We start from the raw sequence: 144179 nt of genomic DNA, 5'->3' as shown, positions 1-144179 counted from the left end.
TGGTTTCACAAGTTCAAGTCCAAGTTCTTATTTTTGAAGAGGTCCAATATACGAGATGCATATTTCAACCACACTTTTGGAGATGTTCATGCCACTATCCCAGGGGAGTCTGTTCCTTTTTCGCCTTTCTCTTAATTTTTATATTATTTTAAGCATAAAATGATGGCATTGTAGGAAATAAATTGTGGGGTAGGGGTAAAAAAAGTAAAGTGCTAGATAATTTGGTAAATTTTAAATTTTTATTAATTGGATTTAGTAGTAAAAATTTGAAGTGTACTTGCTAGTGGAATGATCCGATAAGAGCTCAAATGTTTAGTTGAGCTGATATACGTTATAATGCATTTGTGGCCTCCCTTATTTTAGAGAAATCATGGAACAAAAACATAAACCTGCTTAGTTTGAAGAATGCAAAATGTTTAGCATCCTAAACCTGAAATGTATCCAAGAAAGAGATGTATTAACCAATAAAGGTTGAAGCTAAGCACCCCTGCTTAAGCATGTAGGTTTTGAGTGAAAAGAAAAAAAGTGAGGTACATGTAAAAGAGAGAGAAAGAGAGAGAGAGAGAGAGAGAGAGAGAGAGAGAAATTACCGAAAGTAAAAATTCTTGAAGAATTTTGGAGCTATCAAAGTATGAAGATCAAAGATCAAAAATTCTGAAGAAGTTCAAAAAAATTTGAAGATGCCAAAAATCATGAAAGAAGTGAATTCAATGAAGTTAAAGATTAAACATTAAAGAAAAGAAGAATTCAAGAGCTCCAAGTAGTGTTATTTTCTAAAAAGTTGTAATTCTCTAGTTTATGTATGCTTGGGTAGCTTTACAAAAATATCTTGAGGTTAGAAAGCTCTCTAAGGATGGATTCAGAAGGTTGCATGAAATGAGCATTGTTTGAAAGAAGTGGGTAATTGTTTATGAATATTGTGAGTATTTAAAGTATGGGGGGTCGTTTAGAAAAATTTAGACACAAATGCATGCATTGAGGTCTTGGCATAATGGTTGAGCTGGAATTGGATTGTTCTATGTAATACTAGTGACGAAGGATTAAGTTTAAATAAGTAGATTTTCTTGAGGGCAAGCAAAGCCTAAGTGTGGGGTATTTTGATATTGCCATATTTATACATAGTTTTAGGCAATATTGATTTACATTTTATTTAATATTTTGGTTATTTACATAGAATTATGGTACTTATGAGGATAAAATGTTATTTTCAGCCAAAATAAAGCATTTTAGAAGAAAGGGACCAGAAGTGACAATGCTTGGAACTTTGGGGGACTTGAAGAAAAGAAGAACGAAAAAACACACAAAAGACGTACTCACGACGTGAACAGTTGATGGTTCACGACGTGAGTAGAGAGAGTTAGAAGATAAGCATCCGGGTGAAGGAATCCTTGCCGATCACGATTACCTCAAGTTCACGACGTGAGACTTAAATTCTCACGACGTGAACGGTAAATTTGAAGATATTATAAATACCTTTGTCCATTACGATTTGGGAGACTTTTTGCTAAAGGAAGAGGTTCCAGGAGATGATTTACAGCAGAAGAAAGGTCCTGGAAAACGGTTTCCAACACCAAAAGAGTAAACGTTCATAATTTGTTTACTTGCTTGATACTTATAAACATGTTTTCTTATTTGAATTGTGTTATCATGTTAGTTGCTAGTATGAGCAGCTGAATCTAGCTACTCTTATCTAGCTAGATGAAGCTTCAAACTTATGAATAGCATAATTGTATATGGATTTATTTAGTTGGTGAACTGCTTGTGTTTGATTTATTGTTACCTAGCATGCTTATGTTGTTGCTTTAGTTGATTAAATTCATGTTAAGTGTAGCTTAGTGACCATTAACTGCATGAACTTGATAACCTAGTAATTTAGTGAACATTGAATTGCTAGAGCTAGGATCAACCAAAATCTTAGTTAGTAATTGAAGTAATTAACTTTGTTGTGCTAGAGAACATAGATTATGACAATAATTGTGTTTGCATGATAAATCTTACATAACATATTCATAAACATAATTGGTTATGTGTTTAATTGTGTGTGATCATACATAGTTTTACATGAATTAATTAATTATTGGTAAAATTAGACCTAAATTACTAATATAATAATAACCAACTTAATAATCCATAATTATAAGCTAGCCATAAGGATGAAGTGGATTCGAACTAGATAAGAGTGTCTTTAAATTATTCATTGAATTTGATTTAACTTAGTCTGATCTTGCAAAATCAGATAAAAACCCCCTTTTTAGCTTGTTAATAACTAGATTAATTTAGTAGTAAATTGATTAATTAATAATATTGTTCCCTGTGATTGACACCCGACTTACCTAAGCTATATTGTAATCTAATTAGGTACATTGCCTACAAGTGCATACTTAGTCTAAGTTTGTTAGGTAATAAATATTAAAAATAGTGGGTACTTTCGTGCACATCAACCAAGTACTTGAGTGTTACACAAAAAGTATGAGTTCTATCCAGTAGATACCTGATGTACAAGTCTTTTCCAGACTTTCTTTCTAGATAAGAGAAGCAGTTCCTCTACCAGTGTCCAGTTTCTTCACAAAAGAAACAAGATCCATCTATGTGGGCCTTATTTGATTTCTTGGGCTTAAAGGTGTTTTAGTCCATAAACCATGGGCCTCTTAGATCACACAAGGTATCTCTTTTACCTTTGCACTATTCCAGCAAAATATCACTATATTTATTGGAAAATTGCTAAACCTGTTATATTATCATATATATATATATATATATATATATATATATATATAAATTATCCAAGACTTCCTAGAAGTCATAAGTAATTGTTCCTAGTATGATGTTAGAAGCATCTTGAGCATAACTGTGATGCATTTAATAGGTATCATATTCAGGTCTATTGCTCAAAGCAATTTGTTTAGGAATAGGACCTTTAAGTGTAAACAATTTCACATCTCTCACACCAACAGTTATCACACCAGTATCAAGGTTGTGCCTTTTGAAGCCCTTTATGGTCGCAGGTGCAGATCCCTGCTATGTTGGGCTGAAATAGGCGACACGTAGCTAGCCAAAGGGCAAGTCCATGACAGCACTCTCACTGGTCCAGAAATCATCCGCGAAACTATAGACAAGATCATTCAAATCCGTGAACGACTGAAAGCCTCACGAGACAGACAAAAGAACTATGCTGATAAACGATGAAAACCTTTGGAGTTCTAGGTTGGAGACCGTGTTCTTCTGAAGGTCTCGCCCAGGAATGGCATGATACGCTTTGGAAAGCGTGGAAAGCTGAATTCGAGATACATAGGACCATTCGAAATCTTTGCTAGAATTGGTCCTATGGCGTACAAACTTCGTTTACCACAAGAGCTTAGCAACATCCATCCCGTCTTCCATGTCTCAAATCTTAAAAAGCATCTATCTGACGACACCCTTATGATCCCTCTCAATGAGATTGAAATCAATGAGAACCTTAACTTCGTAGAAGAACCAGTCGAAATCATTGACCGAGAGATCAAGCGAACGAAACAAAGTCGCATCCCGATAGTGAAGGTTCATTAGAATGCCAAGCGGGGTCCTGAATTCACTTGGGAGTGCGAAGATCAAATGAAACAGAAATATCTACATCTCTTTCCAAACCCATGAATTGTATTCTATGTTCGAATTTCGGGACGAAATTTTCTCTAACGGGGGAATAATGTGACAACCCGGAATTTCTTCTGTTTGAACCGTTAAAAAAAGTAAATCAATTCGGAATTTATTTCTGCTCTTGTTAACATTATTTTGGGTCTAATTAAATATACTAAGCTCAGTACAATCAAGTTTTGGGGTCTAAGAATGAGTTTTTTTAAGTCATAGCATCGCATTCGGGCCAAACACCCCTTCGAGAGGAGTGTATGGCCGCAAACTCGAGTTTACGACCGTACACCCCCACCCCACCCCTTTGGCCGAAAACTCCCTCCTATATATGGAGTACTTAGCCTCCATTTCACAATTTAACCACTTCAGAGACTTTCTCACTCTACTCTCTCTACCTTCATCGAAATTTCCTTCAAGATCTTCAAGATGTAAGTGTTTTTCCATCTTGATTGTTGCTACAATTACTTATTCTAGTGATGAATCCATGTTTCATCTCATAAATTTCATCATTGGTTAGATTTTCATCTCTCACCAAGAACACATTAATGCTTGGTGGCTAAAAACCTCATTCCAAGCTCCCTTACAGTAAGTAACTACTTCCTATGCTTGATACCTACTAGAAACCTAGGATTTTCACCTAGAAATCGACCCAAAAAGCAGGGACACGAAGGGTTTATGGCCGTAAACCCATGTGTACGGTCGTACACACCTCATGGGCCGTAAACCCATTCGGCCGTAAACACATGGACCGCAAACACTTGGGCCGCAAACTTTTGGGCCGAAAACCCCATTGTGCCGAAAACCCATGGCCGTACACCCTTTGTTGTGACCGTAAACTCCTCTCTTTCAATCACATGTGATTCTAACACTTAGTTCCAAGTGTTTCCTAGTGCCTAAGGTGGTTTCTTTCCATAACAAATAGTGTTATGCCCTCACCTAATACATATATATGTGCTTCTATATGTTAAATAGGATCCGTTTGTGACCGAGGCTTCCTTTGACACTCAACATTCCTGTCAACTTACATACAAAGGCCACGTCAAACATTAAGTTCGTACCCCTACACTTTTATGATTTTTAAATGTTTTTTGGGGGAGGGGGGAATACAAGCCAAACTCAACGTTTTCAACAAGTCAAACTTATGCAATGTATACAAATCCATAATTTTCATAAAGCATTTAGATACTTAATCCCTTTTGTAGTATGCGGAGCATAAGGGACGTTTTTCTGAATTTAATTGCATTGTTTTCCGAACATTTCACGAACATAACATTTCAGTTGAACTATAAAGGGTATAGTTTGGGGATTTAATTACCAGTTTTACAAATGCAAACTACTTACACGGTTGAATACATAAACTATGATAGATTTAGTATATAACATACATTACTACGAGAGTACAATAGTAAATAATCATTATAGTATAATTATTTCTACTCTACAAACATACATTGGATTTACGTACGAAAGGACATAACGCTTATATATTGTTACCCGTAAAGTCGTCAACTTAATTGGGAGACACGTCCTTGGGCGCTTACAACATAACCTAAGTGGAGGACTACCCTTATGAACCAGAATTTCCTGGAGAGAAAGTGTGGCTTTTGTGCATAGATCTATACGGGACTGACTATGCCGCTCCTAGCTGCTAGCTACAGTTGGAGTAGCATGTATACGGGTGACAAATGTCATAAAGGATTTCGACGTCCATTTCACGGCGAGTCAAGTTAAACTATGGTCATAAAACTCGCCAGTCGTACGAATCGTTACGTAATAATATACCTCCCATAAATAATTGCTTTAACAACATAAGTATGTTACTTATGCCTTACGATTTCGAAGCCACGAAAGCAACTGATACATGCATATCAGGGATAATAATGGATTTTCCCAGACAAACCAAACATACTTTACCTACTAGTAGTAGCCAGGGTTATCAAAAGAAAGGCATTCTTTATACTAATAATAACCATGTTTTCGATACAAACGATATTTTACATACAATGAAAATGAATTAATTATACAAATTCAGTGACTAGTTTTCATTATAAAAATATGCTTATGAACTCACCAGCTTTATGCTGATATGTTTTCAAAAACCACTTGTATTCTCAGGACAATAGACAGGTACCCTTGCCAGCTTTTGGAAAAGATGGAGTAGTTTGGAGTCTCGTCTCTTACTTTTGTCGCATTTTGATGTATACAAACTCTATTTCCAAACAAATGTAAATATTCATATTATAATGTAATGGTTGTGTTTACTTTGATTACTATGATACAATTGTTGTGATACTACGCATAACGTCATCCAACCCTGGACGTTTCCGCCGTTTGTTTTTACGGTTCGGGGGTGTGACAAATTGGTATCATAGCCATTGTTTATAATGAACTAACTATACCGAACCTTACATGGTATACAACTATAAACACTAAGGGGCCGAAGCGCTTTGAACTAACAGTTTACTTTAAAATATAAGTATGTTACAAGTAGTATACAAGTATACATACATACCAGAAACTATATCATGAGTAGCACAAAACAAAAGTAATTGGATGTTGGATACTGCGGTTAAACCTGGGCAATTATGTAATCATGTCTAGGGTCAATATAGTCTGATTAACTATATTTGTTCGAGACATGACCAACTTGTGTTTGAGAGTGACTGTGATGTTGCAGCAGACCTAAAACTTACCAAGTATCCATACAACAAGATATCGATATAACAAAACATATAACTCAAAAATACAATAGGAGTATTTTATCTAGAGTCAAATTCATTGCAGAACGCCATTTCCAAGTGTTGCTAATCATTCCTTTTAGCGATAGTTTAGTTACATTAGTAACTCTTCCTTGTTATTCTCTTAGTATAACACTCTATCTATTAGACTAAGATATACCTCCCTTCATATCTCTTGATTCAACTCCAGAGGACTTACCATCCTCTCCTTCCTGATTATTTTTAGAACAAGATGCCTCCAAAGAAAAGACCCAGCAAAAAGAGCAACAATTCCTCATCGGATCCAACACTGCCACCACATCCTCAGTTCGATCCTGCTATGTTCCAAGCAGTTGTTACTGCCGCTGTGACTGTCGCTTTGTCACAGATTAATCCCGGTGGTTCTGTTGAGTCGGGAAGTGGTATAAATCGCCAAAATATTGATGGAAGCCAAGGACACTAGAAGGAGTGCTCCTATAAATATTTCATGAATGCAAAACCCACATCTTTCAATGGCAATGGAGGTGTTATTGCCCTGACTCAATGGTTCAAGAAGATTGAGTCCATCTTCGAAATTTGTTCATGTTCCGAAGCCAACAAGGTGAAATTCGCCGCTTGCACTTTCACTGACAGAGCACGGACCTGTTGGAATGGTTGGGTCAAATCCCTAACCCTGCCAGTAGCAAATTCTATGGTTTGGGAGAACTTGAAAGAGCTCATGCTTGCTGAATACTACCCAAGAGGCGAGATGCACAAGCTGGAGCACGAAGTATGGAACTTGAAGATGAAGGGTTCTGACATTACTGCGTACACTACTAGGTTTGAAGATCTAGCACTTCACTGCCCGGGAATGGTCACCCTAGAGAGCAATAAAATAGAGAGGTACATTTGGGGATTGACGCCCCCAACGCAAGAAAATGTTTTGGCCGCTAGGCCAGCCACTTTTGACAGAGCCAAATGCCTGGCACAGACTCTCATAGATCACGTAGTTGATCTTGATAAAGTGACAGTCACTCCTGAACCAGGAAAGGTAAGTTTTGAGAAAAGAAAATTTTAGAAGCAGCAAAAGGGCCAGCCTTCGCAGGATCCCTCAAAGAAAGAGAAAACGGTGGCAGTTCATGCTCCTACTACTCCTGTCGTTGCTCCTGCCACTCAAGCACCTACCGGTAGATATGCTGGTACCCTTCCTTGGTGCGACAAGTGTAATTATCATCATAATCCCGGCCCATGCCGTGAAATGCTCAGCAAAAGTTGTTGGAAAAAGGGGCACACAACTCGGGTTTGAAAGACACCAGTCCAACCAACCAATCAGGCATCTAGAGTAGGTGTTGGGCAAGCCTGTAATGGTTGTGGAGAAGTCAGTCACTATAAGAGAAAATACCCCAAGGCAACAACAGCTGGTAGCACGGGGAGAGTGCTAGCGATGGGTCAAGAGGAGGCATTTGCAGATCCCACCATTGTTTTGGGTACGTTCCTCCTCGACAACTCTTATGCATGCATTCTTTTCTATTCTGATGCGGAGAGAAGTTTTGTTAGTCATGCATTCAAGCATCTTCTCAAACATAAACCTCAACCTCTAACCGAAACATTTACCGCTGAGATGGCTAACGGTAAGAGAGAAAGCACTAACAAAATATTCATCAGTTGTACTCTTACCTTAAATGATCATTCCTTTACAATCGATCTTATGCCAGTTTCCATAAAAAGCTTCGACGTCATCATTGGCATGGATTGGTTGAGCCCTAATCGTGCTGATATCCTTTTTTATGAAAAATTTGTTCGTCTCAACCTTCCCTTTGGTAAAGCCCTCGTGATTTATGGCGATAAACTCAGCTCGAACCTCCATATCATTTCGTGCATCAAAGCCCAAAAAATTCTACGAAAGGAGTGTCATGCATTCCTAGCCCATGTCATTAATCAGAAACAAGAAGTTAAAGACCTCGAGAGCATCCCCGAAGTCTGTAATTTTCCTGATGTCTTTCCTGAAGAGCTTCCGGGAATTCCTCCCGAATGCCAAGTCGAGTTCCAAATCGACTTAATCCCTGGAGCTACCCCCGTTGCTAAATCCCCATACCGCCTAGCGCCCGCAGAAATGCAAGAGTTATCCAGCCAACTCAATGAGCTCCTCCACAAAGGATTCATCAGACCGAGTTCCTCAACCTGGGGAGCCCCGATCTTATTCGTGAAAAAGAAGGATGGATCCTTTCGGATGTGCATTGACTATCGTGAACTATACAAACTCACCGTCAAAAACCGTTATCCTCTTCCTCGAATCGACGACCTCTTCGACCAACTTCAAAGAGCCAGCTACTTCTCAAAAATAGACCTAAGATCAGGGTACCATCAACTACAAGTCCACGAGAGTGATGTTCCTAAGACATCATTTCAGACTCGATATGGTCACTACGAATTTGTAGTAATTCCCTTCTGTCTAACCAACGTACCAGCGGTATTCATGGACCTGATGAATCGGGTGTGTCGTTCCTTCCTGGACAAGTTCGTAATCGTGTTCATCGACGATATACTTGTCTATTCCAGAAGCGAAGAAGATAACAGACAACATTTGAGATTAGTACTGGAAACTCTAAGGGCGGAGAAGCTTTACGCGAAATTCTCCAAGTGCGAATTCTGGATACGAAAAGTAACTTTCTTAGGTCACGTGGTAAGCAAGGAAGGCATGCACGTGGACCCTTCCAAATCAAAGAGATAGAGAACTGGTCAACACCGAAGACGCCCAAAAAAATTTGTTAGTTCTTGGGCCTCCCTGGCTATTATCGCAGGTTTATCCAAAACTTCTCCAAGATTGCCAAACCCTTAACCACTCTGAATTAGAAAGGTGTACCCTTTTGTTGAAATGAAAAACAAGACACTGCATTCCATACATTGAATCAGGCCCTATGCGGCACACCTATCTTGTCTTTGCCCGAAGGGACAGAGGACTTCGTTGTCTACTGCAATGCATCCAATCAGGGCTTAGGCTGTGTGCTCATGCAGCGAAGAAAGGTTATCGCCTATGCCTCAAGACAGCTGAAGGAACACGAAGTCAACTACACAACTCACGATTTAGAGTTAGGAGCCGTGGTCTTCGCATTAAATATACGGAGACATTATCTCTACGGAACTAAGTGCACCATCTTTACTAACCATAAAAGCCTGCAGCATATCTTCGACCAGAAGGAGCTGAACATGAGACAATGGCAATGGGTAGAAGTACTCGGTGATTATGAGTGCGAAATTCACTACCATCCCGGCAAGGCCAATGTGGTAGCGGATGCCCTTAGCTGAAAGGAATGCTCAGGTCAGAAAGTGAAAGCACTAACCATGACTATCCATTCCCATTTATCCACGCAAATTAAATAGGCTCACCTGGAAGCCTTAAAACCAGAAAACATGTCGGGTGAAGCCTTGAGAGGAAGGGAGAAGCACTTAGAGATCAAGGGAGACAGACTCTACTATTTCATGGATCGGATCTGGACCCCAAAGTTCGGAGGATACATGGAGATTGTCATGAACGAAACTCACAAGACCAGATACTCCGTCCATCCAGGTTCGGATAAGATGTACCTCGATCTTAAGAAGTTGTATTGGTAGCCAAACATGAAAGCAGAGATTGCTACCTTCGTGGGAAAGGGCTTGACTTGTGCCAAGGTGAAGGTTGAATATCAAAAGCCCTCGGCTCTACTCCAGCAGCCGGAGATACCTGAGTGGAAGTGGGAGATAATTACTATGGATTTTATCACAAAATTACCCAAATCTCCGAGCGGGTACGACACCATGTGGATAATAGTCGACTGATTGACAAAATCCGCTCACTTCCTACCAATCAAAGAAATGTTCAAGATGGAAAGACTTACTCGGATCTATATCCAAGAGATAGTTTGTGTGCATGGTATGCCAGTTTCCATTATCTCCAATCGAGTTAGCAGTTTTACCTCGAGATTTTGGCAATCATTGTAGACTTATCATCCTCAAACAGACAGGCAGAGTGAGAAGACCATTCCAACATTGGAAGACATGTTGAGAGCATGTGTCATAGACTTCGGTAAGTCATGGGACACCCATTTGCCTTTGGTTGAGTTCTCCTACAACAACAGTTATCACACCAGTTTCAAGGCTACGCCTTTTGAAGCCCTTTATGGCCACAAATGCAGATCCCCGCTATGACGGGCTGAAGTAGGCGACACGCAGCTAGCCAAAAGGCAATTCCCTGGCAGCACTCTCACTGGTCCAGAAATCATCCGCGAAACTACAGAAAATATCATTCAAATCTATGAACGAATGAAAGCCTCACGAGACAGACAAAAGAGCAACGTCGATAAACAATGAAAACCTTTGGAGTTCCAGGTTGGAGACCGTGTTCTGCTGAAGGTCTCACCTTGGAAGGGCATGATACACTTTGGAAATCATGGAAAGCTGAATCCGAGATACATAGGACCATTTGAAATCCTCTCTAGGATTGGTCCTGTAGCGTACAAACTTCGTTTCCCACAAGAGTTTAGCAACATCCATCCTGTCTTCCATGTCTCAAATCTTAAAAAGTGTCTATCTGACGACACCCTTATGATCCCTCTCGATGAGATCGAAATCAACGTCCACCTTAACTTCACAGAAGAACCAGTCGAAATCATGGACTGATAGATCAAGCGAATGAAACAAAGTTGCATCCCGATAGTCAAGGTTCGCTGCGAGTTCAAGAGATGAGGATCCAGGTAGTGAAGTCACCCTCGAGGGAAGAATCATTCCATTCACTTGTGAAACATTTAACAAAGGATTATGTTGGTGTTCCGCGCTATCTCAACTCCTAGTTCTAGTAGTACAAGCTCAAATAGGCCATGCGTTGCGGAAGGAACATTCTGCTCTGAGTTGAAGGCAAGAGGAAGAAGTTTAAGAAGGTTCCGGAGCTACCCCAGTAGTAATAGGAGTTGTCGCAGAAAGTCTTTCCCTTTCTTCTTTATCTCAAGTCAGTCTGTAGAGGGATGGTACAGAGATAAAGACTTCTTTCACTCTAGCTGGTCGAGCTTTCGACAAAAAAAGCGAAACGTATTCTCTTATCTAAGCTTCTTCCCTGTGCATTAGCTCCCCCCATGGTAGATAAGTTGATTCATCCCATACTGGGCGGATCCTATCTCTTGTTATCCCTATTTCTCGGAATCTTTGAAGAAAAGAATCTCCTCAAAGCAGTTGATCCTTCTCTTGTTGAAGGCTTTCCTACTTCTAATAGAATCTTCTAAGGTCATCTCCTCTTCAGTCTATCTACTTACTCTCTAACTAAGAGAATGTTATTTACTGAGAGAAGTAGTACGGATTGTTGCAGTCTTTTTTTTGGCGGTGAGGACTGAACTTTCACTTTCTTACTTGAAGTCATAGCTCTTTCTCTTTTTATCTTTTGAGTTGCTTAAAAAAAAGAGTTGCCATATCTCGGTAATGGGGTCTGTTGATTCGTAATCGTGGGATGAGTGGGTCCCCTCGATCACCCTTCCTTGAACCTGAACTGGTCGAGAGAGATGAACCCGCACCACATTTTATAACCTTCGAACCGAAAGCCCCAACTAGATATGGAATTCCAGAACCTAAACCACTCCGTTGGAATGCCAAGCGGGGACCTGAATTCACTTGGGAGCGCGAAGATTAAATGAAACAGAAATATTTGCATCTCTTTCCAAACCCATGATTTGTATTCTATGTTCGAAATTCGGGAAGAAATTCCCTCTAACGGGGGGATAATGTGGCAACCCGAAATTTCTTCTGTTTGAACTGTTAAAAAAATAAATCAATTCAGAATTTATTTATGCTCTTTTTAACATTATTTTGGGTCTAATTAAATATATTAAGCTTCTATACAATCAAGTTTTGGGTCCAAGAACGAGTTTTCGAAGTCAAAGCATCGTATCCGGGCTAAACACCCCTTCGAGAGGAGTGTACGGCCGCAAACTCGAGTTTATGGCCATACACCCCCACCCTTCCCCTTGGCCGAAAACTCCATCCTATATATGGAGTACATAGCCTCCATTTCACACTTTAACCACTTTAGAGACCTTCTCTCTCTCTACTCTCTCTCTCTCTCTCTATACCTTCATCGAAATTTCCTTATTCTAGTGATGAATCCATGTTTCATCTCATAAATTTCATCCTTTGTTAGATTTTTGTCTCTCACCAAGAACGCATTAGTTCTTGGTGGCTAAAAACCTCATTCCAAGCTCCCTTACAGTAAGTGACTACTTCCTATTCTTGATACCTACTAAAAATCTTAGATTTTCACCTAGAAATCGTCCCAAAAAACATGGATACGAAGGGTTTACGGCCGTAAACCCATGTGTACAGCCGTACACACCTCATGGGCCATAAACCCTTAGGGTCGTAAACCCATGGACCGTAAACCCATGGACTACAAACACTTGGGCCGCAAACTTTTGGGCCGAAAACCGCATGGGGCCGAAAACCTATGACCGTACACCCTTTGTTGTGACGGTAAACTCCTCTCCTTCAATCACATGTGATTCTAACACTTAGTTCCAAGTGTTTCCTAGTGCCTAAGATGGTTTCTTTCCATAACAAATAGTGTTACGCCCTCAACAAATACATATATGTGCTTCTATATGTTAAATAGGATCCGTTTGTGACCGAGGCTTCCTTTGACCCTCAGCATTCCTGTCAACTTACATACAAATCCCACGTCAAACATTGAGTTCGTACCCCTACACTTTTATGATTTTTAAATGTTTTTAGGGGAGGGGCGAATACAAGCCAAACTCAACGTTTTCAACAAGTCAAACTTATGCAATGTATACAAATCCATAATTTTCATAAAGCATTTAGATACTTAATCCCTTTTGTAGTATGCGGAGCATAAGGGACATTTTTCTAAATTTAATTGCATTGTTTTCCGAACATTTCACGAACATAACATTTCAGTCAAACTATAAAGGGTATAGTTTGGGGATTTCATTACCAGTTTTACAAATGCAAACTACTTACACAGTTGAATACATAAACTATGATAGATTTAGTTTATAACATACATTACTACGAGAGTACAACAGTAAATAATCATTATAGTATAATTATTTCTACTCTACAAAACATACATTGGATTTACATATGAAAGGACAGAACGCTTATATATTGTTACCCGTAAAGTCGTCAACTTAATTGGGAGACACGTCCTTGGGTGCTTACAACATAACCTAAGTGGAGGACTACCCTTATGAACCAGAATTTCCTAGAGAGAAAGCGTGGGTTTTGTGTATATATCTATACGGCACTGGCTATCCCGCTCCTGGCTGCTAGCTACAGTCGGACCGGTAGGTCTATGGGTGACAAATGTCATAAAGGATTTCGACATCCGCTTCACGTCGAGTCAAGTTTAAGCATGGTCATAAAGCTCGCCAATCGTACAACTCGTTACGTAATAATATACTTCCCATAAATAATTGCTTTACCAACATAAGTATGTTACTTATACCTTCCGATTTCGAGGCCACAAAAGCAACTAATATATGCATATCAGGGAGAATAAGGGATTTTCCCAGACAAACCAAACGTACTTTATCTACTGGTGGTAGCCAGGTTTTTCAAACGAAACGCATTCTTTATACTGATAATAACCAGGTTTCAATACAAATGATATTTTACATATAATAAAAATGAATTAATTATACAAATTCAATGACTAGTTTTCATTATAAAAATATGCTTTTGAGCTCACCAAGTTTATGCTGATATATTTTCAAAAACCGCTTGTATTCTCAGGACAATAGACAGGTACCCTTCCCAGCTTTTGGAAAAGATGGAGCACTTTAGAGTCTCGTCTCTTACTTTTTTCGCATTTTGATGTATACAAACTATGTTTCCAAACATATGTAAATGATCATATTATAATGTAATGGTTGTGTTTACTTTGATTTCTATGATACAATTGTTGTGATACTACACATGATGTCATCCACCCCCGGACGTTTCCGCCTTTAGTGTTTTTGGTTCAGGGATGTGGCAATACTACTCATGGGAAAAGACATTTCAACCATGCAAGAAGTGTAATCTTGGCTTGGAATGTGTTTCTTTATAAAGGATCTAGAAGAGACAACCTAGATTCTCAAGATAAGAATCTTCAGAGATAGAACGAATAGACTAATTGGACTTAGTCAAAGTACATACTTGGACAAGGTACTAAAGCGGTTTAGTATGGAAAATTCCAAGAAAGGAGAGCTACCTATTCAGAGCAATGCCATATTAAGTAAGACTCAAAGCCCCAGTCGGATGAAGAGATAGCTGACATGAGTCTAATCCCTTATGCTTCAACTGTAGGGTCGATCATGGTTAGTCGCTATCAGGAAAATTCTGGCAGAGCTCATTGGACATCAGCTAAGAACACTCTCAAGTATTCACGAAGGACAAAGGACATAGTTCTACTCCTTGGTGGTAGTGATACGTTGAGAGTGATTGGGTATAGTGACACCAACTTTCAAACATATAGAGACAACTTTCGTTTTCAATCTGACTATGTATTTACATCAAAAGGAGGAACAGTTACTTGCAAAAGTTCCAACTAAGACATAATGGATAAATCTACCTATGAATCAGAGTACATAGCGGCAAGTGAAGCATCAAAGGAAGTAGCATGGTAGAAGAACTTCATTAGAGATCTTGGAGTTATCCCAACCATTCAAGAACCAATGGAACTTTTCTGCAATAATGAATGAGCAGTTGTTTTGACCAAAGAACCGAGAGATCATGGAAAATCAAGACATATTGATAGAAAATACCATTATTTCATACATAGAGTTGAAGAATGTCATCTCATAGTGAGAAGAATCTCGTCAGAAGATAATCCTCCATATCCTCCCACAAAGGCTATGACTAGGATTAAGCATAGACAGCATGCTAGGAGCTTTGGATTAAGAGATGACATTTTTTTTAGTAGCTAGATGATTATTTTGAAACTTGTAACAAAATAAATGTAATTGACTTTTGATGAATAAATAATAGAGATTATTTATGAATTTGTTTATTGCCTTTGTCAATTATCTATTCTTGTGTTTCGTTTCGCATGTTTTACTTCCCGGATAATTTGGTTATTCAAAATTCCATAGTCACTCGTACTTTGGAAAGTAAGTAGTGAATTAAGATTGTCATGAATTGGATTGCTACAACTTTCGTGAGTACTTGGAAATGAAGATTTAAGTATTGGATAAACTCACGCTCAGAGAATTACTTCATGGATTATATCACGAGTAATTTAGATGATAATATCTTATATTCTTGAAACAGAGATATACAAGTTGTAACTTACAAGCTGTTTTGTGCATTGTTGTTGTGTAAATGCATCAGTAACATGATGTAATAAAACATAGTGTCATATATTATTTGGTGAGTAAAGGATACAAACATATAAGTCGAATTTTATTCGTTCATTTTTCCCTAACGGGGAAAATGATATCTTTTGGCCCCTTGGTGATCAGTGTTGACTTATAGTGCTGGGGCCAGCCAGTACTCAATTGATGTGTTCAATTTGAAGTCTTATGTTGTCATCACAAATCGAGAAATCGGGAAACAAAAATTGGACAATAAGATTGATTTTAATCCACGTCTCATGTCCCTACGATATCTTGAAGAACAGATGAATGTTTGATCACTTATCTTCGGACCAATGTCTGTTTAATTCAGAGTTCGACAGTTGCTATAGACACACTATTTTCTGTTTAGTTCAGAATTATTAACAAAGTCCTTTTGGGTTGCCATCAAACCTAGTAATTTAATAAGATGAATTTTAGAGAGAGAGAAAGAGAGAGAGAGAGAGAGAGAGAGAAAGAGAGAGAGAGAGAGACTGATTTCTTGATTAATCATATGATTAATAAATAGCAATAAATGATTTTATTAATATGTTATGGGAATAATATATTAACTAGAAATAATAATATTTAATTAATAATTAATCATATATTAATTAGATTAATTTTGGGATTAATTGTATTAATTAAAAGTGCAAGGGTTAAAGTGTAATCGTTCAATAGTTGAACAAGAAAGAGTCTAGAACCTTCCTTGGAAGGTGTGACATCCCAGAATTTAGAGGTAATACTCTAGACGGCCAATTCACCGTAAATCTTGTCATATCATGACTTATTGAAGTTCAGTGCATCCTAAGTAAAATAAATAAGTTATTTCAACTATTGTATGAAATTTGATGATATCATTTCAAACGAATCAAATGGTGCAAACTATAACCCTAGTAATACGTATGAAAAACTGAAAATTCATAATAAGAAGTCATGAGCGAAGTAATCATTCTAGACTCATAGTACGTGTTTCCCTATTTTCAAAAATATAAAGAACGTCAAAAATGGAGTTCCTAAGCAAAAGATACGACCGTTCTAAGTAAATTATTTCACATTGTTGAGGTACTTACTCATTGCCAACAAGATTTCTAAGAGCCCTTTTGGAATTAGACTATAGTCTATTATTTAATTTCATACTCGAAATATTTTTAGTAAAAGTATTTACAAAAATTCGCGAAAACGGACGCCGTGAGCCGTTTAGACGCAAAACTTTAAACGCGATTTCCTGGAGTTTCGTAACTCCAAAAATTAATTTGTTTAATTTTTTTAAATCCTTGAATTAAATCCAATTCATTGGTATATTCGAAAAATTTTCTCAACACCCGGATCCCGATGCACTTGACTATGGGTCCTAGTAAGCCCTTAATAAATGTGTAACCCTTGGATGGAACCCACTAGATTTGGGAAGGACAAATCTTCAGCCTTTTCCCTAAGATTATCCCATGTAACCTCCCCCATTCCTCTTTTCCATTTTGGCTCACACACAATACAAAGGTACAAGAATAGTACCTGATGAGATTTGAGGAGTATAGCCTCCTTGGCTAGAGAGTGTTTTCTGTCTACTATAAATAGAGCTCATCACCTCATGCATTCCACCCCACTCGTCTCATTCATCTCTTATCTCTAACCTCTCAAGCCTCTTACAAATCTCTCTCAAATCTCTCCCAAGTCTCTGGTAAATCTCCCCCGAATCTCTTTCAGTAACCAACCCACAAAATGATTCCACTATCCTAAATCACTCTTCACCACACTTACAACCTCTCACTTAAACACTCGTATCATCCCAAACCTTAATTTTGTTGAAATCAACTCAAAACGGTAGTAGAAAGCGAAAACATCAAGTCAACTTCGAAATCCTGGCCAATTTCGGAATTTCCTTCATCTGTTTCGGAACTATTCAGTTTCAAATCTCCTCCACTCCGGAACTCTACCAGCTTCGAAACCCACACGGTTTCGGAATTTCCATCAGGTTTATAATTTTTCCCTCTTTGGACCCCTTTCCATTTCAGAATCCTGACTTCGGACCCTTTTGACATCCGAATTTTTGCCAGTCTTGAATCCTACTAGTTTCGAAATTTAGACTTCGGAACCTTGGTCAGTTTCAGATTTTCTCATCTCGGACCTTCTTCCTTAGGAGTTTACACTCATCTCGGAACTTTTATAGTTCTAGATTTTTCTAGTCTTGGAGTTTTAACAAGCCTCAGAACTTTTTCAACTCAGAACATTTGCACCTCAAAATTTCTACCACTTTGGGTGTCTTTCATCATCGCTAAAGGCTTCTATAGTCTCTTGAATAATCAAGTCTAAGCTAATGTTGGAAGATCAAATTCACAAAAACACCTCTCGGTTCTCGCATCTAACACTCAAAAAGAACTCGTTAACCGCATATCGAGGTGAGAGTTACGACCCCTCTTTTATATTTATTCATTTTGGGGGAGAATACATGTGCTAAATAGTATTTATGATATAAAATATATAAGTCTTATATGATATGCATGCTGCAAGTTAAAGTATTTCCAAGTTTCAAATACTACTACACATGAGTACTCTTATGCATAAGACTTTATACACATATACAAGATTGTTACGTTGAATACATTTCTCTATAAAAGCGAGTAATTTATACTTTTATAAATACGTCTACCGTACTCAGCTTTTATGAATCTTATACTACGAAATTCATTACGCCTAGTAACTTAATTATAATTAAGTTAGGGAGGAGGCTTATTCACAAACATTTCGTTAATGACTTTTAGTGAGACGATACTTGTTAATTAGCTAAGTCTAACCATTTATCCTGCCCCACAATACTATAATTGTTAATCCTCGGAGCAAGGTACATATGGATAGATCTATATGTGTCAACACGGTTGTATTGAGGGGTACTTTTTTTGAATAGCTCGATTATAAAACTCACCATAAGCATTAACACGAATATCTCTCTCGCTCGCTTCAATCATAGGTTTGGTTGCTTTCAAAACTATTTTTAAGTATGGAAATTACTTATCCAAAGGATACATTTTGACTTTCAAGGAATTATTACAAGTACATTTTAAGTATGGAAATTGCTTATACAAAGGATACATTTTGACTTTCAAGGAATTATTACAAGTACATTTTAAAGTATGGATTTAATTATACAAAAGACACATTTTGGCTTTCAAGGATTTATTACGAATACAGTGTAAAGTATGGGTTTACTTATACAAAAGATACATTTTGACTTTCAACAAACATAGTTTAAAGTACGGATTTACTTATACATAAATAAATATTTGGCTTTTAAAGACTCACTGCAAACACTGTTTTAAATTGTGTTATACATACAAAGATAATACTTTTTAGACTTATTAAAAGTATTACTGTGTTAGCAGAAAACCTGTGACTCTCACCAACCTGGTCTTGACTTTCAAAATATATGTATTCTCTGGCAATTTAATTTACTACTTTTTATTATGTCCGTCTACCTGTATAAAGGCGACTACTATATTATCTAGTAAGAACCTTGTATTCGAATTTTATGATGGAATATAAATGTTGTTTTTATCGTTGTACTTGTGCTATATATTCAGTTTATCTGTGATCCATAACTTAGTCGCACAACCCGGCATGTTCTGCCTTGGTCCGGGGTGTGACAAAGTGGTATTAGAGCTAAATTGGCTATAGAGAACTCGTGTCCTCAAAAGTGGAATAAAACTATAGCAACTAGCTTCTAATGAAGGTATTATTAATAATAGCATCACTACTTCTTAGCTAGGTACGGTACAGGGAATCTAGTTTGAAGGGCCACATAGGGTTGTTGGATTTCAGAAGTGCTTAAATGCCAAAATGGTCATGCCGTCCGGTGTTTCATGTATGGCCCTGTCTGTGGTCGGTAGTTGGGAAGTACAAAACAAAAATTAATAATACTACGAACCCCACCAACCATATTATATAAGAGTTTATATATACTCGGACCCGGGATGAGAACACTTAATAAAATTCTAAACATCCCTTCAACTAAAAATACCAACTAAACCCTTTAGGTCAAAAGCCTCAACTAAGGTTAGTATCATACATAAGTAATACCATAAATAAATCAAGAATGTGCACCTATGTTATTTATGGTCAGGTCGGTGCACTACCAACCTTGAGCAAGGAGTTTGACAGACTACAAAGACTGAGAGTTTTAGAGATTGAAGAATGTTCTCTAGATTTACTACAACAACCTAGTACCTTAGAATCCATATATACATTTTAACACACTTATGCATTTCAAAATGATTAGCAATTAAGGTCCGTTTTCCTTATCATTTGGAAATCTAGAGGATTTATGAACCAATCACCTTTTCCTTATCATTTTGAAATCTAGAGGATTTCTGAACCAATCACCTTCCCCTATCATTTGGAAATCTAGAGGATTTCTGAACCAATCACCTGTTCCTTATCATTTGCAAATCTAAAGAATTTATGAACCAATCACCTTCTCCTTATCATTTGGAAATCTAGAGGATTTCTGAACCAATCACCTTCTCCTTATCATTTGGAAATCTAGAGGATTTCTGAACCAATCACCTCCCCCCTATTAGTTGGAAATCTTAAGGATTCTCGAATCGATCACCCAATCATTTAGAAATCTATAGGATTATGCTAACCCACTATCATAAAAATACTTAAAAATATGGGATAACGTTCAGATTTTCCTAGTTCACATAAATCCGAAGAACCGACAACTCTACTACCTTCGTAGCTGGGAATTCCATAAATTTTCAGTCATTCGTTCAATAGTTTCCAAACTTCTTTCTTCCAAAGATTTCAACCATAAGGATTTCTATTCCCTTCCTATCATTTGGAAATCTGCAGGATTTCCAAATCAATCACTTTTTCCTCATCATTCGTTGAACTCGGCTTAGTTTCAAGAATCAATCTCACATTATAATTTATAAATTAATAAGATTATAGGAACAAATTATATTAATTCCCTATTATGAAAAACCATTCCAACATGCTTGTTTATGGTTAAGTAGTATAAACAACCTAAGTCTGTCTTACCTAAATGATTAGGATAAAGGCCTACGAAGAAATTTACAAGATCACTCACCATCATTTCGAATGGATCCAACACAAATGAAAACCATGATTGTTCAAGGGATTGCCATAGATTTAGCTACATATGAAGCTTCCCATAACGAATTGTCTGTTGATGGCGGGAATAATGACAACATTCCCGTTTCTAGCAAAAACAACTTCATATCCTGTTCATATAAGGATTTCATATCCTACCAACCCCTATCTTTCTTCAGTATGGAAGGAGTCATTGGTCTATTAGGATGGATAGAGTTGATGGAGGCAATGTTCCGTAGGAGCTCTTGTGCTAATAACTTTCGCATTAAGTATGCCATTTGTACGCTAATTTATTATGCCCTAGCTTCTTGGAATAACCATACAAAGTCTATAGCATTTGATGCAGCCTATGCCATTTCTTGGGAAGCCCTAAAACAGATGCTGATCGAGGAGTATTGTCCATGACAAGAAATTTAGTCCCTAGAATAAGAATTGTTAAACCTTTCAATGAAGAGTCAAAGGTCACTGTTTACACCTTTTCGATACAACTACCTTGCCAACCTTTGCCTATGTATCATAGAATCAGAATACAAGAAGATGGAGAGGTACATTTGGGGACTAACCCCTCCAGTTCAAGGTCTAGTTACGACATTCGGACCCACTGCCTTTGATAGTGCTAAACAACTGGCCTATCATTTGACTGAACAATATCTCCATCCAAATACCATAACCCAACAGCCAGAGCAGAACCAAGCAAAGGGTACAAAAACGGAAGTACCAAAAGGATTCCAAAGGGAACTCCAAACTCCTCAAACCCAAGTCATTACCTGTGACTGCCTACAACTCAAATACTCCTACTCGGTTCAACTCCTACTCTGGAACCTTATCTCATTGAACCAAATGAAATTACTATCATGTTGGAAATTACGAGTAGATAATCTACAGCAAATGTAAACTGAGAGGTCATATCTCGAGGTACTACAGAAAGTGTTGGATTAGATGTCTAAGCCCATAACTATAGTTGGTATGTACTTGACCCGATTGTTGCATGGTCCTTTTGGGTTACCTTCACTGGAGCAATTTAATAAGATGGATTTTTGAGAAAGTACTTATTTGTGATTTATTAATATATTACAAGAATAATATATTAATTGAGAAATCATATTATTTAATTGGTATTGATCAAGAATTAATTTGGAATTAATTTAGTGATCAAAAGAGACAGATTAAATTTACAGGGACGGATTAGGTAAATCAGTAATACTTATAGTTTGGGCCAATGATCCATGTTGATTAGGAATGGACTAAATCTATGTGAGAGTTCATGAAGAGTTAGTACAAAGGGCCCATCATATGTGTTCTTGGATTGATTAATGCCTCATCATATGAATTAGTGTTTCCAAGATGAAATCCTAGGGATTCCACACTATAAATACTAACCCTTGCACTCCCAAAATTGGCACTTGTGTTCCAAGATGAAACCCTAGCCGTTTGGTGCCTCCTAACCTCTCTCTCATATTCCTCCATTTGCTTTTGGTGTTTGTGACTTATTAGAGGTATCACATTTGAGGTATTAAGCTCATGAAAGGCCAAGAAATACAAGCTACAACTAAGAGGTATTCATCAAACTAGTTTTTTTAGTTGTAAATCTCCAATTGTTGACTAGTTAGGGTTTGTGCTTTGGATAAAATGAAATTGCATGTATAGCTTGAGAAAACTTAGATCCAAAGAATTAGGGTTGTATGTGCACCATAGGATTGTTATAGTGCTCAAAAACCTTCAGTGGTATCAGAGCCTAGGGTGGTTTCTTTATATTGATGCATTGGTTATTTGTTAAAAGCTGAAGCAAATCAAAATCTGCTCTCTACATGATGAACTAGAGGAGTCCATAATGGGACTCGACTAATTGAGCCAACTCGACGAGTCCATTCCCTGACTCGACGAGTTGGATCATCTGTTGGAAGATTATTCGAGTTTTTGGGCAGATTTGGATTATGATCATTACCAAAAACAGTTTTGACTGATAAAATTCGATTTTTGTGATAAGGTAATGATTATCCTCATCCAATTGAATAATGATTGTCAAAATTTTAAGATAATTACTTGATTTTCTGAAAAAAAATATTAATTATTTATAGAAATTGATTTGAATTATCTTTCTATACGAAATTAGATTAGGTTAAATTTTGTGGTATTGATAAATTATATGATTAATTTAATTGTTTTCAAATTTTGTCTAGGTTTTGAAAGTTTCAAAACATGCCCTCAATTTTTGGAATTTGAAATTTGATTAAAAGTTTTAATTATGAAATATTAAATTTTAGAACCCTAGCATTTTAAATGTTTAAAATACATCATTTTGGTTTCATAATTTAAGTATTGAATTAAAGGTTTTAATTTTTTAAATTTAAATGGACACAACTAGAAGGAATAATTATGGCCTTATTAATAATTAATTAAAACACTAATTAAGAGAATATTAATAAATCTATAATAAAATAGTTTAAAATTTCAATCTACTTAAAAGATTAAACCACCTAGTATTTTAAAAGTTTAAAATACACCCTTATACTACTATAAGATCTAAAGTTTAACTTATATATGTGTATAAGACAGCCAATGTTACAGTTAGTAGGCTCATTCAAGAAATTGGTCTATAAGGGGGGTATAAGGAATTTGCCTATAAAATGGTGATTGAATGGGTGTCCACTCTCACCCACCGCTTCCTTGACTAGTGGAGGGTCGTTAGCCGAACGGGTAGGATATGACATTAATTCTCATTAAAAAGTATAATGATAATTATAAAAAGTAACTAAATGTTTTTCTAAATTCCCAATCTTAGTTATTTTAGGAAAAATGTGAAATTGATGCTAGCCCATGGAATTGCACATTGCGCCTTATTGGTCGTTAGTGGAGCATGTATGGTTAACCGACACACTAATATGGGACTAATGAAGGATGGAAATGGGTAGCTTGTAGGTTATCATATATCAATGGAGCGTATGTGGTTAACCGACTCATTGATTAGGTGATAAATGACTTCGAGAGTACCAAAATAACTTGCATGGTTATTCACACCTTGTTTGTGATCCTCGGTATCCCAGTCACAAACTTGAAGGGCATAATCGAGATTAAACATGTCATTGAAAAGTTCAATGAGTCTCAAAAGATCTAGGAATTTCATCTAAAACTTAATCTATTTAAATTTTCGTTTTCGTGGTGGAATTGGTAAATCATCATTTACCTACCGACAAATAATTTACAATTGTATTACGACATCCCTTTTCCGAATTATGAATTATTGTGTTGGGTCCTAACCTTAATATTTCATTTGGGTGTTATATTAAGGAGTAAATCAACTAACTTGAATTTCTCCCTTTTAGATATGTCTAGTTTTCACAACTATGGTCCTCCTGAATCTTTTGGAAGAAGCTTTCCTCATGAAGATGATGCTCCACGTTTTGATCAAGGAACTAGAAATCATACTTCACTTCCTCTACCTCCTCCAATTATTCTCTATGGCCCACATGTTCATCGAATTAAAAAGTTCAAGGTCACTCAAGCCATATTGGCATGCAAGAATCAAGACGGAAGTCTGTGCGTGGACATGTTATGAAAATGAAGCTGCACATTGACATACTAGGAATATTAGGTGTCGCTGTTCCAAGGAAGCTGGCTGTTGACTTGGTTCTTCAATCACTTCCTAAGTTATATAGTGAGTTCATTAATGATTACTATATGACAGATCACAACGTGATCCTTATCGATCTTACCTATTTGCTAATTGCTGCTGAATCCGCAATGATTTGGCGCACTGGTAAAGCAAAATTGATTGGAAGATCTACTTCCCAAGTTGCCATAGATTGCTTAGGAATATTTAGTAACATAGTTTTCATTTGAATTTGCGTTGTAAGGACAAGTTTTTCGCATTTTATAAATAAAAGAAAATTTTTATTTTATCTCATTTTATATTTCCTTCCAATGACATTTGTGAAAATTTTTGTTTATATGTTTCTATTAATAGCAATGCTGAAAACATTTGATTCTTAGTTATATCGATTGTGGTAGTGTCATAATTTTCTAGGTAAGGAAAGATTTTCATTGCCCAAGTTTCAATTAGACAGAAACTTGGAATCATGTGATTTGAATTATATGATGTATGAAAATCTTGGTACTTAAGAAAAATTGAAACTAATTCCTTGTTCGCATATGTATGTGAGTTAAGTGAAGGACTAAATGAAAGACCCCAACTTTCGTATTTATGAAAGACCCAAACTTTCATATTATTTCAACATTATTCTTAAGTTACTTCCTCAAAACATGCTACATGCATATTTATAAAACAATATTTTATATTGATAAAGTGATTACAAAAGATTGGATACAAACCGATTAAGTTTTATTACATTTCATATCTACCCAGGAATCTATTATTCATATACATACTTGAACATTAGAATACAGAGAAATGGTATTAACTATTCTAAATCTTTCAGCAGTATAAAACTAAATTGGATACTCATCACCTGCAAATGTTAAACATTGAGAGGGATAAGCGATAACGCTTAGTGAATTCAATAAATAGATACAATATAATCTTATGCCTTATATATACCAATATGACAGAAGCAAAAGGGAACAAGAACAACAATAGCATATGCGTATCATATGTCACGCTTTCAATATCAACTCAAGATTTGATTCAAAGATTTACGATCAATGAGACATAACAATTTCACTACTTGATATACATCAATAAAGCTTTTGGCCCAAACGGCATAGAAGATATACAACTTCGGATTAACATTTTGGTAGATTTCAGGCTTAAAGCCCTATCTAACCATTTGCCAATACCATAGAATAGAGTTCATTCTCTTACGGAGTCATGCTCTACATGGTCAGAGGCTACATACCAGTCCTATCTAACCTTCTGCCAATGCCATAGAATAGAAGTCATTCTCTTACAAGACATGTTCTACATGGCCAGAGGCTACATACCAGTACCACCGTGAATCTAAGTCCTTTCACTGATCACAAGGTCAAAGGTATATCTTTGCTATTAAAAATAGCAATAAAAAATAACACGGGAAAATAACCCGGAATAATAACACTGAAAATCACATAGCACGTATAACACATAACATACAATTGTTCCTATATATTGAACTCACCTTAAAATAATCGGGGGTTAAAATAGTAATTTGAGCAGCATATCGGCTCCAAATATGGCTTTATTTGTTGAAAACCGGGAGAATTAGCTAAAAACCGGACTCTAAAAAGGTAGAGCTTCAAAACCGAAAAGATAAATTTTTCGGGATTCTCGGGAGTCTCGGGGCGTGTTTCGGGCTTTAGAATCAGTACCGGGGCTTCGGGGGATGTCGGGATCGTAAAAATATTGAAAGAGGGGGTGAAAATGCCAAATTTCTAAAACTAGCCGAGAGGGCTCGCACCCCTTATATAGGGTTGAGCTTCGGATCCGAAGCGAAGGGAAGGAGACGGTGGCTGCGAGGTTCGGACCAGATGGCAGCTTCGCAGGGCTCCAGCGAGGCTCGGATGCGAGGAGTCATCAGCTTCAGGCGCGTCATCGGCTGGGTCTTCGGCTCGGTCTTCGGCTCGGACAGCAGGTGGCTCGCACGTGGGTCTCGCATGCGAGGGTGATCAAGGGGGTGTCTCATGCGAAGGTGCTCCGAGCTTAGTGGTCCTCGGGCTTGGTCCAATCAGAAGGCAACACGCAAGGCTGCGGTCCAATCAGAAGCGAACACCTGTCCGACACGTGGAAGCCTCGCATACGAGGGTGACGTGGCATTTCACTATTCATACGATTTTTCTCGAAAAATGTGCAAAAACTTCTAAAATCCATAACTTTCACATACGAGCTCCGTTTTTGACGTTCTTTATATGCACGCGTAGCTAAAATTATGCTCTACAACTTTCGTTTAGACTTCGTCGGCTAATTTTGACTTTAATTTTAATATTATTATTTTTAACAGACCGGGACAGGAAAATCTGTTAAAAATTCATAACTTCTTCATCCGACGTCCGTTTTCGTCAGACTTTTTACCGTTGCACTACTAATGACGAGACCTTCAATTCTCGTTTAGGTTGTGTCGGCTAAAAATCACTCGATCTAAAATTCGAGTTTTTAGCTGTCTACTGCTAATCCTGAAACTTAGAAAAATCATAACTTCCTCATACGAAGTCAGATTCAAACGGTCTTTATATGAAAGTTGATTATTTTCACGAGTTCTACAACTTTCATTTACATTACTAAGGCTAAAAATTAGTTTATCGAAAACTAAATTTTTAAGCGACAAGGTATTTTCCGGATTTATCACGGATCTTCGTTTGGTCATAACTTCTTCGTTATAACTCGGATTTCGATGAGGTTTTCGCCTAAATGTTTCTAACGAGATTATCTACAACTTTCAATAATAAAATTTTACTTATTTCAAATTTTATATTTTCGCTAAATTTTCATGATTTGGCTATTAATTGGAATCTCATAAGACTTCCAACATTTTATGAGTGATTCTAAACATAGTTTTACTTCATTTCTAGTAAAAACTAGCTGTTAGAACTCAACACTCAATTTTATTCACTTTTAATAATAACAATACACAATTTCAGAACGTGTATGTTACAAATACCTCCTCCTTTTGAGGATTTCGTCCCCGAAATCATAACGATTAAAACAATTAGGGATACTTCACCCTTATTTCATTCTTACTTTTCCCAAGTATAATTTGAGCCTCGACAGTGTTTCTATATGAAAATCACCAACTCTACATCTTTATTATGTAGATTAGTCGTTCTTTCATTTACGATCTCTTCTACTTAACTTATTATCCAGTTTCACCTCTGATAATAGAACCCTTTCATCATATATGCTTAAACCTTTACACAGATAGCTCACATGAAACATTTCATGAATATCTGTCAAATCTTCAGGCAATTCCACCAGTATAATGCCTTCTCATGAAATAACTTCAGTATTACTAAATCATCCACCCGGAATTCTACGGGTCGTCTCCTCCTTTCTGCATAGGGCATTTGTCGATCCTGGGCCGCTTTCATTCTTTCTCGAAAAATTTGTATCTTGTCAATGATGTCTTGAATCATTTCAGATCCTCCAAAGATCTTCTGTCCTAGGTTACGCCAACATATTTGAGTATGACATTTATGCTCATATAGTACTTTATATACCTTCAGTATATTTTCTACTATTTGGATTGCTCTCTTCTTCTGATCATTTGTCTGAGGATGACAAGTTGTGTTGGGTAATTCGAGATCCCAATTCACTCTTCATACTCGCCCAAAAGTGAGAAGTGAAGCGAGTATCACGATCGGAAAAAAAATCTTTAGTGGCGCCCCATGTCTCGCCACAATTTCGTCTAAGTAAACTTGTGCTTATGTCTCCATTAGAACCGTTGTACGTATGGCGAGAAAATATGCACTCGTAGTTAGCTTGTCGACAATTATCCAAAGGTTATCATTCACAGTGTTCTTCTCCTCTTTCAAGGTATTAACTGTATAAGCCGGATAAGTAGAATATCCCTTCGACATAATTTACGAGATTCTAAGAAAGAAATTTATTATTTTCACCGTAGACATAAATAGAATCTTCCCTTTCGATAGGGATGCATATCATCTCTTTGTAGCACAAGAGCTCTGCGTGGTTCTTTAACAACCAATCCATGTCGAGAATAATATCAAAGATAGGAATTAGGTTAGCAGGAAGATTATAACTGTCAATTCCTATAATACTAACAGCAAGTAATGATATATTTCCTATGTTATCTATATGAAATGATTGGACAATTGCGTAATAAGCAATTTGAAGAGAATATGCGAATTTATAAGGCACGAAAGAATCCGAGGCATTGAAATCAAATAAGATTTGAGTAAATCTAGAGTTTACGAGAAAATTACTAGTCACAACATTCGAGTTTTAACTTACTTCCTTTGTAGTAATCTAAAATGTACTTTAGTTTGCCAAACGATTGTCAAACTCTTCAAACTTATTAATTACTAGCGGTGCTCAAACCTGCACCCGCTCATCATTCTCTATTGGGCTTTCGATCCTAATCTTTGAGTTAAAACTCAATTCTCATTGCAGACTCCTGCTCCTTCTTGGTTTATAGACTAAACCCATGATAAGGTCTTTACTTTTGCTATAACAGCAACTTGAATGGTTTTATTCTAATGACCTTTGATTTTATCTCGCACAAGACACATAACGATCCAAACTCTTGTATTAGAATCAGATCGAATAAATCGAGCTGATAGAATAGCGAAAACAAAAAGAGTTTGATCAACACGTAGATGCTTTGGAATAGAAAGAATAGCACCACGTATCTCTAATTCGTGCTTTCGGACCTACATATCTTTTAGCTTTTGGCACCTCCTCCTTTTTAGTTTGAGTACTCTTTGATTGTTGAATGGAAACTTGACTCCCTGCCATTTGACTAGTAAGAGTAGGGCATAAATATTTCTTGTGTCCAGTAACACCACATAGCAAGTCATATCTCTGGCAAATGATTGCTCAATTCTTTAATGAAGATCCTTATATTTCTATCGACTACCTTGACCATTTACTTCTTCAGTATTCCTACTGAAGTTTCGTCACTATATGAGACATGGTTCTCTGAACCAATCAACTCCTTTCGCGGATTTATACTAATCGGACTCGATTCTTTATGACATTAAGATTTGAACGATAATTATCTTCTTAGTCATTACCGAAACGAAGGTAACGACACACATGAATAAAACAAAATCATTTACTAGTTTCTTGGTAACCTTGTGACTTTTCCTGATCCAAGTGTGAGTCCTGTGCTTCCAGTAGTATAGGCCTCTACTACTATTCACACCTACTCATACTCGTCCCAAGTATTGTCTCGCAGTTCCCAAGTCATCATTCAAAAGTTTCCACAAAGCAACTTATCACACATGAATGTGTTCAAACAAATACATACAACAGTTTCTCCTAGACTCAACTAGGGTTTTCACGTTTCTATCAAACATATATTGGATTACCTATACTCGCCTTCTAGGATTCTTCTCATGCATATGCTCGCTTTAATATATCCTAATACTTTTCCATAGGTCGATAGAAATTTTACTTCCATTTCTTCATATAAATTCTTTCTCGAGTAGTGTCTACTCTACAAGACACACTATTCCAAAATTTACTCTAGCAGCATGGAGACAAATGGTCTTCTACTACCTGCATCATCTTTTAACTCATGCAATCCATCATGCACATTTGTTCATTTCATTATTCTTCCTTGAAATCGTGATTCTTATATCTGAGTAGGCCTAAGTCTACTTCATAGGAGTCTATCCTAAGAAGTATGCATCTTAGCTGCATCTCAGCAAGCTCTACTAGCTTCAACTTAGTTCTCTGTCATTCCTGACTACAACATCTCTTCTCATACGATACTATGGGTGTATTTCTTCTTCAATTAAGCATTCTACCTTACTTAAACAAGTAAGTTGCTTAACCATTTACCATTAAATGACTCAATTCACCATCCCAATCTTGTATGTTAAAGTTGGCTTAACATACAATGGAACTTCTATAAGGATGGGATAGAAGTCAATCATCACTTAGTATTATTAAATACTAAGTCTGAACATCTTTTACAGGGTTACTACTCGAACTACATACTACATCACAAAGTCCTGGCCTATTGAGTCTGAAAAGCTTCATTAGCCTTTCCTTTGATCTTCATTTAATTCTTCTAATCTTGTACCACATCAATTGAGATACTAGTGAAGCATTGACCGCCATCTTCGGTTCTTCTGACTCTCTAAACAATCACTGCTTCAATCTAAACAACGGTGGAAACAACTTCGTGGATTTGCACCAACACATTTGTCTCGCCCAAACGTGTTTCAAACGCACATCTTTCTTCCAAAGATGTTATTATATATCAAATATACCTTAAATGTATATTACCACTCTATTGGCAGTAATACACTTATTACGATAATAATTCATATTTATTATTTTACGATATCTCGCGATCGTTTATTTATAAACTTATCGATGTCAACTATCATAAGTCTCTTTATCACTTCGAAAAATTCTATTACGAAAATTCTTAGAATTCTGAACATAAAATTTTCTAAACCAAGGTCAGCAACAGACCTTAAGCTTTCTCAAATAATAGCAATTATAGATAAGCACCTTAAGTCATGCTATATTCATTTATCATTTAGCACATATTAGAATATAAGGCATATCTCCTCTTAATATTCTAGTGCTTGATTCCATTAGGTATTCAACCTAAAATATACCAGATACATATCGTATCATCTTTACTTAACAATTCTTGTTTAAGTTTGGAAATTCTCAAAATTTCTAGTTCACTTAAACTAATTTTCTTAAAATTCTGAAGTAACTTAATATCTTAGAATACTAGGGTTTATCACTACCCAATCCCACACTTAAGTATTTCCTATGGTTTGTATCCATATACTTATTATGAGTCAGCTCATATATTGAGCTTCCAACAGTTTAAGTCTAAATACCAATCCGTGATATTTAGTTCACTTAAACCATTGCTCTGATACCATGATTGAAAGACCCCAACTTTCGTATTTATGAAAGACCCAAACTTTCATATTATTTCAACATTATTCTTAAGTTACTTCCTCAAAACATGCTACATGCATATTTATAAAACAATATTTTATATTGATAAAGTGATTACAAAAGATTGGATACAAACCGATTAAGTTTTATTACATTTCATATCTACCCAGGAATCTATTATTCATATACATACTTGAACATTAGAATACAGAGAAATGGTATTAACTATTCTAAATCTTTCAGCAGTATAAAACTAAATTGGATACTCATCACCTGCAAATGTTAAACATTGAGAGGGATAAGCGATAACGCTTAGTGAATTCAATAAATAGATACAATATAATCTTATGCCTTATATATACCAATATGACAGAAGCAAAAGGGAACAAGAACAACAATAGCATATGCGTATCATATGTCACGCTTTCAATATCAACTCAAGATTTGATTCAAAGATTTACGATCAATGAGACATAACAATTTCACTACTTGATATACATCAATAAAGCTTTTGGCCCAAACGGCATAGAAGATATACAACTTCGGATTAACATTTTGGTAGATTTCAGGCTTAAAGCCCTATCTAACCATTTGCCAATACCATAGAATAGAGTTCATTCTCTTACGGAGTCATGCTCTACATGGTCAGAGGCTACATACCAGTCCTATCTAACCTTCTGCCAATGCCATAGAATAGAAGTCATTCTCTTACAAGACATGTTCTACATGGCCAGAGGCTACATACCAGTACCACCGTGAATCTAAGTCCTTTCACTGATCACAAGGTCAAAGGTATATCTTTGCTATTAAAAATAGCAATAAAAAATAACACGGGAAAATAACCCGGAATAATAACACTGAAAATCACATAGCACGTATAACACATAACATACAATTGTTCCTATATATTGAACTCACCTTAAAATAATCGGGGGTTAAAATAGTAATTTGAGCAGCATATCGGCTCCAAATATGGCTTTATTTGTTGAAAACCGGGAGAATTAGCTAAAAACCGGACTCTAAAAAGGTAGAGCTTCAAAACCGAAAAGATAAATTTTTCGGGATTCTCGGGAGTCTCGGGGCGTGTTTCGGGCTTTAGAATCAGTACCGGGGCTTCGGGGGATGTCGGGATCGTAAAAATATTGAAAGAGGGGGTGAAAATGCCAAATTTCTAAAACTAGCCGAGAGGGCTCGCACCCCTTATATAGGGTTGAGCTTCGGATCCGAAGCGAAGGGAAGGAGACGGTGGCTGCGAGGTTCGGACCAGATGGCAGCTTCGCAGGGCTCCAGCGAGGCTCGGATGCGAGGAGTCATCAGCTTCAGGCGCGTCATCGGCTGGGTCTTCGGCTCGGTCTTCGGCTCGGACAGCAGGTGGCTCGCACGTGGGTCTCGCATGCGAGGGTGATCAAGGGGGTGTCTCATGCGAAGGTGCTCCGAGCTTAGTGGTCCTCGGGCTTGGTCCAATCAGAAGGCAACACGCAAGGCTGCGGTCCAATCAGAAGCGAACACCTGTCCGACACGTGGAAGCCTCGCATACGAGGGTGACGTGGCATTTCACTATTCATACGATTTTTCTCGAAAAATGTGCAAAAACTTCTAAAATCCATAACTTTCACATACGAGCTCCGTTTTTGACGTTCTTTATATGCACGCGTAGCTAAAATTATGCTCTACAACTTTCGTTTAGACTTCGTCGGCTAATTTTGACTTTAATTTTAATATTATTATTTTTAACAGACCGGGACAGGAAAATCTGTTAAAAATTCATAACTTCTTCATCCGACGTCCGTTTTCGTCAGACTTTTTACCGTTGCACTACTAATGACGAGACCTTCAATTCTCGTTTAGGTTGTGTCGGCTAAAAATCACTCGATCTAAAATTCGAGTTTTTAGCTGTCTACTGCTAATCCTGAAACTTAGAAAAATCATAACTTCCTCATACGAAGTCAGATTCAAACGGTCTTTATATGAAAGTTGATTATTTTCACGAGTTCTACAACTTTCATTTACATTACTAAGGCTAAAAATTAGTTTATCGAAAACTAAATTTTTAAGCGACAAGGTATTTTCCGGATTTATCACGGATCTTCGTTTGGTCATAACTTCTTCGTTATAACTCGGATTTCGATGAGGTTTTCGCCTAAATGTTTCTAACGAGATTATCTACAACTTTCAATAATAAAATTTTACTTATTTCAAATTTTATATTTTCGCTAAATTTTCATGATTTGGCTATTAATTGGAATCTCATAAGACTTCCAACATTTTATGAGTGATTCTAAACATAGTTTTACTTCATTTCTAGTAAAAACTAGCTGTTAGAACTCAACACTCAATTTTATTCACTTTTAATAATAACAATACACAATTTCAGAACGTGTATGTTACACTAAAGGATCTGGTACACTTTGATGTGTACAAGTCCGATCCACCACAAAGAAGGATAAAGCTATTCGTCATGATTTACTAATGGATTGGTTATGCTTACAAGTTTGAGTATAATTCTAATAACTTGAAAAGTTTCAGAGTATAAGCAAAATGAATAAGAAGAATCAATTAGGCAGAAAGATAAAAGTTTATCCAATTTGAAAGAAAAGGAGATTACTTTAGTATCGTGTTTTATGATCATCCTAATGATTATAGAACCATGCCGCAATTGATCCTCTAAGGACCCCTTAGTGCATAAGTATGACTAAGAAAAGGAATCGGGAATTGTTGAAATGGTTAAATCAAGAAAGATGAGTCGTACTTAGGTCTAAAATCAAATCTTAGATTGTACCTTCAGTGACATAATCTTAAGTAGGTTTATAACACTCATCAAATGTGGAGTACAAATGTTTCTTACTCTTGCACATTTGGAATTGGTAGTTGTGATGTTTTGGATAAAACAAAGACCAACTAAGTCCAATTATATGAAGTGTTTTCTTGATAAGAACCCGCACTAACTCTTGAATCTATGTCTGTCAAGGAATGTTTCTCGGCAAGGGAATCTTATATGTCAAGAGGTCAGTGGGAATCTAAATGGTCTTAAATAGCTTCAAGAACTAATCGAGAATAAACTTATTGTTTATCACTAGCACACGACTTGAGGTTCGTAACCTATCATGTTGACACATTCTTGCTTCTGTGTTATTCTAGTTAATTCGACTATGGATGTGAGTTCTATGAGTCCTCATTTCATCACACAAGGCAAAGCACCTTGATCAGTGAAAGTACATTAATCTGTGTGGATGAGCTACTCAATAAATTGGAAGAAATGGTAGGCCCTTATGCTACCAAATGGGAAGAAATTAAGATTGAACAAGTTCATTCCATATAAGTTTGAATTTTTTGTAGACCTTATCTTATGATATTGGTTGGAAATGACAAATTCGCATGGATAGGAACAAATACACCATAAAATCTAAGTGACATAAGGTTTCTCTCCGCTTCATGAATATGATTGTGAGGAAACGATTTCACTAAGTGGATTTTAAGTTATTAGCAGTTGTGATTGCATTCTCAAATTCGAGTATGATTACGACATCCCTCCTCATAGTTCGAATTGTGAGAAATTGCAAACTAGTCTGAACATTCGAGACTTATCGCTGTGAGTTCTAAAATGGTTTAGACACACATATGAGCTTTCTTATAGAAGGTGTATGCGATTAGATAAATACTTATAGAAGTATTTCATATCAGAAATCTGAACTTTGTAAAGAAAGTCAATAAGTATTAATTTCTAGAAGTCCAGCTAATTTCTGGGTACATGTGAAAGCTAGTGGGAGCCTAAGTGTTATGCGAGTAAGGACATAATTATTGTGCTAGTGGGAGCATAATCATTATGATAGGTGTAGCGAGTTAGCAATGTTATTTATAGGAAACAAAGTTTGATTTGCAAAGTTGTAGAGTTTGAAAAGTTGTTTTGCTATAGTAAGGGAGAGTACACTTATACTTTATTTCGAAGCTAAAAGTTTAGATTGGAGTATTAATCAGACTTAGTCATGAACATATATGAATAACATGTTGAAATGTTTCAACATTTGAAATTCTAAATATGGCAATATTATAGCAATGAACTGGTCAAGTATCATGTCTTTATGTAAGACATTATGAATCGTATCCCATATGCTTCGGGTATACAATTGATTGCATTTGTTGTAGTATTTGACCGTTCTATCGATTCCAAATGCCTAGGGCATTAAGAGGGAAAAGGACCAGAACCGGATATGCCTAAAGTAGTTAAACAACTATCAACAACAATCCAAGGTTCACTAAGGATTGATCACTTGTGGGCAGTTGGAAGTATAATAATGAATGGATCATATTGACATTATTATCAATAGATAGGATACTATTATGAATGAGTTGTCATATGGTAAATATGGAAATGTTTCCATAATGGGAGTTGGATATTAAGAATCTATGTGTAAGTTAGAAACTTTTATGCAAGAAGGATGTATAAGGAATGTACCTTGAATGTGAGACATCATCTCCATGGAATTGTTCTGTAACAAGTCTCCAGTGGAAACATTATACAATGGATAATGTGTAATCAATATGTTGGAGACCATATTGGATTGGATTATTCTTATGTTTCACTTTTCATGTTTTACTTCCCGAATAATAAGATTATTCAAAAATCCACAGTCAATCATAATTTAGAAGTAAGTAATGAGGTAAGATTATCATGAATCCGACTGTAGATTGTCTAAGTGTTTAGACATAGCACAAGTTTGTTGTAGTGTTCATGAGTACTCTTATAATAAGATCTGAGTATTGGATTAAACCCACGCTCATCTAGATCACTTCATGGATTTTATCACGATTGATTGTGAGACGATAAATTTTATATTCTTGAAACAGATACATATGAGTTGTAGTTTGCAAGTCAGTTGCACATTGATGATACGTAAACGCAACAGTAACTTGGTGTTATAAAACGTATTGCTGTGTGTTATTTGATTAGCAAATTGAGCAAACATATGAGTTGACGTTTATCCGTTCCTTTTACCCAATGTGAGATAAAAGCGATATTTATGGGCCCCTCAATGATTTAGTGATGACACCCTAAGCGCTTGGCCAAACCTTGACTAAGTTGATGTGTTCAATTTTAGTTTGAATGTCAGTCGTCATTAGTCGGAAATCGGGAAACAACACATGGACAGAGAGAATGATTATAATCCATGAATCAGTCCATACGACATCTTGTAGAATGGAGGAATATTTGATCCCTTAACTAAAGGACGTGTTACTGATAAAATCAGAGATCGACAATGACTTTTGAGAGCTAAGATTGCTAATCGGATTTTGAAGTTACATTGGCAGTAATAGTTATTAGACTTATCCAAGTGGGAGACTATTGGATTAGGTGTCTAAGCCCATAACTATAATTGGTATGTACTTGACCCGATAGTGGCATGACCCTTTTGGGTTGCCTTCACCGAAGCAATTTGATAGGATGGATTTTTGAGAAAGAGGTTATTCGTGATTTATTAATATATTACAAGGGTAATATATTAATTGAGAAATCATATTATTTAACTGGTAATGATCAAGAATTATTTTGAATTAATTTAGTGATCAAAAGAAACTAATTAAATATACAGGGATTGAGAGTCCATGAAGAGTTACTCAAAAGGGCCCATGATATTGGTTGTTGGATTGATTAAGGCCTAATCATATGAATTAGGGTTTCTAAGATGAAACCCTAGGGATTCTACACTATAAATACTAACCATTGCACTCCCAAAATTGGCACTTGTGTTCCAAGATGAAACCCTATCCGTTTGGTGATTACTAACCGTTCTCTCATATTCCTCCATATGCTTTTGGTGTTTGTGGCTTATTAGATGTATCACATTTAAGGTACTAAGCTCTTGAAAGGCCAAGAACTACAAACTACAACTAAGAGGTATTCATCAAACTAGTTTTTTTTGTTGTAAATCTCCAATTGTTGACTAGTTAGGGTTTGTGCTTTGGATGAAATGAAATTGCATGTATAACTTGAGAAAACATAGATCCAAAGCATTAGCGTTGTATGTGCACCATATGATTGTTATAGAGCTTAAAACCATTCAGAAAGATCCAAGGAAGTCGTAATTGCTAGGAATGTAAGCAACCATGCCATTTTAGGAAGGACTATTCGAAACTGAAGAACTAGGGAGACAAAGGAACAACATAGTAATCGATGCAGGAGATGTTGACCAGGACCCAGTCATGATCACTGGTACATTTCTCTTCAGCAATAATTAAGTTCCCATATGATTTAATAATGATAACGACATAGGCTTTATTGGCCATACTCTAAGAAACACGATAAAACCTAAAACTTGCAAAATTAATAAGACTTACAAAATAGGAATCGAAATTAGTTCAATTAGAAAACACTTTAGAAATACTCACTAATCGCCGTCTGACCTTGAAAAACCATGTCTTCACTCAGATCTAATTCCGATGACCATTGAAAGTTCAATGAGATCATCAAAATTAATTGGTCATCACCACATCGAACAAAGGTTTAATAATATGAAAAAGCAGTTCGACTACCTGTACCAAACGACGAAACCCTTGTGATTATGGAGACAAGGCATGGAAGAACCTAAGAGTCATCACTTGCATGAAGGCAAGGAAGTATTTGCAGAAATGATACTACGTTTTCTTAGCCCATGTGGTGGATATGCAAGACAAGGGTAAGGAAATCAAAGACATACCGCAAGTGTGCAAGTACCTGGACGTATTTCCAGAAGACCTACCCAGAGTACCTTCCGTCAGACAGGTTGAGTTTTGAATCGACCTTATCCCAGGTACAGCACCAGTGAAACGATCTCTTTATTGTCTGCTACCATCGGAATTGCAAGAACTATCCACCCAACTTCAAGAACTTCTCGACAAAGGCTTTATCTGACAAGCTTCTCTCCATGGAGAGCCCCAATGATGTTTGTCAAAAAAAAAGGATGGATCGTTCAGGATGTGCATCGACTATCAAGAGTTGAATAAGCTCACTTTCAAGAATAGGTATCCTCTCCCGAGGATCGATGACCTGTTCCACCAACTGCAAGGGTCCTGCCACTACTCAAAGATCGGTCTACAATCCGGTTGTCATCAACTTAGAGTTCAAGAAACAGATACCCAAAAACGGCATTTCGAACTAGATACGGTCACTACGAGCTCTAGTTATGCCATTTGGACTGACCAACGCATCCACTGTATTCATGGACCTTGTGAATCAGGTGTGTAAACACTACTTGGATAAATTCGTGATCATGTTTACCAACAACATATTGGCATACTCAGGAACCAAGGAGTGGCTAGCACTTGCGTTTAATTCTTGAACGGTTAAGAAAAGAGAAACTTATGCAAAGTTTTCTAAATGTGTGTTCTGGATTAACAAAGTTCATTTCCTCGGTCATGTGGTCAGCAGTAAAGGGATTCATGTCGATCCCCCGAAGATTGAAGCGGTCAAGAATTGGAAAGCACCAACAACACCAACCGAAGCACGCCAATTCTTAGGGCTTGCAGCCTATTATCGGAGGTTCATCGATAACCTTTTCAAGATAGCCAAGCCTCTCACCACACTAACCCAAAAGGATAAAAAGTTTAATTAAGGAGACAGTCAAGAGTCTACCTCCTGTAAATTGAAGCAATTGTTGTGCAGTGCACCAATTTTGTCTCTTTCGGAGGGAATATAAGACTTTGTAGTATATTGTGATGCCTCTCACCAAGGGTTAGAATGCGTATTGATGAAAATGATTACAGTCATTGCATACGCATCCCAAAAAACTTAAGCCGTATAAGATACACTACCCATGATGTTCTTACGGTCTCACTCAGAAATTTCTAAATCAAACTCTACACCTCACCTCAACGATGAACTCGAGGAAATCATGTTATTCGTGTAGAAACTAAAAACCCTTGCAAGTAACCTACTCTTATTAGGTGTATACGTTAGGGTTGTATATAAATAAGATTCTATAGACCTAGGATGTGTGATTCTGCTTTACTTCCTATTCCTTGTTTGGTTGTGGGCTTCAGGTAGAATCATTTACTCGATCGTCTTTTCAAATCTTGATTAAATAAGACTTGTATGCACAAGGTGATTATAGAAGGACCAGGCATGGATCAATTACCACAAAAATACATTACGATTCATCGAAACCCCTTGTACTATCGGTACGAACTCAATTTCGGGATAAAATTTCCTCTAGCAAGGAGGTAATGTGATATCCCTGGATTTTAAGGCTAATTTATAGATGGCCAATTTATCGTAAATCTCGTCGTAACTTGACTCGTTGAAGTTCAGTGCATCCTAAGTAAATTAAATAAGTTCATTTGAACTATTATGTGAAACTTGATGGTATCAATTCAAACGAATCAAACTGTGTAAACTAAACCCTAATAATACGTCTGGAAAACTGAAAATTTGTAATAAGCAGTGTTGAGCGAAATAATCATTCTAGACTCATAGTACGTGCTTCCCTATTTCCGAAAATATAAAGAACGTTCAAAACAGAGTTCATATGCAAAAGATACGACCGTTTTAAGAAACCAAACCGGTATAACATTGGTTTACCTATTCTAAGTAAACTATTTCACACCGTTGAGGTACTTACGCATTGCCGACAAGATTTATGAGAGCGCTTTTTGAGTCAGACTATAGTCTATTATTTAATTTCATACTCGAAATATTTTTAGTAAAAGTATTTACAAAAGTCGCGAAAACGGGCACCGTGAGCCGTTTAGACGCAAAACTTCAAACGCGATTTCTCGGAGTTCCATAACTCTCAAAAGTAATCTATTTAAGTTTTTAAAATACTTGAATTAAATCAAATCCATCGCTATCTTTGAAAAAATTTCTCAACACTCGGATCCCGATGCATTCGACTATGAGTACTAATAAGCCATTAATAAGGGTATAACTCTTGGATGGGACTCACTAGATTTGGGAAGGACAAATCTTATCCAATGTAACCTCACCCATTCAACTTTTCCATTTTGGCTTACACTCAACTCATTCATCTATTCTCTCAAACCTCATTCATCTCCTCATTCATTCCACACCACTCAGCTCATTCATCTCTTCTCTCAAACCTCTCAAGCCTCTTACAAATCTCTCCCAAGTCTCTGGTAAATCTCTCCCAAATCTCTTTCAGCAACCAACCCAAAAAATGATTCCACTATCCTAAATCACTGTTACCACACTTACAACCTTTCCCTTAAACACCGATATCATCCCAAACCTTCATTTTGTTGAAATCAACTCAAAATAGGAGTAGAAAACCGAAAACAGCAAGTCAACTTCGGAATTCTGGCCAATTTCGGAATTTCCTTCGTCACTTACGGAACTATTCAGTTTCGGATCTCTTCCACTTCGGAAACTTGTCAGCTTCGGAACCCACCTAGCTTTGGAATTTCCATCAGGTTCATAATTTTTCCCACTTCCGACACCTTTCGATTTCAGAATTCTGACTTCGAACACTTCTGACTTCAGAATTTTTGTTAGTCTCGGATCCTACCAGTTTCAGAGTTTAGACTTTGGAACCTTGGTCAGTTTCTAATTTTGTCATCTCGGACCTTCTACCTTCGGATTTTACACCCATCTCAGAACTTTTATAGTTTCGAATTTTTGTAGTCTCGGAGTTTCAACAAGTCTCAAAACGTTTTCATCTCGGAACATCTGCACCTCAAACTTTCTACCACTTTGGGTTTCTTCCATCATCCCTAAAGGCTTCTATAGTCTATTCAATCATCAAGACTAATCTAATCTCGAAAGATCAAATTCACAACAACACCTCACAGATCTCGCATCTAACACTCAAAAACAACTCGTTAACCGCATATCGAGGTGGGAGTTACAACCCCTCTTTTATATTTATTCGTTTTGAGGGAGAATACATGTGCTAAATAGTATTTATGATACAAAATACGTAAGTCTTATATGATATGCATGCTACAAGTTTAAAGTATTTCAAAGTTTCAAAGACTACTACCCATGAGTACTTTTATGCATAAGACTTTTCACACATATACAAGATTGTTACGTTGAAATACATTTCTCTATAAAAGCGAGGTATTTATACTTTTATATACATCAACCATACTCATCTTTTATGAATGTTATACTACGAAATTCATTATGGCTAGTAACTTAATTACAATTAAGTTAGGGCGGAGAGTTATTCACAAACTTTTTGTTAATGACTTTTAGTGAGATGATACTTATTTATTAGCTAAGTCTAACCACTTAGCCTTCCAGACACTACTATAATCCTTAATCTTCAAAGCAAGGTACATATAGATCTATATGGGGTCAACAACACCACCTAAGGTTGCTAGCTACAACCTTCGACTGATCAATTGTAGCAGGTGATATGTGTCTACGATCGTTACTACAACGTCCAATGAAGCGTTGTAGGGAGGGGTACTTTTCGTCAATAGCTCGATTATAGAACTCATTAAAACCATTAACATGAATATATATATATATATATATATATATATATATATATATATATATATATATATATATCTCACTTCAATCATAAGTTTGGTTGCTTTCAAAACTATTTTTAAGTATGGAAACTACGTATACAAAGGATACATTTTGACTTTCAAGGAATTATTACAAGTACATTTTAAGTATGAAAATTGCTTATACAAAGGATACATTTTGCCTTCAATTAATTATTAGCAGTACATTTTAAAGTATGGATTTACTTATACAAAAGATACATTTTGACTTTCAAGGATTTATTACGAATACAGTTTAAAGTATGGGTTTACTTATACAAAAGATACATTTTGACTTTTAAGTATTTGTTACAAACATAGTTTGAAGTATGGATTCACTTATACAAAAATACATTTTTGGCTTTTAAAGACTCATTGCAAACACTGTTTTAACTATTGTTGTACATACAAAGATATATTTTTTAGACTTTTTAAAAGTATTATTGTGTTAACAGAAAACATGTGACTCTCACCAACCTCGTGTTGACTTTCAAAATACATGTATTCTCTGGAAATCAATAATCAAGAAAATTCGAACGACGGATACTCCGGAATCTCAGGCACTTTAGTTTACTACTTTTTATTATGTACTCCTACCTGTTTAAAGGCAACTACTATATTATCTAGTAAGAACCTTGTATTTGAATTTTATGATGGAATATAAATGTTGTTTTGTTTATCGTTGTACTTGTGCTATATATTCAGTTTATATGTGATCCATGAACTTCGTCGCACAGCCTAATATGTTCTACCTCCGTCGGGGGTGTGACAGAAGGAGGTGGATGAATTCTAGGGTATTCCACAGTATCTAGAATATTCATTGCAGATAAATAGGAAAACTGCATAATTACCAATTTGAATAAATATTAATTTATTCATCTAGGGTTATATAAGGTTTCAAGTTGCACTATAAAAGACACCTTGAGCTTAAATTTTTGGCCACTCCTCCTACTCTAGAGATGTGGTTTTTCATCTACAATTGTCGAAATTACCTAGGATCAGAAGGTTTCTATTTTTCAATAGAATGTTACATCAATAGTTTTATGACTTAGATCTTTAGGTTGCATGTACCCTTAAGTGTTAAAGATTTATTCATGTTTATACATATAAAACCCATCATTTGTATGTATATCGAGCAGGGCCAGATGTTGGGCGGGGCTTGATGAATGTGTTGGGTAGGGCCCACCACATGTGACTGACAGATATGTATCAGGTGGGGCCCAATGTCGGGTAGGGCCCGATATATGTATGATGTGTGGTATTTTGAGGAACTCACTAAACTTTTTTCTTACAATTTATGTTTATGGTTTCAGGTACCTCTAGTTTAAAGGGGAAGGGCCTGACATGATCGCATAACATCCACCGGTGTTCCGTATTTTATAATTTTGATTTGTACTCTGATAAATATTTTCTACATTGATACACTTTGAATGATATTGAAATGAATGATTGATGGTTTTGGTTGACTGAAAAATAAAAAATAATTACTTCGTATTTTGGGACGTTACAAATATATTGTAACATGCAATATAAAAGTCAAACACTTAAGTTGTGGCACGTGTTGTGTTGACATTTTAACATTGTTACACACACAAACAGTATGCACACACTTGTGTTGACATTTTGAAAAATAAACAACCACATAAACTTTAATTAAAGTAATGGTCCCTATTTTTACCTGCAATATCAATGTAATAAACATTTGTTAAACACTAACATAAAATCACATTTTTTGGTCCCTGCTATAATGTGATATATTGTAGTGGTCGTTTCTAGTAGAAAGGAAAAACGTCCGAATGTGTGTTTTATTATAAAATATAAACAAGTAGAGTTCTTTTCATATAAAATATGAACATTTAGACTTTTTTACTGTACAATATGTGTTGTAATAAGCAGAAATTAAAGTATGATGCTATAATACAAGAATTGACACAAGTAGATTGTTGTTTCTTGCATTGGAATAAGAGGAATATATAATAATATGTCATAAAACTTTGTTAAACAATATCATAAAATCATATTGTTTGTCCCTATTAAAGTGTGATATATATTCTAGTTGTCAGTTTTAGTCGAAGGGCAAAATGGTACAATCTATGTTGTAGACATATTGACATAAGTATAATGTTGTTTGTGCAAAAGAAAAAAAACGCATTAAAAGTGTATACCGATTACAAATTGAAAAGGAAAAAAGAAGAAAATATTATGGTTATATATGTACCTGTGAGTTTGAAAACGATGCAGGAGTAGATTTGAATGAAAAGAAGACTGCGTGAAGGTAATGGTGACCGCTTTAATCAACAATTTATAGGTTTGATGATTTATATTATTGTAGTTACAGTAGATTTTAGAAAACAATATATATAAGTCTAATGCAATCTGGTGATTATGTAACGAATTAATTAAAAAATATCGTAATCTTTTATAATTAAAAGAACAAATTAAGGTCAAAATATATGTTTAGAGGATTTTAAAAAGAAAAATTAAATATTCTTCTATTTTTTGTTCCTATTAATCAGGTTGTCCATTTAAATGTTGACATGTGTTATATTGATATATACTAAAATATCATTAAATAAACATTAAATGTTACACATATCATTATCTTTAATTTGATACAATGATTTATAAAAACAAAAAATAGAAAGATATTTAATTTCTGTTTTAAAAATGATTCATAATTCAATATGTTTGGATTTAACGTGATATATTTGCAAGTTAAGTCATAATTGGTGATTTTGAAAATGGAAGATAATGATAAATACGAGAGAAATACATATTATTTTATAATCAAGTGGGAAGAGCATTATTTTTAACTTTTAATAGATAGCAACTTTTTAGTTTATCAGTTGTTCAGGATAAAGTATTTTTTATTCATTTCGAAAAATCTATTTTAATATTTACACATTTGTCCTCAAACACTGTAATAAACCTCTTTTAATTAAAAAACAGAGTTTAATTGAAATACTGTTGTTTTTAGAGCATCCATATACGAATGTTCAATGGGAAAAAGAGCATCCATATACCCTAGTAGATATCGACACATTTTTTATCTAATACTCTTTAAACATAAATGCTTGCGTTCACGTCATAAAGCACTTATAAATTTTTCTGAATCCATAAATTATATATTCTAAAGTCAAAAAGATCAAATGCTCGAAAGTCGTGGAACGACGAAAAGATGGAATGCTAAGATTTATCTTTCTCTTTCAACATATGTAGGACCCGTAATGCTTTGAAATATAACAAAATCAACAATAACTTTAATGCAATCTTTATCAACCACAAATATTACAAACACAAAACAAAACTGGCAAGAAGTAAATGTACATACAAATTTACACTACAAAAGATGAATAACATGAAACTTGTACATCGGAAATATTTTTGATATGTAGTAAACTATCGCCTGGCGATCTTCTTGGAAAGCGCATAGACATTGATCCAAACCAACAGTAGAAGTGTTACGGAGGATGCGAGCGACAAAGCAATAGAGGCTCCAACGCGGAGGCAGTAAGTATCGTACGTGTCACAGATCTCGTTCCATCTGCTATGAGAGTTTCCTTTGAGTCCTACGTAAGATACACCTCCTGATGCTCCTGTTGCTGCAGCCATGATACCTAATAGCAGCTGCACCATACCCGACGATTATATGTTAGTATCCTTTTCATAGATAAAATTATTTTATTTTGTTTTGCTTATATACGAATGAAACATGGATCCATTATAAATAAATTAGTGTGGTTCAGGAGCTTACTGAATCGACTATCACAAAATGAAAATTTAGCTTTGTTGAGGTTCCTCCTGGCTTCCTGAGTGCGAAAACTGATATTAAACCGGTGATGATGCTGTATAAAGCAGCCGTGCAGAGCGTTGCCAAAAGGTTTCTACATCATAAAAAGAGCGTAATTAATATCATGTCCCATAATAGATGAAGTTTGTGCCAATGGTTTTGGTGATTGAAGCTGAAGTTACTTACATGTGAGCTGGGGAGTGACTGAATTTTCCAGTCCTGGATATTGCTATCCCGGGTGCAATCGGAATAAGCTCAGTTTGATTAGAAATGACCAGAAGAACGATAGCAGCCACGGAAGTTGCAAAAAGCACGACCCTGAAGAACACATCAACCACTGCATGCTTCTTAGATCCACCTGCGCCTCTTGTAGCACTGTACTCCGGTGGTGGCGCTGACGTCTTTAGTGGTACCTCCATACTAACGGCGGCATGGGCATGTGGAGGAATAGCGGAGTCATTGGATGCCATGGTTTAATTCCGGGATGCAGATTATACAGAAAGGCAGTGTTTGTTTTTTCTTTGGAAGTGTTGTTGGATTTATGGCATCACGGATTCTAGTTTTATACAGCAATTGGTCAACAGATTTGCATGATAACAGTTGGATGTTCACATACACATGGATAAACTTGATATATATAGGTTTAAAATATTCATTCACACAGCGTTTGGTGAATTGGTCAACTTGGGTTTACCAAATATATATAGGTGTTGCTTCGCTTTAAAGACACGATTGGTCATTGATATTGAAGTCAAATGTATGGGTAACGGTAGCTGGGAGAGCCTCTTAATTATTGCCTTTTCTATCTACAACAGCCGCCTACTTGCATTTCGTGGTCAATTGTACTTCATGATGATCTCATTATAATATATTAGGTGTTCTGATTTTTTACGGCATATATAATTTATTAATATCATTTAGGATTCGATTAAATTCATTATATTATTTTTGGTGTTCTATAAAAAATCATTTACTAAAGGGTTTCTACTCCAACAATATCCGTTGTGGCCCTTTCTACTACAAAGGTATCCGATGTCGTCCTTCCTCATTGAAATTGAGGGTTCAAATCTTCTTTTATATATATATATATATATATATATATATATATATATATATATATATATAAAACAAAACTCGAACCCTGAATCCCTGGATAACGTTAGAGTAGAAATCATTTGGTATATATATAACATTTAGTTTTTTCTGCTAAACACTCACATTTGAAAAAAGATTTTCTTTTGAACCAACATTTTCGTTTTTGTTTAGAATTCTTAAAAACAATATTATTATTTATAATGTTTTTGATATTTTTTAATATTAAAATTTGAAGAAAACATTTGATTTTATTTTTCAAAACAAAAATAAAGATATCATGTTGTCAAAATTCTTATTTTTGTGTGAATAAATCAATAGCAAACATATGGAATAAAATGACACGTAGACAAAATACAAATAAGCGTGGATTGATTGGAGAATGTATTTTAATTTAAAGGTGTTTGGTATGAGCAATATGTTATTACACCCAAATGATGTCATATCATCATGCTAGTCATATATGAATTTACTAGGTTATAATCCGTATATTATACGAGACCAAGGTAAAACAACTTTAAAAGTTAATAATATATTTCCAAAATTATCTTTTTAGAAACTTACATGATTTCTCGGTAATTGTAAAATTGTTAATTTGAATTAAGTTTACAATGTGTTTTTAAGACATAATCAATTATGTATAGATTAATTATAAAATGATTATGTTATATAATAAAATATAAAATTATAAAAATTGAAAAAAAAAAAAACGTAAAAAATCAATCATGGACAAAATATTTTATGAAACTCAACAATAAACCATGCCTACATTACAAAAGAACATTTATTTGAAAATTAGAAGGAAAAAAAACAAATTAGACCTAAAAGTGGATGAATTAACAAAAATCAATGAATTACACAGATCTAAACTAAAAGTGGATGAATTAACAAAATACTAATTACTTGCTTCAATTGATATTCCCATAATAAACAAATTTCTCTAAACAAACAATGAACAATTAAGTTTTATTTTAACAAATCCTAACAACATTCTTATTAGAACTTTAAAAGCAAGTAACTATTAATAACAAACAGGTCCATTATTAAGAATTATTAATTTAAAGTCACATTCTTCCAATTAAGAAAGCTTAGCATGTAATATTAGATTTCAACAAAGACTAAACACCCTGTTCCCAAGTTTATCAAAAGAAAAGAAAAGAAGAGAAAAGAAGATAATGGAAAGGAAAACAAAATTTGTTTTGTGTTATCGAGTTGGAGAGAAGTAGAAGAAAAATGAATCATTTTCTTATTTCCTTCCAAATCCTCCCAAATCGGAAGGAAAGATAAGAGAGAAAGTGATCCTTCCATTTCCCTCCACTTCGTTCCTTTAATGAATCTCAGGAACAACAGTTTCTTTTATTTATTTCTCATTTCCATCAATTTCCTTTTCTTTCTCCCGTTAAGTTGAACTCGGGAACAGATTAAAAGAATAAAAACATCCATAAATGCAACTATAAAGTATAACTAATGAAATAGTACACACAAGATAAAAACTCAAAAAGGGTAAAAACTCAAAATTAAAGATATACTAAGCATTGCAAACCATTCATTAATGACTTATTAACCAAATACAAAGCAATGGACTTAAACCCCAATATAGCATCTAAAATCAACTATAAAAGGACGAAAAGTTATATGTGGGAGAGAATCCGATGTAAGTCAACACAGGGGCAATATGGTCTTTTTTGGGGTAAATGAAGTAGAGGTAGAAAAAGTAGTTAGGGGAATCTGCTGGAGCTTTGGGGCTGAATTGAAGTTTGTTAAGTAGTAGAAGTATACTTATTTTTTATGGTATCTTTCTCTTCACATATAATCATTCCCTAAAAAGGGGAGTTGAATAAAACTTCTTTTAGTTTTTATCGTTTTCGGTCCAATCTCCATCAAAATGTTTAAGCGATCACATATAGATGATTACCATTTACAAGTAGTCCTTAAATCCAAAAAAATCATTATATCTTAAAAATTCTGAGTAGAAATTATATGTTTCTATGTCTCTATCTTCAATGCCTTGGATAATTAATAAGCATAAGATTTTATTCATATTGTTTACTAAAACAAAATTACACAGCTTAGCAGAAAAGAGAATCTACATGTTCATATATAATGACAAAAAAACAATCGAAAAATTGTAACGAACGAAAAATTCCAACCAATTTAAACTTTTCAAAAACAACCTGATTTCATTAAATTATTACAAAGAGGTTTTCAATACAATTTATTTAGAGTATTCCCAGAATCACATCCCAACATAAACATGAGGAGCGGTACGATCACGCCTTCGCCTTGCCACGGTCTCCCGAAGAACCTGAAAACATTAAACCACAACTGTAAACCCGAAAGCTTAGTGAGATATCCTCAAAATTCCAACCACCCATACGCCCTTCCAGGCTACGACCTTCCGGTCCAAATCATAATGCCTTCCGGCCCATAACATAGTGCCTTCCGGCCCATATCATACATAGCATACATAACATAACAGAACACAGAACAACCATGCACTTCGGGTCTACTGTCAGACTGGTCCGCCGTACCGGCCAACAGTCCACCTGGTCCACCCTCCGAATCTAGTCATATACATCGAGTCTACAGTGTGATTGGTCTGCCCGCATCGGGCCTACAACCCACCTGGTCCACTCTCTGAGTCTACAGTATGACTGGTCCGCCCGTACCGGGCCTTCAGTCGGCCTGGTCCACTCTCCGAGCCTCGGCACGTCTGGTCCGCCCTCTTGGGCCTACAGCCTAACTGGACCGCTTGCTGGGCCTTCGGGACACCCGGTCCGCCCTAAGTATCTTGGCCTACAGCACAAAGCAGGACCCGCCTTAACCCAACTCCAATCCAAACAACCATGTGCACATAAACATACAATCATATAAGAATTCACAGTCAACAAGCCGATCAAACAGATCACATAACATATCATCATCCTAACCAGGATACCGACCTAACCGGTCACTAGCATAGCATCACCCTACATATCAGGGAACCGACCTTAACCAGGTCTCTAACATATACCATCCTAGCTACCAGGATGCAAACATATCAAAGCAATAACAACAAATACCCGGATCTCAATTCGATAAAGGGCCGGCCTTGGTGCCTTAGACCTTGTCAATATAGTGAGGATAACTTACCTCACACTGCCGAAACTCTGAACTGAAGAGCATATTCTCGAATCACCAACTCACCGCAAATCCCGAACTAGCCATCATAACAAAATAAACATTAGGCCAAGCATACATCCACTTATCGGGCCAAGGCCAAAGTCCAAATCTTATACAAAGTCCAATATTGGCCCAGTTTACCAAATTGGGCCCACCTCACCAAATGGGCCTAGATCCAAGGTCCATAACAATAATTGGGCCCAAAACACTTTATCCATAATTTCCAGACTTGGCCCATAAACCAACTACCCACAAACGGCCCAATATTAAGGTCCAATTAGGGGGAGTACGCTGGGCGTACCCTCCTTGGTACGCGGGGCGTACACACTAAAACGCATCTGAGGATCGGGGCCCTGACCCGCTACGCGGGGCGTACAACCATGTTACGCGGGGCGTAACTTCGCTACTCATAAAGTCCTTATAACCTCTTAATGGCTTAAGCTCTTAAGCCCAGACTTCAGATCCCTAGGCTAAATACGCCTAAGATTCATAAAGTCTCAAACTTTATCACTTGGGACGTCCAAAAGCTCTTAATCTAAGGTCTTAATCCATTAAGACCTATATATCTCACACATGGAACACCTACATCCCTTGGGACCTCATTTTTCTCACTCAAGACCTCTCCAAAGGTCTGAAAGGACAGATAATCTCGGCCAACACAAATCATGAATCAAGATGAGAACTTTGGGACAAGAAAGATGCTAAAACTTCACAACACTTAGATCTATGCAAAATAAATGGCAAGCAAGAAGATTTATACCTCAAATAAGCTCCAAAGGATGATATCTCTTCAGATCTACAAGCTCCAATCGTTCTTTTCCTTCTTTGACAACTTCTCCTTTCTTCTTTAAGCTTTTCTTTTTCCAAAATGAGCTTTCCAAGGCCAAACACACCCAACAATGGAGGGAATACGGGTTTCTAGGGTTTCTGAGGTTAAGGGTGAGCTTAAGGAGGCTAGGGTATGCACCAACATGTTCCTTATATAGTGGCTGACCCTAAATTTAGGGTTTTAGAACTCTGAGAGTACGCTGGGCGTACCTCTAGTACGCTAGGCGTACTCAACCTTGCACCCGCATCACTTACCCAGTTACGCTGGGTGTAATCCCAGCTTACGCTGGGCGTACTCAGCGAGTCCCCAAATTTCATACTTGCCCCTCATTTTCCACTTTTCCCACAAGATGACCAAAATATCATTTCTCTTAAATCCCGGGGACTCACAATTAGGTGCTCTTAGGAACGGGGCGTTACAAAAATACCAATAAATTGTGTTTAATAATCAAAGGAAATTACATACAAATGTTTTAATGCATTATACTTACATGATCATCCATTGCATGTGATACTTCTAAACTTCAACACTTACCATAATTATGACCACATCTGCAACTATCAATGGACTTAATCTCTCCATGAAGTCATATAGTTCCTATAACAAAATGAGGAAAGAAATTAGAATAGCTAAAAATAAACTTAATCTATGACAAAAAGAAAAAGCCAAGAAAAAAATAATAACATTAATAGATCTAAGCATTTAACTAATATGATTGAGTAATTTGCACATTAAGAAAAAAAGATTATTAATTATTAATATACCTTCACAATAGGTCTAAATTAACTACATTCCTAATTCAAATTGGATCAAAAGGGTCGTATCCAATTTCATCGTAGATTGTAAAATAAGAGCATATGTATCATTATTCTATGTAAAATTTCAAATATTGATACGATTCTTTTCTAAAGGGTGTTATTACAATTAAAAAAATGTGTTATTACAATAAACCAAATAGAAAACACAACTAATCTTGGTAACTAATCAATTTTGAAATTAACTATCGGCCTACAAGTTTGGTTTGACAGAAAAAGGAAAATTAAACATCAACAAATGGTATAAACACATTAAACAAATTTCAAAGCTTTAATAGAAAAAAGAAAAGTTCATATTACAGTACTTTCAAAACGTAATGGAGTCAAAGTAGCTTGCTATTTTAACATAGCATAAAATACATTATTCAAAGTACCATGCTATAAACTAACAAATCCAAGAGTACACTAACATAAACAATAAACAGGAATAATAAAAATCAAAATTCAATTGCTAAACAGTGAAAAGGAAGAATCAGGAAGATTAAAACTAATCTATAAAAAAAACAATAATCAACAGAAAACGTATGAAGAATGAGGAATAATTAAATACTAACCGGTGGTTTTTTTGTATTCCTTTTGATTTCGTGATGATAGATGGAGTAACCAAACCAAAATCATAAGACTACAATAAGGACGATGGTGGTATACAACATACAATTGATAGGCAATAAGGTATGGGCGATTTTATCTCTCTGATTTATTGGGATTTATATTTAAATACACTTTTTCATAATAAGCAGGTTTCCTTGGATAAGAACGAAATTTAGAAGGGGACATGTGGCAGTTTAGAGGTTTTGTTTATTAGAGGAGGTAGATTAACACTCAAGGTGGAAATAAGCAATACCAAATAACATTTGATAATATCTTTTATTTTCTATCTTATTTTTTAATTTCTTTTTGATGTTTTTAATTTCTATATTTCCAATTTGTTTTTTTATTGATGTCATTATAGTCATAATTATCATATAAATTAAATCATAAATTAAAATTAACATTTAAAAATCAAAATAAAATTTTAATAAATCCTAAGTTAAAAACAAGATTAAAAAAATTGCAACAAATGACAAAAACAATTAAAAACCTAAAAACCAAAAATAAAAAAATGAATAAAATTACATTTTTTGACCTATGTTATTCATGTTCAGTATCATCGGAGATATGATCTGTCAAGTCTTCTCGAAGTTGCTTGTGTTTTCGTTGGTCTTGAATGTCAACAACTCTATGTAAGTATTCTGCTGACCCTGGTTGAAATTAAATGTGTCCAAGTTCCCTAGGTGAATATTCTATAATGTTTCATCTTTTATCTTCAATCACCATGTTATACATTATGATACATGCATACATAATATCTCGTAGAGTGTCCAAGTGATTTGGTCGTGTCGTATGTTCAACTATGTTACATTTTGTTTTCAAAACTCCGAAAGCATGTTCCACGTCCTTACACGTTCCGTTATTCATTGTGAAAGAAAAATCCAGCGCCTTTCCTGTCAAAAGGTCCTGAAATATTGGTGATTGATCAAGAACGTTTACGTCATTGTTGGAACTAGCAACTCCGAAAAAAGCATGTCAAGGTCATAAGTCTTGTGAAGCAACAACCTGTAATACCAACGAAGGCGCTCCAAGATGACCACTTGTGTATTGACATTTCCATGCCACACGACAATTTCTCCATATCCACTTTGTGCAATCAATGCTTCCAAGCATACCTGAAAAACCATGTCGTTATTCATGTGCCACATATAGTTGTTACATATCATTCAATGAATGTTTGCGCAAGTATTTGTCACCGAAGGTTTCGATAACATCTCTCGCAAATCTATACAAACTTTCTCATGCAGTTTGCTCTGACATTCTCATATAATGGAATTGGGTGACTCCCCCATAGCCATAAGCTTAATTGCAGCATCACATTTTTGCAACTCTGTAAAACCACGTTTATCTCTCGCATCATACTCATTTGGAAAAATTCATACCTAAACATATATTTAATTCATAAAAAATATGTACTCATGTTATCTAAAAAAATTTATCTAAAAGGTATACTTATGTCATCTAAAACACAATTTCCTGCTTTCCAATGTATTGGCTATCCACTGAAACACATTTTTTTTGCAAACGATACCTTCTTTTGAAATCGCTAGGTTGGTAGACACAATTATCCGCAAAATATTCATGTACTAGACGTCTATACCTTTTTCACGATCTCTGTTTGACGTCGTATGCCTTATCAGTAGTGGAGATGAAGTTGAAAGAACTGTGTAATCGAGAGAAATTGATAAATTTTGTAGGTAAAGAATTGAAGTTAAATGTGTATATATTGGAGTTAAAATGAATATTTTTTACTTCGTGACCTTTACGCGTTTCGCTCCGTTACCACACTAACGACTATGGATGTAACGCCAAATAACGGGGACCGGGGCGGTGTTTTGGATGTTATAACACCGTTATTCCCTTGCACGTTGGAATAATGCCTCTGGCGTTGCTCGTAACGAATGGCCTAAGTATTATAATGATGAACACGAACACAAAAAAATGTTACTACAACATTCTCTAAAATCATGTAGTAAAAATTTAAGGAATACATATTGAAAATACTTATGTTATTAATATTAACGATGAACTAATAGTTTCTTAGTCTAATTTGTTATGGCCGTTACACGTATATGGCGTATGAATAAAACTAAATATTATTCTAGATATAATATTGCTTTTAATGTTATGAATAACTAATTTAGAAATTACTTATTTGATATTTTTTTGTAAGGTAATGTAATTTAATTTATAAAGTTATGTTATTTTTAACTATTATTATTGTTAATGGCTATGATTTAAAAAACTATTTATTTAAAAATAAGTTAGCTATTATAAAAAATTAGTTTTGGATATTTTTAGTTAATTCGACATGTTGGTTTAGTTTTATATTTAAAACATTTAAATATTTTGAACTTATTTAAAGAATAATCTTTGAATACTCTTTTATTTGATATTAAGATTTATCTTATGAATTTAACATGATATTAAAATTAATATTTTAAGTGTTTGTTGATATTTCAAAAGATCTACCATTAGTTTAACAAAATTTCACATTTAATAACACATGTAAATTAATAAAATATGTATTAAAACTAAGTGTTTCAAATACACATGAAGAGTGTGACAACTGGCAAAAAAAATATTCATTTAATAGAGAGGATATATATATATATATATATATATATATATATATATATATATACACACACACACACATATCATCTCTAAAAAATGATTGTTTTTTTGCCACTAGTCATATTCATTCAATTTGCTAAATGTCATTTTGTGGTTATTTTAGATTCTTTTTTTCCAATATGAGCTTTTCTATTTTATTAAATTTCATATAATATTTTAATATAATAATTGCAATAAATGTAGTAATAAATAGATATAAATTTTATTAATGAATTTACTTTTTAATTTCAAAATTCTCAAAATTAAAGTTCATTTGCTTCTTTTATTTATTTAAATTTTAAGATAAAAAAATATTTTCATTATAATAATTTATTATTTTTCTTATTTTCTTATAAATTCAAAGTTCTTAAATATTTTGACATTTATATTTACTTTTTTTTTTTTTTAAAATAGCACATGTAATACATGGGTCTCATATATATATATATATATATATATATATATATATATATATATATATATATATATATATATATATATATATATATATATATATATATATAACATTTAAATATTTTGAACTTATTTAAAAAATAATCTTTGAATACTTTTTTATTTGATAAAATGATTTATATTTTCAATTTAACATGATATTAAAATTAACATTTTAAATATTTATGTTGATATTTCAAAAAATCTACCATTAGTTTAACAAAATTTCACATTTAGTAACACATGTAAATTAATAAAATATATATATTAAAACCAAATCTTAAAAGTTTAGGGTTTCAAATACACATGGAGAGTGTGACAAGTGTCAAAAAAACATTTATTTAGTAGAAAGGATATATATATATATATATATATATATATATATATATATATATATATATATACACACACACACTCTCTCTCTCTCTCTCTCTATAATAAATAAAAGTTTTTTTTGCCATTTGTCACACTCATTAAATTTGCTAAATGTCATTTTATGGTTATTTTGAATTTTTTTTTTCCATAGTCATTTTATGAGTTTTTCTATTTTATTAAATTTCATATAACATTTTAATGTAATAATTGCAATAAATATAGTAATAAATAGATATAAATTTCATTAATGAATTTACTTTTTAATTTCAAAATCCTCCTAATTAAAGTTCATTAGTTTCTTTTATTTATTTAAATTTTAAGAAAAAAAATATTTTTATTATAATAATTTATTATTTTTCTTATATTTTTTTTTATAAATTCAAAGTTCTTAAATATTTTTACATTTATGTTTAATTTTTTTTAATTATCCATTTAATAGATGAGTCTCGTATATGTGTGTGTGTGTGTGTGTATATATATATATATATATATATATATATATATATATATAGGGGAAGGTTCAATTGAGAAAAAAAAAGTTGACAATGGGGGAATCATTCTCAGTCAATCATTTATTTTTGTCGCAAAAACCTCTAATGTACCGACGAAAATGAGAAACGAATGCACTTGTATTTTCCAACATAACATATTTCCTTAAACTATGCTAATCATTATCTTAATATATACAAAAACATGGTTTTTTTTCGTTTTTTTTTTTAATTTTTATAAGCTATTTTTATCAAAAAAAATGATTTTTAATATACCAAAATTCATGATTTTTTATTCTCTACAAATAGACATCCATATTGATATAGTTTTAAGATAAAATAAAAAATTTATTTTTTTTATATTTTCAGCTATCGTTATTCATAAATGAATAATAATGCATCATCATAAATGAATAACAATGCATCAGTTTTTATTACAGTACATTCGTTATTCACTTATGAATAAAAAATATGATTTTTTTTTACAATTTAAGTATAATTCATATATGAATATAACATATAATAAACATAGTATATTCATATTTTAATATTGGACGATGAATTAACTTGTGAATATTAACATAGCATATTCACTTGTGAATATTAGATGGTATATTCACTTATGAGTGTTAAATGATATTTCATATGTGAATATTACATAGTATTACATGGTATATCACATGTGAATATTACGGAGTATATTCACTTGTGAATATTAGATGATATATTCACTTATGAATATTACACAGTATATTCATATATGAATATTACAAGGTATATTCACTTATGAATATTGAATGTATTTTGACAAATATATATAATTTTTTTATGTTATTCACATATGAATAACATACAGACTTGCATATTTAGTGCTACAAGATCACTACAAAGCTCAAGAACACTCAAAAGAGGGTTAGGGTTTCGTGGGTTATCTTCAAGGGTAAGGAGGCTGATAAGGGGGCAGCCTTAAGCTCCTTAATGTTGCTTAAATGAGGTCCAAACCCTAAAAATTAGGGCTTGTTCCTTGGCTACGTACGCCCATCGTACTCTGTTCTTCCCAAAAGTGTCACTTTCAGCCCCTTGGGACTAAATTTGCAAATTAATTTAATAATAGGGGTCAAAATAAGAAATACCTTAGAACCAAGTGTTACACTCCTCCACAATAATTGAATATTAAATTATCGTTCTCTCTAAATGATATAATCCAAATTCAATTTACTTTTGTTTGATTTTTAATTTTAGTTCAAAGGGTGGAATGTAAGTATTAATCTTAGAAGTTATTTTTTATAAATTAGCAAAGTATCTATAAAAATGTGGCGTGGTGTGGTTTGAAATGTGGTTTGTAACATATAAACCACAAACCGCACCACAAAGTGTGGTTTACACAACTGACAAACCGCAAACAACATCGTGAACATCTAAAACTGTATTATGTGGTGCGGTATGATGAAATGCGGGTAATCTGTGCGGTTTGTGCAGTTTATTGCACTCCCCTACATGTGGGGTAAGTGCACTACAAATAATCCCATGTCAAATATCAAAGGGGTAATTACAAAGCTCATTTTGTAACGCCTAGTTTTGGGTATATCTTTTTTGATAACCTATTTATTTCAAGATTTAGGAGATTGTACTTTTTGCTTAGTTGTGATGTCTTTTGTTTATCGTGACACATCTTTGTTAACTGGTTGCGACGTGGGGCCCCAATAAGCCCAAACCCTAATCTCGAGATTTGAGCCTAATTTAATGGCACTCACTCTTGTGCTTTCAATCATTTGTAGCTTTCATCCTCCAGAAAATCCTTGAAGCTCAAATCCTAGCTTCTATCCTTTGTTTTTTAAGCTTGTGGTGCCTTGAGTAAGAAGCTTGAAGAAGAATAATAAGGTGTTTTTAGCGCAAGTGAAGCTAGATCTAACGAAGTTTTAACCTTCTTAGCACTTCATATTACTTTGTAAGTGAATTTCAACCTATGGAATTACCAATTCAATTCCCTAGTTCCCAAAATGCTCGTATGGCTAAATATTCCGTAGAATCACCTAAATATCAAGAAATTCTTCATGTTTTACATCCAAATCATTCTCAATGTATGAATTTATAATTTAGAATATCATTTACACATCTATATGTTTATGTCCAGTAAGAAACACATTATTCAACAATGAAATCCTTAATTCCTTATTCAAACTACGATTCTCTCATTTTAATGAGTTTGTGCATCTATGATGGAGTTATTGCAACAAATATGATCATAGAAGTAGTGAAAAATAAATTAACAACTTCATATTCCTAATTTGAGATTCTAGGGTTCATGGCTAGATTTTTATCTAAACATCAAATCCATCAAGTGAGTTGTAACACTCCAAAAATCAAAGAAATTTAAAATTTTCAAAACCAACCATCAATCAACGTTGTTTACAAAAAGAGTTATTTTTTCAAAAGCATTATTTCAAAATCAGAGTTTTCCCATGACCTAGTGATATAAAACAGGATGTTGTACACGATCCCATCTTCGCATTCCCACGATCCTCAGAAGTATCCAATACCATAAACTAAAACTGTAAGCCAAAGATTAGTGAGTTCTTCCATAGTACCAACACACACATACATATAACAACATATACTTGATAGGTTTTAGTATACTACAACATCCTATGGTGCACATACAACCCTAAATGCTTTGGATCTATGTTTTCTCTAATTATACATGCAATATTGTTTCCAAAGCATTAAGCCTGCAACTATCATATAAAATGTTATAAACAACATAAAATTGAGTTATGGAGTTACCTCTTGGTTGTGGCTTGTAGAACTTGTTGTTTTTGGCCTTAAGAACTTAGTGACTCAAGTGTTGCACCTCAAATGGAATCACAACACACCTTTGGACAAAGAATGACTTTTGAGAGAATATTCTTACACTCAAATCGGCTCATGAACTCTTAGAACATCTAATACATGATTTTGGATGCTAAGGGGCTTCTTATATAGTGTGCCTAGGATTAGGGTTAGCACCATGTAAACCCTAATGCCCATGACTCTTCATATTACCTAGGATCTATGGGTTAAACCTCCATGGACTATCCATGGACTACCATATTGGTTTAGCCCATCCTAAATAACAATAAGCACGCACCATAAGAATGATTGATATACCAAATCAACCCCCTTACATTTAATTAGTCTCTTTTGATCACTGAATTAATTCCTAATTAATTCTTGACCAATATTAATTAAATCATATGATTTAATATTAATATATTAGAACTTATAATATATTAACAAATCATAAATAACCTCTTCTCAAAAGTCCATCCTATCAAATTGTCCTGGTGATATGCAACCCAAATGGATCATGCTACCCTTGGGTCAAGTACATACCAATTATAGTTATGGGCTTATACACCTAATCCAAAAGTCTCCCACTTGGATAAGTCTAATAACTATTACTGCAAGTACGAATCCACAACCCGACTAGCAATCGTAGCTCTTAAAAGCCGTTGTCAAACTCTGACCCAGTCAATGACGTGTCCATTAGATAAGGGATCTTATATTCCTCTATTCCAGATATCATATGGACTGAGACATGGATTATAATCATTCTCCCTTTCCATCTATTGTTTTCCGATTTCCGATTTATGACAACTGACTAATTGAACAAATCAAATCAGTTCACGCTTGGCCAAGCACTTAGGTTTGTCATCACTAAATCATCGAAGGGCCCACAAATATCGCTATTAACCACATGGGGTAAAATGAAAGAACAAACTTTGACTCAAATGCTTCCTTGTACTTACTCATCAAATTACACACAACAATATGTTCTATAACACCAAGTTACTGGTGTGTTTACATATGTCAATGTGCAACCGACTCACAACTACACCTCACATGTCTCTGTTTCAAGAATATAAGATATTATCGTCTCACAATCACTCATGATAAATTCCATGGAAATGGGCCTAGCATGTCTTCCAATTTGTTAAGCAGCTCACCCATACTGATCAATGAAACTTTCATTGATCCAAGCGCTTTGCCTTATACAAACAATTGAGAAATCATAGAACTCACATGCGTAGTCAACTTTTAACCGGATTGGGCACAAAAACAAGAATATGTCAACACGATAGATTGCAAACCTCAAGTCGTGTGCTAGTGATAAATAATAGGTTTTATTCTTGATTAGTTCTTGAAACTTTTTCAAGATCTTTAAGACTCCCGCTGCCCTCTTGACATATAAGATTCTATTGTCATGAACCATTCCTTGACAAAACAAATATTCAAGAGTTAGTGCGGATTCTTATCAAGATAAACACTTCACACAATTGGTATTAGTTGGTCTTTCTTTTATCCAAAACATCACAACTTACCAATTTCAAATGTATAAGAATAAGAAACATTTTACTCTACATCTGACAAGTGTTATAAACCTTTCTTAAGATTATGTCACACAAGTTACAATCTTGAAGGATGACTCTAAGACTTGTTTTTGGAACGAAGTATGATTCTTATTCTTGATTTAACCATTGCAACAATTGACGATTCCTCTTCTTAGCCATACAGATGCACTAAGATATCCTTAGAGGATCAATTGTGATATGGTTTTCCATAATTATTAAGATGATCATAAAACACGATACTAAAGTACTCTCCCATCTTTTCAGATTGGAGAAACTTTTATCTTTCTGCCTAATTTGATTCTTCTCATTCGTTCTGTCATAGATTGAAACTTTTCCAATGTTTCAATATTATACTTAAACTTGTAAGCATAAACATATTTACTAAACTTTAGTAAATCATGACGAATAGTCTTATGGATCTTTGTGGTGGACCTGACCAATGCATAACCAGTGTACTGATTCGCTAGTCCTTCACTTGACTGACATATACATATGAATTAGTCTTAATTTCCCGAAGGCAAAGGTTCTCATTCATCATACACTACAAGTTGCATGATTCCAAGTTTCTATCCAATTGAAACTTGGGTGATGAGAATCTTTCCTTATTTGGCAAATTCTCGACACTACCACAAACGAAAGAATCAAATTCATATTGCAAACATAGAAACATACAAACATCAATTTTCACAAATGTCATTGCAAGGAGATATAATAAAATAAAACAAAATTTTATTTATTTGCAAAATGCGGAAAAACTTTTCCTTACAATGCAATTATAAATGAAAACTATGTTATTACAAATTTCTAAGCAATCTATCATAACTCCTAAGTAGCAGCTCAAAAATCCAATCATCAAACCATGCAATTAAAATCCATCTTCGCGACCAGATTCAACATACTCTTCCTTTAAGTTTCCTTCCTTTTGCATGATCCTACAAAACATCAATATGCAACCTTGTCACATCATGTATTAAGAATCAACAATTAGGAACTTAATCGAGTCAGACAGTAGACTTACTTGAAGCAGAGTCAAATTTTTTTATTCTACATTCTCTCAAATCTTTCATGTAGTCAGGGCAGCTTCGCTTCAAATGTCCCTTCAAATGGCAGTAAAAACAAATGGCTTCTTTTGCATTGGCACATGAGATAATCACAGACTTAGACTTTCTCTTTACTATTTGGTCAACCATGTTAACTATGGCCAATCCCTTTCCATTGGGAAGAGGAATATTTTCTGGACTTTTAATGTTACCATTGTCAATGTCCATGGAAGTTTGAGAGGTAGATCTTCCAATAAAATTGTTTTTCCAGTGTGCCAAATCATTACTGATTCAGTAGCAACAAGCAAATAGGTAAGCTCAATAAGATTCATGTCGTGGTATGTCACATAGTAGTCCTTAATGAACTCACTATACGACTCGGGAAGTGACTAAAGAACCTAGTCAACAACCAACTTCCTTGAGACAATGACACCCAATACTCTCAGCCTGTTAATATGTGACTTCATCTCCAAGACATGAGTACACACAGATCTTTCATCTTGGTGTTTACTTGCCAATAGGGCTTGTGTGACCTTGAACTTTTCATGTCTTCGAACTTGTGGGTCAGGGAGAATATCTGGAGGAGGTGGAGGAAGTGAAGTTCCACAATAGCACGAATAAGGGATTAATCTTTCACCTTGATCGTCATGTGGAATATCATCTTTATGAAGAAAGGATCCGGGAAGACCATAGTAGTCTGAACTAGACATCTACAATTGGATAAATTCAAGCCAGATGATTTAAGTCCTTAATATAACACCCAAATGAAATATTAAGGCTAGGACCCAGCACAATATTTTACAATTTGGAAAAGGGATGCCGTAATCCAATTGCAAAATATTTGAAGGTAGGTAAATGATGATTTACCAATTTCCACAATGAAAAACGAAATTGATTATTAAGTTTTAAATGGATTGAAATTCCTAGATCCTTTGAGATTCATTGAATTTTTCAATGACATGTTTAAATCTCGATTGTGCCCTTCAAGTTTGTGACCAGGATGTCGAGGATCACAAACAAGGTGTGAATAACCATGCAAATTAGCTTGGTACACCCAATGTTACAAACCACATAATCAATGTGCCGACTAACCACACGCTCCATTGATCTATGATTAACATCAAGCTACCCTTTGCCACGCACTGTCAGTCCCAGATTAGTGTGTCAGTTAACCACACACGCTCCACAAACAACTTAACAAGGTGCAAAGTGCAATTTCATGGAATAACACCATTTTTACATTTTTCCCAAAGTAACTAAGATTGGGAATTTAATTAAAGTTTAGTTACTTTATAATTATCATTATACTTATAATGAGAAATAATGTCCTATCCTACCTATTCGGCTAACGACCCTCCACCAGTCAAGGAAGCGATGACTGAGAGTGGACACCAATTAAACTGCCATTTATAGGCAGTAACCTTATACCCCCCCCCCCCTTATAGACTGACTTCGTCAATGAGACCTAATAACGGTAAGACTAACTTTTAAAATGAGACTCTTGAAATTCCATAACTTGAAGACAAGTTATGGAGTTCATAAAAAAACATTTATGAAAAACGTTTCATTTTCCAAAACTTGAGGACAAGTTATGGAATTCATAAAAGGCATTTAGATCAAATATTTCAATTAACACAATAATCAAATAATTTTTTTATGATCTAGATTAAACTCATAAGTTAAGATAATTCACATCAACTATTTATAAGAAATTAGTCTATCATGTAAACTAATACATATCTTGAAACTCTGAAAATTATGTTTTAATTGGACAAGCATGATCATTACCTTAAGTAAAAACACATTTCATGGTTCAAAAAACAGTTCGGGATAATGATCCTAATCCACTTTCTGGCCAAAACTCAAAAATCTGCCAACTAGAACACCAACTCGGCGAGTACATGAACTGGACTCGTCGAGTTGGCCATTTTATGAGGGGACTCGGCGAGTTCACTAGGCAGAAGGCAGAAAAATAGATTTTTTTACTTTGAAAACCAATAAAACATCAAGTATAATAGAAAACAATCCTAGGCTTTGATACCACTGATAGGTTTTAGTATACTACAACATCCTATGGTGCACATACAACCCTAAATCCTTTGGATCTATGTTTTCTCTAATCATACATGCAATATTGTTTCCAAAGTATTAAGCCTACAACTATCATACAAAATGATATAAACAACATAAAATTGAGTTATGGAGTTACCTCTTGGTCGTGGCTTGTAGAATTTGTTGTGTTTGGACTTAAGAACTTAGTGCCCCAAGTGTTGCACCTCAAATGGAATTAAACCACACCATTTGGACAAAGCATTACTTTTGAGAGAATATTCTTACACTCAAATGGGCTCATGAACTCTTAGAACATCTAGTGCACGATTTTGGATGTTAAGGGGCTTCTTATATAGTCTGGATAGGATTAGAGTTAGCACCATGTAAGCTCTAATGCCCGTGACTCTTCATATTACCTATGATCCATGGGTTAAACCTCCATGGACTATCCATGGACTACCATATTGGTTTAGCCCATCCTAAATAGCAATAAGCATGCACCATAAGAATGATTGATATACCAAATCAATCCCCTTACATTAAATTAGTCTCTTTTGATCACTAAATTAATTCCAAATTAATTCTTGACCAATACTAATTAAATCATATGATTTCATATTAATATATTAGAACTTATAATATATTAACAAATCATAAATAACCTCTTCTAAAAAGTCCATCCTATCAAATTGTCCCGGTGATATGCAACCTAAATGGACCATGCTACTCTCGGGTCAAGTACATACCAATTATAGTTATGGGCTTAGACACCTAATCCAACAATATTGGGTTCACAACCTAAAAAGACCAGATTACCCATTAGCCTACAATAGGAGTTTGGCATGCCTATCGAGCACTCAGCTAATATCTAGATTGCTCACGGGCCCACAACATAAGTTTGGCTTTCCCTCGGGGGGCCACAACTGATGTCTGGGTTGTTCCCGGATTTTTAGCTACTGCATGTAACATCCGGATTCCCAGCTATGATCATATGATTATTTATTTTGAGATATGAGGAGTGACTCGACGAGTTGATGCCCTAACTCATCGAGTAGGATCGCGAAAGATGACTCGAATTAATGAGTGGACTCGACGAGTCCTTGCTATTGACAAACACCCTAAATCCTTGGGATTGTGCCCTATTTAAGGGTCCTTATGGCCTTCATTTGCGGCCACCCTTCCATAGAAAAGAACCCTAGCATTTTTGAGTGTGTGAAGTGAGTGAGAGAGAGAGAGAGATAGAGAGAGAGAGAGAGAGAGAGAGAGAGCCATCTTGAGCCATTTGTTGTGATTTTGCTAAGGAGGAGAAGTGATCCAGCAAGAATGACCAAAGGAGGATGTTGTTCTGAGACTTTCAAGCAAGGAGACTTCACTTTGAGGTAGAAATTCCACCCTTTTCTTCTTTATTATGTAGGATTATTTAATCAAGTTTTTCTTTACCCTTTCTTGAGTTGGAATAAGGGGCAAGAGAAGTCCAAATGTGAAATACACCTTAGATCTGGACCTTGAGAGGTCCAGAGAATCCCAATCATCCAGCTTTATGCAGTCCCTTTGGGGTTTTGGATCTTTGTAACATCCCAAACATACGAGCAAAAAAATTCATTTTTAAAACATATACTTAGTAAAGCATTAGGAATAAAACGTTCATCGAGCATAACATTTCATGAAAGATATCACATGTCTGGAAAACACTTTCATAAACATAATAATGTCAGAGTACAAATCCCCAGGAAGATCTCATAGTGCGGAATACGAGGCATGTGTGTGATGGGCCGCTACCGCGCCAGCTCCTTCCCCTTCGACGAAGAGGTACCTGAAACCAAAACTGAAAACTGTAAGCACGAAGCTTAGTGAGTTTCCCCCCATAATACCTCATACCATACAAACATACAATGAACAACTAGGAGATACGGGCCTCTCCCACACTCCGCTAGCTGGGAGATACAGGCCTCGCCCACACTCCGCTATCTGGGAGATATGGGCCTCGCCCACACTCAGCTGCTAAACCATAACATATAAGTATCACACAGACAACGATTATAGATAATTCTATCATACTGACATATATATCATAATAACCTCAACCAAGAGATACGGGCTCGGCCCACACTCTGATACTGACTTATCGTCTATACGGGCCGGCCTTGGTGCCTTAGACCCATTACTACTGGAAAGAAACCCACCTCGAAGAGTAGCTACCAAAGGTCTAACTGCTAGACGTCTGGCTGCTGCAACGGTAATCCTCTGGCTACAAACCCATAAACATAGATTAGCAACTCATAAATACCCTTAGGTCAATTGACTGACCCATCCCTGGTCCAAGGTCAACTCTTGGTCAAAGTCAACTTCCAGTTGACTGAACTCGCCGAGTGGTGGCACAGACTCACCGAGTCCTTCTCCTACTAACCTGGTCATACTCGCCAAGTCCCTCTTTCCACTCACTGAGTCACCCTCGACTCATTACTCGGGACTATGGAACCGACTTGTGATCCGACTCACCGAGTCCGAGAGCAACTCGCCGAGTTCCACGAGCAGGTCTCCTACTCACTTCCAATCCTCACCAGAACATCCCGCAAGAGGATTTGGGGTTTTGGGACTACGTTACACTGTTAATCCCGCGTGTAGATACGAAGGGTTGGACCTTCAACACTTAAACCCCTCTTACTCAGTGAAAGTTCATATGACTCGCCGAGATTGAAGAACAACTCGACGAGTTCCAGGCAATCTTCATAGGACTTGCCGAGTTGTTCTTCCAACTCACCGAGTCTAAGCCCATCTTCATAGAACTCGCCGAGTCCCTACGACCCACTTCCCATACAGACCAAAACTCAGACATGCAACGCTTCTAACCCATAGATCTATGCTCCTAGGGCATGCTTATCACGTAAAGTTGCAAACTTTACGTGCATGCATGGCCCTATGAGCTCAAGAGGGCAAATCCAAGCTCTTAAGGGGTCATACACTCAATAGGGACCTCAATAATCCCAACCACAGAGACTTTATACTTCTAGGATATCCATAAGATCCCAATCTGAAGTCCTTTTAGAACTTAAAGCATAAATACATGGAATTTGAGGTTTTAGGGCTTGAAACCACTAATTTGGGACAAAAAGGGGATCTAATGAACTAATGATCAAGGTAAGAACTTTTATACCTGAATGGAAGCTTCTCACAGTGTAGATTCCGGATCTACCTCCCCTCCTTGCACACTTTAACCTCCTCTTTCTTCCTCTAAGCTCCAATCCTTCACCACAAGGCCAAAATCACTCTCAAGAACAATATGGGGGCTAGGGTTTCTCTCTACAGCTCTCTGGAAGTGTTAGGGACTAAGGAGGCCAAGTTAGAGCGTTTAAATAGGGTGTAAATGCCCGGATTAGGGTTTTTGTCCAAACAGGGTCTACTCGCCGAGTCTGGGGACCGACTCGCTGAGTACAAAGTTCAAACCCCGCACCTTATCCCGCTCCTACTCGGCGAGTTGGTCCTTCAACTCGCCGAGTCCAAGGCAAAAATGCATAAAATCAAAATATTAATCACAAGAAGTACGTACCTAGAACCAGGTGCTACAAATCTCCCCCACTTATTTCAGACTTCGTCCTCGAAGTCCGCTGCTCGATCCTGAAACAGCTCGGGGTAATGCTCCATCATCTCTTCCACCGGCTCCCAAGTCCACTCCGATCCCTTTCGGTGCTGCCATTGCACCTTCACGAGTTCCACCCTCTTGTTCCTTAGATCCTTCGACATCCTGTCGAGGATCGCCACAGGACGCTCGATGTAATTCAGGCTGTCGTCGACCTGAATATCGTCCAAAGACACCACTGCCGAGTCATCTACCAAACAATTCCGCAATTGAGAGACGTGGAAAGTGATGTGGATCTGGCTGAGTTCGGCTGGCATATCCAACCTATACGCCACCTTGCCCACCCGGGATACAACCCTGAATGGCCCGATGAACCTTGGGCCCAACTTGCCTCGCTTCCTGAATCGGATGACGCCTTTCCACGGCGACACCTTCAGGAGAACCATATCCCCGACTTGGAATTCCAAGTCTGAACGGCGCTTGTCGGCATAACTTTTCTGCCGACTCTGGACAGTCTGGAGCCTACTCCGGACCTGCTGGATCTTCTCTGTCGTCTGGAGCACCACTTCGGTGCTTCCCATGACCCTCTGGCCAACCTCTCCCCAACATATCGGGGTCCTGCACCTCCTTCCATACAACATCTCGAACGGAGGACAGTCGATGCTCGCATGATAGCAATTATTATATGAGAACTCCGCCAACGGGAGGTTGGTATGCCAACTACCTCCGAAATCCAGAACACATGCCCGCAACATATCCTCTAACGTTTGGATGGTCCGCTCGCTCTGACCATCCGTCTGCGGGTGAAAAGCGGTGCTGAAATGAAGAGGAGTACCCAACTCGTCATGGAACTTCTTCCAAAACCTGGAAGTAAATCGCACATCTCTGTCTGAAATCACTGATACGGGCACCCCGTGCCGCGCCACTACCTCCCTAATATAGATGTCGGCCAACTTCTCGGCCGAGATGCTCTCCTGAATAGGGATTAAATGGGCGCTCTTGGTCAACCGGTCCACGATGACCCATATAGAATCCATTCCCCGCGCGGTTCTGTGTAGCTTCGTGATAAAGTCCATCCTAATATCTTCCCATTTCCACAACAGGATATCCAACGACTGCAACTTGCCGTGCGGTCTCTGATGCTCGGCCTTGACCTTCCTGCAGGTCAAACACCACTCGACGTACCAAGCCACATCCCGCTTCATGCAGGGCCACCAATAGTCCAGACGAAGATCCCTATACATCTTCGTCGCCCTGGGATGAATGGAGAATCAAGATTTTTGCGCCTCCTCCATCAAGACCTGGCACACGCCTCCGAGGTACGGCACCCACACCCTATGGTGCAATGACAATAATCCCCTGCTATCATAGTCGAAGGAGGAAACCTGTCCCACTATGCACTCACTCTTCCGATGTTCCTCCTTCATGGCCTCCTGCTGGGCCTCCCGAATCCGCTCCAAAAGCGGGGTCACCACTGTCATCCGCATGCAAATATCCTTGATCGGCACCGCCTTGTGGCTAAGTGCATCGGCCACAACATTGGCCTTCCTCGGGTGGTGAAGGATCTCACAATCATAATCCTTCACCACATCGAGCCACCGACGCTGCCTCATGTTCTGATTTGGCTGATCCATGAGGTACCTCAAACTCTTGTGGTCCGTGTAAATGGTACACCGAACCCTATAAAGGTAATGTCGCCAAATCTTGAGGGCGAAGACCACCGCCCCCAACTCTAAATCATGCGCCAGGTAGTTCGCCTCGTGAGGCTTTAGCTGCCTCGAAGCATAGGCAATGACATGACCTCTCTGCATCAGCACCACGCCCAACCCCAAAATGGACGCGTCAAAATATACTACAAGATCCTCTACGCCCTCTGGCAAGGCTAAGATTGGCGCCTCGCACAATCTCTGTCTCAGAACCTCGAATGTTGCCTGCTGCTCAGGCCCCCATCGAAAGACCACGACTTTCTTAGTCAGCCACGTCAGGGGTACGACTATCTTGGAGAAGTCCTGAATGAATCTCCGATAGTAGCCCGCTAATCCTAGGAAACTCTGAATCTCAGATGGAGACTTCGGAACCTCCCATCTCATCACGGCCTCCACCTTGGCCGGGTCTACTGAAATCTCGTTCTGATTGACAAGGTGCCCAAGAAACTGCACCTCGCGCAACCAAAACTCACATTTGGAGAACTAGGCGTACAAGCTCTCCCTCCTCAAGGTCTCCAAAACCTCTCTCAGATGCTCCTCGTGCTCCTCCTGCATCATGGAATAAACCAAGATGTCATCGATGAAAACTATCACAGACTGATCCAGCATCGGTCTACATACGCGGTTCATGAGATCCATGAACGCGGCAGGAGCATTGGTGAGCCCGAACGGCATCACCACGAACTCATAATGGCCGTAACGCGGTCTTCGGTACATCCTCCTCTCTGAACCTCATCTGATGATATCCTGAACGCAAATCGATCTTGGAGAACCAAGATGCTCCCTGCAACTGATCAAAGAGATCATCGATCCTTAGGAGTGGGTAACGGTTCTTCACTGTTACCTTATTCAGCTCCCGGTAATCAATACACATCCGATGCGACCCGTCCTTCTTCTTTACAAACAGGACCGAGGCTCCCCAGGGTGAACTGCTCGGTCGAATAAATCCCTTGTCTAGCAACTCCTGCAGCTGCATAGACAACTCCTGCATATCGGGAGGAGCCAACCAGTAGGGTGCCTTGGCTATCGAAGCCGCACCAGGAACTAGGTCGATCCTGAACTCTACCTGACGCTCCGGAGGTATTCCAGGAAGCTCCTCCGGGAACACATCTGCGTAGTCTCGCACCACTGGAACCTCGCTCACCGTCGCCTTAACCGCATCCCGGGTATCCATGACGTACGCGACATATCCCGTGCAACCCTACTGAAGGTAACGCCTGGCCCTTGTAGCTGAACATACTGTGGGTCCACGTTGTCGCCTCTCGCCGTAGATCACCAACTCTCCCCCACTTGGGGTACTGATCCGCACCAGCTGTTGTGCGCAATCTATCACCGCCCCATTAGGGCTCAACCAATCCATGCCTATAATCACCTTGTTCCCACGCAACGGAATGGGAACCAAATCCACCAAGTAGCGCTCCTCAAACAACCTTAGAACACAATCCCTGAACACTGCTGATGCTCGCACTGATCGATCATCGGCAATCTCCACCTCTAAAGGGCAATCCAACATGCCCGAAGACTCAGTAAACCTCTTGCTAAGCGCAAGGGAAACAAATGACCGGGTGGCACCCGAGTCAAACAACACCTGGACAGGAATACCGTTCACATGGAACGATCCTAATGCATATATACAGGGCACATATCAATATCATAACATCATAAAAAAAGATAAAGGGAAAGAATCATATCCGTCACCACATCGGGTGCGGCGCGTGCCTCCTCTGTCGTCAGCTGAAACGCCCGACTCCTCACCACTGGGGCCTCTGCCTTGCCGTGTCGGCCATCTGTAATCCGCAGGGTAGCTGGGGCCAGCGCCTTAACCGGCGTTAATGTTGTCAACTGGGGGAAATCGGCCCTCTTGTGGCCCCTCTGGTTGCAGTGGAAACACAGCAACTCAGATGTCTGAACAACCGAGATAGGAGCAGTACAATCCCTGCTAAAGTGCCCCGTCTTGCCGCACTTGTAGAAGCCTGATGATCCCAATCTACATGCTCCCTCATGCGACCTGCCGCATTTGCCGCAGCGGCCCGACCCTCCTTGGCCTTTCGACCTACCATCTGATCCCTTAGGCTTCTTCCTTGAAGCCCCAACCACCTGCCCCGTCTCTACCTTTCACTTTCGAATGTGCCCCAAATCAATCTCCCTTTCCCTCGCCCTGGCAATCATGGACTCCAGGGTAGGGCAAGCTGAAATGCTAACATGCTCCCGGATGTCAGCCCGTAGCATGTCATGATAGCGGGTCCTCCTCATATCCTCATCTCCCGCATACTGGGGCACCAACAATGCCCTTTCCCAGAACTTGGCGGTGATCTCCGCCATAGTCTCCGTCGTCTGTCGCATATCCAAGAACTCCCTGGCCAGCTACTGAAGCTCGACAGCTGGCGCGAACTCTGCCCTGAACCTGGTCGCGAAGTCCGACCAAGTCATAGCCTCGACAGCCGAGGCTCCCAAAGAGTCACCCACGGACTCCCATCAATCCCTAGCTCGATCTCGTAAACACCCTGCTGCGAACCTCACCTTCGACCCCTCCGGGCAGAAGCTAATCATCTGTGCAGACTCCATGTATACAATCCATCATCTGGCAGCTATGGGGTCCTTTGCCCCATGAAAATCCGGTGCACCACTGCCCTGGAAGTCCTTAAAGGACAGTGTGCGAGATCCTGACTGGCTAGATGCCATGTCGCTCCTGAATGCCCTGAGGCGGTCCTCCATCAGCTCAACTATCCCTTCCTTGATCGACCCGAAAATGATGGGATTCGACTCAAGGATGCCTCTTGTGATCTCTGACGCGATGAACTCGTGTAGCCCCTCGACTACTAGCTCGAAACCTGATCCCGAACCCGACCCCTCTCCGGAACTGCCACCAGCTGGCCTCTGGCGAAGTACCACCATTCTGCAATACACACAGACAACCATTAGTGATACTGATACCCATAAGGGATCACATTTATTTCAAGTTCACTGGTCTTGTCTCAGCCTTCCTTAGTTCAGGTACGGATCCTCTGCTTTCAGTAGTACGGGCCCATACTACCTTCCACATGTATCCGTACCTTCTCCAAGGACTGCCTTAACTCCACCAGGTCCCTTTTACTACCGTTTATCACTACTATACTCATCCTAGGCTTATCCTAGGAGACCTCTGACTCCTCCCAACCTAGTCCTCAGCTGCTGAAGGTCTCTTTGTAATGCCAATTAGCCATTACCTGAATACAATCACATGCAACGAGGCTCGGATAATCCTTCGAGTAAGGGACTCATCCCTACCACGGTTAGGACTCAAACAAGAGCTACGCAATAGGGTCGAATCCAACACTCTGAGATTATTCAACCCTGGTCACCTGTGACTTTAACGTATTCACCTAACAGCTAACTCCCATCACTCAAGGCCCTCATAGCACAAAGCAACGACACTCGGACAAAAAGGAAACAATCTCAAGCAACTCTATCCTCATAACAGGAACTGTACTAGCATACGATGTTAAGCTCATACTATCAGGCATAACCTAGTCAGGCTATCCTACTGTTGTCTAGTCAATTCTAGCATGCAGTTTTTCATACACTGAGGCACATCAAGCAGGCACATAAGGCATCACTCCTAGATCCCTAGTCCTATTCTAGCATGCTGTTCTACTGAAACTGATAAACATACCATAAGCTTGTATGGGTACTTTGGGGAATACTTACTTGAGCTCGGCCGGTCGCGCACATCACACACTTTGTTCCTTCTTAAAACCCTTTACTTAGCTTTTAGAAAACATTTTCTTCTTTAAAATCTTTTAACCCCTCAATTTGAGTTCATACACCCCGAATGTGTGTCTGAATCCCTCAAACCAGGGCTCTGATACCGACTTGTAACATCCCAAAAATACGAGCCAAAAATTTCATTTTTAAAACATATACTTAGTAAAGCATTAGGAATAAAACATTCATCGATCATAACATTTCATAAAAGATATCACATGTCTGGAAAACATTTTCATAAACATAATAATGTCAGAGTACAAATCCCCAGTAAGATCTCATAATGCAGAATACGAGGCATGTGTGTGATGGGCTGCTACCGCGCCAGCTCCTTCCCCTTCGAAGAAGAGGTACCTAAAACCAAAACTGAAAACTGTAAGCACGAAGCTTAGTGAGCTTCCCCCCATAATACCTCATACCATACAAACATACAATGAACAGCTAGGAGATACAGGCCTCGCCCACACTCATGAAGATACGGGCCTCGCCCACACTCCGCTATCTGGGAGATATGAGCCTCGCCCACACTCCGCTATCTGGGAGATACGAGGCTCGCCCACACTCCGCTATCTGGGAGATACGGGCCTCACCCACACTCAGCTACTAAACCATAACATACAAGTATCACATAGACAACGAGTATAGACAATTCTATCATACTGGCATATATCATAATCAACTCAACTAAGAGATACGGGCTCGGCCCACCCTCCGATACTGACTTATCGTCTATACGGGTTGGCCTTGGTGCCTTAGACCTGTTACTACTAGAAAGAAACCCACCTCGAAGAGTAGCTACCGAAGGTCTAACTGCTAGACGTCTGGCTGCTGCACCGGTAATCCTCCGGCTACAAACCCATAAACATAGATTAGCCACTCTTAAATACCCTTAGGTCAATTGACTGACCCCTCCCTGGTCCAAGGTCAACTCTTGGTCAATGTCAACTTCCAGTTGACTGAACTCGCCGAGTCGTGGCACAGACTCGCCGAGTCCTTCTCCTACTAACCCGGTCATACTCGACAAGTCCCTCTTTCCACTCGCTGAGTCACCCTTGACTCACTACTCTGGACTATGGAACCGACTCGTGATCCGACTCGCCGAGTTCCACGAGAAGGTCTCCTACTCGCTTCCAATCCTCACCACAACATCCCGCAAGAGGATTTGGGGTTTTGGGACTACGTTACACTGTTAATCCCGCGTTCAGATACGAAGGGTTGGACCTTCAACACTTAAACCACTCTTACTCAGTGAAAGTTCATATGACTCGCCGAGTTTGAAGAACAACTCAACGAGTTCCAGACAATCTTCATCGGACTCGCCGAGTTGTTCTTCCAACTCGTCGAGTTCCACTTTGGGACTCGCCGAGTCCTTACGACCCACTTCCCATACAGACCAAAACTGAGACATGCAACGCTTCTAACCCATAGATCTATGCTCCTAGGGCATGCTTATCATGTAAAGTTGCAAACTTTACGTGCATGCATGTCCCTATGAGCTCAAGAGGGCAAATCCAAGCTCTTTAAGGGGTCATATACTCAATAGGGACCTCAATAACCCCAACCATAGAGACTTTATACTTCTAGGATGTCCATAAGATACCAATCTGAAGTCCTTTCAGAACTTAAAGCATAAATATATGGAATTTGAGGTTTTAGGGCTTGAAACCACTAATTTGGGACAAAAAGGGGCTCTAATGAACTAATGATCAAGGTAAGAACTTTTCTACCTGAATGGAAGCTTCTCACAGTGTAGATTCCGGATCTGCCTCCCCTCCTTGCACACTTCAACCTCCTCTTCCTTCCTCTAAGCTCCAATCCTTCACCACAAGGCCAAAATCACTCTCAAGAACAATATGGGGGATAGGGTTTCTCTCTACAGCTCTCTGGAAGTGTTAGGGACTAAGGAGGCCAAGTTAGAGCGTTTAAATAGGGTGCAAATGCCCGGATTAGGGTGTTTGTCCAAACAGGGTCTACACGCCGAGTCCGGGGACCGACTCGCCGAGTACAAAGTTCAAACCCCGCACCTTATCCCGCTCCTCCTCGGCGAGTTGGTCCTTCAAAGGCAAAAATGGCTAAAATTAAAATATTAATCACAAGAAGTACATACTAGGAACCATGTGCTACAATCTTTGTTGTCACATTAAGAGCTAATTCATCAAATAGAGCCATATGAGTGTTGCATGAGCATCAATATTGGACCTTTACGTAACTTTTGAGTGTTTATCGATCTGATCTATAAGTTAGAGAAATAGATCTGACCTCAGAAGGTCATTTGGGAGTTACCATGGAGGAAACTCACCGAGTCCATGAGAGGACTCGACGAGTTGAGTCCGGTTGCGTCATGATTCGGGATCAGTGGTAACCCGTCGAGTGAAAGGTTAACTTGACAAGTCGAGTGAGGCCTTAGAAGAATTCAAAAGTTTCTCATGAACTCGTCGAGTCCCACGAGTGTACTCGACGAGTCTGGTCAAAGTTGGACCGTTGATTGCGTTGACTTCCGTTGACTTTTAACAATTGGACATTTGGATCGTTGGACGGGTAAAATGGTCTTTTTCCCTTCTGAGAGACTAGAGGAAGGGATTAGTCTAGCCTTTGGGAATCATTGTTAATTAGAGGTAAAATTACTTTATGTGATTAGGCAGAGGCTAGACCGGTACTTCGAGTTTGAGAGTTTCCGAGATTACCTGAGGTGAGTCTTCTCACTATACATTACCGAGAGTGGTATCTATGTGCAGACCGGAGGGTCTTATGTGTTATGTGTATGTGTATGTCTGAGATTTATGTGCATTGTGTTATATGTATGCTATATGTTATATAGACCGGACCAGAGGGTCTAATGACTTATGAGGCTGGAGGGTCCTCAATCAGACCGGACCGGAGGGTCCAACGAGCTAGACCGGACCGGATGGTCCAATAAGCTACGGGACTAGAGGGTCCCGCTGAGACACATTGACTAGAGGGTCATAACGAGTTATAGCCTCGAGTGGCTTATGTGCTGTATGTGGTATTTTGAGGAACTCACTAAGCATTGATGCTTACCGTGTTATATGATATGTGTTTCAGGTACCAGCAAGGATCGCATGATGGCGCCAACATGATTTGTACACACTGATAGAGTATTATGCAATTGTATTTGAGATTCTGGGATATGTTTCTACCGAGATAACTTTTGATACATTTGATGTTTTGTGATTTCATCATGAGATATGTTATGTTTTCAAATTGAAAAAAAATTGTTTTGAAAATTTACGTCGTTACAAGTTGGTATCAAAACATTGGTTTGAGGGATTCGGATGCACCTTCGGGCATATCTGAACTCAAACTGAGAAATTGAGAAAAAATTTCATAAAAGAAACAATTTTTTTCAGAATAAGAGATTTTTGATAATGGCAGAACGGAGCAGTGTGTACGATCAGCTAGTACCCGAACAGTGATTTCCCAAAATACCCTTACATTATGTGTTATGAGATATTATCTAATATGCTATGCATGCTAGAGTAGGCTAGGTATTCATATCTAGGACTAGAGTGGCCTGTTTGGTTATGCCTTAGCCTAGGAGATTGTTGCTACTATGAGTTGCTTCGAGAGTGAGTAGGTAGTAGCGAGGAGCTTATGAGTGGTCTACTAGAGGGTAGCATGTGTTCAATAAGATATAGTGCACTTGTGATCTGGTATCCTAGTAGGAGGACGTGGGTGAATACTGATGTGGTGTGGAAGGTAGTATAGGGCGTGTACTACTAGAAACATCGGATCAGTGAGCAGTCCAAGTAAGAATCCTTAGGGTACTAAGGAACAAGTAGGGTTGAGTATCGAGTGCGAGTATGCTCGAGCAAGTCTCTAATTTCTTTTATGTTGTGTTTCAGAGACATCATGGTTGGGACACGCCACACACCATGGGGGCAGCGACGTTAGCGACTAGACGATTCATTGGATGATTCATGACGAGGTGGCCACGGCGATCCGGGAGGCCATTCTGGAGATGTTTGGATCTATCAAGACCATACTGATAGAGACGTTTGACGAGAGATATGTTGTTGTTACTGAGGCGGCTGCTGCTACAGCTGTCGCTGCCGCGAGGCCACAGAGGGTGACTCGTTGCTGTACTAAGAGTTCAGCAACACGAAACCACCCGAGTTTGATGGGACTCAGGATCTGATAGCCGCGATGAGGTGGATCTCGGACATCGAGGGATGCTTCTATACCTGTTCCTTTCCAGAGCATTTGAGGGTATGGTTCGCTTTAAACCAGCTTTGCTTGGGAGCGAAGGACTGGTGGAAATTTGTGACGGCTGATTTCACTTCAACAGAGATTACAACGGTGACCTGGGAGAGGTTCACCACCATGTTCCGAGATGAGTATGTTCCCCTGGTGGAGAGGGAACAATTTGCGCAGGAGTTCTTTTCCTTCAAGTAGGGGACAGAGTCCGTGACTGTGATTACACGGATGTTTCATGAGAGGGCGTTGTTTTGCCCTAAGAACGTGTCTACCGAGCAGGCACGTATGAGCCGATATCTGAGCATACTGAGGAGAGACGTTCATGAGTTCATGCCGAACATGACATACCAGACATTTATCGAGCTCCAGGAAAATGCCCGGAAGAGGGAGATTGAGTTAGAGACTCAGGCCAGGGAGGAGGCCGAGTCTCAAAGGAGGGACAGGAGACCGGTGCAGTCACAGCCGACAGCCAAGCGGGCAAAGCCCACTGATTCGAGATCTGAAGGATAGAAGGGACGCACTTGTGGGAAGTGCGGAAAGAGCCATGAGGGAGTATGTAGAGCCGGGGTGTGCTACAGGTGTCGCAAGGAGGGGCATTTCGCAAGGGATTTCCCCAATAGGTTTGCAGTTTGTTTTCACTACAACCCGACTGGCCATCGGAAGGTCGAGTGCCCACAACTACTTCAGGGATTAGCACAGGGATCTGCACCTGCTGCTAGAGCTACCGAGGTCTGGCCAGCGAAGACTGAGGCACCGAAGGCTCGCGGGAGAGCCTTTCAGTTGACAGCGGAGGATGTTCGTGCAGCGCCCGATGTCGTGGCTTGTATGTATTCTTTTATTTAATATTATTGAGTTTGAGACATTGTTCTTATATTGTGGTATGTATATGTACTTTTCTTGTGAATTCTGTACCTGCTTTGGTGTTATTTGACTCGGGTGCGAGTCGCTATTTCATGTCATTAGCATTTAGCCATCACATCAGTATCCGACGAGAGGCGTTGAGTCACCCTCTATGAGTTTCTATAGCTAACGAGCGAGTGGTTTTTTCTATTGATGTGATTCAAGGGTGCGTACTCAAGATTTTTGGCATTGAGTTCCTGATAGTTTTGGTACCGATCGCGATAGGGGATGTGTATGTCATCGTGGGCATGTAGTGGTTGAGCCGATTTGGAGCTGTTATCGACTGTGAGTGGCAATTGGTGACTATACTAGTGGGGGAGTACTTACGGTGTATGGTGAGGGACCCGATATGGGTCATCAATCTGCTCAGCTGCCAGGTCAAGGCAGAGTCTACAACATGGATGTAAAGGGTTTGTAGCCTATATGGTGGATACGCGAGTTGCCGCAGAGAGGCCGAGTTCTTTCGATGAGGTTCCGATAGTGCGTAAGTTCCCGGATGTTTTTCTCGCGGTTTTGTCGGGTGTGGCTCTGGAGAGGCAGGTGAAGTTTCATATTGATTTGGTTCCGGGAATGGCGCCCTATCGCCTTGTGCCGCTAGAGATGCAGGAGTTATCTTCGCAACTTCATGAGTTGCTGGGGAAGGGATTCATTCGACCGAGTAGCTCACCGTGGGGAGCGCCGATCCTTTTTGTCAAGAAAAAGGATGGAACACACCGGATGTGTATTGATTACCGGGAGTTTAACAAGTTGATGGTCAAGAACCGTTATCCACTACCGAGGATCGATGATCTGTTCGATCAGTTGCAGGGTGCATCTTTGTTCTCCAAGATAGACATGAGGTCGGGATATCACCAGATGAGGGTATGTGATGAGGATATCTTGGAGACGGCGTTCAGGACTCGTTATAGGCATTAAGAGTTCATGGTGATGCCTTTTGGGCTCACCAATGTGTTGGGTTTTGAGCATTCTAACACTCCTATGGTGTACATGCAACCCTATAAACCTTGTATCTATGTTTTCTCTATTATACATGCAAATAAGAACTTTCCAAGGCTTTAATCCTAACTATCATATTATGAAGTTCTTATACTACAAAGTTCTAGTCAGATGACATACCTTTTGATGTAGCTTGATGTCTTCAAGCTTTAAGAGCTTAGCCCCAATAGTGTGGAAGCCTCAAGTGGAATCACAAATCACCAAAACACCTTGGAAGACTTTAGAGAATATGAATACTTGGTTCTCTCTAGTGAAATCGGCTGGCCCTCTTAGTGTATCCACACTAGTGCGAATTTCACCAACCAATGACATCTTTATATAGTATGGAGACTAGGGTTAAACCCATGACCTTTCATTTCATATGATCCATGGATTAAACACTCCATGGACTATCCATGAAAGCTTAGCCCATCCTAAATGAACTTGGCCCATTCCATATATATAATAGTCCATATTTAATTAGTTCATTTTGATCACTTAATTAATTCTAAATTAATTCTTGATCAATACTAATTAAATAATATGATTCCATATTAATATATTAGAACTTATAATATATTAATATTGATCATAAATATACTATTCTCAAAAGATTATCCATATAAATTGTGCCGGTGAAGTGCAACCCAAATGGACCATGCCGGGTCGGGTCAAGTACATACCAAATATAGTTATGGACTTAGACATTAATCCAACAGTCCCCACTTGGATAAGTCTAAAAATATTATTAAGTATGATTTCAAAACCTAACTGGCAATCGTAGCTCTTAAGCCGCTGTCGAACTCTGATCTTGTCAACGAACTTGTCCATTAGATAAGGGATCATATATTCCTCCATTCTAGATATCATATGGACTGAGACATGGATTATAATCATTCTATCTGTCCTTTTGTTGTTTCCTGATTTCCGATTCATGACGCCTAACTGATTGAACAAGTCAAATCAGTCCTGGCTTGGCCAAGCACTCACATGTGTCATCATTAAATCATCGAAGGGCCCATAGATATCGCTTTTATCCCGAAGGTAAAAGGAATGGATAAAATTCGACTCATATGGCTTGTTCTGTCTAACAACCCGAAGTTGTTCATCCCCGAAAACCCGTTCTACCCGTATAACTCGCCGTATATCGAAACGTTCCGACGTCGTTTTTGGGTTAAGTTAATCAACCTTATATGTTTAATTGATACTAATGAGTGTCCAAACCTCTTAGGAACTCATGAATTAAACCCAAAATGTTTATTTTATAAATTTTAGAAATGTCCTCGCCGGTTACGGTAACTTAATCGGGTGCGACCAAAAGCCCAGTTTAATGCTGGTATCGGGTAAAATTCCACCGTGTCCAAGTTTTGTGACCTATATAAACGTGTTAAACCTTTCATTTAAAGCTTTTTCTCTCTCTCACTACTCTCTCTCTAACCTCTCTCCTAAATCCAAGTTTAAGGGTCAAATACTCAATTTTAAGGCCTCAAATCCCTAAGGTACCTTCCTAAACTCATTGTATAGCATATTTGGCCTTCAATTTCGAGATTAAAACATGAATTAAGACCTTGTAGATGAGTTTACTGCCCTGAAAGGATCTTAGGCCGTAAACACATAATTAGAGGGTTTTTATGCCTTTAAACCCCTCCTAAACAATTTTGGGACTTAGATATGGCTTAATGACTTCATGGAATGGACTTAGAACATTTTAAACATGGAGATGAGACGATTCCGATTCGCACGCTTTCCCTTTTAGCACCGTTTGAAATTAAATCGATTAGACTCCCGCCTGAGTCAGCATATTGTCATCTTATCCCTTTAAATTGTAACGACATCTTTTGAAAAATGCTCCCATGTGGATTAAAATCAACCACAACCTTTAATCAACCGCCAATCCAAGTAAAATGCCTTGTAATTAATAGAAGTGATACCTCAGTGCTATGTGCTTAGTCTTGGAGTGTTGCACTGGGTTATGACAGATCCTAATTGCACTTTCAGAGTCACAATATAGTGGGATCTTTTTCATATTGAGTCCATAGTCCCGGAGTTGACTTTGGATCCAAATCACTTGAGAAGTACAGGAGGCAGCTGCAATGTATTCTGCCTCAGCTGTAGACAAAGACACACAAGTTTATTTCTTTGATTGCCAGGTAACTAACTTCCCGTCAAGGAATTGGCAGCCTCCCGTGGTGCTTTTCCTGTCTAGTCCACAACCTCCAAGTTCTGCATCTGAGTAGGCTTGAACGAAGAAGCCTGAGTTGGATGGATACCATAGGCCTAAAGAGGTAGTTCGCTTGAGATAACGGAGTATGTTCTTCACTGCAAGCATATAAGGTTCACGTGGATTCGCCTGAAATCTAGCACAGTAATAGACATAATTATATCAGGCCTGCTAGCAGTAAGATACATCAGAGAACCGATCATCTGGCAATATAACGTAATATCTACTGCTGGCTTATCCAAGGATAGATTGAGCTTGGTGCCGAACGCCATTGGAACTTTAACCTTTGAATCTCCCATCATGCCAAATTTTGCAAGGAGAGTCTTCGTGTAAGCTTCCTGATTAATAAAGATGCCTTTGGGTCCCTGTCTAATATTTAAACCAAGGAAAAAGTTAATTGGACCCATGGAGCTCATTTCAAATTTAGTCTCCATCAGCTTTCTGAATTCATCCGTTAAGCTAGGATTCGTTGAGCCAAAGATGATATCATCGACATAAATTTGAACAATCATAAGGTGGTTACCTTCTTTCTTACGAAAGAAGGTTGGGTCAACCGAACCTTGTTTGAATTTGGACATCTTTAAAAACTTGGTTAGCGTTTCATACCAGGCTCTCGGAGCTTGTTTCAGTCCATATATGGCTTTGTCCAAAATGTAACAGTGATTGGGGTACCTTTCATTGACGAATCTAGGAGGTTGCTCTACGTACACCATTTCTTCAAGTTCTCCATTTAGAAATGCGCACTTGACATCCATTTGGTAGACCTCAAAGTTTTTGTGTGCAGCATAGGCAAGAAATATTCTAATGGATTCCAGCCTAGCTACAGGGGCAAAAGTTTCTTCATAGTTGATTCCTTCCTCCTGACAGTATCCTTTCACCACCAGACGTGCTTTGTTTCGAATCACGTTGCCTTCCTTGTCCATCTTATTTCTGAAGACCCATTTGAGACCAACAACTGAGGCATCTTGAGGAGTTGGAATGAGGCGCCAAACTTTATTCCCTTCGAATTCATTCAGTTCGTCTTGCATAGCTTGAACCCAATCGGAGTGATCAAGGGCAGTGTTAACTGTCTTTGGTTCAACTTTTGAGACGAAGGAGTTAAACATACATAATTCTACTTTTGAAAATAAGGAAGTTTGTTTTGCCTTTAGTTGTTATCGGGTCAGAACCTTTTCAGAGACATTACCAACAACCTGAGAAATAGGATGATCTCTGGTCCATTTGACAAGAGGAGGGTAATTTGGATCATAAGATGGATCCAATTCAGCATTTACCATCTCTTCTAGTTCAGATTGACTGTCATCGTCATAAAGCATATCGGCATTCTCCCCCTCGACAGATAAGCTTTCAGGTGTGTCTTGAGTTTCCGGAGCTACAGGGGTTTCCGGTGGTGTCGAGCGTTCGGGTGTTGACGCACCTTCGGATGTTGTAGCACTTTCGGGTGTTGTAGTACCTTCGGGTGTTGCTGTGCGTTCGGGAGCAGCTTGAGAACTGTTCTCCCCCTCAACATGTGAGCTTGGCTGTGATGAAGAAGATGGATCCTCCCCCTCAACTGAAGCATCGTGCTGTGGAGGTTCGTTGGAATTTGATCCTCCTTCATTCATTTGATTGGCAGCATCTTCGATGAGTTGCTTCAGATGATCTACTTTGTTGTCTGCTGCACTGACTTCTGAGAGAGTAGCCTTCTCTGGTTCATCGAATAACTCGACAAACTTCTCAAATAGGTTTGCGATCGAGGCTGTGACTTGGCCTGTTTGAGAAAAGATTTCTCCAACTGTGTCTTCATTGGCCTTTAGATTTTTGACATAGCTATCATCAAAAGTCACATAATAAGTCTCTTCTATTTTCCTCGAGCGCCTGTTTAATACCCTGTATGCTTTAGAAGTGAGAGAATAGCCCAGAAATATCCCTTCATTGGCTTTGACATCGAACTTGTTATGATGTTCTTTAGAATTGAAGATGAAGCACCGTGAGCCGAATACATGGAAAAATTTGACATTTGGCTTCCTGTTGTTGATGATCTCATAAGGAGTGAGTGTGAATCGCTTATTGAGATATGACCTGTTCTGCGTAAAACAAGCTGCAGCAATAGAATCAGCCCAAAAATATAATGGTAAAAAAGCAAAACTTAGCATGGTTCGGGCCGCCTCACACAATGATCGGTTTCGTCTTTCGACAATCCCGTTTTGTTGAGGGGTGTAGGGAGCTGAGAAGTTGTGACTGGTTCCTTTGTCGGCTAAGAATTCTTCGAATTCTTTATTTTTGAACTCCAGACCATTATCGCTCCTGATGTTGCGAACGACTTTCTTCAGCTGTACTTCAACCTGCTTGATAAACATCTTTAGCTTGAGAGTCGCTTCAGATTTGTGCTTCAGAAAGAACACCCATGTAAAATGCGAAAAGTCATCAACGATGACAAGAATGTACTTACTACCGCCGATGCTTTCGATAGATGATGGACCACACAAATCAACGTGAATTAACTCTAGTGGTTCAACAACTTTAGTGTTTACAATTGATGGGTGACTTTGACGACTCTGCTTCCCCATTTCACATGCATCACACAAATGTTCTCGATCGTACTTGAGCAATGGAAGACCTCGAACATGACCTCCAGTGACAAGTTTGTTGATATCTTTAAAGTTGAGATGAGAGAGTCTTTGGTGCCATAGCCAACTTTCGTCAGATTGTGCTTTGGATAATAGGCAGATAGTTGGATTCCGTTTGATGGGTTTGAGGTTCAGGGGAAACATTTCGCCTTTGCGCTCTGATTTGAGAATTACTCTTTTCGTTTTCTTTTCAATTATTTCTGAACCCTCATCATCGAATGAGACTTTGAGACCGGTACCTCCAACAAGCTGAGATACACTGATGAGGTTGTGCTGTTGTCCTTCAACGTATGCGACCTTCCTAATCGTAAAATCCCCATTTGTTATCATTCCATAGCCTTTTATTGTGCCGAATGAGTTGTTCCCGAACTTACATTTCCACCGTTTGAAAGAGACCGAAATTCCCTCAACTCTTCCTTCCTTCCTGTCATGTGACGCGAGCAGCCACTATCAATATACCATTCTTCGTTAAACTGCTCGTCACTGATAACCTTCTTGATTAATTCATCAAGCTTGTTAAACTGCATGCTGAGAGGTTTTGCTATGAAGCACAAGTCCTCTCGCTCCTTTGTGTCTTCATTCCCACCGTATGTGTTGTATCCCCTCATTTGAGATACATCCGACACCATCAAGCACTTTCCATGCTTCCTTCATCTTTCACAACATAAGCCTTTCCATGAGATGGCTTCCTTACTTCATCATCCTCAGAGTCGGTTGACCAGACCTCCACGCCACCGAACTCATCATCTGCTACCGAACCCTGGACAATTAAAGCATTCATTGAAGGGTTAGTGACAGCTTTCTTCTTCTTGATCTCTTCCAGCTTTTTCATTAACATAGCTTCTTCATCTTTCTCCTCATCCTTTTCTGCCATTTTCTTGAGGACATAATCTTTGGCATAATGGTTCTTTCCTCCACAATAGTAGCAGTTGACACCCGAATCTCCTTCAGCTTTTGGTTCCTTCTTTGGTTCTTCTGCCTTTGGTTCTTCCCTGACCTTTTCAGAACTATAACTTCCCTGCCAATTTCGGTTCTTATTAGTAGGAAACCTTTTCTTGATGAACCTCTTCGGGTTTGACACCATCATTGCATAGTCTTCAGAGGTAAGGTCATAATCCTCTAAGTTAAGGTCTTCATCCTCCATCACACCTTTGCTCTTGGACAGAAGGGCCAATGATCCCAAGCTTGAAACCACATTTTTCTCCTGCAAGACAATCTTTTCTTGGGATTTCAAAATCCCTACCAGCTTTGCCAATGAGTAAGATTTGAATTGCTCATGTGCTTTAACAGTGGACATAATCGCTCTCCACTCAGATCTAAGACCGTTTAAAAACGTAACCTTTTGTTCAATAAACTTCCTTTCAATATCATGTTTAATCATCTTACTAAGAAGATGATTGAAGCGATCGAACGTCTGAGTTACAGTTTCTTCAGGACTTTGTTTGAATTCACCAAACTTGGACAAAAGTAAGGTTTGAATGGAATGCTCGAGATCTTCGTCTGTGGAATATAACTCTCACAGCCTATCCCATATTTCTTTAGCAGTGCTGCACGAACTCACTAGTCTGAAAGTATCAGATTGAAGAGCGAATCTGATTAGTCTCAATGCTTTAATATTGCACTGAAATTTATCTTTTTCGTCTTGAGCAATATCTTTTACGTCTTTCAACAGATCATTATACTCTATCTGAGTTTTAATGATTCTTGATGTTGCTGAATGAGCGAATGGTCCAGACACGATTGCTTCCCAAATAAGATATCCGTTGTCCTCAGATCCAACGACATAATCTTCAAAGTGATGTAGCCAGACTTCGTAATCCTGGGTGTAAAGGATGGGAATCTTCGTCGTTGACCCAATGCTGTTTGAGATGTTAATGGGATTTGACTGAGATTCGTCCATGCTTGATCAAATAACCTGTTTAAAAAATCAGACTTGTAATATATTAAATAGGGCAACACGAATAAATGCTAAGTTACGTCAATTATGGGATGACGGCTCAATAAATATTAGTTAATGCCGAATAACGCTAATCGCAACCTTTTTCACAGAAAATATGTGTATGAATTACACAGCCTCCTGCTCTGATACCAATTGATAAGTTATAAAACAAACGTGAAGATCGATTAGATCTTTGTAATAGGTATTACGATGAACACAAAACAATAAATAAGACAAGAATGGATCAAAATATGTCGAATGATTAGATCAAACAATCCTCAGCAGAGTTCGACTAAGAACTTCCTCTGTAGAGGATTTAGGGTTACAAGAACGATAATAAACTTCTGAATTAAGCTCTGATCGATCTATTCTATCATCTACATAAGATACATGCAAGCACCTATATTTATAATAAACCCTACTAAACTCACGGATGGACAGGGCCATACCGGAGATACAAAAATGGACTAGCTAACGAGCCCAATAGACGCAACATATTACAAAACGTGACCCAACACACGACCTTTCATTTCATATGATCCATGGATTAAACACTCCATGGACTATCCATGAAAGCTTAGCCCATCCTAAATGAACTTGGCCCATTCCATATATATAAGAGTCCATATTTAATTAGTTCATTTTGATCAATTAATTAATTCTTGATCAATACTAATTAAATAATATGATTCCATATTAATATATTAGAACTTATAATATATTAATATTGATCATAAATATACTATTCTCAAAAGATTATCCATATAAATTGTGCCGGTGAAGTGCAACCCAAATGGACCATGCCGGGTCGGGTCAAGTACATACCAAATATAGTTATGGAGTTAGACATTAATCCAACAGTCCCCACTGGGATAAGTCTAAAACTATTATTAAGTATGATTTCAAAACCTAACTGGCAATCGTAGCTCCTAAGCCGCTGTCGAACTCTGATCTTGTCAACGAACTTGTCCATTAGATAAGGGATCATATATTCCTCCATTCTAGATATCATATGGACTGAGAAATGGATTATAATCATTCTATCTGTCCATTTGCTGTTTCCTGATTTCCGATTCGTGACGACTAACTGATTGAACAAATCAAATCAGTCCTGGCTTGGCCAAGCACTCACATGTGTCATCATTAAATCATCAAAGGGCCCATAGATATCGCTTTTATCCCGAAGGTAAAAGGAATGGATAAACTTCGACTCATATCGCTTGTTCTGTGTAACAACCCGAGGCTGTTCATCGCCGAAAACCCGTTCTACCCGTATAACTCGCCGTATATCGAAACGTTCCGATGTCGTTTTTGGGTTAAGTTAATCAAACTTATATGTTTAATTGATGCTAATGAGTGTCCAAACCTCTTAGGAACTCATGAATTTAAACCAAAATGTTTATTTTATAAATTTTAGAAATGTCCTCGCCGGTTACGGTAACTTAATCGGGTGCGACCAAAAGCCCAGTTTAATGCCGGTATCGGGTAAAATTCCACTGTGTCCAAGTTTTGTGACCTATATAAACGTGTTAAACCTTTCATTTGAAGCTTTTTCTCTCTCTCTCTCACTACTCTCTCTCTAACCTCTCTCCTAAATCCAAGTTTAAGGGTCCAAAACTCAATTTTAAGGCCTCGAATCCCTAAGGTACCTTCCTAAACTCATTGTATAGCATATTTGGCCTTCAAATTCGAGATTAAAACATGAATTAAGACCTTGTAGATGAGTTTACGGCCCTGAAAGGAGCTTAGGCCGTAAACACATAATTAGAGGGTTTTTATGCCTTTAAACCCCTCCTAAACAATTTTGGGAGTTAGATATGGCTTAATGACTTCATGGAATGGACTTAGAACATTTTAAACATGGATTTTGATGGATTTGAAGGAGTTTACGGCCAAGGCACATGCTTGGGCCGTAAACTCATATATATGGGGGTTTTTGTGACCTTAAAACCTTCCAAAACACTAATAAGGCTTAGATATGAATTTTAGAATATTGGTTTTAGCCTTAGAACACCTTAAACACATTATTTGAAGGATAATTGAGAGTTTATGGTCAAGACTTACGCTTGGGCCGTAAACCCTTCATTTTGGGGTGTAAACTCCTTTAAAGGTGTTAGAAAGCCACTTTAACACCCCTAAAGCCTTAGAATAATTTTTAGAAGTGCATACAAACAAGTTTTTGGCCTTAAAACATAATGAATCACAAAATTTCATGTAAGGCCTTGGAACAATTTTAGAAATCACATGTGATTGATTTGGAAGCATTAAAACAATTATTCATGGGTATATAGGAGTTTACGGCCATGAGTCCCATGCTGGGCCATAAACTCCCTTAAGTATGTCCATTGGTGTTTAAAATTCATTCCAAGCCCTTAAACCAAACCTAGAAATTTTCCCCTAAGTGTTTCAAGCCAATTTGCACCATAAATCACCCCACCATGAGTTTACGGCCGTAAACTCATGGGGAGGGGGTCATAGAGTTTAATCTTGAAGTCCCAATTCAATATCCTAGCTATATGTGTCCCCAAACGCCACCCGGGTCCCTCCAAACACTTGTAATGGGGTGTTTCCGCGACTAAAAGTGTTTGTCCCTAACAATCAAATAATCTAAGTCCTAATTAGATACAAATGTGTATCTTTGCATTATACTTAGGAACCTCGTGCGTTTGCAAGCCCCGAACCAACGTTTAACATCCTAAATCGTCACGTTTCTCGTCCGGTGAGTTCATACCCCTACGCTTTTCCGTGTTTTTCAATGGTTTCAGGGGGGAATACAAGCAAACTATAACTGTTTTCAAAACATAACATTGATGTGTTTCAATTAATATTTGGAAAATTTATAAACACTTTTACTCCTTATGTATTATGTTGAGCATAAGGGATGATTTATCAACTACAACTAAATGGATTTTAGTTAAGAAAATAACCAAACTAATCAAATTATTATGGGAATAATTTGGGGGTTCCTTAGTTCTCATTTTATTATGTACTGATATGTGTATAAAATTATTAGATAAACTATGTCTGATTCAGTTTATCTCTGTATCATTTGAATGTATTGCCAGATAGTTTCATTGTATGTATCTATATTCACTGTATTATGTTTCATAATCTTTTGTATGTTTGATATCGTATGAGAACCATGTGAATAGTTTAGTACTAGTTTGTGAGTTAGTCACTACCCTTTATGGATGATCAGTAAATCCACCCCGGGAGTGTAACCAAAGTCTCTGGAGGGAGAGCGAGGAATTTGTGAATAGATCTATTCGGGACTGACAATCCCACACCTTAACTGCTAGCTACAGTTAGGCGGGCACGCCTGGGGTGACAAATTCTGGATATCGTCCGACGTCTGACAAGCATCAAGGAGGTCTCGTTGTCATATCAGCATCGTTACCTGACTCACAATATGTATTAATATAAGTTCATTCACAGCTTTGGTTTTGGATTTGATTTTATATCAATCTTCTATCTTTAGATCTTATATCTAGTTCGGGATGGTAATCCCATGGTTTATAGTCTATATGGTTCATATCGATTTCAGGATGTTATTCCTATGGTTAGAATCTATATCTATTTCGGGATAGTAATCCCATGATTTTATCAAACTATCTTATATCTAGTTCGGGATAGTGATCCCATGGTTTTATCAAACTATTTTGTATCTAGTCCGGGATAGTAGTCCCATGGTTTCAGTCTATATTTTCAAGTATATCAGACTATCTTGTATCTAGTCCGGGATGATAGTCCCATGGTATTAAATCTATTTGTAGTACGGGATGTTACTCCCAAGGTTTTCAAACTACTTTCCATCTACAGTTCGTATAGTTAAAGTATTTTTTACCTAATTCGGGATAGTAATCTCATGATTCTCAATATATAGTTTTGTGTATTAAACTATACTCTGTAATATTCAATCGGTCTTGTATTTAGGAAAATATGGGATTTTCCTGGGGTAACATATAACACGTAATTGAACTGGTAATGAAAGATAACTAAACTGTTTTACATAAGAAAATATGGGATTTTCTTGGATAACAAACCTTTTCGGAAAACTAAAGGAAACTGATACATTTTCACAAAACAAAACCGCTTATGAATTCACCAGCTTTATTCTGATTTTCAAACCGCATGTATTCTCAGGTCCACGTTAGACAGGTACCCGACGATATCTTTTGGTGAAGACGGAGTGCTCAGAAGACTCGTCTCAACTTTTGTTCATATGATATATGTATAAAACTTGTACAATTTACTTTTGAAACTAATGTAAACTTTCAAATATATGTAATGTAATGGTTGTTTACTGTGATTACTATGTACATTGGATTTGATACTCAACATGGAGTCAACCCCGGAAATGTTTCCGCCTTTGGTTTTCGGGGTGTGACAGATTGGTATCAGAGCCCTTGTTTATAGTGAACGGAGTATACCAAACCTTACATGGTATAAAACTATAAACATTAAGGGGCCTAAGTGTTCTGAACTAAAAGTATTCTACAGAATGTAAGTATTTTCAAAAGTATACAAGTATACCGAGCCGTCGAGATCCGTAACTACAAGTAGAACAAAACATAAGTAAATGGGTGTTGTACGCTGCAGTTAAACCTGGGCAGTTATGTAGTCGTGTCTAGGGTCAATATAGCCTGGCCAACTATATTCATTCGAGACACGGCCAACATGTGCTTGGGAGTGACTGTGGTATGCGGCATACCTAAAACTTTCCCAATACTCCAAACAACGAGTCGTCGATGCAGTGAATCATGAAATACTATGGGAGTATTTCTCGAGTCAATCCTTTGTAGAAAATCCTCGTATACGCGTTGCTCCTTGATCATTCCTCTAGCGATAAAATGTTCTGTCTTGATAACTCTTTCCTGCTTTATCGCTTAATACAGTGTTATATCTGTCTTGATGAGATATCCCCTGTTCCATATCTCTTGATTCAATTTAGAGGACTTATGATCCTCTCTTTCCTGATCTTTCTAGATCACGATGCCTCCAAGAAAGAGACCCAGCTCGAAGAACACCAACAACCCTCCGCCACCACCTCCTCCTGAATTTGACCCTGTGATGTTCCAGGCAGCTGTCAATGTCGCGGTGGCAGCTGCTATGTCTCAAAGGAACTCGGATGGTTCCGGTGGTACTCAAACTCAAAACCAAGAAAACAGTTAGGGACACCAAAAAGGGGGTTCCTATAAAGACTTCATGAATGCGAAACCCACATCCTTCGATGGCACTGGAGGTGTCATTTCCCTAACTCGCTAATTCGAGAAAATCGAATCAATCTTTGAAATATGCGCCTGCGCGGAGTCTGACAAACTTAAGTTCGCCGCCTGCACCTTCCTTGATAAGGCCCTGACTTGGTGGAACGGCCGAGTCAAATCTTTAACTCTACCGGTAGCGAATGCTATGGGTTGGGAAGCTATGAAGGAGCTTCTACTCGCAGAATATTGCCCTCGGGGCGAACTCCAGAAACTAGAACACGAACTTTGGAACCTAAAGATGAAGGATTCCGACATAATCTTATACTTCAAGATTCGATGATCTGGCGTTACTCTGTCTGGGAATGGTTACCCCGGAGAGTAAAAAGATTGAGAGGTTCATCTGGGGGTTGACCCAGCCAACCAAAGGGAATGTCTTGGCTGCGAAACCAGACACCTATGACAGCGTTAAATGTCTTGCGAAAATCCTGATCGATCACGAAGACAACTCTGATGAGGAGGCTACCACCCCCAAGCCAGTCACAAGTGGAGGTGGAAGCAAAAAGAAATTATGGAACAAGCGGAAGGCCTAGAGTACGCAAGGGTCTTCTAAGAATCAGCAAACAGTAGCAGTCCATGCTGCTACTGCCCCTATTGTTGTCCCGGCTGTCGGTTCCACAGCCCAAACTCCTACCAGTGGATACACTGGTACCCTTCCTTGGTGTGATAAGTGCAGCTACCATCACCGCATTCCTGGTCCGTGTCGCGAAAGGATCTGTAACAACTATGGCAAGAAGGGCCATCTTGCTCGAACCTGCAGAAAACCAGCCAAATCAACGAACCAATCATCCGGAACGGGAATCAGTCCAGCCTGCTACAATTGTGGTGAAGTAGGGCACTTCAAAAGAAATTGCCCTAAAGCAGCTACAGCCGCTGACCCCACTGTCGCCGCAGGTATACTTCTCTTTGATAATTCTTATACCTGCAACTCTTTACGATTCTAGTACCAGAAGGGAAACTTTTCACGAAATACTTTGATGCTATGTTTGACATGAAAGGACCGAGTCTCATTCATGTTGTTATCCTTTAGTTTCAAAAGGGTCGCTAGTCTAGATCTTTTCCCCGACCCGTCTCTCGTGATCTTCGACATCAAACCTTCATATCATTCATGCCTTAAAGCTCAAAAGTTTTTCCCGATATGAATTATCACGCATCCCTCGTTTCTGTGATCATTGAGAAACGGGAAGTCAGTAGCTCTTTCCCTTCAATGTCTTTCCCGAAGAATTCTCGAGAATTCCTTTCGAACATTTTAGCTTAGTTCCGCATCGGCCTAATCTCTGGATCTACCTTGTGACCGAACCTCAGTGAGAATGACGTGTTCAAAACAGTGACCAAGAACTGATATGATCACTACGGATTAGTAGTGGTATCCTTTCGGTCAAATCTCTTTCCCTCGATCATGTAGCCAAGCAAACTAGTCGTAACCGTGTACCTTTCCAGCATCTAAGGCGATAGAGAATTAGTCGGTACCGAAAATACCTATAGAAACCTGTCGATTCTTGGGTCCCATCGACTAATATCCTCGTCTTACCCATAAATTTCTTCTAAAGCCATCAAACCCTTAGCTACTCGGCTCCTTGAAGATGTACTTTCCTATTGAAGCGTATGTTCTGTTGATGGCTTTATCCCAGAAAAGCATGATATGCTTTGAGAAGTGTGAAATACTTCCCTCGTGATACAGTAGACTCTTTGTAATCCTCATAGAATCGATTTCGTAACTTTCCAACTTCGGCTACCCTCAGAACTTAGTAACATCCATCCGGTACTTCACGTCTCAAATCCTTAGAAGTATTTACTCAACGAAACCCTAGTGATTCCTTTGAGGAAACCAAAGTCGTCCAGGGTTGAAACTTCCATGAGAGAACCGATTGAGATCATAAATTGAGAGAGAGTCAATGATCGAATCAAAGACACGTCCCGATAATGAGAGATCGATAGAACGCCTAGTGTAAACCCGACTCCACTTGAGAGCATGATCGTTTGAGGCAACAAATCAATTCGTGTCTTATTCTAATTCATGATCTATATCTTAATCTTTTAATTTCGGGATGAAATTCCCTCTAACGGGGGGATAATGTAACAACCCGAAGTTGTTCATCGCCGAAAACCCGTTCTACCCGTATAACTCGCCGTATATCGAAACGTTCTGATGTCGTTTTTAGGTTAAGTTAATCAACCTTATATGTTTAATTGATGCTAATGAGTGTCCAAACCTCTTAGGAACTCATGAATTTAACCCAAAATGTTTATTTTATAAATTTTAGAAATGTCCTCGCTGGTTACGATTACTTAATCGGGTGCGACCAAAAGCCCCGTTTAATGCTGGTATCGGGTAGAATTCCACCGTGTCCAAGTTTTATGACCTATATAAACGTGTTAAACCATTCATTTGAAGCTTTTTCTCTCTCTCACTACTCTCTCTCTAACCTCTCTCCTAAATCCAAGTTTAAGGGTCCAAAACTCAATTTTAAGTCCTCAAATCCCTAAGGTACCTTCCTAAACTCATTGTATAGCATATTTGGCCTTCAAATTCGATACTAAAACATGAATTAAGACCTTGTAGATGAGTTTACGGCCCTGAAAGGAGCTTAGGCCGTAAACACATAATTAGAGGGTTTTTATGCCTTTAAACCCCTCCTAAACAATTTTGGGACTTAGATATGGCTTAATGACTTCATGGAATGGACTTAGAACATTTTAAACATGGATTTTGATGGATTTGAAGGAGTTTACAGCCAAGGCACATGCTTGGGCCGTAAACTCATATATATATGGGGTTTTTGTGACCTTAAACCCTTCCAAAACACTAATAAGGCTTAGATATGAATTTTAGAATATTGGTTTTAGCCTTGGAACACCTTAAACACATTATTTGAAGGATAATTGAGAGTTTACGGCCAAGACTTATGCTTGGGCCGTAAACCCTTCATTTTGGGGTGTAAACTCCTTTAAAGGTGTTAGAAAGCCACTTTCACACCCCTAAAGCCTTAGACTAATTTTTAGAAGTGCATACAAACAAGTTTTTGGCCTTAAAACATAATGAATCACACTTTAGGAGAGTTTACGGCCATGAGGGGGGTCTCATAGGCCGTAAACTCCAAAAACACCTCAAAAGTCCCATAAAATTTCATGTAAGGCCTTGGAACAATTTTAGAAATCACATGTGATTGATTTGGAAGCATTAAAACAATTATTCATGGGTATATAGGAGTTTATGGCCATGAGTCCCATGCTAGGCCGTAAACTCCCTTAAGTATGTCCATTAGTGTTTAAAATTCATTCCAAGCCCTTAAACCAAACCTAGAAATTTTCCCCTAAGTGTTTCAAGCCAATTTGCACCATAAATCACCCCACCATGAGTTTACGGCCGTAAACTCATGGGGAGGGGGTCATTAGGGCCGTAAACTCCCTAAAGAGTTTACTCTTGAATTCCCAATTCAATATCCTAGCTATATGTGTCCCCAAACGCCACCCGGGTCCCTCCAAACACTTGTAATGGGGTGTTTCCGCGACTAAAAGTGTTTGTCCCTAACAATCAAATAATCTAAGTCCTAATTAGATACAAATGTGTATCTTTGCATTATACTTAGGAACCTCGTGCGTTTGAAAGCCCCGAACCAACGTTTAACATCCTAAATCGTCACGTTTCTTGTCCGGTGAGTTCATACCCCTACGATTTTCCGTGTTTTTCAATGGTTTCAGGGGGAATACAAGCAAACTATAACTGTTTTCAAAACATAACATTGATGTGTTTCAATTAATATTTGGCAAATTTATAAATACTTTTACTCCTTATGTATTATGCTGAGCATAAGGGATGATTTATCAACTACAACTAAATGGATTTTAGTTAAGAAAATAACCAAACTAATCAAATTATTATGGGAATAATTTGGGGGTTCCTTAGTTCTCGTTTTATCATGTACACTGATATGTGTATAAAATTATTAGATAAACTATGTCTGATTCAGTTTATCTCTATATCATTTGAATGTATTGCCAGATAGTTTCATTGTATGTATCTATATTCACTGTATTATGTTTCATAATCTTTTGTATGTTTGATATCGTATGAGAACCATGTGAATAGTTTAGTACTAGTTTGTGAGTTAGTCACTACCCTTTATGGATGATCAGTAAATCCTCCCCGGGAGTGTAACCAGAGTCTCCTGGAGGGAGAGCGAGGAATTTGTGAATAGATCTATTCGGGGACTGACAATCCCACACCTTAACTGCTAGCTACAGTTAGGCGGGCGCGCCTGGGGTGACAAATTCTGGATATCGTCCAACGTCTGACAAGCATCAAGGAGGTCTCGTTGTCGTATCAGCATGGTTACCCGACTCACAATATGTATTAATATAAGTTCATTCACGGCTTTGGTTTTGGATTTGATTTTATATCAATCTTCTATCTTTAGATCTTATATCTAGTTCGGGACGGTAATCCCATGGTTTATAGTCTATAGGGTTCATATCGATTTTAGGATGTTATTCCTATGGTTAGAATCTATATCTAGTTTGGGATAGTAATCCCATGATTTTATCAAACTATCTTATATCTAGTTCGGGATAGTGATCCCATGGTTTTATCAAACTATTTTGTATCTAGTCCGAGATAGTAGTCCCATGGTTTCAGTCTATATTTTCAAGTATATCAGACTATCTTGTATCTAGTCCGGGATTATAGTCCCATGGTATTAAATCTATTTGTAGTACGGGATGTTACTCCCAAGGTTTTCAAACTACTTTCCATCTACAGTTCGTATAGTTAAAGTATTTTATACCTAATTCGCGATAGTAATCTCATGATTCTCAATATATAGTTTGGTGTATTAAACTATACTCTTTAATATTCAATCGGTCTTGTATTTAGGAAAATATGGGATTTTCCTGGGGTAATATATAACACCTAATTGAACTGGTAATGAAAGATAACTAAACTGTTTTACATAAGAAAATATGGGATTTTCTTGGATAACAAACCTTTTCGGAAAACTAAAGGAAACTGATACATTTTCATAAAACAAAACCGCTTATGAAGTCACCAGCTTTATGCTGATTTTCAAACCGCATGTATTCTCAGGTCCACATTAGACAGGTACCCGACGATATCTTTTGGTGAAGACGGAGTGCTCAGAAGACTCGTCTCAACTTTTGTTCATATGATATATGTATAAAACTTGTACAATTTACTTTTGAAACAAATGTAAACTTTCAAATATATGTAATGTAATGGTTGTTTACTGTGATTACTATGTACATTGGATTTGATACTCAACGTGGAGTCAACCCCGGAAATGTTTCCGCCTTTGGTTTTCGGGGTGTGACATTCTGCTACTTGTTGAATCATACACAAAGGCACGTTTTATAACACCGAGTTACCGAATGCGTTTTCGTGCAATTAATGTACAGCCAACTCAAAGTAACAACCCATATCTCTAGGTTTGAAGAATATAAGATATTATCATCTCATGATCACTCGTGATAAAATCCATGAAGTGATTCCAATGAACACGGGTTGAATCCAATACTCAGAACTTATGAGCACTCATGAGTGTTGTAGCCCTTTGTCCAACATCTTAGACCTCTACAAGCCAACCCATGACAGTCTTAATTCATATCTACTTCCAACATATGACCGACTGTGGATGGTTTGAATAAGTTAGTGATTCCGGAAGAATAACCTAGTTTATTCTAGAAGTCAAAACATGCAAAGTGAAACACAAGAATAAATGAATCAAATATGGTATCAAACACTATCAACATAAATAAACACTTTTATTTATCACCATATTAATTACTCATTATTCATTGTTTCGGTTTTATCAACTTTATACTTGAATTAAAAACACTAGTTGACCCATGCTCCAAGCATGTACACTATGTTTTTCTTAAACAATAGCTTTGCCATACACCAAGTATGCACTCTATGTTTGTCTATGATCCTTACTTTGTGACTTAGATCGATTGAACAAAACTCCAATGATCATCTTTTCACAGTCCCAAACCCTTACTGCAAATGCAGGAATTCCAAATTCATGCCATTTACCGAAATCTGTTAGATTCTAAACTTATATGCATTGATCCTCTTGTAATGATTATGCACAAATTCACTTGGCAACAATCATTATAGAGTATTCCAAAGGAGATCAACTCCTTGGAAACATCCTTATTAAGTTTCTTAATCTTACACAGATTGATTGAACAACTTTCTATCTTTGAACCATTTCCATATTCCATTTTGACTATCACTTCTGAACAGGAGTTGCCTCCTTACAGATTATGTCAATATGGTCCTTCCAGAATTAATACTATACTTCCAACTGTCCTTGAGCAATGAATCTTTGGTAAACCTTAGATTGTCCTCGACAATTGCTTAATCATTTTAGTCATAACCAATTCTAGACCTTTTCCCTTCTTAATGCCCCAGGCATTTGGAAAATTTTGGAAAGGATAAATATAGCACATGTAATCGATCCTATATCCGAAGCATATGGGACACGATCCATGATGTCTCACATAAAGACTAAACCAGTCTTTTGCTATAATATTTCCATTTCTATTTGCCAAGTTCTCATAATTCAGATTATGAAAAGGGATGCCGTAATCATAATCGAATTTTAGAACGCAAATAATGAACCCATTCCATTTCTATTTGCCAAGTTCTCATAATTTAGATTATGAAAAGGGATGCCGTAATCATAATTGAATTTTAGAAAGCAAATAATGAACCCATATATAGAATTTCCTTATGTTGAGCCATTCCAACATGAAATTCATATATATTCTTGACTAAATACGATTAAAATCTCAATCTAAGCTTTTAGATTTGAGATGAAGTATAATTTCCTCTCCCTTAATTATAGCAAAACAACTTTTTCCCAATTGAGACCTTTTGTTTTTCTATAATTAACATTGCTAACTTGCAACCTTTATCATAATTATCATGCTCCCACTAACATGATGATTATTAGTAACACTTATGCTCCCACTAGCTTTGACATGTACACAAAAATTAGCTGACTTTCTTACCAAAGTTCCGATTTCTGATACTAGATTGCTTTGATAAAACTTTACCAAAATCATACACCTTGCCTTAGATAGCACACTTGTGTGTCTAAACAATTATGAAGAGGGATGCCGTAATCATAATGGTTAGACCTTTTTGCCACTTCTAACAAGTCCAGGTTAGTGTGCCGGTAAACCACACACGCTCCACTAACGACTTTGAGAATGCAAATATTACAATTTCTATCTATCTAAAAATCTACTTAGTGAAAGTGTTTCCTCACCATCATTTTCATGAATCAGAGAGAAACCTTATGACCCTTAGATTTACTGGTGTATGTGTTCTTATCCTTGTGAATTGTCAAAACCATTGTCACAAGACAAGGGTAATGACCAATCCAAACTCATATGGACTGAACTCAATCTCAATTTCTTGCCATCTGGCAGCTCAAGGGCCTGCCATTGCTTCCAAGTTGTTATGCAACCAATTGAGAACTCTATGAACTCATATGCAAAGCCAACTTTAATTGGAATGGGCACAGAATATGTCAACACGATAGGTTATAAACCTCAAGTCGTGTGCTAGTGAAGAACTTTTGGTTTTATTCTTAATTAGTTCTTGAGGCTTTCAAGACCTTTAGGAATCCCACTGTCCTCTTGACATATAAGACTCCCTTGTTAAATATTCAAGAGATAGTGTGGATTCTAATAAAGACAAACACTTCACACAATTGGCCTTAGTTGGTCTTTGTTTTATCCAAAACATCACAACTTACCAATTTCAAATGTCCAAGAGTAGAAAACTTTTACTCTTACATTTGACAAGTGTTTTAAACCTTCTTTAAGATATGTCACTCAAATTACAATCTTGGAGTATGACTCTAAGACTTGTATTGGAATGAAGTACGACTCATCTTCTTGATTTAACCATTTCAACAATTCAAGTTCCTCTTCTTAGTCATAAGAATGCACTAAGATTTCCTTAGAGAACTAATTGTGCTATGGTTTCTTAATCATTAAGATGATCACAAAACTGATACTAAAGTGCTCTCCCATCTTTTCAGATTTGAGAAACTTTTATCTTTCTGCCTAAGTGGATTCTTCTTATTCGCTCTGCCTTACATTGGAACCTTTTCCAATGTCTCAGAATTACACTTAAGCTTGTAAGTATAACCATATTTACTGAGCTTTAGTAAATTATGACGAATAATCTTATCGATCTTTTGTGTTGGACTTGACTAGTGTACAAGAATGTGTACTCGATCCCTTAGTCCTTTACATGACTCACACATCCATGTGAACAAGTAAATAGTCTTAATTTTCCAAAGCTCGAAAGTTCTCATTCATCATAGTATACAACTTACATGATTCCAAGTTTCTATCCAACTGAAACTTGGGTGATGAGAATCTTTCCTTATTTGGTAAATTTAGATACTACCACAAATGAAAGAATCAAATTCATATTTCCAATATTATATCAATGGAATCATATAAACAACATCTTTTTTTCCCAAATGCCATTGTAAGGATATTTTAAAATAAATAAAATTAAAAACTTTTCTTTTATTTTAAAACTTTTTCGGAAAAACTAATCCGTACAATGCAGATGTATATGAAAACTTGTTGTCATCTATTCCTAAGCAATCTATCATAACTCTTAAGCACGTGCTCAAAATTCTGATCATCGAACCATGCGATTGAAATCCATCTTCGCGATCAGAATCAGCATATACTTCCTTTAAGTTTCTTTACTTTTCTTTGATTCTTACAACATCAACATGTGACCCAGCCACATCATGTAATAAGAATCTCCAAGTATGAACTTAATAGAGTTAGACAATGGACTTTACCTGAAATAAAGTCAAACTTATTGACTTTATCATCCTTAGGTAAGTTTGGCAGCTTCGTAACCAAAGCCCCTTCCTTTGGCAATAGAAACATATGGACCCTTAGGTAATAGTACATGGGACTATCTCAGACTTAACCTTTCTCCTTACCATTTGGTCAACCAAATTGACTATGGCCAATCCCTTTCCATCAGGAAGAGAATGCATTTCTGGATTTCCTGTGTCACTATTGTCCTTGTCCATAAAGTTTTGGGAAATTGATCTCCTAATCAAATTTGCTTTACTAGTACACTAAATAATTTCTGATTTAGCAGCACCAAGCAAATAGATAAGATCATTAAGGGTCTTGTCATAGTCTATTTCATAGGAGTCCCAAAGGAACTCACTATGTGACTTAGAAAGTGATTGAACCACTAACTTTCTCAATACTTTGACACCCAACTCTCTCGGCTTGTCGGCATGTGACTTCATCTCCAAGATGTGATCACACCTAGACCTTGCCTTGCCAATAGGGCTTGAGTGACCTTGAACTTGTGGGTTAGGGAGAATAATTGGAGGAGGTGGAGGAAGTGAAGTTCCAAGATATTTGGGAAGATCATAGATATCTGAACTTGACATCTTTTGGGAGATATTCAAGATAGTTGATTTAAAGTCCTTAATATAACACCCAATATGAAATATTAAGGCTAGGACCCAACAAACTATTTTATAACTTGGAAGAGGGATGCCGTAATCCAAGCTATAGAATATTTGAAGGTAGGTGAATGACGATTCACCAATTTCCACCATGAAAAACGTAATAATTTATTAGGTTTTAATTGGATTTGAAACTCCTAGATCTTTGAGATTCATTGAACTTTCAATGGCATGTTTCAATCTCGAGTGTGCCCTTCAGGTTTTGTGACTGGGATGCCGAGGATCACAAAACAAGGTGTGAAGTAACCATACAAATTACTTGGTACCCTTAAGTGTTTACCCCTCAATCGATGTGCCGGTTAACCACACACGCTCCATCGATACTATTATAAACATTAAGTTACCCTTTGCCTACCTTCTTAAATAAGAGTTAATGTGTCGGTTAACCACACACGCTCCATTAACCGAATTAAACAAAGCGCAAAGAGTAATTTCATGGATTAGCACCTTATTCATATTTTCCTAAGTAACTAAGATTGGGTATTATTAAGAGTTTAGTTACTTAATATTTATCATTAATACTTTTAATGAAGGGAGAATTATAGTCATGTCACACCCGTTCAGCTAACGACCCTCCACCAGTCAAGGAAGCGGTGGGTGAGAGTGGACACCCATTAAACTGCCATTTTATAGGCACTAACCTTATACCCTCCTTATAGACCGGCTTCGTGAATGAGGCCTACTAAAGGTAAGACTGACTTTACTCTTATACATATATATATATATATATATATATATATATATATATATATATATATATTATTAACTTATAATATTATAAAGTATAAGGGTTGAATTTTAACTTTTAAAATTCTAAGGGCTAACTTGGAAATAAAGTATTCATGAGTGAAAACTTTTCAAATTCCAAAACTTGAGGGCAAGTTTCGAAACTATTCAAAACTAATTAATTCCATAACTTAAGTGTTTAAAGTAGTTTTGTCACACCCGAAAACCAAGAACGACAGAAACGTTCTGGGGCGAAGGACGTCATGTAAAGTATCACAACACAGTAAATGTAAATAAGCAAACAACATCATCCATTGCATTAAATATGTAATTTTAATACAAGCGTGTTCTGTACAGTTTTAGACACCAAAAATATAATGTGAATCAAAATAATATGATGAGTCTTGAATGTGCTCCATCTTCTCAAAAGCTGGCATCGGTACCTGTCTACTGATGACCTGAGAATACAAGTTATTTTGAAAGAGTTTATCAGCATTAAGCTGGTGAGTTCATAAGTATTTTAGTGTCGATGTTTGTTATTAAAAACGTTTGAACCTGTCGCAAGTATAAGTTGTAAAATGTATGTGTAAGTGTTTGTAAAAGTTTGAATCTCTCAGAAAAACCTATATTTTCTATTAAAGTAGCCTTCTACCAAGGCTTAACTGTTTTGTATGCTCGTTTGATGTAAAAGTGTGTAATTTCCCAAGTGTAACTATCTTTTAACAAAATATAGTTTGTACATTAAAGTTTAAGTGAGGTTATCACTAAAAATGTAATGGGAAAATCATTGTAGTACTGTAGTTTTGAATTATAGGAACTACTGCTGTACTAACAACCTTAAACCGGATTTATATTAAGGTATAATGTGATAATTGCACCATACTATCGACTGATAACAACGACATAATGAACGGTCGTAATAACGGAATGACGTTTGGCACCCGCAGACCTGCAGGTCCGGCTGTAGCTAGCAGCAAGGTGTAGGATAGTCAATCCAGTATAGATCTATACGCAAACTCACGCTCTCCCTCCAAGAGAATTCTGGCTACAACTCGGGCCATGACATTTAAGGCATGCTCCGATACAGTGGATCACAATTGTTATCGTATTCTTGTATATGTAATGAAATGTTTCTCGTTCTAGTATAGTTGTATATGATCTCCTCCTAGTATAGTTGTATATGTTCTCATAGTATAGTTGTATATGTTCTCTTCTTAGTATAGTTGCATATGTTCTCATAGTATATTTGTATATGTTCTCTTCCTAGTATAGACTCATGAATGAACTGACTCATTGATCTAGCAGTTGTAATAGTATGATCCTATGTTACCCCGATGGTAACCTACTAATGGTGTGTCTAGTACGTATGAATATGGAAGTACTTTTATGTCTATATATGTATATTTGATATATAATTAATATAGAAACGACCTTCGGATGGTCACCCGAAATTCCACCAGACCACATCCAAATCGAGGAAAAGGAAATAGGACAGGTGGCTTTCCTAAGCCCTTTAAACATTATTTATACATCTATACATATATGGGCATGCAATTTATAAGTAGTAAAACAAAGTTTAAATAAAAGCATTTGATATGTAAAAGAGTTTGTAAAACATTTTGAAGTAAAACAGTTTGATAAACAGTTTGAACAGTGATAAAATCATTGGTTTCCTAGTTATTAATCACATGTGATTAATGCAATCACATGTGATTGAAGCAATAACTATAAGTATTTAACTTGTATTCCCCCCCCCCATAAAGTATTTAAACATTTAAAATCATTTCAAAGGTTGATTTAAGGGGTATGAACTCACTTGTGGGGAGCTGTTTGGATTGTAGTGTCGGATACCGTGCTAGGTGGCAAACGGAGACTTGCTTACACGCACGAGCCTAGTTATCATATAATAAGCATATATATAACTAATTAGCCAAATAATAACTTAATAAAATAAGTTGGAACACTCAGGAACATGAAAACACTTTGTATAAATGTTATAGGTCCTAAGGGTTGCATCTAAGTCGATACGGGACAAGGCAAAAGGGTTTGAAGCTTCCAAAGACCTTGTATAAGAGTTCACCACCCAACAAACCCACCCTTGGAGTTTACGGTCGTAAACCCATGAGTTTACGGCCGTGAACTCCACACTTGGTGGTTTTGGGTGTTTTGAAGTGTCAAATGAATTCTAGAATAAGCCTAGCATTGTGGAATAATCCTTGAAGTAGTTTAAGGCCCTAGAATGCTCCATAGAGGATTTTACGGCCTAAAGACGATATCCCCTAGAGTTTACAGCCATAAACGCCTATGGGGTGTTGGTTTTAATTCTTTTAAGTCCCTTGCACATAAAGGCTAGCTTCTAGGTTTTTGTTTAAGGCTAAAGGGGACATTAGGCACACATTTGTGCCTTCACTTGGAGTTTACGGCCCAAGAGATGTTCCTTGGCCGTAAACTCCCTTTAAGGGATGATTTTGATGTAATTTACTCCCCATTCAAGTCATAAGTATTAGAGGGTAATTGTCGTAAAGCCTTAGGGGTGTTTAGGGCACTCTTAGCCCTTGAAAAAGGTGTTTACGGCCCAAGAGCATATCCTTGGACGTAAACTCCTAAAACTAAATGTTCTTGATTGATTTCTAGCCCCTAATGTTCATACATAAAGTCCCTAACTAGATACCTAAGATGGAAATGAGACTAGGTAGCTTGTAGGCCTTGTTTTGGAGTTTACACCCCAAGAACGTTCTTGGGCCGTAAGCTCCCGGATCTTGCATTTTAGGCATGTAAACAATGTTATAAAGCATATAACAAGTATTAAAACACATTTAGGAAAGTAGACTCACAATCTGGGATGAAAACCCAAAGATCCGTGAGAGAGAAAATGGCTTTTCTCTAGTTGGAATTGTGAATAATGAATTAATTTAATTCAGAAATCTATTTATAGTCCTGAAATATTTTGACAGAAAATATTTTTATTCTAGAAATTGGACTATAACATTATGAAACTTGGAATGTTCAAATTTCACAAACCCAGGAGCATCCACTCTCCTGATATCTCCTTAAACGTAGACCCTAATGTACACAAACTCATTCGGAAGAGTATGAAATCCACTGAAATTGGAATAGCTTCTATTGAATAGATAACGTTCGTACAAATGGAAAATTTGGGTTGTCACATCATCCCCCCGTTAGAAGGAATTTCGTCCCGAAATTAGAATTTAAGCAAATAAGAAGTTACACACAATTAAGCGAAAAGATGAGGGTATTTCAGTTTCATCTGATCCTCGTGTTCCCAAGTGAATTCCGGACCTCTCTTGGCGTTCCAGCGAACTTTCACGATAGGGATACGGCTTTTCTTTGTCTGCTTGACCTCACGGTCCATGATCTCTACAGGTTCTTCCACGAAGTTGAGGTTCTCATTGATCTCGATCTCGTTGAGTGGGATTACAAGAGTCTCGTTGGATAGACACTTTTTCAAGTTAGATACGTGGAATGTAGAATGTACGTTACGAAGTGTGTTGGGTAGGTCGAGTTTGTAAGCTACGGGGCCGACTCTTGCAAGAATCTCGAAAGGCCCTATGTACCTCGGATTAAGCTTCCCACGCTTGCCGAAGCGTATCAAGCCCTTCCAGGGTGAGACTTTGAGAAGGACTCGGTCTCCCACCTGAAATTCCAAAGGTTTTCTTTGTTTATCAGCGTAGCTCTTCTGTCGGTCTCTAGAGGCTTTCAATCGTTCACGGATATGAACGATTTTCTCTATCGTTTCCTGAATGATCTCCGGACCGGTGAGAGTACTGTCGGAAGCTTGCCCCCTGGCTAATTGGGTATCACCCACCTCAGCCCAGCACAGAGGGGATCTGCATTATCGGCCGTAGAGAGCTTCAAATGGAGCAGCCTTGATGCTCGTGTGATAACTGTTATTATAGGAAAACTCGACAAGGGGTAAATGAGTATCCCATGCCTTCCCAAAGTCAATCACGCAGGCTCGCAACATATCTTCCAGTGTTTGGATGGTCCTTTCACTCTGTCCGTCGGTCTGTGGATGGTAGGTTGTGCTCATGTCCAGCCTTGTTCCCAAGGAATGTTGTAGTGATTGCCAAAATCTTGAGGTGAACCTACTATCTCTATCGGAGATAATGGACATAGGTACACCATGTAGCCGTACGATTTCCCTAATGTATGTTCTCGTAAGTTTCTCCATCTTGTCGGTTTCTTTGATAGGCAGGAAGTATGCAGACTTGGTCAATCTATCAATGATGACCCATATGGTGTCAAGTCCACCCGTTGTCTTGGGCAACTTGGTTATGAAATCCATAGTGATCCGCTCCCACTTCCATTCCGGGATCTCTGGTTGTTGCAATAAACCAGAGGGCTTCTGGTACTCGACCTTAACCTTTGCGCAAGTAAGGCATTTACTTACGAAGGTAGCAATCTCTGCTTTCATATTAGGCCACCAGTATAGCTTTTTAAGATCCAGATACATCTTATCTGAACCTGGGTGGACGGAATACCGAGTGTTGTGCGCCTCGGTCATGACCAAGTCTCGGAAACCACCATGTTTCGGTGTCCAGATCCGGTTCATGAAATATAAGGCTCCATCACCCTTGGCTTCTAAATTCTTGTCCATTCCTCTAAGGGATTCACTCATCACATTTTCAGGTTTCATGCCTTCAAGTTGAGCCGCCTGAATTTGCTTAGACAAGTGTGAATGGATGGTTATTGACAATGACTTGACTTTGCGACCAGAATATTCCTTCCGACTTAGGGCTTCTGCTACTACGTTGGCTTTACCCGGATGATAACGAATATCGCATTCGTAGTCACTGAGTAGCTCGACCCACCGTCGTTGTCTCATGTTGAGCTCCTTTTGATCAAAGATGTGTTGTAAACTCTTGTGGTCGGTAAAGATAGTGCTTTTCGTCCCGTACAAGTAATGTCTCCAGATCTTCAGAGCAAACAGTACTGCTCCTAGTTCAAGATTGTGGGTCGTGTAGTTAACCTCGTGTGTCTTCAACTGTCTTGAGGCGTAGGCGATGACCTTACCTCGCTGCATCAGAACACATCCGAGTCCTTGATTTGATGCATCGCAATAGACTACAAAGTCTTCTATTCCTTCGGGAAGGGATAGTATTGGCGCGGTGCACAAGGCTCGTTTGAGCGTTTGGAACGCTCTTTCTTGTTTCTCTTCCCAGTCAAAGGCCACGCCTTTCTGGGTCAGGGTCGTAAGAGGTTTCGCTATTCGAGAGAAGTTCTGAATGAATCTGCGGTAGTAGCCAGCGAGACCTAGAAATTGGCGAATTTCAGTAGGCGTCTTTGGCGCTGACCAGTTCTCAATGGCTTTAATTTTGGATGGGTCCACGTGGATTCCATCTTCGCTTACCACGTGTCCTAAGAATTCGACTCTTCGGATCCAAAATTCACATTTCGAGAACTTCGCATAAAGTTTCTCTTTTCGTAATGTCTCTAGAACTTGTCGCAGGTGATCGCCGTGCTCTTTCTTACTTCGGGAGTAGATCAGGATGTCGTCAATGAAAACGATGACAAACTGATCCAAGTAAGGCCGGCATACTCTATTCATCAGATCCATGAAGACTGCAGGTGCATTGGTCAATCCGAATGGCATCACCACGAACTCGTAATGTCCGTAACGAGTTCGGAAGGCTGTCTTCGGCACATCCTCCTCTAGCACTCGTAACTGGTGATATCCGAATCTCAGATCAATCTTAGAGAAATAGTTCGCCCCGTGCAGTTGGTCGAATAGATCATCTATGCGAGGCAGAGGGTAACGATTCTTGACCGTCTGTTTGTTGAGTTCTCTGTAGTCAATACACATATGGAATGATCCGTCTTTCTTCTTAACGAACAAGACCGGTGCTCCCCAAGGTGAGAAACTCGGTCTTATAAAGCCCTTGTTGAGCAGTTCGTTAAGTTGACCAGATAGTTCCTGCATCTCAGCTGGTTCTAAACGGTAGGGCGACTTGGCTACTGGGGTAGCTCCTGGGACTAAGTCGATTCTGAACTCGACATGTCGTTGCGGAGGTAACCCAGGTAGTTCTTCTGGGAAAATGTCGGGGAAGTCGCTCACTACTGGGATGTTCTTTAGTTCTTTCGTTTCGAGGCTCGTGTCGACGACGTGAGCAAGGAATGCATGGTATTCCTTACGCAGATACTTCTGTGCTTGAATACTTGATATAATGTGAAGACTCGCACCAGGTTTGTCGCCGTAGACTATAAGAGTTTCGTTAGACGGAAGGTTTAGACGGACTGCTTTCTCGTAGCACATGATGTCGGCGCGATGAAGGCTTAACCAATCCATGCCAATGATAACGTCGAAACCTTTTATTGAGACTGGAATTAGGTCGATTGGGAATGAATGGTTATCTAGAGTTAGGATACAACCTAAGTATATGCTACTCGTACTTTCAGTTTTTCCATTAGCCATTTCTACTGTGAATAGTTCTTTGAGTGTGTGCGGTGGTTGATTAAGCATGTGAGCAAATTTATGGTTTATGAAGCTTCGCTCCGCTCCACTATCGAACAGAATGCATGCATAGGAGTTATCGAGGAGGAACGTACCAGTCACCACGGTTGGGTCGGCAACTGCTTCCCCGTGGCCTATAGCTAGTACCCTCCCTGCTCCTCCAGCATTCATCGCTTTGGGGCAGTCCCTCTTAAAGTGGCCTGCTTCGCCACATCCATAGCAGGTTGGGCTCGCGCCAGAGCCAGGGACTTGGTTGGTAGGTTGTGCCGAGAACTTACAGAAACGAACGGTGTGTCCTTTTCTGTTGCAGTTTGAGCACTGCATTTCATGGAAGGGGCCGTTATGGTGGAAGCTGCATTTGTTGCCTTTAGGCAAACTCCCAGCATACTGCTTCCCCGGAGCAGTAACAGCAGTAGGGGTTACCGCGGCATGTACTGCCACGATTTGCTACCTTTTGGCAGTTCTATGTTTCTTCTTCTCATCCCAGAATTTCCGCTTAGTGTCAGCGGGTTTGGAGGGTTCTGGGATGGCTAGGGTGGTTGTGGTTGCAGGGGTTTTGACTCCATGATCAATGAGTCGTTGTGCCAATCGCTTGGCACTGTCAAAGGTAGCAGGGTTTGATGCTAGAACATTCCCCTGATACGGAGGCACTAGCCCCCATATGTACCTCTCGATCTTCTTCCCCTCGGTGGGAACCATATTGGGGAAGAGGGCCACCAGCTCGCTGAATCGGGCAGTATAAGCGACCACGTTGGTGCCCTTCATCGTCAGGTTCCAAAGTTCCTGCTCCAGTTTCTGGACCTCGCCCCTCGGGCAGTATTCTTCAGTCATGAGGTCTTTCAATGTTTCCCAGCCTATGTCGTTGGCTACGACGAGAGTTAGTGCCTTAACATGGCCGTTCCACAATGTCAGGGCCTTTCCTTCAAAGGTGCATGCGGCGTACTTGACTTTACTTGTCGCAGGGCATGAACAGATTTCGAAGACTGATTCAGTCTTCTCGAACCATTGCGAGAGGGCAATGACTCCGCCGGTGCCATAAAAAGGCTTCGGCTTGCAATTGGTGAAATCCTTGTAGGAGCACTCTCTCGAGCGCACAGGGGTTTCAACCGGGGTTGACTCAACAGGAGTTCCACCTCTGCTGACATCAGACGAGTGATACTGAGCCATGGCAGTCGCCACTGCTGCAGCTACGGCAGCATTCAGGGCTGCAGTATCGATGACCGGAGGCGGAGGAGGTGGTGGTGCAGGGTTATTCCTGGTGGATTTGCAAGGAGGCATCTTTCAGCTATAAGTTTATAAAGATAAGAAAAATGGTAAGAATCAATTTGTAAGCAACGTGAGAGTGACACATGGACTAACTAACTATAGCCCAATAGTTGAATGAGTGTTTGAAATCACAATAAGAAATATTAGTAGGAAAACACAAGTGTACAGATTTTTCCCACAGATTAGATAGATTTCAATAATACTGGTATTACTGATGTAATAAGTTCAGGGAAAATCGACCTAACAGTAGCTCTTACATCATACCAAACAGATAAGTTTGACAGTTCTAAGATTCCAACTTAGAGTACTGAAAGTTAGGAATATTTTACAGACAATTGATTCTTAGAGCACAGATGTTAAAGGCTATTCCTTAACCAAAAGACAGAGATGCACTAGACATCATCTAACAGCGATGGGAATTCCCCGGGCGAGCCCTGAGGTCGGACACTTGACGAAACACTTCTTGAAGGTGTCGATCCTGAGCCCTCTGACGAGCTCGAAGTTCCAAGACTTCAGCACGGGAGGTAGCCAGCTGTTACTGCAAGGTTTCATTGGTTCTCCGGGTCCGTTCCATGTCTTCTTCAAGACGGTGGATGCGGACTGTGTTGACACCTGAGTTGGCATCAATCTCCATGACCCGGTCGATGGCTGCTCGACATTACGAGCTATTCTGTGGATAATGACAGGCAGAGCTCGGTCAGCAGAGCCACCATCGCTGACGTTGTAAAAGCTTCGGTCCCCAAAGTATGGTAAGGGTTGACCCTGTTCATCACTCCAGCGATTCAAGTTGTTTGCCCACAAGGGAGTAGGACCTGGAAAAGCTGGTCGAGGGTTGTTGTTCGGGGCTTGACCTACAAGCGGTAGGTTGTTGACTTCAGGCTCGGAGTCGGATCCATCAGAAAAGCCTTCTGCGAGGTGATCATCCAAAGGGATTGGATGCTCATCTTCGGGCTCTGCATCGATCCACCCGGCATTGCCTTCATTTGGAAAGTACGGGTCACCGTGATGGAATCCAGCCATTTAAATCTACGCGAGAAGAGAGGTATAAGAATATAGTATACGTGTAACTAGTAGTACAAAATACACCTATAGTATTTTAAGTTTAAGTTCTACTGATCTTCTTGTGGTATTGTTGGTAAGTTTTTAGACTTGTTAACATATCACAACCATTCTAGGACATATGCTAATCACTCCTAGGACCAGCATAGTTGATCAGGCTATGCCATTCCCAGGACTGACCATACATCCTTGAGCTCACTTGTGATATTTAACAATCGTAATACTTTTGTTCTTGTCATTGTGACACTGATTTTAGTATGAATGCAGACTAGTATACTTAATTAAATATTTTAATATTTAAAGTATAGACTCTTGGTCAGAGTGCTTTAATCCCTAATGGGTTTATAGTTTAGTATATCTTTTATGGGTTGATATACTTGATTCACTATAAACAATGCTCTGATACCAATCTTTCACACCCCAAAACCAAGAACGGCGGAAACGTTCTGGGGCGGAGGACGTCATGTAAAGCACAACATAGTAAATGTACATAAGCAAACAACATCATCCATTGCATTAAATATATAATTTAAATACAAGCGTGTTCTTTACAGTTTTAGACACCAAAAATATAATGTGAATCAAAATAATATGATGAGCCTTGAATGCGCTCCATCTTCTCAAAAGCTGGCATCGGTACCTGTCTACTGATGACCTGAGAATACAAGTTATTTTGAAAGAGTTTATCAGCATTCATCTGGTGAGTTCATAAGTATTTTAGTGTCGATGTTTGTTATTAAAAACGTTTGAACCTGTCGCAAGTATAAGTTGTAAAATGTATGTGTAAGTGTTTGTAAAAGTTTGAATCTCATAGAAAAACCTATATTTTCTATTAAAGTAGCCTTCTACCAAGGCTTAACTGTTTTGTATGCTCGTTTGATGTAAAAGTGTGTAATTTCCCAAGTGTAACTATCTTTTAACAAAATATAGTTTGTACATTAAAGTTTAAGTGAGGTTATCACTAAAAATGTAATGGGAAAATCATTGTAGTACTGTAGTTTTGAATTATAGGAACTACTGCTGTACTAACTACCTTAAAACGGATTTATATTAAGGTATAATGTGATAATTGCACCATACTATCGACTGATAACAACGACATAATGAACGGTCGTAATAACGGAATGACGTTTGGCACCCGCAGACCTGCAGGTCCGGCTGTAGCTAGCAGCAAGGTGTAGGATAGTCAATCCAGTATAGATCTATACGCAAACTCACGCTCTCCCTCCAAGAGAATTCTGGCTACAACTCGGGCCATGACATTTAAGGCATGCTCCGATACAGTGGATCACAATTGTTATCGTATTCTTGTATATGTAATGAAATGTTTCTCGTTCTAGTATAGTTGTATATGTTCTCCTCCTAGTATAGTTGTATATGTTCTCATAGTATAGTTGTATATGTTCTCATAGTATAGTTGTATATGTTCTCTTCTTAGTATAGTTGTATATGTTCTCATAGTATAGTTGTATATGTTCTCTTCCTAGTATAGACTCATGAATGAACTGACTCATTGATCTAGCAGTTGTAATAGTATGATCCTGTGTTACCCCGATGGTAACCTACTAATGGTGTGTCTAGTACGTATGAATATGGAAGTACTTTTATGTCTATATATGTATATTTGATATATAATTAATATGGAAACGACCTTCGGATGGTCACCCGAAATTCCACCAGACCACATCCAAATCGAGGAAAAGGAAATAGGACAGGTGGCTTTCCTAAGCCCTTTAAACATTATTTATACATCTATACATATATGTGCATGCAATTTATAAGTTGTAAAACAAAGTTTAAATAAAAGCATTTGATAAGTAAAAGAGTTTGTAAAACATTTTGAAGTAAAACAGTTTGAACAGTGATAAAATCATTGGTTTCCTAGTTATTAATCACATGTGATTAATGCAATCACATGTGATTGAAGCAATAACTATAAGTATTTAACTTGTATTCCCACCCACCCCCCCCCCATAAAGTATTTAAACATTTAAAATCATTTCAAAGGTTGATTTAAGGGGTATGAACTCACTTGTGGTGAGCTGTTTGGATTGTAGTGTCGGATACCGTGGTAGGTGGCAAACGGAGACTTGCTTACACGCACAAGCCTAGTTATCATATAATAAGCATATATATAACTAATTCGCCAAATAATAACTTAATAAAATAATTTGGGACACTCAGGAACATGAAAACACTTTGTATAAATGTTATAGGTCCTAAGGGTTGCATCTAAGTCGATACAGGACAAGGCAAAAGGGTTTGAAGCTTCCAAAGACCTTGTATAAGAGTTCACCACCCAACAAACCCCACCCTTGGAGTTTACGGTTGTAAACCCATGAGTTTACGGCCGTGAACTCCACACTTGGTGGTTTTGGGTGTTTTGAAGTGTCAAATGAATTCTAGAATAAGCCTAGCATTGTGGAATAATCCATGAAGTAGTTTAAGGCCCTAGAATGCTCCACAGAGGAGTTTACGGCCTAAAGACGATATCCCCTAGAGTTTACGGCCATAAACTCCTATGGGGTGTTGGTTTTAATTCTTTTAAGTCCCTTGCACATAAAGGATAGCTTCTAGGTTTTTGTTTAAGGCTAAAGGGGACATTAGGCACACATTTGTGCCTTCACTTGGAGTTTACGGCCCAAGAGATGTTCCTTGGCCGTAAACTCCCTTTAAGGGATGATTTTGATGTAATTTACTCCCCATTCAAGTCATAAGTATTAAAGGGTAATTGTCTTAAAGCCTTAGGGGTGTTTAGGGCACTCTTAGCCCTTGAAAAAGGTGTTTACGGCCCAAGAGCATATCCTTGGCCGTAAACTCCTAAAACTAAATGTTCTTCATTGATTTCTAGCCCCTAGTGTTCATACATAAAGTCCCTAACTAGATACCTAAGATGGAAATGAGACTAGGTAGCTTTTAGGCCTTGTTTTGGAGTTTACACCCAAAGAACGTTCTTGGGCCGTAAGCTCCCGGATCTTGCATTTTAGGAATGTAAACAATGTTATAAAGCATATAACAAGTATTAAAACACATTTAGGAAAGTAGACTCACAATCTGGGATGAAAACCCGAAGATCCGTGAGAGAGAAAATGGCTTTTCTCTAGTTGGAATTGTGAATAATGAATTAATTTAATTTAGAAATCTATTTATAGTCCTGAAATATTTTGACAGAAAATATTTTTATTCTAGAAATTGGACTATAACATTATGAAACTTGGAATGTTCAAATTTCACAAACCCAGGAGCATCCACTCTCCTGATATCTCCTTAAACGTAGACCCTAATGTACACAAACTCATTCGGAAGAGTATGAAATCCACTGAAATTGGACTAGCTTCTATTGAATAGATAACGTTCGTGCAAATGGAAATTTCGGGTTGTCACAAGTTTTAATCCAAAAACTCTTCAAGTTCCATAACTTGAGGACAAGATATGGAAGACTTTAAATTATTAAAGAATGTAACTTTTTCTTTATTTTGTAACTTATGGAATTAATTAAGGTTACATATTTTATTACTTAATGAAGTGACTCTTGAACCTCCATAACTTAAGGACAAGACTCTTCATCTTTTGTAACCATTGCCAACTTTTATGAGTTTTATGAAACTTAAATGTGACTTTTCATATAACTTGAGGAAAAGTTACAAAAACACAATTTAGAATCAACTCTTAGATTAATTTGGATTGAAAACAATAATTTCACATAACTTTCTATTAATCTAAGCAACTCATAAGAACAAGATAATTCAAATCAAACTTTTTCATGTAATTAGCCTAATCACTAAACTAGTTCAAAACATGAATCTATTGACAATTATCTTTGAAATTGGATTAGCATGAACATTACCACATCAAAAACAAGTTTATAAGTTCAAAAACAACTGAGGGTAATGTTCCTAGTCCATTTCTAGCCAAAAAAAAAAAGTCGAATATATGCTGTCTGGGGCTCCTACTCGTCGAGTGCATGAACCTACTCGGCGAGTAGGATGAATTTATTCATGGACTCAGCAAGTCCAATGCCCAAAAAGCCAAAAAATCGATTTTTTCAGCATTTTTCAGCAATTTGCATCAAGTATAATTGAAAGCAAGCCTAGGCTTTTATACCACTGTTGGGTTTTGAGCATTCTAACACTCATATGGTGTACATGCAACCCTATAAACCTTGTATCTATGTTTTCTCTATTATACATGCAAATAAGAACTTTCCAAGGCTTTAATCCTAACTAGCATATTATGAAGTTCTTATACTACAAAGTTCTAGTTAGATGACATACCTTTTGATGTAGCTTGATGTCTTCAAGCTTTAAGAGCTTAGCCCCAATAGTGTGGAAGCCTCAAGTGGAATCACAAATCACCAAAACACCTTGGAAGACTTTAGAGAATATAAATACTTGGTTCTCTCTAGTGAAATCGGCTAGCCCTCTTAGTGTATCCACACTAGTGCGAATTTCACCAACCAATGACATCTTTATATACTATGGAGACTAGGGTTAAACCCATGACCTTTCATTTCATATGATCCATGGATTAAACACTCCATGGACTATCCATGAAATCTTAGCCCATCCTAAATGAACTTGGCCCATTCCATATATATAAGAGTCCATATTTAATTAGTTCATTTTGATCACTTAATTAATTCTAAATTAATTCTTGATCAATACTAATTAAATAATATGATTCCATATTAATATATTATAACTTATAATATATTAATATTGATCATAAATATACTATTCTCAAAAGATTATCCATATAAATTGTACCGGTGAAGTGCAACCCAAATGGACCATGCCGGGTCAGGTCAAGTATATATCAAATATAGTTATGGACTTAGACATTAATCCGACACAATGCACCATCAGCGTTCATGGATCTCATGAAGCGGGTGTGCAGGCCGATGTTGGATCGTTCAGTGATTGTGTTCATTGACAATATCCTAGTGTATTCGAGATCCAGAGAGCAGCATGAGGAGCATCTGAGAGAGATCCTTGGAGTGTTCAAATTCTCCTAGTGTGATTTCTGGTTACAAGAGGTCCAGTTCTTGGGGCACCTCATTAATTAGAATGGGATATTGGTCAATCCGGCCAAGATTGAGGCTGTTATGAGTTGGGAGGTGTCGAGATCCCCCATCGAGATCAGGAGTTTTCTCGGGTTGGCCAGCTACTATCGGAGATTTATTAGGGATTTCTCCAAGATTTATGTTCCTCTCACCAGATTAACCCAGAAGGGCGTTCCTTTTACTTGGGGTCCCGAGCAGCAGACCTCGTTTGAGACTCTTTGCCAGAGATTATGTGAAGCCCCGGTGTTAACCCTTCCGGAGGGAATGGAGGATTTTGTGGTATATTGTGACGCGTCTATATCAGGTTTGGGAGCGATGCTCATGCAGAGAGGGAGTATGATAGCATACGCATCGAGGCAGCTAAAGCCTCATGAGACGAGGTATCCCACCCACGATTTGGAGTTGGGGGCAGTAGGGTTCGCCCTCAAGATATGGCGCCATTATTTGTATGGGGTTTGGTGTACCATATACACGAACCACAAGAGTTTAAAGTATCTGATGGATCAGCCCAACCTGAACATACGCCATAGGAGATGGTTGAGTGTGGTAAAGGATTATGATTGTGAGTGCCTGTACCACCCGGGCAAGGCTAACGTGGTAGCCGATGCTCTGAGCTGCAGGGTCGAGGGTCCCCCAATTCGAGATATATGTATGAGGGTGACGGTTAGGACTCCGGTGTTGGATACCATTCGAGAGGCCCAGGCAGAGGCAGTGAGACCGGAGAGCCGCAAGAAAGAGCGGGTGATTGTGCGGGTATCTGAGTTTGTTACCGATAGTCGAGAGCTTATGACCTTTCATGGTCGGATTTGGGTGTCGTTTATGGGCGGGCACGTAGCATACTGATGGAGGAGGCGCACAGATTGAGATTTTTGATCCATCCCAGGGCCACTAAGATGTATTTAGACCTGAAGAAAGATTATTGGTGGCCCTGTATGAAGAGGGATGTTGCGTGGGTAGTAGAGAGGTGTTTGACCTATTGTTGGGTTAAGGCCGAGCACCAGTGTCCGCATGGCAAGTTGCAGCCACTAGAGGTTCCCTAGTGGAAGTGGGAACATGTTTCTATGGATTCATCACCAAATTGTCGAGGACCGCGAGGGGTGTTGATGCAATTTGGGTGATTGTGGATCGGCTAACGAAGAGCACATTCTTCCTTGCTATCAGTAAGAGCTCTTCTGCAGAGAGACTAGCAGAGATTTATGAGAGGGAGGTGGTGTCGTGGCATGGAGTGCCGATCTCAATTATGTCAGCCCGAGATGTTCGTTTTACTTCTAGGTTTTGGAAGAAGTTTCATGGTGAGTTGTGTCATGGACTTCGGTGGAAGTTGGGATTCATACCTACCTTTAGCCAAATTTTCATACAACAACAACCACCATTCGAGTATTAGTATGCCTCCCTTTGAGCTGTTGTATGGGAGGAGGTGTAGGACCCCTATCTGTTGGGGCGAGGTGGGGCAGCGAGTGATGGGTAGCAATGAGATAATGCTTAAGATGACTGAGCAGATACAACAAGTCAGGCAGAGATTGCTGACAACCTAGAGCCGCCAGAAGAGTTATATGGATAGGCGGGGATCCGAGCTCGAGTTCCAGGTTGGAGATTTCGTACTCCTAAAGGTATCTCCTTGGAAAGGAGTGATTCAATTCAGGAAGAGGGGCAAAATGGGGCTCCGATACATTGGTCCTTTCGGGGTGATCGCCAGAGGGGGCCAAGTAGCATACCGTTTAGAGCTACCCAAGGAGTTGGGTGAGGTCCATGATACCTTCCACGTATCCCAGTTGAGGAAGCGTATAGCTGATGAGACGGCAGTAGTTCCAATACAGGATATTCAGGTGGATGCGAGCCTGAACTACATTGAGAGGCCGATCGAAATCTTTGATCAGAAGATCAAGGTTCTGAGGAACAAAAAGGTGCCTCTGGTTCAGGTCCAGTGGCAGCATCGGAGAGGGTCCGAGCTGTTGACAGAAACCCTAAATTCTTGGGCCTGTACCCTATTTAAGGGTCCTTATGGCCTTCATTTGTGGCCACCCTTCCAGAGAAAAGAAGCCTAACATTTTTGAGCGTGTGAAGTGAGAGAGAGAGAGAGAGAGAGAGAGCCATCTGGAGCCATTTGTTGTGATTTTGCTAAGCAGGAGAAGTGATCCAACAAGAAGGACCAAAGGAGGTTGTTATTCTTAGACTTTCAAGTAAGGAGACTTCACATTGAGGTAGCAATTCCACCCTTTTCTTCTTTATTGTGTAGGCTTTTTTAATCAAGGGTTTCTTTACCATTTCTTGAGTTGGAATAAGAAGCATGAGAAGTCCCAATGTGAAATAGACATTAGATCTGGACCTTGAGAGGTCTAGAGAGTCCCAATCATCCAGCTTTATGCTGTCCCTTTAGGGTTTTGGATCTTGGTTGTCATATTAAGAGCTAATTCATCAAATAAAGCGATATGAGTGTTGCATGAGCATAAAGATTGGACCTTTACGTAACTTTTGAGTGTTTACAGGTCAGATCTATAAGTTAGAGAAACAGATCTGACCTCAGAAGGTCATTTGGGAGTTACCATGGAGGAAACTCACCGAGTCCATGAGAGGACTCGACGAGTCGGGTCGGGCTGCCCTGTGATTCGGGATCATTGGTAACCCGTCGAGTGAAAGGTTAACTTGACGAGTCGAGTGAGGCCTTAGAAGAATTCAAAAGATTCGCATGACCTCGCCGAGTCCCACGAGTGTACTCGGCGAGTCTGGTCAAAGTTGGATCGTTGATTGAGTTGACTTCCGTTGACTTTTAGGGATTGGTCAACAATTGGACATTTGGATCGTTGGACGGGTAAAATGGTCTTTTTCCTTTCTGGGAGACTAGAGGAAGGGATTAGTCTAGCCTTTGGGAATCATTGTTAATTAGAGGTAAAATTACTTTATGTGATCAGGCGGAGGCTAGACCGGTACTTCGAGTTCGAGACTTTCCGAGATTACCTGAGGTGAGTCTTCTCACTATACATTACCGAGAGTGGTATCTATGTGCAGACCGGAGGGTCTTATGTGTTATGTATATGTGTATGTCAGAGATTTATGTGCATTGTGTTATATGTATGCTATGTGTTATATAGACCAGACTAGAGGGTCCAATGACTTATGAGGCTGGAGGGTCCTCGATCAGACCGGACCGGATGGTCCAACGAGCTAGACCGGACCGGATGGTCCAACAAGCTACGGGACTGGAGGGTCCCGCTGAGACACATTGACCGGAGGGTGATAACGAGTTATAACCTCGAGTGGATTATGTGCTATATGTGGTATTTTGAGGAACTCACTAAGAATTGATGCTTACCGTGTTATGTGATATGTGATTCAGGTACCAGCAAGGATCGCGTGATGGCGCCAGCATGATTTGTACACACTGATAGAGTATAATGCAATTGTATTTGAGATTTTGGGAGATGTTTCTACCGAGATAACTTTTCATACATTTGATGTTTTGAGATTTAATCATGAGATATGTTATGTTTTCAAATTGAAAAAAAAATTGTTTTGAAAATTTACATCGTTACACCGCACAAAGTAGTACCACCTCAAACTAGGGCTGACAATTCTCGACACGACCCGCGATACGACACGAAATAAATGGGTTTGGGTTGAGTTTTCAATCCGCTAACCCGCCAACCCGCCAACCCGTTTATTAAAAGGGTCATATATGGGTTTCTCAAAAAATAAACGGGTTGACCCGCCAACCCGTTTATATTATTAATAAAAAAATTATTTTATTTTTAAATGTATTTATGTATCAAGTATTAATATTTAATAAGTATTATATAATATATACCATTTATTCATAGACCATTTGATTGTTTTGACATTATTACTTGTGGTGGATGGTCTAAGGTCATAAGTCGTAACCTATAAGGCTAAGTCTGTAACATGTTTCTATGAATGTTTTTAATTTTCATTTGGATGTTTAAGACTTAAATATCTAAAATTCGGACCCACGAACCAAAATCTGACCCACGAACCCGCCAACTTGTGAACCCGTATAAATAAATGGGTTGGTGGGTCATATATGGGTTTATGTTCCAAACCCGCCAACCCGTGACCTGTATATTTAAATGGGTCGTGTTTGGGTTGGCATATTTTGACCTGCCAACCCGCCAACCCGCGACATGCCAACCCGAACACGACACGATTGCCAGGCCTACCTCAAACCAACACAGCATATTGACATATGCAACACACAATCATAAACACAGGACCCGCAAACGCAGATAATCATACAGATCTACTAATCTGCCGCAATCTTGCATAATACTATCCTAACCAGGATAAATAATCTAGTGGATCAATGTTGGCTCCTTCGACCTATGGGTACAGTGAGGAAAACTCACATCTCAGTCAGAATGTAGTCTGAATAATTCCCTGCTCCGATAACCAGCTCAACCCGAGTCCTAAAATATCAAAGCATTTCCAATTCTAAATTAATAAAAATTTTCCAAAAAATACCCTTGCTCAAAACTATTCAAGATCAACAAGTCAAGCGAGTCAACGCAGGCCTCTTACGCAGGGCATACTTTGGATATACGCGGGGCGCAGTCGAGCTCAATTTGCATACATGTAGTATACAATTTGGTATGCCCATCGTACGCAATTGTCTTCCCTCTTAACCAATTAAGAGCTTAATACTTCGACTTTTTACGTCCATATGCATATCCAATGAAAAAGTACCACTAAGAGTCATAAAGTTTCCAACTTTACAAATTTTCATGCCTATTAAGTTCTTAATACTAACAAACTTAACTTCTTAACACCTAACGACCTTCTAGAGCAGGCATGGGGAAGAACTAAGCATAATGATCTCATCTTTATGACTTAATACCCCTTATTGGGTTTGATAGGATTACTTATTTTGAAAAGAGCATACCATGCTCAAGAATCACAAAGGGTTGGGACCAAAAATGCCCTAAATGAAGAAATAACCAGATCCATAAGAAAGGATGATCAAGGTAGGAGCTTTACCTCCTGGAGGTTACTAGCAGGTATAGAATCATAGATCTAAGTTTCTTCCATGCTCGAATATCCTTCCACCACCTCCTTCTTCTTCTTCAAGAACACCACAAAAACACATAAATGAGCTCAAAGTGCACTCTTCTCAATTAGGGTTATCTAGAGGGACGATTTTCAAGTGGAGGTCGACGTACTAGGAGTACATCTAATGTACTCCCTCGTTCCCAAATGTTTCACTTTCACCCCGTTGGGACCAAATCTTCAAATTAATTTAATAATAAGAGTCAAAATAAGAAATACCTTGGAACCGAGTGTTACACTTTGTCACACCCCAAAACCGGAACGGCGTAAACGTTCGGGGGTGGAGGACGTCATGTCAAGTATCACGAGATATGTATATGGTAAGCAAGTAATGAACAACCATTTCATTTTGAAAGAAAGTGTTTACAATGTATGTGTTCACAAAACATAGAAGTCATAAACAAATAAAAACACAAGACTTGAAGCTATAATGCTCCATCTTCTGAAGTCCCAGCACGAGCACCTGTCTAATAGTCTCCTGAGAATACAAGTTATTTGAAAGAGTTGATCAGCAATTAAGCTGGTGAGTTCATAAGATTTTAGTGATGTGAGTAAGCTGTAAAAATGTGGTTGAAAATGTATATGTAAAGTACTGTAAGCTGTAAGGTGTTGTTTTGTAAAGTTTGTCTATTCCTCTAGAAAATCATATATTCCCTACTTAATGGGAGTTGAGTAAAATGACACTACAAGCCTTTCTATGCGTAATAAGTGGGTACAAGTTATATATACTTGGAGTAAACAAACAATCGATTATGCGCATCTGCCCTCAACCTACAACCCGATGGAGTACAGTAAGTAAGGCGGATAGCACATATTCCATTGGTTGTTAGATCGTTGTCATATATAACCTTGGGGTATTCATTTGTTACTCATGGAGTTATTTGTAATGGTTCCTTTATGTCTAATGGAGAGTTCCTTTTAAGAAAACCTATATTTCTTATAATAAAATATTGACTGTGGTGATTACTTTTATAATAGCTTTGTTTATACTGCTATATATAATTTGGTATCGAGTAGACAATAGATAGGGTGACCTCAGTGTAAACCCACATCCAACGGGAACAGGACGTACAACGAAGAACACACATCCTATTAGCTGTCGGATATTAGTCTTATATATAAACATGGTGTATAAACTAAGGTATTATAGATTTAACTCACTTAAAGTCTTTAAAACTGTACTGGCTTAATAAAATGGATTAAGCCCTTAACTTGGAAATCGCTAGTTTTGTATATCCAAAAGTATTCACTTTGAAACGAAAGTTTTGTACTAGAAAACTGTGCATTGACTCTAGTGTCCTATGACCTGATCCATACATGGTACCCTTATGATGACTTAATGTATACTAAGCATAAATATATATAGATTCGGGTAGATAATAGATTGGGTGACCTCGGTGTAAACCCACATCCAACGGGAACAGGATGTACAGCGAAGAACACACATCCTATTAGCTGTCGGAATCTACTTAGCATATATGTATCCTATAGGGTATACATTACGAAATCATAAGGTTAGCATCATGGTTCTAACTTTTTAAAAGTAGCCTTCTACCAAGACTCAATTGTTATGAAAGCAGTCTTCAACCAAGACTCTACTGTTTTGAAAGCAGTCTTCTACCAAGACTCTACTGTTATGAAAGCAGTCTTCTACGAAGACTCTACTGTTATGAAAGCAGTCTTCTACCAAGACTCTACTGTTATGAAAGCAGTCTTCTACGAAGACTCTACTGTTATGAAAGCAGTCTTCTACCAAGACTCTACTGTTATGAAAGCAGTCTTCTACCAAGACTCTATTTTTCCCTTGTCAACTGTAAAGTATATTCTCCCTAGTTTATAACCTATCTCGATTAGAGAATAGATCAACCTTCAAGTGTTACCAACACTTTATGAAAGTAATGGGAGAAATGAGTACCCTAATGTCGTTTATAATGACATACAAAGGTACTAACAACCTAAAAACATATGCGTTTTATTAAGGTCATAATGTGATAAGAAATTCCCATACTAAACGTTCTCCCTACGAGAGATTCTGGGAATCAAGGTTGACTTTCGCAACGAGTTGCTAGGCCACCTTATCCACATTACAATTATGTGATCATGTATACCCAATATAACTACCATAATGCCTTGTGATTCATTGGTATAGTTACATCCTAAAATTGTTCCATGCTATAGCACCTTATTATGTTCTGTTCTGTTCTGTTCTGTTTTGTTCTGTGTGTCCTTCATTGTACTAGAAGTAATGAATAGCATTCTCTTAAACTATACCTATAATAATTTAATAATGCTCTAACTGGACTGTTACTGAAAGGACTCTTTTATCTACAAAGTTATGCTTATACTTTAAAAATGGAGTTTTGTATAACTATAAAGTAACATAACCTTTAAAAGAGTTTTGAAATGTTTTAACAACTTATAAATAACATAAGTCACATTTTGAAAGATGTTTATAACAAACATTTACACAATTATCATTGTGTTCAACTTGTATTCCCCCCCCCCCCTTAAAACAATTAAAATAGTTAAAAGATTCATTACGGGGTATGAACTCACCTGATGTGGGTGATTCAAACGGGTATGCGCGTACGGATGAGAAGTTCCACGAATGAAGTTCCGAGACACAATAAGTCCTAAATGATATTTAAGGACATATAATGACATGAGTATAGTGTTTATAAACAACTATATGAAAGATAACACCTTCCGGGACTAGGAAACACCTTGGCTAGGTGTTGGAATCACATGTGATTCAACATAGGAAGGTATAAGGCACACATATGAGTTTACTACCATGCTTTCATGGCCCAAGGGAGTTTACGGCCGTAAACTCATGGTTACTCATGTGTTGGTGCAAGTTTGGAAGCTAGGGAATCTTTTAGGGACATTAGCTTTAAACTAGGATGAGAAAGACCACTTCTTTTGGCACTTTTGGGGTGTTCACGGCCCAAATGAGTTTACTACCGTAAACGCATGGCCAAATATACTTATGAGGGTCCTAAAGGTCATAAAGAAGCATTCTAAATTTATGCCTAAGCCCTTGGAAGTGTTTGTGGCATCAAAACACCTCTATCTTGAGTTTACGGCCCATGGACCATTTGGTCATGTGTTTGCGGCCGTAAACACTCATGGGTGATGATATTTTGATTGTTTTAGGTCCTAGACACATCATGGTAAAGGGCTATGCTTGTCTTTTGGCTTATGGAAGGCATTTAGGGCATTTTGGCACCCTAAAATGGAGTTCACGGCCCAAGAACTTCCTTAGCCGTGAACTCACTTCTTGCCTTGTTTCTTAATGTTTTGGGGGACTAAAACAATTAATGGTAGTCCCTAGGTTTAGTCCCAAGTCTTGGAGGGACATTGGGAGCACTTTGGTCCTTATAAAGGAGTTTACTCTCCAAGATGTTCTTGGGCGGTAAACTCCCAAATCTTGTTGTTTTGGCTTGATTTTCATGCTTTGAAGGCATATAACACACTTATATACATTCTAGGTTGAAGTACTCACAGTTGGGGGTGATCGGGTGAAGATCCTTGAGAGAGAAAATCGACTTTTCTCTAGCTAGAAATGTAACAAATGAATCCAAAATGGCTAAATTTTCTTTATATAGCCTTGAGGGTTTTTGGTCCGAATACCATTTTTGGACTGTAATATTCCAAACTCTTGAAGGTTTGGGCACTTATTGCAACATATTAAACCCTAGTGTATCCTCTCTCCTGATATCCTCTGGAGCACTAATCTTAAAACACTCAAACTTATCCCAAAAGTTTGATAGTTAGTTGATACAGATTTGACTTCAATTGTAGTGGATGGTTTTACCGAATGGAAATTTTTGGGTTGTCACATCATCCCCCCGTTAAAATGAATTTCGTCCCAAAATTCGCTCTCTTAACGTTACTACTGGGGGTTGAGCTCTTCTGCTTTGTAGAATACTCACTCGTAGACCTGGCAAGTTTGCCCTGGTGTTCTTGATAGGATTCATACTTGGTCCATCTATCATTACCTTGCGTATACAAGCCGTATATGATTAAGATTAGTAGGACTGTCGGATGTGCGACTTTGCCCCAGGTCTACAACCCACGGGGAAAACAGAAGATAGGTCAGAAACACACATACTAGGTCTGCGTAATCACACTCATATACCACCCTTGCGTATACATTCGAAAAATAGTAGGCGGGTTGTATTCGTCCATAGCCTCTATACTCGAACATTGGTCTGCTGGACGAGTGGTATTTCGTGACGGTCTGCGGATGTCTGATGATAAGGCTTCGGAGGACAAAGTACTCTTCGCACGAGTACTTTGAGGGTTTAGAATGCGAAAGATAAAGTTTAGGTTTAGGTCGGACCTTCGATACGAATGACGAAAGTTTCGAGAACCTGTCGATCGAGGCGATAGAAACATATGGCTTCAGTATGGTGAGGACCACGCCAACTCATGACGAAAGAAAACAATGAACTCTATACCGAACAAAGTTTTGGTCAAATGAAAGAAACATCTGATGAACGACGATGTATCCCTGGTATGCTTAGTACTGTACTCCTAGTATGTTCAACAATGTACTCCTTGTAACTGATCTCGAGTTTCATGTTTTCTATTTTGAAATTAACACTCCTATGTATCGTACCGCTATGTGCGCATACATACAAATAAAAGTGCTTTACTAACTGAAAGGATACTTTTATACAATGATCCCCCACGGTACCACTACCATCGCCCGTCATATACAAGTTGTGAGTACTTAAGATTATTTAGGCAGTCGACTGAGCATCTCTGCCTCAAATCCTCAACCAATTAAGGAAAGGGGACCTAAGCGGAGTCGCTCACTCTAGGTTTGCAACATCTTAGTTGCGCACAAACCTGATGTATATGGTGAGTCATAATAGCTTCTCTAAGGGATCTTTTAATTCTCTTGAATATTACGACCTATTTCAACATGTGAGTTGTTATAGTTACTTGTAAGTGCCATCCCCAAATTTTAATCTTATATGAATATAAATTAATTTTTAAAAGTAAGTACTATTTTGAAAACGTACCACTACTCGACGACTCCGAGGTAGATTCTCCTGTAGTGATCATCAGAATACGTCCATCCGCGCCTGAGTTCTTGATTATTGGGCAGTCCCTCTTAATGTGTCCATTCTCACCACAGCCTTAACAGGCTCGGTTTTCTTCATCTCCGAGGACTTGGGAGATCGGTTGAGCCGGTGCCCTGCAGTAACAAACTGTGTGTCCCTTTTTGTGGCAGTTCAGACACTGCATTTCTCGGCACACTCCAGTGTGGTGAAAGTTGCACTTTCCACACTTCGGAACGTTTCCAGCATAACGAATGGCAGATGCTGAAGCAGTAGGTGTCGTTGCGGCGTACATAGTACTCGTTTGTTGCTCTTGTGGGATGTCTTGTGTTGTCTACTTCTTCTTTCTCTTTTTCTCTGGCTCCTGATTATAGTCCTCTTCCCTTGACGACTCAGGAATAGGGACTTTTACGCTGTGGCAGACTCCATGATCAATGAGTCGCTGAGCCAAGCGTTTAGCACTATCGAACGTGGCTGGGTTAGAAGATAACACATTTCCTTGGGTTGGAGCAGTCAGACCCCAAATGTATCTCTCTATCTTCTTCTTTTTCGAGGTAATCATCTCGGGGCATAGAGCTGCTCGTTCGCTGAACCGGTCCGTGTAGGTCACTATGTCTGACCCGACCATAGTGAGATCCCACAGCTCTTGTTCCAGTTTTTGAATCTCGCCTAACGGGCAATATTCTTCCCGCATTAACTCCTTTAGGTTTTCCCAACCTATGGAATTTGCCACTGGTAGGGTCAGTGACTTAACAAGGCTGTTCCACCATGTTAGGGCCTTGCCATCGAAGGTGCAGGCAGCAAACTTCACTTTGCTTCCTTCGGGGCATAAACAGATTTCGAAGACCAACTTTGTTTTCTCGAACGATTGCAGGAGGGCAATGACCCCTTCAGTCCCTTTAAAGGACAGTGGTTGGCATCTGGTGAAGTCCTTGTAGGAGAACTCTCCCTGGCGCACAGGGACCTCACCTTGAGTATAATCGGTAGGCGCTTCGCCTCCACCTGTACTGGTGGAGTGATATTGTGCCATGGTTGTTGCCACAGCCTCGGCCACTGCAGCGTTCAAAGTTACTACATCGATTTATGGAGAAGGTATGGGAGTTATCGGAGTAGCGTGTCTGGGTGATCTTCGAGGAGGCATCTTTGCTAAAAGAAAACAAAGATGAGACGGAATAAGTCTATAGCAACGGACACAAGCCGAAAGCTGAACATACAAGGTTATCCTAGTTCTGGATGTATCGGGTCCTGACTTCCATAGGGTTCTAGGAATAATTCATAAATGAGTCTATACCTAATAAACTCTATGAATTTGAAATAACTATCCTCGAATGAATATTTGTTTCCTGAATAACTGTTTCCAGCTGCATGTATCAAAATAATTCTAACACATGTAATGTGAGCAGTGTTTCCACTCCCTTGATAAATTAACCTAGTTAATATTTATTAGTGTGACACGTGAGACATTTTGGTTACTTCGGTTGATCTTTCCTTATAATCTTCTCATTGGTTTGTCCTTGTTCCTCCTGAACTCTTTTGTTGTCTACTATGAGGAAGTGGTTACGTTTATCTGGGCTTGTCGTGCGAGAATGAAAGTGACTAAAGAACCTATGAGCTTTAAGGTAACTTTATGGGGTGATCCTTACAGAATCTTCCTATAATTATACTAGGTATACCAGTTGGTATTGTATATAATTGAAGATCAAATAGACCTTCGAACAATTGATCCCACCTCAACTCTACTTCCTTAAAAGGAATGGATAGCGAATCGTCGGTCACAGATTCTATGTCTATAAGTAGGCCTGGCAATGGATCGGGTTTTGACCCTGATCCGATCCAAACCCTTAACAATTATATGGGTTTGGAGCATAGTTTTTGATCCGTTTACCCGTTAACGACCCGTACCCGCTAACCCTTGTATTAAAAGGGTCGGGTATGGATCATCATCGATCCGCTCCGTTTATAACCCGCCCCATATAAATTTTAGAAATATAAATTTATATTTTATATTACCTAAAGTTTACATTAAATTCCAATAAGAAGTCCAAAGAGAAAAGGCCAAAGACTAAATTGTTTTTACATAAGACTCGAGGACTCAACTTCTAGACTTCCAGTCTTCTCCCAAGAGTCATGATTTCAATTCATTTATATTTCATCATGTAATCACCACTTTCATTTATAAGTCAATAAGGTCATTTATCAACTGAAAGAAAGTTTGTAATTGCTATTCTCTATCAATGCAATCGAATATCAAAAACCAATTGGAAGTAATTAAAATAATGATTTTAATTCCAATAGAAAGTCCTCGAGTACATAATGTGTTTTCTAAATCAAAACTTAGTTTTATTTAATAAATGTGATTTTATGATTTAAGTAAAATGTGTTTCATTATTCAAAAAAACTACGGGTTACGGGGCGGGTTTGGATATCTGCTGATTCGGTGGATAAGGGTATGGGTTTGATTATTCAAAACCCTGCGGGTTACGGAGCGGGTTTAGATCGGATTTTGAAATTTGTTAAAAGGGTTTGGATCAAGGTCGATTCGCTCCAAACCCGCCCCATTGCCAGGTCTATCTATAAGATCTTGATTATATATAAAACTTTATGAATATACCCTGTAATATTATAGAGCTATCCGCAAGGGTCTTTTAAGTTATCACATAAGTTATGTATCTGGACTAAAATACTCCTATAGTATCCTAACGTAATGTACTTGTTATGTTCTAGACTTGTTATCGCGCTATTGTATCATAGAATACTCCCATAGTACTCTAACTCTAACTGTACTTGTTCTGGCATTCTCTTGACTGGTATTTTGGTAAGTTTTAACCCTGTTGCAACACCACATCATTCCCAAACACATGTTGGTCACATCTCGAATGAATATAGTTGATCAGGCTATATTGATCCTAGCTATGATTACATAACTGTTCAGGTTGACGACAATGTCCAACCTCTAAATACTTTTAGTTCTGTTCTCCTCGTGATCCTAGTTCTATTATGTACATGTATGAGCAAGTAGGTATATTTTTATAACTTGAAGTTATAATCTAAAATATATCATTATCCAGAGCACTTAAGCCCCATTGTATTTATAGACGTATATCTTTTATCGGTTGATATACTTAGTTCACTATAAACAATGCTCTGATACCAAACTGTCACACCCCAAAACCGGAACGGCGGAAACATTCGGGGGTGGAGGACGTCATGTCAAGTATCACAAGATATGTATATGGTCAGCAAGTAATGAACAACCATTTCATTTAGAAAGAAAGTGTTTACAATGTATGTGTTCACAAAACATAGAAGTCATAAACAAATAACAAAACAAGACTTGAAGCTATAATGCTCCATCTTCTGAAGTCCCAGCACGAGCACCTGTCTAATAGTCTCCTGAGAATACAAGTTATTTGAAAGAGTTGATCAGCAATTAAGTTGGTGAGTTCATAAGATTTTAGTGATGTGAGTAAGCTGTAAAAATGTGGTTGAAAATGTATATGTAAAGTACTGTAAGCTGTAAGGTGTTGTTTTGTAAAGTTTGCCTATTCCTCTAGAAAATCATATATTTCCTACTTAATGGGAGTTGAGTAAAATGACACTACAAGCCTTTCTATGCGTAATAAGTGGGTATAAGTTATATATACTTGGAGTAAACAAACAATCGATTATGCGCATCTGCCCTCAACCTACAACCCGATGGAGTACAGTAAGTAAGGCGGATAGCACATATTCCATTGGTTGTTAGATCGTTTTCATATATAACCTTGGGGTATTCACTTGTTACTCATGGAGTTATTTGTAATGGTTCCTTTATGTCTAATGGAGAGTTCCTTTTAAGAAAACCTATATTTCTTATAATAAAATATTGACTGTGGTGATTACTTTTATAATAGCTTTGTTTATACTGCTATATATAATTTGGTATCGGGTAGATAATAGATTGGGTGACCTCGGTGTAAACCCACATCCAACGGGAACAGGACGTACAACGAAGAACACACATCCTATTAGCTGTCGGATATTAGTCTTATATATAAACATGGTGTATAAACTAAGGTATTATAGAGTTAAATCACTTAAAGTCTTTAAAACTGTACTGGCTTAATAAAATGGATTAAGCCCTTAACTGGGAAATCGCTAGTTTTGTATATCCAAAAGTAATGACTTTGAAACGAAAGTTTTGAACTAAAAAACTGTGCATTGACTCTAGTGTCCTATGACCTGATCCATACTTGGTACCCTTATGATAACTTAATGTATACTAAGCATAAATATATATAGATTCGGGTAGATAATAGATTGGGTGACCTCGGTGTAAACCCATATCCAACGGGAACAAGACGTACAGCGAAGAACACACATCCTATTAGTTGTCGGAATCTACTTAGCATATATGTATCCTATAGGGTATACATTACGGAATCATAAGGTTAGCATCATGGTTCTAACTTTTTAAAAGTAGCCTTCTACCAAGACTCAATTGTTATGAAAGCAGTCTTCTACCAAGACTCTACTGTTTTGAAAGCAGTCTTTTACCAAGACTCTACTGTTATGAAAGCAGTCTTTTACAAAGACTCTACTGTTACGAAAGCAATCTTCTACCAAGACTCTACTGTTATGAAAGGAGTCTTCTACCAAGACTCTATTGTTCCCTTGTCAACTGTAAAGTACATTCTCCCTAGTTTATAACCTATCTCGATTAGAGAATAGATCAACCTTCAAGTGTTACCGACACTTTATGAAAGTAATGGGAGAAATGAGTACCCTGATGTCGTTTATAATGACATAAGGAGGTACTAACAACCTAAAAACACATGTGTTTTATTAAGCTCATAATGTGATAAGAAATTCCCATACTAAACGTTCTCCCTACGAGAGATTCTGGGAATCAAGGTTGACTTTCGCAACGAGTTGCTAGGCCACGTTATCCACATTAAAGTTATGTGATAAGGTAGACCCAATATAACTACCACAATGCGTTGTGATTCATTGGTATAGTTAGATCCTGAAATTGTTCCATGCTATAGCACCTTATTATGTTATGTTATGTTATGTTCTATTCTGTTCTATTCTGTTCTGTTCTATTCTATTCTGTGTGTGCTTCATTGTACTAGAAGTAATGAATAGCATTCTCTTAAACTATACCTATAATAATTTACTAATGCCCTAACAGGACTGTTACTGAAAAGACTCATATATCTACAAAGTTATGTTTATACTTTAGAAATGGAGTTTTGTATAACTATAAAGTAACATAACCTTTAAAAGAGTTTTGAAATGTTTTAACAACTTATAAATAACATAAGTCACATTTTGAAAGATGTTTATAACAAACATTTACACAATTATCATTGTGTTCAACTTGTATTCCCCCCCCCCCCCCTTAAAACATTTAAAATAGTTAAAAGATTCATTACGGGGTATGAACTCACCTGATGTGGGTGATTCAAACGGGTATGCGCGTACGGATGAGAAGTTCCACGAATGAAGTTCCGAGACACAATAAGTCCTAAATGATATTTAAGGACATATAATGACATGAGTATAGTGTTTATAAACAACTATATGAAAGATAACACCTTCCGGGACTAGGAAACACCTTGGCTAGGTGTTGGAATCACATGTGATTCAACATAGGAAGGTATAAGGCACACATATGAGTTTACTACCATGATTTCATGGCCCAAGGGAGTTTACGGCCATAAACTCATGGTTACTCATGTGTTGGTGCAAGTTTGAAAGCTAGGGAATCTTTTAGGGACATTAGCTTTAACCTAGGATGAGAAAGACCACTTCTTTTGGCACTTTTGGGGTGTTCACGGCCCAAATGAGTTTACTACCGTAAACGCATGGCCAAATATACTTATGAGGGTCCTAAAGGTCATAAGGAAGCATTCTAAATTTATGCCTAAGCCCTTGGAAGTGTTTGTGGCATCAAAACACCTCTATCTTGAGTTTACGGCCCATGGACCATTTGGTCATGTGTTTGCGGCCGTAAACACTCACGGGTGATGATATTTTGATTGTTTTGGGTCCTAGACACATCATGGTAAAGGGCTATGCTTGTCTTTTGGCTTATGGAAGGCATTTAGGGCATTTTGGCACCCTAAAATGGAGTTCACGGCCCAAGAACTTCCTTGGCCGTGAACTCACTTCTTGCCTTGGTTCTTAATGTTTTGGGTGTCAAAAACAAGTAATGGTAGTCCCTAGGTTTAGTCCCAAGGCTTGGAGGGACATTACGCACACTTTGGTCCTTATAAAGGAGTTTACTCTCCAAGATGTTCTTGGGTGGTAAACTCCCAAATCTTATTGTTTTGGCTTGATTTTCATGCTATGAAGGCATATAACACACTTATATACATGCTAGGTTGAAGTACTCATAGTTGGGGGTGATCGGGTGAAGATCCGTGAGAGAGAAAATCGACTTTTGACTAGCTAGAAATGTAACAAATGAATCCAAAATGGCTAAATTTTCTTTATATAGCCTTGAGGGTTTTTGGTCCGAATACCATTTTTGGACTGTAATATTCCAAACTCTTGAAGGTTTGGGCACTTATTGCAACATATTAAACCCTAGTGTATCCTCTCTCCTAATATCCTCTGGAGCACTAACCTTAAAACACTCAAACTTATCCCAAAATTTTGATAGTTAGTTGATATAGATTTGACTTCAATTGTAGTGGATGGTTTTACCGAATGGAAATTTTTGGGTTGTCACACACTTCTTTCCCATTTGAATTAGACTGGTCCTCAAAGTATGCTGCCCCAAATAACTCTGGGTAAATCTACCACTGCACCTTTACCATATCCACCACCTTGTTTCGTAGAGTATTCATCCTCCTGTTAAGCATCACCACCAGTCTCTCTATATAAATCAGGCGATCGTCAACCTATATGTCCTCCAATGGAACCACTGCGAAATCATCAACCAAGCACCTCTGTAGCTGAGAGCCATGAAAAGTGCTATGAATATAATTGAGCTCCTCCGGAAGATCCAAACGATACGCCACCCTGCCCACCCGGATATGTTGGCAAAATTTTCAAAAGGTGGTCGATATCAAATTCACTCTACACGCTGTCCGAGGAAATTTGGTGATAAAATCCATCTAAATCTCTTCCCATTTCCATACAGCAATGCCCAACGACTCCATTTTGTTTTGGGGCTGCTAATGCTCGGCCTTGAATTTCCTACAAGTCCAGAAACTCTCCATACCAAACCACGTCCCACTTGATGAATAGCCACCACTAGTCAAGTCAGATATCTGTATACATCTTTGTTTCTCTGGGATGAATAGAGAATCTCAACTTGTGCGCCTCCTCCATCAAAACTTAATGCACACCACTCCAATATGGAACGCACACCCTTCGATGAAGGGTCAATAACCCCCGACTATCATAATCAAAGTAAACCACCTGACCCACTATGCGCTTACTCTTCCGATGCTCTTCCTTCATAGCCTTAACCTGAGCCACTCGAATCTGCTCTAAAAGTTGGGTAATCACTGACATCCTCACACATACCCTGAATCGAGGCAGCAACCGCCTTGCGGCTGAGAGCATCGTCTACCATGTTGGCCTTTCCCGGGTGATAAAGGATTGCCTCATGTTCAGATTCAGTTGATCCATCAGATACCTTAGCTCTTGTGGTTCTTTTAAATAGTAAAACGAACCCCATAGAGGCAATGCCGCCAAATCTTGAGGGATAAAACCACATCCCCCACCTCCAAATCATGTGTGGGAAAATTTTCCTTATGAGGCTCCAACTGCCTCGAAGTGTAAGTAATTACATGACCCCGTTGCATCAATACTGTACCCAAACTCGTGATCAACATGTCACAATATACCACAAAGTCCTCAACGCCCTCTAACAAGGTTAAAATCGATACCTCACACAATCGCTATCTCAGAGTCTCAAAAGCTACCTTCTGCTTAGTCCCCAAATGAACTGTGATAGTCTTCTTCGTTAATCTGGTCAAAGGAATCGCTATCTTAGGGAAATCCTGAATAAATCTCCGATAGTAACCTACAATTCCAAAGAAACTTTGAATCTCATTTGGAGACCTTAGAACTTCCCACCTCATCAACGGCTCAACCTTGGGCAGATCGACCAAAATACCGATCTGCTTGACAAGGTTCCATGGAAACTGCACCTCGTGTAACCAGAACTCGCACTTGGATAACTTTGTATAAAACCTCTCCCTCCTTAAAGTCTCTAATAAGTCTCTAAGATGCTCTTCATCCTGCTCTTGGGTCTTGGAATAGTCTAGGATGTCATCAATAAACACAATCACAGACCAATCTAGCATATGCCTGCATACGCGATTCGTGAGATCCATGAATGCGGATGGAGGATTGGTGATCCCGAAAAGGCATCACCACAAACTCGTAATGACCATAACGAGTCCGGAAAGCCATATTCTATATATCCTCCTTTCTGTACCTCATCTGATGATAAAATGATTGCAGATCAATCTTGGAAAACCAATATGCACCCAGAAGCTATTCAAACAAATCGTCAATCCTCAGGAGTGGGTAATGGTTCTTCACTGTTAGCTTATTCAGCTCCCGGTAGTTAATATACATCTGATGCATCACATACTTCTTCTTCAAAAACAAGATCGGTGCTCCCCATAGCGAACTACTTGGTTGAACAAATCCCTTGTTTAACAGCTCCTACAACTATGTAGACAACTCATGCATCTCTATAGGTAATAATCGATAAGGTGATTTGGCTATCGGAGCCGCACCTATAACTAAGTCAATCTGAAACTCTACCAGCCTCTCCGGAGGCACTCCAGGAAAATCTTCAGGAAACACATCCAGGAATTCCTGAGTAATCGACACATTGTCCACAGTCACCTTACCCTTCTCCTGGGTATCCATCAGATAGGCAACAAATCCAGAACAACCTTGATGAAGGTAGCATCTGACCCGAGCCACTGAACAGAGAGCCGACCCATGCTGAATGCCCTTTCCCTGAATCACTTACTCTCTTACACTTGGGGTCCGAATACATACCGACTGATGCTTACAATCAGTCATTTCTCCATTAGGGCTCCACCAATCCATCCCCACAATAACCTTGCTCATATGTACAGGAATAGGAATCAAATCAATCGAGTATTGCTCACTTAAAAGCTCCAACATACAAAATATTTAAAGATCATAAAAGCCTACAATATCCCCTTACATAGAAGGAATTGAATATGAGGTAGAAACGATGGTTGGAGCTACTCAAGGAATATGATTGTGAGATACTTTACACCCTGGTAAAGAAAACATTATAGTTGATGCATTGAGTAGAAAGGTGAATCCACAACAAAAAAAAGAGCTAGATCGTTGAAGATTGAGATGATTTCAACGATTTTAGAAAAGGTTAAAGAATCTCAGACAGGAGATTTAGCGAAAGATGGAAAGAAAGAAGAACGTCTAGACTAGGCATTAGTGCTCGAAGAAAATGATTAAGGGTCAAAGACATTCAAAAATCATATTTGGGTACCAAAGTTGGGTGGAATATGATATCTTCTTATGGAATATTCTTATAAGACCACGTATTCTATACACCCAAGTAGAGCCAAAATGTATTTGGATTTAAAACCCTATTACTGGTGGCCCACAATGAAGGACGATGTAGTAACTTATGTGGCTAAATGTGCAAGTTGTTCAAGAGTAAAAGCACAACATCAGAAGCTACATGGACACTTTGAACCTCTACCACCACCCATGGGTAAGTGGGATGACATTACCATGCATTTCATAACAAAGTTTCCAGAGACAAAGAAGGGCCATGCCATGATTTGGGTTACAATAGACCGATTGACAAAGAGTGCACATTTCGTAGCCGCACAAGAAAATTGGTCTTTGGAGAAATTAGCAGAAACCTATGTAAAGGATATTGCAAAAATTCATATGTGTACCCTTATCAATCATGTGGGACGGAGACAATCAATTTACTTCCAGATTCTGGAAAAGTCTGCAAAAAGAAATGGGCACAAAGTTATGTTTGAGTAATGCATGTAATCCACAAACAGATGGACAGAGTGAAAGAACTACCCAAACATTGGAGGATATGTTGCTGGCATGCACTTTATAGTTCCACGGTAGCTGGGATGATCACCTACCATTAGTAGAATTTGCCTACAACAATAGTGTAACGACCGAAAAATACAACCAATTTTAAATTTTTCAAAAACATCTCGATTCCCTTAGTGAGATATCCCCAAAATACCAACCACAAATACCATACACGCATAACATGCCATAACATTTCTGATCACAAAACAGCCATGCACTTCGGGTCTACTGTGTGACTGGTCCGCCTCACCGGCCTACAGTCCACCTGGTCCACCCTCTGAGTCTATCCACATACATCGACTCTGCAGTGTGATTGGTCCGCCCGCTCCCGGGCCTTCAATCCACCTGGTCCACTCTCTAAGTCTACAGTATGACTGGTCCGCCCGCACCGAGCCTTCAGTCTATCTGGTCCACTCTCCGAGCCTTCGGCACGTCTGGTCCGCCATTCAGGGCCTACAGCCTATCTGGTCCGCTCGCTGGGCCTTTCAGACAACCGGTCCGCCCTGGGTATCTTGGCCTACGGCACACAGCAGGACCCGCCTCAACCCAACTCCAGTCCAAACAACCATGTGCACATATACATAAAATCATATAGCAATTCACAGTCAACAAGCAGATCAAACAGATCACATAGCATATCATCATCCTAACCAGGATACCGACCTAACAGGTCACTAGCACAGCATCTCCCTATGTCTCAGGATACCAATCTCAATTAGGTCTCTAACATATACCACCCTAGCTCTCAGGATGCAAACATATCACAACAATAACATAACAACTATCCGGATGATATAGTGAGGATAACTCACCTCGAAACTGCTGACTGAATAGATAACCCAAGCTGCTTTGATCACCGATACGATCTCCACCACTGGACAACCACCAAAGCACTGAACTCAAAACAATAATCAACAATTACCAAAATGCCCCTGGAAACCATTGGTCAACCCTTGGCTGACTCTACTCGCCGAGTCAACCCGATGACTCGCCGAGTCCCCATACTCAGAATTTCCCTCCATCCGCGACCTAACTCGTCGAGTCACCCCAAGACTCGCCGAGTCCAACAACTCTGAGTTCACTCGCCCACAACTCACCGAGTCATCCCTTGACTCGCTGATTCTCGACTCAACCAGAAAATATTGGAACTCTTCGACAAGACTCGCCGAGTCCAAGAACAGACTCGCCGAGTCTAAGGCTATCTTCAACCTACTCGCCGAGTTGTTCATACAACTCGCCGAGTTCCAGGTCATCTTCATCCAACTCGCCGAGTTGTTCTTCCAACTCGTCAAGTTCCAGCTCATCATCAAGCAACTCGTCGAGTACACCCATGTGACTCACCGAGTACCACTGGTCTGAATCCATTCAGAAGCATTCCAGGCCATGCAATTGCTCCAAAACATAGATCTAGCCTCCTACAACTCATCCATCACGTAAAGTGGCAAACTTTACGTGAATCCAAAGATATCTATGCATTTTGCACATTAGGGCTAAGGTTTGGGACATGATAGCTCCACAAAACACTCCAACACAGGGACTTTCATGCTCTCTTATCCTTCTCCATTCCAGATCTGAGGTAGCAACCTTAGATCTAACCTCTAGACTCCAATTACATCCAAAGACAAGTTCTCACAAACCCCAAAATGAAGAAACAACATAACAACAGCCCAAGAACGAGATATTACCTCCAAGGAACGCCCCAACTGCAATTGAAACTCGAATCCAAGCAAAGCCCCTTGCTCCAAGCCTTCAAACTCCCAAAATTCCTTCAACAAACACCTCATTCAAGCTCCCAAATGAGATATGATCACTCACATACGAAGGCTAAGGGTTTCTGGACTTGAGGATGAATAAAGAGGCTAAGAGTGGGCTGTTATGTTCTTTATATAGGGCTCAACCCCGAGAATTAGGGTTTTCTCCACTTAGCGCCTACTCGCCGAGTCCATCTTACTAACTCGCCGAGTCGGCTACTTAACACGCGACCCAGTCGCGACTCTACTCACCGAGTCCACCAATGGACTCGCCGAGTCACTCTTACCCAATTTACTCTTTTAGCCCTTCCACTCTACTCTTGATATTTGGGGATGTTACAATTCTCCCCCACTTAAATTAGGCTTCATCCTCGAAGCCTACAGCAATTCAATCCCAAAGATACCCCCACAACGCGCCACCTGGCCTTAACCGGGCGAAACCCCTCAAGGCATACCCAGCGAAACTCAACACACTCTCTCTTTTCTTACGGTGTCCTGACCACCGTCTCGAGCCGGGCACCGGCTGTACCCTCTGATAATCACACTCAACAACTGAGAATTACCCATGAAGCATCACTGCCCCGAATCCCAACAATCACTCGACCCATAAGTCTAGAAAGCCATGAACCATCGGATCCCCGATCCGAATCCCACTCTATCCATTCCGTGACAATGGAAAGACCCATTCTCAATCTCAGAGCAACTCCCACGAGTTCTCCTCTTGCAATCACATACACATGCTGAACTTTCTCCAGTACCCTCAGGTTGGGAAAACCTGATACACTAATGATATCCTCCAACATCCCCCAGGATGAACCACTAATACATATCCAAAACCCTGATCAGGCTCACACTGAGAGCCCAAGACTCTCTCCCTGCATCCCTCCCGAATCTCTGGCTCTACATCTGCGGAATTCCTCCGCAACCTCAACAGACATCCCAAACCGGATGAGCTTCTAATCCACTACCGCAAACACGCTGCTCAAAAACCATACCCGAATTACTCTAATCATAGCTCTGCTCTGCTGCTTTCATTTCCGTGAACTTGCACTCTCTCTTGGGGTTACGCACCTCTCTCACTTCTTTTTCCAAGGAATCCACTTGGCCATATTGCCACTCCAACAAGTGTCACGGTGCTCGCCCAACGCTACACCACCCTTATTAGCGTATCCGATATCCATCCAACACACATAATCTGACTCTCATCGCAGGGACTCTCAAGCCCCTGCACTATCTCCACTAATAAAGATCACTACCCGGGGCCAGACCTTCTAAATGCAATCACACAGCAACATACCCAATCCATATCCTCAACTGATCCAACATTACCTGCAGAGTCTTCAGCATGACTGGACCGCCTCTCCAGGCCTTCAGCCCATCTGGACCACTCTCAGAACCTTCGGCCAATCTGGACCGCTCTCAGTGCCTTCAGTTTGGCTGGACCGTTCTCCGAGCCTTCGACCTGACTGGTACGCCTACCGGCCTTCAGTCTATCCGGACCGCTCAACTATCAATCAACATTCCGAGCTATCCCCCCTCGGAATTCCTCCCATGCATACTGTTCTAGCCCTCTAGGGGTTCCGAACTCTAACTCCATCATACATACTCGATCCCGGCCTGCTCCCAAGCCCTCCTCGATCAAATGCCCTATGTCTGTACCCCGCCCCGCATGCCTGACACTTACTCCTATCAGCCTGTACTCTGGGCTGACAGAACACTAGCTAAATCCTAATAGCTAAGCACTTTCAATTACTCATCGATCTCATGGAGAATTCTCCAATTCTCCCCCACTTGGGCACTAAATATCATCCACCGGTCGCCATCACCGACCTCCCAGAATGACTCTTGCACAAAGAAAACACTTACACGCGGACTGCTTCTCACAAGCGTAAACAACCTCAACGAGATCTCACATCAATACCGATCGACCTGTTCGAAAGAAACTCAATCTGCATCTAACCACTCCTCAGAAAGCAGATGCTACCCGGCCCGCAACCCAATGTCGGGTTTCCACTAATAACCCTCATAAATGATAACCAACGGAATTCCCAAAACAATAACCCATAAACAAAACCACAACCCGCAGAATGACGAATACCACAACGGAAACCAAACAAAATACCAGCTCATAAACATTACACCACAATAAACACAAAGATAACAAGATATCAAGAAAGAAACATACCCGCAGTTGCATCCGGCACTGATCTGACCTCCTCTGCCGCAAGCTGATAAGCACGACCCTGAGCCCTTAGGGGATCCGCTCCACCCTGACCTCCACCTGTGATCCTCAAAGTGGCCGGTGCTGGAGCCTGCACCGGTCTTGCAGCAAGCTGAGGACAGTTGACCCTCAAATGCCCAACCTGATGACAATGATAACAAATCCTCAAATCCCGAACCGGCACTGACTGCCGACAATCCCTCGCATAGTGCCCCTCCTTTCCGCACTTGCGGCATGCACCACCGGACCTACAAACCCCGGTGTGACCCTTCCCACACTTCCCACAAGTGTTGCTGCTCAAATCCCCAACTCTAACATCAGCGGTCTTGGACCGTTTCGGCGTCGGCTACGACTGCACCGGAGCCTGCCTCAGCTCACGCAACTGCAACTCAATCTCTAACTCACGCCGCCTAGCGACCTCCTGCAACTCCAACAATGTCCCGCACCTCTGCGCAGACACAAACTGTCTAATGTCCCTCTTGAGCATGCTCAGATATCGAGACATCTAAGCCTGCTCCGAAGCGAACTCTGGGCAAAACATCGCCCTCTTAGTGAACATCCTGGTGATCTCAGTCACCGACTCCGAATCCTGCTTCAGCTCAAGGAACTCCTAAGCCAATCTCTCCCTCTCAACCTGCAGAACATAACGAGTGATGAACATCTCTCGGAACTGATCCCATGATACCGCAGCCCTCTAAGCATCAGAATATGACCCCGTGGTCAATCTCCACCAATCCTTCGCCCCGAGCCTCAACAGGTTCAGAGCACACCTCACCCTCTGATCAGCAGGGCATAAACACGTGAAGAAACACCCCCTCCACGTCTGATAACCATCTCATAGCGACGATCGGGTCCTGGACTCCATCGAAAGTGGGAGGCTTCGTATTAGCGAAGTCCCGATACTAAAAACCCCGACCAGCTCCTCCCCCTGCCACTGCTACAGCCGCTGTAGCTGCCGCGGCAGCCGTCTCTGTGAGAGTTGCATAGCGCTCATCAAAATACTCAACCATGGCGGTCTTAATCAACCCAAACGGCTCTAGCAACTCAGCCCGGAACAACTCAGCAATCTCCTCACGCAGGATCTCACGAATCCTCGCATCCAACTCGCTCGTGCTCATCTGACCGATAACCTCGGGTGGCACCGATCCGCCCGGAACCCTCTCTCCTGCTCCTGATCCAGATCCGGATCCACTCTCAACATGCCTCCATACTAAAAAGAAACACCACATAAAATCTCATACTCTTCCCACACCCTGGGATCCAACTCACTCTCAACGCACCCTAGAGATCATGGTTTCCCCTAATACGCGTATGGGTCCTGTGCTTTCAATAGTACGGGCCCATACTACCTTCCACACCTACCCATATTTGTATGAAGTACTACCACAACGCCCTAGAGAAACATGCATAACAACGCTCAACCCTCAACACTAGAGGAACACTGAAAATATCTCATAAGGAACCCTAGGCTACAGGCATCACAAATCAGGCAACATATCATGAAATCCTGAAGATCCCTAGCCTATCACTAGCATGTTGTTCTATCAAAGCTTAAAAACAAATAACATGCATGGTATTTTGGGGTTACTTACTGGCTCCGGCTGATCGTACCTCCGCGTCCTCCCTTACTCATTTTGAAAACCATTTTAAATACTCTTTTGAAAACTCTCCTCGATTTGAGACTGAAGTCACACGAATGTTCCTCCAATTCACTCAAACCAAGGCTCTGATACCAACTTGTAACGACCGAAAAATACAACCAATTTTAAATTTTTTCAAATCATCTTGATTCCATTAAATCTGTACAAAAAGCTTTTCAATACAAAACAACATAACAACTATCCGGATCTCAATCTGATAAGGGCCAGCCTTGGTGTCGTAGACCCTGATGATATAGTGAGGATAACTCACCTCGAAACTGCAGACTGAACAGATAACCCAAGCTGCTCTGATCACCGATACGATCTCCACCACTGCTGACTGAACAGATAACCCAAGCTGCTCTGATCACTGATGATATAGTGAGGACAACTTCGGTGGTTGTCCAGTGGTGGAGATCGTATCGGTGATCAGAGCAGCTTGGGTTATCTGTTCAGTCAGCAGTTTCGAGGTGAGTTATCCTCACTATATCATCAGGGTCTACGGCACCAAGGCTGGCCCTTATCAGATTGAGATCCGGATAATTGTTATGTTGTTGTTGTGATATGTTTGCATCCTGAGAGCTAGGGTGGTATATGTTAGAGACCTGATTGAGATTGGTATCCTGAGAGATAGGGAGATGCTGTGCTAATGACCTGTTAGGTCGGTATCCTGGTTAGGATGATGATATGCTATGTGATCTGTTTGATCTGCTTGTTGACTGTGAATTGCTATATGATTGTATGTATATGTGCACATTGTTGTTTGGACTGGAGTTGGGTTGAGGCGGGTCCTGCTGTGTGCTGTAGGCCAAGATACCCAGGGCGGACCGATTGTCCCGAAGGCCCAGCGAGCGGACCGGATAGGCTGTAGGCCCAGAAGGGCGGACCAGACGTGCCGAAGGCTTGGAGAGTGGACCAGATAGACTGAAGGCCCGGTGCGGGCGGACCAGTCATACTGTAGACTCAGAGAGTGGACCAGGTGGATTGAAGGCCCGGGAGCGGGCGGACGAATCACACTGCAGACTCGATGTATGTGGATAGACTCAGAGGGTGGACCAGGTCGACTGTAGGCCGGTGCGGCGGACCAGTCACACAGTAGACCCGAAGTGCATGGTTGTTCTGTGATCGGATATGTTATGGCATGTTATGCGTGTATGGTATTTATTATTGGTATTTTGGGGATATCTCACTAAGCTTTCGGGCTTACAGTTGTGGTTTTATGTTTTTCAGGTTCTTCAGGAGATCGTGGCAAGGCGAAGGCGTGATTGTACCGCTCCTCATGATTTTGTAGTATTGGGATTCTGGGAACACGTTAAATGTTTTGTATTGAAAACCTTTTTGTACAGATTTAATGGAATCGAGATGTTTTGTAAAAATTTAAAATTGGTTGTATTTTTCGGTCGTTACAAGTTGGTATCAGAGCCTTGGTTTGAGTGGAGGAACATTCGTGTGACTCCAGTGTCAAATCGAGGAGAGTTTTCAAAAGAGTATTTAAAATGGTTTTCAAAATGAGTAAGGGAGGACGCGGAGGTACGATCAGCCGGAGCTAGTAAGTAACCCCAAAATACCATGCATGTTATTTGTTTTTGAGCTTTGATAGAACAGCATGCTAGTGATAGGCTAGGGATCTTCAGGATTTCACGATATGTTGCCTGATTTGTAATGCCTGTAGCCTACGGTTCCTTATGGGATATTTTCAGTGTTCCTCTAGTGGTGAGGGTTGAGCGTTGTTATGTATGTTTCTCTAGGGCGTTGTGGTAGTACTTCATACAAATATGGGTAGGTGTGGAAGGTAGTATGGGCCCGTACTACTGAAAGCACAGGACCCATACGCGTATCAGGGAAACCATCGTCTCTAGGGTTAGGTTGAGAGAGTTGGATCCTAGGATGGTGGGAAGATTCTGAGATTTTGTGTGGTGTTTTTCAGTATGGAGATTCCGAGGCATGATGAGAGTGGATCCGGATCAAGATCGGGAGCTGGAGAGAGAGTTATGGGCGGATCAGTGTCGCCCGAGGTTATCGGTCAGATGAGCACGAGCGAGTTGGATGCGAGGATTTGTGAGATCCTGTGTGATGAGATTGCTGAGTTGTTCCGGGATGAGTTGCTGGAGTTGTTTGGGTCGATCAAGACCGCCATGGTTGAGTATTTTGATGATCGATATGCGGCTCTCGCAGAGACGGCTGCCGCAGCGGCTACAGCGGCTGTAGCGGCAGCAGGGGGAGGAGCTAGTCGGGGTTTTCAGTATCGGGACTTCGCTAATACGAAGCCTCCCACTTTCGATCGAGTTTAGGACCCGATCGTCGCTATGAGATGGTTATCAGACGTGGAGGGGTGTTTCTTCACGTGTTTATGCCCTGCTGATCAGAGGGTGAGGTGTGCTCTGAACCTGTTGAGGCTCGGGGTGAAGGATTGGTGGAGATTGACCACGGGTTCATATTCAGATGCGCAGATGGCTGTGGTATCATGGGATCAGTTCCGAGAGATGTTCATCACTCGTTATGTTCCGCAGGTTGAGAGGGACAGATTGGCTCAGGAGTTCCTTGAGCTGAAGCAGGATTCGGAGTCGGTGACTGAGATCACCAGAATGTTCACTGAGAGGGTGATGTTTTGCCCAGAGTTCGCTTCAAAGCAGGCTCAGATGTCTCGATGTCTGAGCATGCTCAAAAGGGACATCAGGCAGTTTGTTTCTGCACAGAGGTGCGGGACATTGTTGGAGTTGCAGGAAGCTGCTAGGCGGCGTGAGTTAGAGATTGAGTTGCAGTTGCGTGAGCTGAGGCAGGCTCCGGTGCAGTCGCAGCCGGCGCCGAAACGGTCCAAGACCGTTGATGTTAGAGTGGGGGATCTGAGCAGCCACACTTGTGGGAAGTGTGGAAGGGGTCACACCGGGGTTTGTAGGTCCGGTGGTGCATGCCGCAAGTGCGGAAAGGAGGGGCACTATGCGAGGGATTGTCGGCAGTCAGCGCCAGTTTGGGATTTGAGGATTTGCTATCATTGTCATCAGGTTGGGCATTTGAGGGTCAACTATCCTCAGCTTGCTGCAGGACCGGTGCAGGCTCCAGCACCGGCCACTTTGAGGATCACAGGTGGAGGTCAGGGTGGAGCAGAGCCCCCAAGGGCTCAGGGTCATGCTTTTCAGCTTGTAGCAGAGGAGGTCAGGGTAGTGTCGGATGCAGCTGCGGGTATGTTTCTTTCTTGATGTCTTGTTATCTTGTGATTATTGTGGTGTATTGTTTTGTGCTGGTATCTTTGTGTGGTTTTCGATGCGGTATTCGTCATTTTGCGGGTTGTGGTTTTGGTTATGGGTTATTGTTTTGGGAATTTCGTTGGTTATCATCCATGAGAGTTATTAGTGGAAACCCAACATTGGGTTGCAGGCCGGGTAGCATCTGCTTTCTAAGGAGTGGTTAGATGCAGATTGAGTTTCTTTCGAGCAGGTTGATCGGTGTTGATGTAAGATCTCCTTGAGGTTGTTTATGCTTGTGGGAAGCAGTTCACGTGTAAGTGTTTTCTTTGTGCAGAGTTGCTCTGAAAGGTCGGTGATGGCGACCGATGGTTGTTAATCAGTGCTACAAGTGGGGGAGAAT

The 144179-nt window shown here is 38.9% G+C and overlaps 1 protein-coding gene across 1 annotated transcript; it reads right to left on the bottom strand.

Moving 5' to 3' along the window:
* Positions 1-45044: 45044 nt before the first annotated feature.
* On the bottom strand, positions 45045-46192 carry LOC145052930 (CASP-like protein 1). Its single transcript, XM_079000858.1, has 3 exons — positions 45781-46192; positions 45559-45688; positions 45045-45431 (listed from the first exon to the last, which is right to left on the bottom strand). Exons 1-3 carry the CDS (start codon positions 46062-46064, stop codon positions 45204-45206), a joined length of 642 nt encoding a protein of 213 aa, XP_078856984.1. The 5' UTR covers positions 46065-46192; the 3' UTR covers positions 45045-45203.
* Positions 46193-144179: the final 97987 nt, after the last annotated feature.

The sequence above is a fragment of the Lactuca serriola genome, chromosome 5, assembly GCF_051521515.1.
Source record: "Lactuca serriola cultivar US96UC23 chromosome 5, Lser_US96UC23_V15, whole genome shotgun sequence".
Taxonomy (NCBI): Eukaryota; Viridiplantae; Streptophyta; class Magnoliopsida; order Asterales; family Asteraceae; genus Lactuca; species Lactuca serriola.
This window is presented reverse-complemented; position numbering and strand designations above follow the sequence as displayed.

What these genes read in the sequence shown, in the direction of transcription:
- LOC145052930 (XM_079000858.1), bottom strand. Translation starts at nt 46,064, where the DNA reads ATGGCATCCAATGACTCCGCTATTCCTCCACATGCCCATGCCGCCGTT. An exon ending in AGTCACTCCCCAGCTCACAT is followed by an intron (nt 45,689 to 45,780) that starts GTAAGTAACTTC and finishes TTTATGATGTAG; the next exon opens with AAACCTTTTGGCAACGCTCT. An exon ending in ATTTTGTGATAGTCGATTCA is followed by an intron (nt 45,432 to 45,558) that starts GTAAGCTCCTGA and finishes GGTATGGTGCAG; the next exon opens with CTGCTATTAGGTATCATGGC.